The sequence below is a fragment of the Onychomys torridus genome, chromosome 8 (genome assembly GCF_903995425.1).
Source record: "Onychomys torridus chromosome 8, mOncTor1.1, whole genome shotgun sequence".
Lineage (NCBI taxonomy): Eukaryota > Metazoa > Chordata > Mammalia > Rodentia > Cricetidae > Onychomys > Onychomys torridus.
In genome coordinates, this window is record NC_050450.1 from 83,137,192 (window position 1) to 83,276,569 (window position 139,378).

The 139,378-nt window shown below is 52.0% G+C and overlaps 5 protein-coding genes and 1 long non-coding RNA gene across 13 annotated transcripts in view; 2 read left to right on the forward strand and 4 right to left on the reverse strand.

Annotated features, from left to right (window-relative positions):
* Positions 1–2,818, reverse strand: part of Sgca (sarcoglycan alpha) — a 10,968-nt gene extending 8,150 nt beyond the window's left edge. For both annotated transcript variants that reach the window (XM_036197343.1, XM_036197342.1), the window contains exons 1-6: positions 2,770–2,818; positions 1,843–1,962; positions 1,609–1,763; positions 1,360–1,432; positions 797–995; positions 202–364 (exon numbers count right to left, since the gene is read on the reverse strand). In XM_036197343.1, the coding sequence (XP_036053236.1) occupies positions 202–364; positions 797–995; positions 1,360–1,432; positions 1,609–1,763; positions 1,843–1,962; positions 2,770–2,806 (747 nt within the window). In that variant the 5' untranslated portion in view covers positions 2,807–2,818. The remainder of the gene's footprint in view (positions 1–201; positions 365–796; positions 996–1,359; positions 1,433–1,608; positions 1,764–1,842; positions 1,963–2,769) is intronic.
* A 4,222-nt stretch (positions 2,819–7,040) lies between these two features.
* Positions 7,041–18,676, reverse strand: LOC118589668. Of its 2 annotated transcripts, none has more exons than XR_004945684.1 (3): positions 18,530–18,676; positions 16,125–16,240; positions 7,041–7,538 (listed from the first exon to the last, which is right to left on the reverse strand). It is a non-coding gene; the product is annotated as an uncharacterized LOC118589668 (long non-coding RNA). The 2 variants fall into 2 exon arrangements; XR_004945685.1 differs by having other exon boundaries at positions 18,480–18,676.
* A 1,479-nt stretch (positions 18,677–20,155) lies between these two features.
* Ppp1r9b (protein phosphatase 1 regulatory subunit 9B) lies at positions 20,156–37,396 on the forward strand. Its single transcript, XM_036195723.1, has 10 exons — positions 20,156–22,046; positions 25,716–25,848; positions 27,261–27,381; positions 30,853–30,957; positions 31,868–32,003; positions 32,501–32,653; positions 32,735–32,788; positions 35,022–35,251; positions 35,506–35,602; positions 35,804–37,396. The coding sequence occupies exons 1-10, from the start codon at positions 20,679–20,681 to the stop codon at positions 35,855–35,857; spliced, it is 2,451 nt and encodes an 816-aa protein (XP_036051616.1). The 5' UTR covers positions 20,156–20,678; the 3' UTR covers positions 35,858–37,396.
* Positions 37,397–40,811: 3,415 nt separating this feature from the next.
* Samd14 (sterile alpha motif domain containing 14) lies at positions 40,812–56,602 on the forward strand. Of its 4 annotated transcripts, XM_036195726.1 has the most exons (12): positions 40,812–41,160; positions 41,906–41,969; positions 43,700–43,806; positions 44,581–44,635; positions 49,922–50,088; positions 50,516–50,804; positions 51,779–51,866; positions 52,447–52,521; positions 52,601–52,760; positions 54,024–54,143; positions 54,224–54,379; positions 55,057–56,602. In XM_036195726.1, exons 4-12 carry the CDS (start codon positions 44,593–44,595, stop codon positions 55,210–55,212), a joined length of 1,254 nt encoding a protein of 417 aa, XP_036051619.1. In that variant the 5' UTR covers positions 40,812–41,160; positions 41,906–41,969; positions 43,700–43,806; positions 44,581–44,592; the 3' UTR covers positions 55,213–56,602. The 4 variants fall into 4 exon arrangements, with proteins under 4 accessions (XP_036051619.1, XP_036051620.1, XP_036051617.1 ...); XM_036195727.1 differs by lacking the exon at positions 41,906–41,969; XM_036195724.1 differs by lacking the exons at positions 41,906–41,969; positions 43,700–43,806.
* A 205-nt stretch (positions 56,603–56,807) lies between these two features.
* On the reverse strand, positions 56,808–70,479 carry Pdk2 (pyruvate dehydrogenase kinase 2). 2 transcript variants are annotated; one of them, XM_036195730.1, is made up of 11 exons: positions 70,217–70,479; positions 68,399–68,540; positions 62,020–62,091; positions 61,397–61,581; positions 60,650–60,739; positions 60,377–60,454; positions 59,194–59,270; positions 59,010–59,108; positions 58,802–58,909; positions 58,387–58,500; positions 56,808–57,886 (listed from the first exon to the last, which is right to left on the reverse strand). In XM_036195730.1, exons 1-11 carry the CDS (start codon positions 70,332–70,334, stop codon positions 57,746–57,748), a joined length of 1,224 nt encoding a protein of 407 aa, XP_036051623.1. In that variant the 5' UTR covers positions 70,335–70,479; the 3' UTR covers positions 56,808–57,745. The 2 variants fall into 2 exon arrangements, with proteins under 2 accessions (XP_036051623.1, XP_036051622.1); XM_036195729.1 differs by lacking the exon at positions 70,217–70,479 and adding an exon at positions 68,925–68,942.
* Positions 70,480–73,717: 3,238 nt separating this feature from the next.
* Itga3 (integrin subunit alpha 3) lies at positions 73,718–103,007 on the reverse strand. Of its 2 annotated transcripts, XM_036195979.1 has the most exons (26): positions 102,318–103,007; positions 94,986–95,113; positions 94,489–94,568; positions 92,352–92,601; positions 90,324–90,410; positions 89,728–89,935; positions 89,083–89,279; positions 87,620–87,708; positions 87,384–87,520; positions 87,137–87,223; positions 86,255–86,322; positions 86,027–86,163; positions 85,349–85,498; positions 85,163–85,260; positions 84,733–84,880; positions 84,435–84,503; positions 83,826–83,905; positions 83,668–83,745; positions 82,462–82,564; positions 82,118–82,300; positions 81,818–81,940; positions 80,841–80,954; positions 79,884–79,982; positions 76,170–76,295; positions 75,696–75,838; positions 73,718–75,013 (listed from the first exon to the last, which is right to left on the reverse strand). In XM_036195979.1, exons 1-25 carry the CDS (start codon positions 102,521–102,523, stop codon positions 75,728–75,730), a joined length of 3,156 nt encoding a protein of 1,051 aa, XP_036051872.1. In that variant the 5' UTR covers positions 102,524–103,007; the 3' UTR covers positions 73,718–75,013; positions 75,696–75,727. The 2 variants fall into 2 exon arrangements, with proteins under 2 accessions (XP_036051872.1, XP_036051871.1); XM_036195978.1 differs by lacking the exon at positions 75,696–75,838 and having other exon boundaries at positions 102,318–103,006.
* Positions 103,008–139,378: the final 36,371 nt, after the last annotated feature.

The window sequence follows — 139,378 nt, forward strand, 5'->3', positions numbered from 1 at the left end:
TAGAACTTTGTGTGTGTGTGTGTGTGTGTGTGTGTGTGTGTGTGTGTGTGTGTGTGTGTGTGACAGAGACTACAGACTGATTCTGAGACCCAAACTGACCCTATCAAGAGAAAAAAGCTGGGCTAGAGAAATCACAGATGGAGAGGATTTGATGAGGACTGTACCCTAAACCCAAACTTCAGAACCAGGATCCCTTCTCACCAGAGATACATTGCACCAGTCAACACGGAAGTGGGGTGCCAAGTTGTCATAGCAGGACAGTAATGGAGGCTGTCCCTGGGCACAACGGGCAGAGCTGTCGGGTGATACCACCATCTTCAGGCAGGTGGAGAAGGGTGTGGCAGAGCCCACCTTGATGTATACCCTGAGGCAGAAAGAAGCCACCATCAGCACAGTGGAAGAGGATAGGGCACCACTCTGTCAGGGAGAGGTGAAGGGGTCCTGACAGTAGGCAAGGACCTGGGCGAGGGTAGGGGTGGCCCATGGGAGACACATGAGGGTCTAATGGGAGAGGTCACAGGCCCCCAAGACCTGAGACCAAGTCAGAGAACCCCACTCATCATGCACCCCAGAAATGACTTTTGACATGGATCTCAGATGTCCTCATGGGCTATCAGTAAGTACAGAGTTCAGTGTGATGAGGGTTTGAGCCCAGGAAGGAGATGGAAGGGAAGGGAAGCAAAGAGAGATGATCCTGATGAAGGCATGCCACAGTGGAAACCAGGAAATCAGGGAGGTGGCTATTTTTGGCCCATTCCCCAGCCAACCAGGAAGCCCTCCTGGATTGACCCCTTACCCTTCCTTCCGGCCCTCAATGGGAAGAGGGATTCGACCTCCACGGTCCAAGGCGGAAGTGATGTTGAGCAGCTGGAGCTCCCCTGGCTCCCAGAGTCCCCCCAAGGCAGTGAGGAAGCGGTTGGCAGGTATGGAGGGCAGAACTTCCTCCACATCGTGACTGCGCACCAGGAACTCAGCTTGAAATGGCAACCGGGGACCTGGGGAGGCCAAGTCAGCACTCAATGGCACCCCACCCTGTGCTCTCGGTTCCCCAGGTGCTTCCTAAACCTCCTCGGAGTTTTCCCATACTCCCCACAGCCCCAACAGCCTGTGTACAACACAGGCCTTAAGTTCCCTTTCCCAACACTGCTGCCGTGACTGCCTAATGCCCCGCAGCCTGTGGAAGCTCAGTTACTCAGGTGAGGACAGACCTCAGTCCAGAGCTCCTTCCCTAAAGCTGTTGTCTGCCCTGATGCCCCCTCTCTGGGGTGCCTTGCTTCCCACTGCTTCCCAACACTCTCTTTCCCCGTAAGGCTCTTCAAGATTGGCACCAGTAGAGGAATGGAATAGGAATGGAGGTACCTTCAGGGTTCTCAATCAGCAGCAGCAGCCGCTGTCTAGTGGTGTCAAAGCTGTCGCGATTGTAGGCTGTGACCTGGGGGAATGGAAAAAAGGTGGAGGAGTGGGGCTAAGGGGAAGCTGGTATACATGGGGTATATGCAAATTATATGTAAATAAACATGCATTAAACCCCCAGTCCCACTGGCAGGGCTAGTCCCAGGAGGACCCAGTAGCCACCCCCAGGGGGTCTGAATGTTTCTGCGCTGGCACCTCGATGACCTGGCGCCCACGATCTTCTGGAGTGGGAGTACCATAGAGGAAGCCGGGGTTATAAGGACTGCGCTGTGTGTAGCGCAGCCATCGGGGCAGGTCTGGATGTCCCTGGAGGTGGGCCTGGTAGGTGAGTCGGACAGTAGGTGGCACCGCTGAGGAGAAACAAGAGGAGATTGGAAATTGGAGACAGGACAGGCACACTCCAGCCCATCTATCTGGTCCCTCTCTTACCGATGTGTTCTGGAAGGCGCAGGAAGGTGGCATGTTCCAAAGGATGCACAAAAGCACGACCCACAAGTGGGTACAAGGTTGTCTGCTGGGCTTCGGTGTCCCTCAGCCCTGCCAGAAGACCTGTGGGGGACCCCATAAGCCCCAAACACACAGCTTCAGTCACAGGCAGGGAGCGAGCACCCTTCCTCACAGTGGTCCTGATGTTCTGAAAGCTGAGGGCTCCTGGCTGGCTCCAAGTGGTGGGGTGCAGACCCTGCTCTGATGCATAGTTTAGAGAGCGACAAGCCCCAGACTTCCGTTGGCTTTGGATTCATAGGAGGGGAGCCCAGCCATCACTTCACCCCTTGTTTTGGGCCCGTGTGGGAGGGGACTGACGTTTGGCTGAGAAAGGGGTATGCTGTCTGTGTTCAGGTTACTTGAAAAAGAACCCCATGCTGAATGTCTGGGAAGCTGGGGATAGAGAGGACCCTCAGGAAAGGGGTAACCATGGTAAGGCCCTCAACTCCCAGAGGAGAACACAGAACAGGGTCTGCAATGTAGGCCAATAGGAGCCCAGCAAAGTGGACTTGCCCAGGCTGCCTCCGCCTTCCCTCTTAATGCCAAATTTAGCCTGGTCTGCCAAAAGTAGCGTCCCAGCCAGCTCATTAAAGGGCCCACGACCACGACCTCTTCCCTTGACCTGCCGTGTCCACCCAGGGCTCTAGGACACCCCTGTCCTCAAAGTTCCCAGTACCCATCCCCTAGAGCCCAGTTCCCAGCCCCTGGATCCTTGAGTGACTTATCATTACCCCACCCCCAAAAGCCCTCTAGGTCCTATACTTCACCCGCCCCAAACCCCTCTTCTGAGGACGCCCTACTCTTCTACTTCATAACCTCTAAATTCCACCCCTCATTCTGTCCCGTCCTCTGAAGAAGATCCCGACTTGCCCACAAGGAGAGGAATCCAAGTTAGCATTGCTGCCATAGTTGCTCCGGCCCAGCCAGCTCTGTGAGTGACAGAGACAGGGGCTGGAGCAGAAGAGGGAGGGCCAGGGAGGGGGAGGAGGTGTGTCAGAGCAGCGGGGAGCAGCCTTGCCCTGCCCGGAGTGAGCACTGTCCTCACACACAGTGTCCCCCAGCTGTTTCCTGGTGACCACAGTGGGCTTTATTTTGTGTGTATGTTTCTTTTCTTTTTTTAATATTATATATTTGATGCATTATTCTGCGCTTTACTTGTTTCTTTTTATTTTGTTATTGTGTGTGTTTGTGTTTTTCCTGCATGTACGTCTGTGTACCACCTAGATACAGTGGTTCCCAGAGGGGGAACTGGACATCAGTACCCTAGAACTGGAGTTACACATGGTGGTGAGCAGCCATGTGGGTGCCAGAAATTGAACTCTGATCTTCTGGAGCTACCCCTGTTTTTGTTTTCTGAGACAGTCTCATGTAGCCCAGGCTGGCTTCAAACTTGTAGTGAAGATGGCCTTAAACTACTTATATTTCTCCTCCTGCCTCCATCTCCTGAGTGCTGAGATGGCAGGTAGATGCCCCATGCTTGGTGATGCTGGGGAGTGAACCCAGGACTCTGTATATATTAGTCAAGTACTCCACCAACTGGGCTACATTCACAGCCTTGCTGTTTTTGTTTGGGTTTGTTTTTTTGTTGTTTGTTTTGGTTCGTTTTTTGAGACAGGGTTTCTCCATGTAACAATTCTGGTTGTCCTGGAACTACATTTGTAGACGGGGCTGGCCTCAAACTCACAGAGATCCGCCTCCCTCTGGCTCCCAAGTGCTGGGATTAAAGGAGTGTGCCACACACCAACCCAAAATGTATTTGTTTATACATATGGATGTTTTGTCTGCATACAAGAGGAAGGCATTGGATTACACATGTCTACAGTTATAGTCTATTTACACTGCCATGTGGATGCTGGGAATTGAACTCAGGATTTCAGGAAAAGCAGTCAGTGCTTTTAATTACTGAGCCATCTCTTCAGCCCTTCAGCATGTTTTCTAAACCACCAACCTGGCTACTTGGGCCCTCTCTTACATTTTTAGGATTTATTCTTATTTTGTGTGTATGAGTAATTGCCTGCATGCGTGTTTGTGTATGACATGCATGCTTGGTGCCCATGGAGATCAGAAGAGGGAGCCAAATGCCCTGGAATTGGAGAAACAACAGTAGGTGGGTGCTGGCAACTGTCCTTTGCAAGAACAGCCAGTGTTTTTAACCAATGAGCCACTTCTTCAGACCCGCCCCTTTTAAAATCTCAATGACTCCCATTGCCTTTGAGTTCCCAGCTCATGTCCAGTTGATGACTTTCTGGCCCTTCCTCTATCTGGACATTTTGTCTAGAACTCCATCCACCCCCTTACATCTCCAGGCTCTGGCCCTTCCTCTGACCTTGCCTAGCTTAGTACGTCTTCTTAGTCTCCTGGCATCCGTCCAAGCTGTTCCCTCTGCCTGGTATTCCCTTCCTGCCTTGTCCCTTGGACAGACTTTGGTCAGCACTGCATGCACATGTCCCCTCCTCCTGAAGCCTTTCCTGTCCCTCCTTCCTAGGCTGGCTGCTTACGGAGTCCTCACACGCACACATCTCTATGTCAACTCAGCTCCACAGCCTCGTGGTGTGGAGCAGGTGTTCTGGTCTCCTCATCTTACCACCTTCTTAGCCCTGAACCTGGCGTGAGGTCTAGCAACCAGTAAGTGTAGGAGGCTGGCTGATAACTTCCTTAACTGTTTCCCCCAGTCTGTGCCCCAGACCAAGCATCTCCATATGAAGGCCTGGATGGAAAGAACCCAGATGGTACCAGCCAGATGGGGACAGGTAAGCCGAGGAGATAGAGGCTCTCTGGCTCATGTAACTGGAGCTCAGGCGTGGTGTCCCAGCTTGACAGTTCCCGTAGACACTGTCTTATCACTGGCCCTCTCTAGGCCTGTTCTCACGACTAAACACTGCATGATTAGTGCTGGCCTCTGGGCACCACTGTGCAGAACCCACAAAAGCACCAATGGCAGCATGTCTTCAGCCACCTGTATTATGCAGAGATGAGAGCATCCTGTCTGACTGGGGCTGGTGGGATGGCGGGAAGGACAAATGACCTGTTGTTAGCTTCTGTGTGAAAAGGCTCCCATGCATCTGTGTGCACTGACCCAATCCATACCCACAGCAATGGCACGAGGCAGACGTTACCATAGCCCCCATTTTACAGTTGGTAACACTGAGGCATGGCGGCTTCTAACGTCCTCCAAAGCCATGCTGCTGTTGATCGAATGCTCAGAGAGTGCATAACCCTGTGTCCAGCTCCTTCCTCAAAGTACTGGATGGTGGACACCACCGAGGAAGAAACAGTGCCCACCACTGCCAGCACTCCATAGTCTTTGCAGGCATGGCCCCAAGGCTCATGCATTGCTTACCTCACCCTACCCTGAATGTCCTGCTCAGGCTTGCATTCGGGTGACTAGTGGGCAAGTTTTGTCCTTGTCCCATCCTTCTTCCCACCTGACCACCCTGCTTGTCCCTGGAGAGTCACAACATTCCCAGAGTCAGCATCCACTCAGGCTCCCAGGCAGGTGTTTCTCCCCGGGTCACCTTGCCATCTCCTGCCTTCTCCGAGATGGAGGGGAGAGGAACGGGGTTTGGAGGCACTGCGAGTGGGTGGGGTACAGAGCTGGCAGATGGCCCTGCCCTGCCCCTGCCTCCCGTGTGACACCCTCCCCAGATGCCTTACTGCTATTTTGGGCGTCACTCGCTCACACCCTTAGCTGTGTTAAGGCAGAGTGTACCCCGGTGTTGTCAACTCACAAAGACACAAGGTTCACAGAGGCCGGCCTCCCTCAATGGAAAGTACAGTTATTTCTCTTCTGATTTTCCCCAAGAGCACCCCCATTCAGGAGAGCCAGGGAATGTCCCAGGAATCCACCAGAGGCCCCCAAAGCTCCCAGGTCAGGGATGCTGCAACAAAACACCTCAGTCGGTTGGGATTTAGGGACTGGAAAGGTGTCGCAGTATTTAAACTTTTTTTTTTTTTTGAGAAATTTTTATTTTATTTATTGTTTTCTTTTTTAGGAAACTGGACCTGAGTGTGCAGGCACACTCCTTTAGTTCCAGCATGAAGGAGGCAAGGGCAGGCAGATCTCTGTTCAAGACCAGCCAGGGCTACACAGTGAGACCCTGTCTGAAAGGAAAAAGGGAGGGCTGGAAAGATTGCTCAGGCTGGGAGTGCTTGCTGTCCTTCTGGAGGATCTGAATTCAGCTCCCAGCACCCACACAGGAAGTTCACAATCACCTGTAACTCCAGTTCCAGGGTATCCAGCTAAGTGTGGCATACACACACACACACACACACACACTAAATTATTAAATTTCCTTTCATTTTATGTACATTGGTGCTTTGTGCGCATGCCTGTCTGTGTCAGATCTTGGAGTTACAGACAGTTGTGAGCTGCCAGGTAGGTGTTGGGAACTGAACCATATCCCCTAAAGAACAGTCAGTGCTCTTAACCACTGAGCCATCTCTCCAGCCTGGAAAAAAATTTGTTTGAACATGCACAGAATAATAAAATGGGCCCTTATATATCTATTATCTAGCTTTAACAAGTATCAACTCCTAGCCAATCTCTTCCTGTCTCTCTCGCCCAGGTTCCCTCTCCCATTTAATTTCATCTGTCAATATCTCAGTATATATCTTTTAAAGATAATGACTCTCTCTAAACACAATCACAAAGTATTACCAGTTATGAAACTTCCAGTGTTTGAATTTCCATTCTCTTGTTGATTTCATCTTTATTTATTCTCTAAGACACTGACCTCAATCTCACAGGCTTAAGGGATTCCCCTGCCTCAGCTTCTCAAACGCCTGGGGCTGTGGCCTCATGCCTTGGTACTTCTCTTATTTCAGGCTTTGTTTCCCTTTTCATTGAGTCAGGGTCTCTCACTTTGTAGCTCTGGCTGGTTTGGAACTCATGACTCTCCTGCCTCAGTCTCCAAAGTGATGGGATTACAGTCGATGTATCACAACACCCCACACATATTTCAGGTTTTTAAAAAATATTTATTTTTTATTTAATATACATTAGGGTTTTTCCTGCAGGTATAGCTGTGTGAGACCCTCAGATTCCCAGGCACTGGAGTTACAGACAGTTGTGAATTGCCATGTGGGTGCTGGGAATTGACCCCTGGTCTACTAGAAAAGCAGCCAGTGCTCTTAACTGCTGAGCCATCCCTCCAACCCCCTTCAGTTGTTCTTTTTAAAAGCAAAGTATTTGTTTTTGTCAGGATCCAAATACGTGGATACACTTTAACAGGTTGGTAGACCTAAATACTTTTGCATTTTTAGAGGCTTTTCATCATCTCTTCCTCTTTTCCTCCCTTGCATCCCTCCATCCTCTCCTCCCTCCCTCCCTCTCTCCTAGGAAGAAGCCAGGTCAGTTCTGCAATTGCTCACCACTCTGGATTTGCTGAGAGCATCTCTCTGGGGTTCTGCCCTCCCACCCCTTCATCATCCATAAATGGAGTTCTCTGGACACTGTCATCTTCTGTAGTTTAGTTGGTTCTAGAGACTGGGTCACATCGAGGTTCTTTCTTCTACAAGCCCACTTTATAGATGTGCAGGCTCTTCATTTGGGGGCTTAGCATGTGCCCTCAGCATTACAGCTTCTGTTGCTCTGTCTTGCAAACTGGCGATACTCAAATTCCGCCGCTCTCTTTCATCGGCTGGAATATAGCAAGATAGAGAAATTGCCCTCATGATTTGCTTTCCAGGTGGTTCAGTTCATAATAGGACAGGGTGTAAATGCTCAGTTCTTTCCATATCTAAATTTACTGGCTTCAAAATAATGGGTTGATTCCCCAGCATCCTCCAAACTGTGGCCAATTAGCATCTTTGTTTTCACAGTCATATAATCATTACTTTACGGTTTAAACATATTTGATTACTTTAATCCATCACAAACAGCATCCCTCCTGGTGCTCAGGGTGTTCCATCTTTAATTTATTTATTTAATCCTCATCAGAGACAGCATGCGGTACAGGATGGGTCAGGTCTCAGCCTCTCTCAGCTTTATCCCGGGTAAGCTCAGCTGGAGCTTTCCCCCTGCTCCCCTCCCCCCTGCCACCGAGTCCTGCTCTTTGCCAGCAGGGTCTTTCCTCACCTCCACATCAGCGACCATTTCCCTAGCTTCATATGCCATCTGTCCAACCCAGAGAATGTTTGGCCAATGAATGAATGAATGAATGAATGAACGAACGAATGCGTGAATGAATGGAAGCATCATCTCCCGCAACAGTCTCATTCTATTCTCGTCTCCCCTTTGATCTCGAATGAGCATATTTCTTTATCTGCATCCGAAACGCATATTTATATGTCTTTGTGAGGGACAAAGGAAAAGCAGCCTCATCATTGTGATCTTATTCTCGCTTCTGCCTCCCAGACTCCACCCACATCTTTCTCCCTCCTCTTCCCCGCCCCCAGAGCAACAACAAAGAATGCAACCGGGTCAGTCCACCACGAGAGGGCGCGTTCACAGGCTTCAGCACTCCCTGCGCTTGCGCAACCTAAGGACTGATCTGTGAGTGGAGAGCTGGGAGCAGGAGGAGCGAGGCCTGCGCAGCGCCCACTTCCAGTACCACCAAGGGGCATGCGTGCTGGACCCGGCGGTCAGCCTAGTGACCCAGAAGGACACCCAAGACCACGAGCCTATCGCATGTGTCGTCCATTTCCCTGTCCAGAAAACGTACTTTCTTACAGGGAGAAGGAGGACTCATGTAGGGGTAGCTGGTTGGAAATAATGCTCACCTCCCCACCCTCCTTCACCCACCCATCGTCTGTCAACGCTCTGGTTTCCAAGGACATTTTCTATTCCACCATCAACCTCACAGGCATTTTGGGGACACCAGTCTGAAGAACTAGTACATCTTCCTGACCATCTTGTTTAATTTTTGTTCTGTCTTATTCTTGAAAAGGGGTTTCAGAGAGCCCAGGCTGGCTATGCAGCTAAGAATGACCTTGAATTCCTGATCCTCTCACCTATGGTGCTGCTGAGTGCTTAGGGCTTTGGGCAAGCTAGGCAAGCACTCTCTACCAGCTGAATTGAATCCCTTTTCCATAAGTGGACTTCAGGTCCCCAAGGGGTGACCATCCAAGAGCATTGAAACTGGGGTGCCAGGCTGTTCTTGGACAAATTTCTTATATTACAAGAGAGGCAGAGAAGGGGAGGGAGGCTGTTTCGGGTGCCTCAGCCATTGCCACTGAGATGCTTCCTCTAAAGTGGAGGTAAGAAAGAAAATAGAGGGCACAGTGCTTTGCAAATTGTAAAGCCCCGTAAAGAGTATGGGGTCGTTTACTTTTTATAACGGATAGTGCAGAGCAACAGCTGGCCAGAGCAGCCCATCAGCAGGGTTTGAGAACTGGAAGCGGTCAGCTTTATCTATTTAATTATTTGGGTTTTTTTTTGGGGGGGGGGAGTGCTAATTTTAAGACATGGTTTCTCTGTGTACCCCTGGCTGTCCTGGAACTCGCTCTAAAGACCAGGATGGCCTCAAACTCCACCTGCCTCTGCCTGAGATTAAAAGCAAGTGCCACCACCACCTGGCTGTATGCACATAATTTTAAAAAAATAAAATAGTTTTAAAAGGATAAGGAAGATAAGAGACAAAATTGCTGGCATCTTTATTAATGAATTGTTTACAGAGAAAATATAAAAGATCCTAGATTCTTCAGGCAGATGTGTGTGTGTGTGTGTGTGTGTGTGTGTGTGTGTGTGTGTGTGTTTGCCTTGGCTTGCTCCTGTGGAGGCCAGGTGTATTTCAGGTACCTTCCACTATCACCACTTTATATTTTGAGACATGATCACTCACTAAACATAAAGTTTGCTGTTATGATTAGATGGCTAGCTAGCAAGGCCCCTGGAATCTGCCTGTCTCTGCCCTGAGCATGCCACCACACCTGGCTTGCACAGGAGCACTGGGGATCCAGTCCCAGACAAGACCTCTTGCTTGCAAGTCCCTTACCCCTGAGCCGCCGTCTTCCCAGCCTCCATTTTACTGGAGTTATTATGGGGCCTTGGCTAGGCTGCTAGGCAAAGATCAGCATCCAAATGCAAATGAAACAGAAAAATTCAGTGTTTCTACACAATACAATCACTTGCTAGGAATTTTAAGCTTTTAGCTGGGTGGTGGTAACACATGACTTTAATCCTAGCTTGAGGCCAACCTGTTCTACAGAGCTAATTCCAGGACAGCTAAGGCTACACAGGGAAACCCTGTCTCAAAAAACAAACAAAACCAACCAAACAAACAACCACAACAAAAATAAAAATATGTAAATGTTACAAGATTTTTGTTGTTGTTCTGAGACAGAGTTTCTCTGTGTAACCCTGGCTGTTCTGGAACTCACTACATAGGCCAGGCCGGCCTCAAACTCACAGAGGTCCACCTACCTCTACCTCCTGAGTGCTGGAACGAAAGGTGTGGGCCACTACATCCAGCTTATATTTATGAATGAAGCACTATACTTTAGTCTCAAAGAAAGAAATGAGAGATATAGAAGGGATCGTTTTAAGCTTGAGAATTCTCAGTCATGCTCAAAGACCATCCTCTCCACATTTATCAGTTGATTCCATGCATGCACAATAAAGATCTCAAAAGAAGCTTCTAACTGATTCTAAACATCATACAGCACAGCAAAGGGCCAAGAAAGTGGTGGACCATTCTGAAGAAGAAAGAGGGCCTGCCCCCAAAGAGACACCAAGACTTTCTTTGAAAGTGATAGTAATTAAAACAATGTGGTATTGGTGCCGGGCCGGACAAAGAGATCAATAGAACAAAGTGCCTAGAAATGGAGCCAAGTGTATGTGGGGATTTGATTTATGATGGGGGTGGCACAGCAACTCGGTGAGAGAGAGCAGTCTATTCAATAAAAAGTGTCGGGACAATTGGCTTTTCATACGAAACCTCTTTACTCCATCCATAAATATTAATTCCAGATGGATTAAAGATCTCAAAGTGAAAAACAGAACTTTAAAACAATTAGGAAATGTAGGCAATCTGAGAGTAGGAAAGCAGTTCTTACATAAGAGACACAATTCAGAAAAGATTGACTTTTATTATATTACTGCTCCCCCAAAGCCTCTATTATAAAATTGCCATTATGAACGAAGTAGAAAGACAAGGAACAGCCTGGGTGGCAATGTTGGGGACACATAAAACAGATAAAGGGTTAGTATTCAGATTATAGAAAGACTTCCCAGAAATCAGCCTTCTTGATGCCGAAGTGGAAGAGTCGGGAATTCTAAGCTAGCCTTGGCTACACAGTGATGCCCAGTCTCAAAACACAGGGGTTAGGGATGAAGTTCAGTGGTAGAATGCTTGCCTGGCATATGCCAAGTGAATCCCCAGCACTAAAATTAATTTTTTTCTTTTTATTTTCTTTCTTTCTTTCTTTCTTTTTTTTTTTTTTTTTTTTTTTTTTTTTTTTTTTTTGCTTCAAGACAAGGTTTCTCTGTGTAGTCTTGGCTGTCCTGGAACTCACTCTATAGCCTGGGCTGGCCTTGAATTCACAGAGATTTACCTGGCTCTGCCTCCCAAGTACTGGAATTAAAGGGGTGCACCAACAACAACCACTACCACCACCACCCAGCTTAAAAATAATTTTTTAAACAACAGACCAGGGCTAGGCATGGTGGCATACACCTTTAGTCTCAGTGCTCCAGATCCTTTGACTTTGAGGCCAGCCTAGTCTACATGTGAGTTTGAGGCCAGCCAGAGATACACAGACAGCAAGACCCTATCTTTATTTAAAGAAAACAAAAAACAAAAAACCGACGTATCGAGTGCATTCTAAATGGGATCATTTCTCTTTTCCATCACAGAACACTGAACTGAGTCAGGCTGTCAGGCTTTGGGGACGGATGGTCCTTCGCTAGTCCCATCCATGAACTACGATTGGTCAAAATACAGCAACGATTTGTTTCTCTGGCCAATGATTGGTTTGAGTATGGACATGGGTAGACTTCTGGTCACCAAGCATGAAAGGAAGATTATTTAATGGGAGTGGCTCTGGGAGAGACTCTAAGATGAAAAGCATCTATTACTGTCTTCTTCCTCTGGATATCTCCACATTCTTGCTTGTATGAAATATCTGGAGTTGAGGCAGCCATCTTGGAACCACTCAGGGATGGGGCAGTTTAAGAGCCAAGCTAACATCTTAAGTGTTAGCAGATGAGTGACATCTACCCTCCTGAAAGATGAGTCTCTGAACTAACTAGGATTTAGGATTTCTTTCCTTCCTTTTCCTTTTTTTTTTTTTTTTTTTTTTTTTTTTTAGGCAGGGTCTCACTACGTAGCTCTAGCTGCCTGGAACTCACTATGTAGACCAGGCTGGCCTTGAACTCAGAGATCCTCCTGTCTCTGCCTCCCAAGAGCTGGGATTAAGTGCATGCTCCGCCACTTTTGGCTTCAACTCTAGAATTTCTTGAAGATAATCACTTTTGCTCATCCACCCCCCCACCCCCCCACCCCCCCCACCCCCCCCCCCCCCCCACCCCCCGCATGTATGAGTTTGTATGTGTATAGACCAGAGGTTGATCTTGGGTTTTCTTCCTCAGGAGTCATACCTCTTGCCCACCCCTACCTCTCTCTCTCTCTCTCTCTCTCTCTCTCTCTCTCTCTCTCTCTCTCAGATGTTTACTTTATTTCACATGGATAAATGTTTTGCCTCATGCCTCGTGCCCACAGAGTTCAGAAGAGAAGTCTTTGAAACTTGGAGTTACAGATGGTTGTGAGCCACTATGTGGGTGCTGAAAATTGAACCCATGTCCTCTGGAAGAGAAAGAAGTGCTGTTAACCATCTCTCCAGCCATCATTCATGCCATTTTTTGAGACAGAGTCTCTCTCACTGGCACCTGGCTAGCTGATGAGCCACTGGGGTCTGCCTCCTTCCACCTCTGCAGCAGTAGGGTTAAAACTGTGTGCCTCCTAGCCAGGCCGTGGTGGTGGCGGCACACGCCTGTAATCCCAGCACTCGGGATTACAAAAAAAAAAGTGTGCCACCACTCCAGCTTTTGACAAGGGTGCCCCTCCATGAGGCTCTTTATAGTGTTCAACAAAAGCAACTAAAGGATAGCTAAGGTCACAGACTGAAGTGATTTATCGAGAGGAAACCCAGATGAACAACGAGCTCAGTAAACGTGCTTTACCTGAGTCAGGTCACGCACATTAAGGTGAGCTATGTCCCATCCAGCAGAGTAGCAAAAGCAAGAAGCCCCAGGTGCAAATGTAACCCTCTGGTAAAGCACCTACCCAGCATGCATAAGACCCTTGTTTTCATGCCCTACACTGCCAACCCCCCCAAAAAAACCCCCCCAAAAAAAACAAACAAGAGAGGAAAAAAAAACAACAGGTAAAAAGCCCAAGAGAGGCTGGCTCAGCCAATAAAGTGCTTCCCTTGCGATTGTGAAGACCTGAGTTCAATCCCCAGAACTTCTAGTTTTCAAAAAGTGGGGGAGGGGCATGGTGGCACATGCTAGTAATCCAAACTGGGGAGGTGGAGACAGGAGGATCCTGGGGTTCACTGACCAGTTAGTCTAGCCTAACCGATGAGCTACAGGTCAATAAAAGACCCTATCTCAAAAGAAATGGATAGTCTTGGTGGGGATGACACCATATAAGTACACATATCCATCATATAAACCACAAATACACAAATAAAAGAAAGTGCAAGCTGGGCAGTGGTGGCTCACACCTTTAATCTCAGTACTTGGGAGGCAGAGGCAGGCAGATCTCTGTAAATTCAAGGCCAGTCTGGGTTACAGAGTGAGTTCCAGGGCAGGCTTCAAAGCTACAGAGAGAAACCCTTTCTCAAAAAACAAAACAAAACAAAAAAAATGTGTAGAAGCTGGGCATAGTAACACACCCCTTTAATCCCAGCCTAGGAGGCAAGTGTAGGCAGAGCACTTTCGAGTTTTTGCCCAATGTAGTATAGATAGTGAGTTCCTGGTGAGTCAGGGGCTACATAGTAAGACCTTGCCTCAAAAAGGGGAGGGGTCAGCAAATGTCGGCAAGATGTGGTCTTGTACAGTTGCTGGCGGTGGGAGGAAGAATGGGGATTCATCAGCTATAGAGAACATCTTGGCAGTGACAGCCAAGCTCGAAGTTCAACCACCCTAGCAAAAGACCTGACTTTCTGTGTCTAGGTAACATCCTGAATGGTTCCAGATAAAATCCCCGGATGTGTCATTGCAACCCTGCTTAGGACAGCAAAAAACAGATGCCACCCAAACTCTGTCAGTAGGTGAACTGGCAAGATCTACATTGTGACTTAGTCCCATGATAAAATGACAAACAGAAATTAAAATGTACAAACCACGGACATAAAGGGATCCACTGTCAAAAATCTCTGGGAGGCGGGGCAAGGTACAAATACAGCGTTTACTATTGTTACATTGGTTGTAAAGACTCAGAAAGCACTACTGTTCCATGAATATGGAAATGCATGGGAAAGAGGGGAGATTATGGGCTGGCACTTGCTACAATGTATGTAAACCAGGCAAAATAAACCAGGCACAAAAGGACAGATTCTGTATGATGCTTACATAACGTACCTAGAGGAGTCAAGTTCACACAGATACAAGTGGTTGCCAGGGACAGCAGGGGGAGGAAGTTAGGGAGTTACTGTGCTTGGAGACAGAGTTTCCATCCGAGAAGATGGAAAACACCTTTGCGGTTTGGTTTGGGCTTTGTTCTTTTATATTTTTCCTTCCTTTCTTTTTCTTTCTTTCTTTCTTTCTTTTTTTTTGACAGGGTCTCTCACTAGCCCCCAGTAGGCTAGGCTAGCTGGCTTCTTCTATGTTTTTTTTTTTTAATTTCTAAAATTTAATTAATTAGTTTATTATTTTTTTCCCCGAGACAAGGTTTCATTGTGTAGCTTTGGAGCATGTCCTGGAACTTGCTCTATAGCCTAGGCTGGCCTCGAACTCAGAGATCTGCCTGCCTCTGCCTCCTGAGTGCTGGGATTAAAGGCGTGCGCCATCACAGTCCAGCCAGGCCAGCTGGCTTCTAAACCCTGAGGGTTCTTCCCTCTCTACCTCCCCAGCTCTGGGATGACCAGCAGGGGCCACCACAGCTGGCATGGTTTTCACTTGGGCTCTGGGGATGGACTTCAAGCCCTGCACAAGTACTTTATTTGGGAGTCATCTCCCCAGCCTCCCAAATTAGTATCATTCATAGGGACAAACCCGAAGCAAAGTGACCCAATATAAGCATTTGTCAATTCTGCTTTGATGCCATTTTCTGAACTTCCCTTGTCTTCTAAGACAATTTTCAAACTAAAAGGAAGAAGAAGGAGAAGGAGAAGGAGACTACTAGAAAATAGAGTTCTGTGAAAGAGAATTATAACAAAGTAACAAGATTGCTTACATGTTTCCACTCTCTGCCCCCTCCTCCCCAGGCTACTTGAAGAGCAGGGGCTAAGGTGGAGGAGCAAAAGGTGGCATTCTGGAGACTGAACGTGTGCCAGGCCCCATGCGAGCCCAGCAGAGCCTGGTGGAGCCAGTCAGGCGGGAGTTGGGGGAGCAAAGGCCTATGGGAGAAGAGGACTCTGAAAGTTGTTTCTTCTTTGCACATGGTCCAGAAAGCAGACAGAAAAATAGTAGCCATCAAAACACAGAAATGTGAGTTCTTAGCAGTCGAAGCAAGCAATAGAAACTCCTTGGATTTGCTGGTGACAAAATATGTTGCCTAATCTTTCTTGTTGCTTCTTTTTTTCCCCCTTGACCTCTCTGCATGTCTCTAGAGCTCCATGGCTACAACTACGACGTTGCAAAATACATATTTACAGGCTCCTCTAAGCCCAGCTAAATATAGGCTTTCCTTTAAAGCAACTGAGGATTTGGAGAAATCTTTGCTGTGTCCCACCCCTTCCCCCAGCCCCCAACACACCACACACACACACACACACACACACACACACACACACACACTGATGCCTTCAAGAAGCATGTGAACTTTCCAAGGAGTGCCAGAGTACAGTGTGAGCCTGATGGGAAGAAAGCCAGCAGCAAAAAAAAAAAAAAAAAAAAAAAAAAAAGAAAGAAAGAAAAAACCACCAGGCAGCAGCAATCTCCCAGCTGTGGGAAGAAGGACCCCTCAGTTCCTCTCCCTACAGCGGCAATGAGAGACTGAGAGACTTGAGGCACACTAAGAGACAGGAATAAAAGACCCCTTGAGAAGTTTAGAAGGGAGGTCATCTTAAAAAAAAAAAAAAACCTTGGGGCAGGGGATGTAGCTAAGCGATAGAACACTTACCTGGCACGCTTGGGGTCCTGGGTTCACTCATCACCACAGCAAAAAGAAATGATTCAGAAAGATTTGGAGGAGCCATGGACAGAAATGCTTACATACCAGAATTTCACCTAACGGACCTTGAAAAGAAAGCAGAGGCCCAATGTCTCATGGAAACAGACTCCGAGCTGCAGACGCCAGTGGGTGCTCATTCTCAGCCACACACCTGCCCACACTCTTGCAGGCGCAGCCCCCATACATGCTCCAATACACGTGCAGCTGGAGACCCACACTCGGAGTGCCTCTGTGCTTTCCACATTCAGGACCTAGTCAGTGCCTTCAACAACTCCTTGAGGTGGGTATATTGTCTCCGGCTTACAGATGAAGACATTTGGCAAAGTCCTTGAGCTTGGAAGTGGCAGCTTGGGAGTCCTAACAAAAATGGCCCAACTTCAAAGCCCTGTTTTATTCTGTGCTACATAGGAAGGAGGAGACAACCAAGGTCCATGGTCAGAAGATTTCAGACATTCAAGTTGAGCTTATTAGCAACTGTGGAATCCAAAATGACTACCCCAAGGCCATCTAGCAAATGGGAGTTGCCAGGGCTCAACTGAGGCCTGCAGAGGCCTAGTTGGGTCTCTAAAACTGTGAACCACTGCTCAGTCCTCCTGCCCCCTGTGACTAGGTTATCCAAAGGTCTCTAACCCTCTCAGGCACAACCATGCTAGAGTTGAGCTCTCCTATTTGGAAGTGTGGGAACACAAGCATACCCTCCTTGGATTTCACAACTAGCTCAAAGCCCTGGCCAACCACATAGAGGAATTGGGGTAAGCGTTATGGACCAGGCAAAAGAGCAGCTTCTTTTCTGATGACAGTGGTTAGGAAAAAACAAAAACAAAACTACTTTCAGAAGTTGTCTCAAAGGCCCAGGGCTGGGAAGAGCAGCCAGCCTTGGCACCCAGCCCACACCTGAGCCCAGGGTGCTGAAGGTTGGGAACTTATCCTGAATCCTGGCTCACCTGTGGGAACCACTCCATCCCCCACCCCCAGACAGGGCAAAGGAATGGAGGGACCATCCATTCCAAGACCACCCACCAGGTACAGTGGTCATGACATCCAAGTTTCCTCCACATGGGCCCTGGGGAGAGCTGAAGTTTTAAATTATCCTGGGATGACCACCATGGCCTGAGGGATGAAAGTTCAGCTCAGACTGGGGGATGGGGGGAGGGGACAGGATGGAGGAGGTGACACCTCATGCTCCACCCATCTCATAGGCAGATTGTTTGGTGCCTGACTCCAAGGAAAGAGTGATGGTAACATAATTCTCACTCACTCCCTTAAAGCTCCTTCCGAAATTCCAGCTTGGGTATTGTTGCTCCGCCATATAGACTCAGGAAATAATAATCTCTACTTACTAGCCTCAGCCACCCAAAGATACTCCTTGCTCACTTTCTCACATCCCAAAGCCCTTGAAGGGGTCTATCTCTGAGAAATCACAGGACAAGGGAGACCTAAGGGTGCCTATAAAGTCCAATTCATCTTAATTTTCTGCCAAGGATGTTGGGGGGAGGGGTCAACAGCTGGTTCTCAATCCCTCCTCCCACCTGGCCCCAAGTGTGGGCACAGACCCCTTGGCTGGGACCAGTTAAAATGACTCACCACTAAGGGTGTGGGAGATTCTGGGCAGAACACCCAGGGACCTGCACCCTCCCCCAATCCACACAGGAGCTGTAAGGACACTCTGCTCAAACTCCCAGCTAGCAAATGGGTGAGCAGCAGGGCATTGCCCAACTATCACAGTGGGAGCTGGAGATGTAGCTCAGTTGGTAGATGCTTGCCTAGCATGCAGGAGAGCCTGGGTTAGAGCCTCAGGAGAGCAATCCCTCAAGCCTGTAATTCCAGCACTCAGGAGGTGGAGGCAGTTGGGATCAGAATCAGGGTCATCCTTGGCTACAATGGCTAGTTCAAATCCAGCACGGGATACTTCAGATTCCCACAAACAAAACCACCAACTAACTGCCATAGTAGGGGAAGGGTGGGGGAGAGGTTCAAATCCCAGACTTAAACTTGGGAACAAGTCCTAAAGCTTGTTCAGGAAAGGGGATTCCTAAGAAGGGTCAGGGGGTGAGGAGGCACCTGGATGGCTTCTTTACCCTGCACAGATCCCCCAAGTGCAGAACTGGGGAGGGGTAAGTCTCTTGCCTGCTGTGCAAAAATGAAGGGGCATCTGAAAGCCTGAGGTCCGGCTCCAGATAAGAGCCAAAATCTTCCTTCTCCTGGCACACTACTGGAGGGAGCCAGTCCAGTGCTTCTTGGCTCCTCCCCATCCCAATCTTCAGGGTTCCCAGGCGGTTTCCCCACGTCCCATCCCCCACGCACCGAGCTCTTTTGCACGTGCTATGGGTTAGTGTCCCACAAAACCCACACACCGAGAATGGAAGGGTAGGAGGGCTCCCTCCACCAGCTCGGCCAGGCCAACCGGAGAGAGTGGGAGAAGGGGAAGAAGGGGAAGAGGATGGAGGGGAAGAGGGCGGGGGAGGAGGCCGAGGCCGCAGGAAGGCCTGAGATGCAGGAAGCAGCTGGGGAGGAGGGTGGGGGGGAGGCTTTGTGCCTGAGTTGTTCTCTGGGTCCTAGTGTCCTCTCTGTTCTTCCCTTCCTGGGATCTACAGACTGGATCAACACAATTAGACCTGACTGTTGGAGGGATCCTCACTGCCAGGTTCCAGGCAATTGAGGAGGGATAAAGGGCAACACCAGGCCCCTTGCTGTGTGTGTGAGGAATGGAGGCACTCTAAAGCATCTGAGTTTTCAAGAAGGGATTTGTAGCACACACACACACACACACACACTCACACTCACACACCTTTTTGATTGTTTTGTTGTTGTTTTGAGACAGGATTTCTCTGTGTTACAGCTCTGGTTGTCCTGGATCTCGCTCTCTAGACCAGACTGGGCTCGAACTCACAGAGATGCTCCTGCCTTTGCCTACTGATTGCTAGGATTAATGCACCATCACTGCCTGGCTCCTGTTCTCTCTCTCTCTCTCTCTCTCTCTCTCTCTCTCTCTCTCACACACACACACACACACACACACACACACACACACACACACACTTGCACACAGTGACCAGAATCCTTTAAATCCGAGACCCAAGCTAGAACTGTCAATAGGGAAACTTTGGCCTTAGGCCTCTAGAATCATTTCTTCCAACTTCCCCCAACACCCTCCCAAGCCTTCCTGTTTTGAGAGATAGGAGTTCTCCGGCGGGTTATGAAGGCCAGGATTCACAACCCTCCCGAAGCCTGGAAAAAGAGTGGGCAGTAAGGTGATGAACATCATCTTAAAACTTCCAAAGGCAAAAGGCAGCTTTGGAATTCTCCTGCCACTTGGGTGATGTGCCCCCCACCCTCCATTCTTTTCTTCACTTCTCCTCAGCACCGCAAGTATTGCTGGGCCAAAGTTTTACATCCTGGAAGGATGAAAAAACTCCCTGGGGGAGGGGGGGTGCGGCGGTTGTTAAAATGCAGACTCCCGGGTCCTGCCTCTGAGATCCCCTGCCCCAAGTGTGGAAGGCGCTAGATACCTGTGCTTTGGCCGAGCACCCCACAGTTTTGGTGCTGATAGCCCTAAACACTCTAGGGACCTTTAAGGGAATGAATGATTCAGGGTCCCTCCTCACAGAACCCCTTCACAAAGTGGGGACGCCGGGAGACGGCTGCGCCCGGATGGTTCCCCGCCCCCAGGGTTAAATGAGGGGACGCCTATGCGGGTTGTGAAAAGCCGCCGGCTTTGGGGTGGGAGGGCTGAGGAAGACTAGCCGAGGTCCGAGGAGCTGCGGAAGGCTGTCCGCCAACTCTGAGTAGGAGAGGCGAGACGACCGAGTGGAGAAGGGAAGGGGAGGGCCCACAGGCTCCGGCCCCGGAAATCCGATCCCTTTAGGACCCAGTGGTGCCAGTCCCCCAGCGGCGGCGGCGAGAAGGGCAGCCGCTCGGTCTCCGGCAGCCGCGGTTCGGGCTGAGCCAGAGAAAGACCGAGGCTCGGGGCGCGGGGGGGAGGGGGGGAGGGAGGGAGGCGCGGCGGAGCGGCCCGGGTCAGCGGAGCAGCCACGGGCGCGGGGATGCCGGGCACCCCGAGAGCCAAGGCCACCGGCCGGAGTAGGGGGCGCCCGCGCCGCCAGCCCCGCTGACACCGCCTCGGAGGATGTGAGCCGGCGCCGCGGCCGCTGCTTCGCGGGCTGGGCGCGCGGTCCCAGCGGCTCCAGCCAGCCTCCGCTTCTCCAATTTGGGTGGGGGCGACCGCACCAGGCCGGCCGCTCGAGCTTTCGAAGGGGGCTGGCTGTCTCTGGCAGCTTGGTTGGGGGAGGCGACCCACACAGGGCGCTCGGAGATTTTTTTTTTTTTTTTCTCCTTTAGAGCAGGGTTAACTGTTTTTTGGCAGCTTGGTTTCTGGGGGACTCTATAGAAGGCCTTTCGGGATTTCTTTCTTTGGGGGGAGGGGGCGGTGGTCCCGACTTGGCCAGCCGCCTGCTGGAGGGGGGCAGCGGGGAGCGGGGGGATGCGAACCCGGCTCCCCCCACCATGATGAAGACGGAGCCTCGGGGGCCCGGGGGTCCCCTCCGGAGCGCCTCCCCGCACCGCAGCGCCTACGAAGCGGGCATCCAGGCACTGAAGCCTTCCGATGCGCCCGGGCCCGACGAGACACCCAAGGCGGCCCACCATAAGAAATATGGCTCCAACGTCCACCGCATCAAAAGTATGTTCCTGCAGATGGGCACCACCGCGGGGCCGCCGGGTGAGGCGGGAGGCGGCGCAGGCATGGCCGAGGCCCCGCGGGCGTCCGATCGCGGTGTGCGCCTGTCCCTGCCGCGGGCCAGCAGCCTGAATGAGAACGTGGACCACAGCGCCCTGCTCAAGCTGGGCACCAGCGTGTCTGAGCGCGTGAGCCGCTTCGACTCCAAGCCCGCGCCCTCGGCGCAGCCGGCTCCGCCGCCGCACCCGCCGTCCCGGCTGCAGGAGACGCGGAAGCTGTTCGAACGGAGCGTCCCCGCGGCCACGGGTGGCGACAAGGAGGCCGCGGCGCGGCGGCTGCTGAGACAGGAGCGCGCCGGCCTGCAGGACCGGAAGCTGGACGTCGTGGTGCGCTTCAACGGCAGCACCGAGGCGCTGGACAAGCTGGATGCTGACGCCGTGTCGCCGACGGTCAGCCAGCTCAGTGCGGTCTTCGAGAAAGCCGACTCGAGGACCGGCCTTCACCGTGCGCCCGGGCCCCCCCGGGCCGCGGGGGCGCCCCAGGTCAACTCGAAGCTGGTCAGTAAGCGGTCCCGGGTGTTCCAGCCGCCCCCGCCGCCTCCTGCCCCGTCGGGGGATGCCGCGACCGAGAAGGAGCGTGGCCCCGGAGGGCAGCAGCCCCCACAGCACCGAGTGGCCCCTGCCCGACCGCCGCCAAAGCCGCGGGAGGTGCGCAAGATCAAGCCGGTGGAGGTTGAGGAAAGTGGGGAGTCTGAGGCCGAGTCGGCTCCCGGGGAAGTGATCCAGGCCGAGGTGACCGTCCATGCAGCCTTGGAGAATGGCAGCGCCGCGGCCACCACAGCCAGCCCCGCACCCGAGGAGCCCAAGGCCGAAGCGGTCCCCGAGGAGGAGGCAGGGTCAGTGGCGACGCCAGAGAGGGGGGTGGACAATGGCCGGGCTCCGGACGTGGCATCTGAGGAGGTGGATGAGTCCAAGAAGGAGGACTTCTCAGAAGCGGACTTGGTGGACGTGAGCGCCTACAGTGGACTCGGGGAGGACTCTGGGGGCAGTGCCCTAGAGGAGGACGATGAAGAAGATGAGGAGGACGGGGAGCCCCCCTACGAGCCAGAGTCAGGGTGTGTGGAGATTCCCGGTCTCTCAGAGGAAGAGGACCCGGCCCCGAGCCGGAAGATCCATTTCAGCACCGCACCGATCCAAGTGAGTGATCCCCCCCCTCAGCCCCCCGCGCTGCCCCTGCCACGTGCAAGTGGTCGCCCCCGCCCAGACATCCGTGTTTGGCAGGCTGAATCAGCCCCTGCCACCCAGCCGGGTTCCCAGAAGTTCCCACAATGAGGGGGGCGTGGGGAACTTCCAGCTGTTTGTCAGTGGGAAGGTTTTCAGGTCTGTGATTGTGAAGGTGGCCTGCTGTGACCTGCCCTCAGGTTCCTAGCCTGCTGCCCCGCCCAGCATCCCGCCCTGGCCCACGCCTACTCTGGGACACCTGCTCTCTCTTCCTCCCCCAGACATTCTTTCTTCTGGAGGCTGCCAGAGGCTGCCAGAGGCTGGGACTTGGCTGGCCTGAAGGGGTGTGGGACGTGTCCTCAGGATACTGTTCCTGCATATACCCTGCTGTCAGGAGAGAGGGATGGGGACCTTAGGGACACTTCCTGCTTCTCCGATGTGTAAGGTTGGCTCTGCCTGGGGTGAGAGAGAGGGGAGCTAGGAACTTCCCAAAACAAAGATGACGGGGAGCCTGCAGTCCCTCCCTGTCAGTACCCCCACCCCAACTTTGCAGAACTGAAAGAAGGAAGCAGACTGTGAGGGTGGCCTTGTGACCGGGGCTGGGGGAAAGACCCTACATCTCAGGGTCTGTGCTGGGCCAGCTTTCCATGTCCAGGGTTGCACCGGAAAGGTTGCACCTCTTATGTGGTTCTGGAAGTAAGAGTAGGCCTTACGCAGGCTTCACAGGAAGAGGGCGGTAGGTCTGGGAGTTCCCCTAAGGTGCCTTGCAAACTTAAATGCCTATAGCCTTAGGAATCCCCCCCTTTCCATATTCTCTGGATGGGGCTCGCTTGGGGGGGTTCAGGCCCCCCATCTCTAACACCACTATTGGTGATTGGATTGTGAGCTGTGCCAGTCAGTGCTTTGAGGTCTTCTGGGTAGTGGTGGTAAAGGAAAGATGTCCCCTGGGGAGAATTAAGAACAGGAGACCACTCCCATTTCCCACTGCCCTGTGAGCTCAGCTGGCACATTCAGCGTTGATGGTCTTTCCTTCCCAAGCTGTGCTCTGCTCTGCCTAGCACCTGGCCTGCCCCATGGCTGTATACAGCACACCAAAGCCTGGCCTGGACCCTACCCCTCCTTCCCGCCCCAGCCAAACCCCATGTGTTTGCTTGCAGTTTCCATAACTACTCCTGGACACCAAAGCTGCCCAAGTTTCTCTTACCATCCGCCTCCTCCCCTCTTCCAGGCCAGCAGAGGTCTAAAAGGTTAAGAGTGGCCAGCCCCCTCCCCTCCCTGCCTGGGAATTTGGAATACTTCTCCATGCCCTGTTTCCTCTGAAGGCGGTGGGATCCGGGAAGGAGCAGAGGCTGTGGTGTTTTGGGGAAGGGTGTCAGAGGCCATTGCCCCATCCCCATGGGTTCTTTGAACAGCGCCATGCCCTCATAGAGAGGGAATGTGGTCTGGGCCTCTGTCTATATCTGACGCCTTACCCTGATTTTTTGGTAAAAAATAGCACATGATTTGGAGCAGTGCTCCGGACTCCCTGGTGACTCTGAAGCAAGCTGGCCACTAGCGTGAGAGCCAAGGCAGTGCAGAGGCTGAGCGTCTCTGCCTTTTGGCCTTTCTGGACTATTCCTTCTCCCCACCCTGGCCCAGGGCCCCTGGCTCTTCTCCATTGCCACTGCTATACTGATTCTGAAGCCAGGGTTCTCTGCCCCTCCCTGACCCAGTTGTCACCATTATGGAGGTAGGTGGGGGTATCTGCTCAGGGCAGAGAATACAATTCCAAACTGTCAGCTGAGGAGATAGCTGAGCCCAGGGCCTTCTGCTAACAGGAGTGACTGACTGGTGGTCTGAGGCCTCCGAGCCTGAGGCTGGCCTGCAAGGAGCAGGCTGCAAAAGGTGAACAGGTTGTAGACAGACGATGAGGCCCAGGTCAGTGTTTGGGAAGTCAAAGTGGGGTGTATATGATGGGAAGTGGGGAGGGGTTGGTTGACTTGGAGAGGGCTGGGGGATGCTGTCTCCTGTGCATAGGGTAAAAGTCAGAGGCCTCCGATGAAAAAGTGGGCCAGGGTCAATTTGCTGACCCAGGCTTATGCCATCTTTTGTCCTAAAGCTTGGAACAGCTTTGCAATGGGGACAAAGTCACTAGTGACCCACCTACTACAGCCCATCTTGAATTTGGTGCCATCCTGCCCTGCTACTGGCTAACTAACCCTTTGTGACCTTGGGTAATAAATTATATGTGGAATAGGAAGCCTGTTGCTTTAAGAGCCTGGGACTGCTGACCACTGGCCAGATGTTGGAGAACAGTCCATTGGCCACTGCACAGTGGCTGGATGATCATTAAGGGCCTGATCCTGAATATCTGATACTGCAGAGTTAAGGGCATTGAGCTAGGTGAACACATAAACCCCCGCTGTGCTTCTGGCTGCTCCTCTAAGCATCCTCTCTACCCCCCACCATGGCCGTGCACCTCTTTGGTGGGTCTGGAGGTTTGAGATGACATTCAGCAAACCCCAGGACACAGGAGTAACCCTGCCTACCAGGGTGCCCATGAGCGTGCTCCTGGAGCAGAGGAGGGCCTGGCATGGGTCTTACTGGAGACAGTATCTTCCCTTCCTTCCTTCCAGCCCATCTAGCTGATGGAGCTGCCTCTACCCATCCTGTCCCCTCTTGACTTCAAGGGATTCCAGCCTGTCACAGCTAGCAGTCAAGCCAAAGAAGCCATGGGCCCCCAAATGGTGCTCATTAAATGCCTTGCAGACCCCTCCTGGGTCCGGCATCAGGTGTCCAAAAAGCCCTGTCTCCTCTTCACTGGCCCTGGGAAGAGGTCAGTTAGAAGGAGAGAGGCAGCAGAGGGGCAGGGGATCCTGTGTAAGGACAGGGAGACTGCCTCTGCCCCATGACCCTTGGACCCTTTAGAGCACTAGTCTTGGAGCCTATGCCTGGTTCTTCTGGTGCCTGTGGACAAGGGTATCTATCGTTCTTCAGGGATGCAGTTCTGGTGCATGGAAGGGCCATAGGGGCTCAGCTTTCTTACCAACCCCCCACTCCTGCTACCTGAGGCCTACCTGGGAGTTAATGGCCTTCTCTTCTCCAAGGGGCTCCGAAGGACCCTCTCTGCTTCCTCTCCACCTCCCTATGGCCATCCACTTGAGCTGCTGGGCAGGGAAGGGTCCTGGTGCCTCTGCCTCTTTCCCCCTTCCCTCTTCCTCCCCTCCCCCTCCCCATCTGGCATCCTCCAGTGCCTTCTCCATCCTTCCTCCCCTCCTCCTCTTCCCATCTTCTGCTCAGCCTGTTCCTTCTCTGTGTGCGGCTGTCTTTGTGTCCATCCTCAGCTGTCTGACTCTAAGCTCTTGTCTTTTCTCCTTCTCCCTGCCCTGGTATCAGAGACTTCCAGACCTTGCTGTCTCCCCAGGACTGTCCATCTAGTCCTACACAGACTATAGAATATGGAGTGGGTCTTTTGCTCTCTTGCCCCTGGGTTCCAGAACCAGGAAGCCCTTTTGCTGAGAGTTGGATTCCTTAGGAGATTGGTGTAAGGGAAGGGCCTCTGGCGGGAGAGACCTGGGGCTTCAGGCAACTCAGCAGGCCCACGGCCCCATCCTGCCAGCTACGCTCTTGGCCTCCCATGCACCTCTGACAACTGCTGCTCCCCAGGTATTCAGCACCTACTCCAATGAGGATTATGACCGACGCAATGAGGACGTGGATCCCATGGCGGCCTCTGCGGAATATGAGCTAGAGAAGCGTGTGGAGAGGTTGGAGCTGTTTCCTGTGGAGCTGGAGAAGGGTGAGAGGCCAGGCCAAGCTAAGGAGCACACTGGGGGCTTCTGTGGTGTTAGCCTCTGTCCTGCCAATCTGTGGGGCCCCACATGCTGGACTTCTGACTCCAGCCCCTACTGGCCTTTCTTGGCATTCCTTGTCAGCATCCAAGCCACTGGCATCTCCAGTGTGTTGCCAAGGAATGATACTTGGTGAACATATCTCCTGAGCACCATGTATGTTCTCCTGGGCTCTGTTGGAGGCATGGGGACAGGAAGAAGCAGGCTCCAAGGGAGATGGCACCTCTAACTTCAGCCTTATGTGCCATCATAAGTGCTGGGAGGAATGAAGGAAGGGTCACTGTGCATTTGATGGAGCCCCACCATGCTAGCAGATTCTCAGGCCAGTACTGCCTGAGCTGAGCTCTAAAGAGGAGCCATTTGGAAAATGTGGGGTAGAGCGGAGAGCTACATTTAGCATAGGATGAATGTGTGACCGGGGTGGCGTGGACCATGGCGAGAGCATGGTCATTTCTGAGAGGGATTGGGAGCTATTGTAAGGACTGGAAAGGCTATTATTCTAGAAAGATCACAGTGGTCCAGGTGGTGGTGGCACATGCCTTTGAGAGGCAGAGGCAGACAGATCCATGAGTTCCAGGCCAGACTGGTCTACAGAGAGAGTCCCAGGACAGCCAGGGCTACACAGAGAAACCTTGTCGTATAAACAAACAAACAAACAAACAAACAAAAAACAATTAGAAAGAAAGAAGAAAGTAAGAAAAGATCCCAGTAGCGTGGGTACAGGGAGGGGTCATAATGGATGATGGACCTGGTAGTGGGGTCAGCAATAGCACAGTGAAAGTGAACATTTTGGGCAGGAACAGTCAACACTGCCTGTGGTTACTTGACTTAGTGGAGCCCGGAACTGGGAGAGAGGAATTTGGATGCTTCCCAGGCCTGGCATCTAATAGATAAGGGTGCCAGTCCTCAGGGAGTGTTTGTGGGGAAGGTCGTTATGTTTGGATGCTAGAGAACCATGGGACAGACAAGGCAGATGTGACTAGGCAGTGGGTCTCCATGTTTAGTCATTGCAGCTCTGGGCATAGAAGAGACTAGTTGAAGAGAGACCAAAAGGCTTAGGGCTCAATCCTGGCTCAGCCCCGATCCCAGCCACACACCCTTATCTGTACACACAATAGTGCACCACACCCCAGCCACCCTCACACACCCTGCTGCCTGTCAGCTCACTGGATAGGGCAAAGGGCAGGAAGTAGCCCCACTGAGTTGGCCTGGCCAAAAAGGAGGTGGGTAGAACCGTGGGTCTTTCCCCATCATGGGATGACTAAGTGTGAGGACTGTTTCTGAAAGGAAACTTGACCTTGGGGTGGGTAGAGGGCAGAGGATCCCTGCCAGCCATGGCTTCTCCCTTTCTGCCTCACAGACTCTGAGGGCCTGGGCATCAGCATCATTGGCATGGGAGCCGGAGCCGACATGGGCCTGGAGAAGCTGGGCATCTTCGTCAAGACCGTAACTGAGGGTGGCGCAGCCCATCGGGATGGCAGGTACCACCCTCATTCTGCACCCTTCCTCAAGTCTCTCTCTCTTTTTTTTTTTTTTTTTTGAGCTGAGGATCGAACCCAGGGCCTTGCGCTTGCTAGGCAAGCGCTCTACCACTGAGCTAAATCCCCAGCCCCTCAAGTCTCTTTTAGCAGTCATCACCTGGGGGGCAGCCTCAAGGAGGCCTGCGTGTGTGTGACGTGTGTCTTTGGAGATTCAAGGAGCACCGCTGTGCAGGTGCTGTGCTAGGCTTTGGGGTGACAGCCATGAACAGATGGAAGCCCTCCCCAGGGCCTGCACGTTCTATGGGGGAGGGGTGTGAAGCTAGGCTGTACCTAGTACCGTGTGTACTGGCCCAGGGTGCGTGTTGGCTCTAGTAGGAAGAACACGGGCTGTGCGTCTGGAATAAGGCTTCGTATTTCTTTCCCTTAACACATACTAAGAGCCTGACTCTCACTGGGTTGGTGCCAGGCTCTGGCAGTCAGTGTATAAGGCCTTGCCCTCAGAAAACAAGCAGTGTAATAAAGTAGACAGATACCAGACAGAACAAACAAACTGGCTGGATAGAGAAGAATATGTGAAGGTGCAAAGTTGGAGGGCCTGGCCACTCTGACGGGCCGGCTTCGTAGAGGAAGTGATTGATATTGAAAATGAGAGCCGAAGGCCAAGCAGGGACTAGCAAGACCCAGTGAGTATATGAAAGGTTCCTTGTAGCCAAGTATAGTGGCACACGCCTTTAAGCCCAGCACTTAGGAGGCAGAGGCAGGTGGATCTCTGAGTTCAAGGCCAGCCTGTTCTACATAATGAGTTTCAGGACAGCCGGGGACACACAGTGAGATCCTGTCTTACAGAAACAAAAACAAATAAAAAAGGTTCCTTGTGAACTCGGAGCCTCATGCATGCAAGGCCAGCACTCTACCAACTGAGCTACATCCCCAGCCTGAGTAGAAGGAATTCTAAGTCTGGAAACCAACAGCAGGAATATAGATAGCCAGGGATCCAGGTATGGATAGGATTAGGCTAGTTATGGCCCCATGTTCTGGGGCTGAAGTTGCTCGTTGTATGTGCACAGGTGCGTGCCTGTGTGGAACATCTGTGATCGGAGGACTGGCATTCTCTGAAGGATCATGAAGGGCACAAGAGCTCTGGCATCCATGCCCTCTCTGCCAGATTTTCTGTTGTGTGTGTTGCAGGGGGGAGGAAGCGGGAAATGTTACAAGGCTTTCCCTCAGGAAAGCTGTGAAGAGTTGACACCCACACCCCCTCCATGTGACAGATGAGGGCTGGGTTACTGTAAGGTCATGTTGTTAGAGTCATGGGTGCCCAACTCAGAGGGCTTTTGCCTGCCATGGCCTGGGTGGCACGGGGGCAACAGGAGCAGAAAGGATGGCATCCTTTCTGGCATTTACCTCCCCTCCCTTTCCAGAGCTTGGCCATGGTCGATCGCCTGTTTGTTAGTAAAGCGGGAGTGTAAGCATCATGAGCTAGTGCCCACATGAGAATGTAGGTTATACGGGAGAAAACTGTTTCCATCAGGCATTCTCTCCATTTCTACTTGAAGCCCTGAAAAGCCCGAGACCTCCCAGGAGGTGGAAGTGGAGGAAGGAGGTGCCCAAGTCTTCCCTCATCTTTGGCATCCCCTCACAGGCTAGGCCACTACCCCATCTTCCTCTGAGCATATCACAGCACACTGTTGAGTATGACTGGAGAGACAATAATGTGATTACAGGAAGTGTGCCTGCCACCTTTTCTGGTCCTGGATAACTGCAGCTGTGTTTTCTGACTGCTGTTGTGAGGGCCAGCATTCAGCAGCTCAGGAGTTGAGGAGGAGCCACAGAGTCAGCAGACTAATCACTCAGTTGACTTTTCTATTTGAGGGAGTAAAACTTAATTCTCTGGGGCTGGTAGAAAAGGGAAAGACACACACACACACACACACACACACACACACACACACACACAGCCCTTTAGGGTCTTTCTATCATCTCTCTCTCATCTTTTTATTTCTTTTTTTAACCTCTATCCAGATGTATCCCTTCTGTCTCTGTTGATGTCTTCCTTTTAACTAACTTATTTTTTCCCTTACAGCTTATATGCCCCATCATAATCTTTCAAGCAGTATAACATTACAAAATGGTTACATTCTATTTTTTAAGTGAATGATTACAATGAATACAAGTAAATTCTGTGGAATAACCCTTCTTAAAGCCATGAGCCATGTGGCAAAATGTAGTTTAATAGAAATGGGTTAATTTAAGTTGTAAGAGCTAGTTAATAATAAGCCTGAGCTATTGGCCTAGCATTTATATGTAATTTGGAAATGGCTGCTGGGGTGGGAAAACTCTGCCTACAAGTAAAAAAAAAAAAAAAAAAAAAAAAACACATTTCCCATTTCCTTTACATGATTAAACATTTCATGTATTACAGGTGAAAAACATTATTTTCAATAACCCACATGTCCAAGCAACTTGTTATAAATTAACAGAGTGTAAGCAAGCAAGGTATTTTTCTCAGCCAGTTCCTTTATTGGCAGGCTATATTTTGCAGTTTACAAGGAAAGGATCAATCATCTTATTATTTAATCTTAAAAGGTAATCTTATAAAAAAATCTTGGGGTTGGGGATTTAGCTCAGTGGTAGAGCGCTTGCCTAGCAAGCACAAGGCCCAGGGTTTAATCCTCAGCTCCAAAAAAAAAAAAAAAAAAAAAAATCTTGATTCACACAAATCTAAACTTTTACATATGAAAACAAAGAAAGTCAGCTCTATTTTTAGTCCTCAGGGTGCGTGCCTGTTGGTCAACAGTTTTTTGTATCAGGAAGCTGAGGGCAGAAATGGGTACAAGGAATTAATCATCACCTTTGATCACCAACCCATCCTAGCAAGAAAAGCACATCAGCTAATAATAACCAGGCTGTTTTGGGTCTTGTTTCTTGACCTCAACGTTTCCCTCACTCACCTAAGTGCCTTGCTGAACTTTAAATTGTTCCCCAAGGTTTTCTACCTCAACGCCATTAACAAAAACACCATAACCTAACTGTACTAACAAGTCTACATGTCTAAATTATTTCTAAGTGTGGGGGTTGAATCATTAATCTGCTCCAGCAGCAATTTTTGGAAAAAGTCAGTCACTATTATTTTTTATAAGTACCAGTAACACTGCCCAGTGAGGGGGCTAGAAGAGTCTCTGAGAGTTTTCATACAACTCAGAGATGATGAGGGATGTGGTGACCATGAAGGCAACACTCAGAGCTGTGTTCAATGACAGCATGAGGTCCTCAGGACAGGGGGTCCGCAGGGATTGCCTCTCCAAGGCTCACTCAGGCATGGCTTTGCCAACCTCCCAGCCGTGTTCCATGAGTTCCAATGCCGCCTGTTGCCAGAACTGTATGCCAGACTGAGTTTCTGATGGGAAGAGTCCACCCTTAACCCACCTCCTGTTCCTCTCATGACACCCTAACAAATGTCACTTCCTCTAGGATCCAAGTAAACGATCTACTGGTGGAGGTGGATGGGACAAGCCTGGTGGGAGTGACCCAGAGCTTCGCAGCCTCTGTCCTCAGGAACACCAAGGGCCGAGTGCGGTGAGAGCCAAGAGAGGGGATAGGCAGGAAGTTAGTCCCCTCGTGGCACCAGTTCCCTGCCAGAGGGACTTAGACTTGCAGCCCCCGCCCCAGGCCTGCCTTCCCATCCCTGGATCCCTGGCTCCTGCTCACTACTGGGACTCCGGCTTCCAGGCTCATGTCCCCCCATGCTCTTCTCTTGGCTTATTCTCCTTCCTTGCCAACCAAATGACTGCCAGCCAAACTCAGTTCCCCTACCTAGAGCTTCCTCTTCCCTGCAGGTCCACACCATGTCCTGTTGGTAAGGCTGCTCCATTGGGTTGAATAGAAGTTTGTGTGCACCTCTGGCAGGACACCTGGGGATCACTCTCTGCCCCCCTTTGAGAGGGGTGCTGCCCCCAGGAGAGGGTGCTGGAGAGTAACAGGATGTGGGTGGCTGGGGGAGGAGGAGCTGGTGCCTGGAAGTCCCACTGTTTCCTCCCCATGCTAATCTGCAATTGCCATCATCCTGCCCCTTCCTGACCAGGGGCTTGGAGCACGTCCAAGACACACCTATCTGGTCTCGTCCCCATCCCCTAGGATAGGTCATTTTGGCCACTCCCCTGCTTTGTTTTTTTTTTTTTTTTCTCTTGGGTGGGAAATGCTCCTATGCTGAGAGCTCCTGAGCTCACGTTCCCCTGTAGCCCAGCCCAAAGTTTGGCTGACATCCCCTTCCCAAAAGTGGCTGGGAAGGCTATCGGGTCTTCCTGCCTCTTTTGGTAGGCAGCCCTGGGGGAGCCCCAGCTCCCCCATTCATTATTAATTCCACCGCCTCTGGACTCTGTCGGCTCTCACTTCACCTCCCCTGGGAGGGAGGGAGGGCAGTGGCATGCCCGGCTGAAGACAGGCTGGGATGACACCAGTATGACAGATGACTCTGGTGTCCCTGCAGGTTCATGATTGGCCGGGAGCGGCCTGGGGAACAGAGCGAAGTGGCCCAGCTAATTCAGCAGACCTTGGAGCAGGAGAGATGGCAGCGGGAGATGATGGAGCAGAGATACGCCCAGTATGGAGAGGAGGATGAGGAGGTAGGGACTCTGCAGGGTTGCCCTCTGGTGGTCAGATGACGCAGTGCAGCCATTGGCCTCAACTACTTTTTCCAGGCCTGCTCAAGAAACTCAAACCCCCAGGGGAGCTGATGGTCTGAGAGAGAGAGAAGCAGACCCTCCCCTCAGAGGACCCCCTGGTCAAACAGAGGAGTCCCACTCTCTGTCTTCAGAGGGTCTCCTTGTAACTAGAAGGAAAATATAGGCCCCTCTGAGTCCTTATTCTGGGAGCAGGGTAGAGCCCCTAATTGAGGGAACCTGGTCGCGGGAGAGGGTTGGGTCGTCAAGGAAGCTATGTTATGGGTAAAACAGGAAGGAAGTTTCTTCAGAGTCTCGCAGTTTGCCTGTCCTATCCATGGAGACCCCCCTGGCTAGCCCCCAGTCTTACATGAGCATCCTGCTGCTGGTCTCAGGCCTGGCAGCAGGGTTGCCGAGGGAGGGGAAGTAAACAGGTCCATGTTGCCTGCATCCCTCCACAGACAGGAGAGTACGCCACGGATGAAGATGAAGAACTGAGCCCCACGTTCCCAGGGGGCGAGATGGCCATCGAGGTGTTCGAACTAGCAGAGAATGAGGATGCACTGTCCCCTGTGGAGATGGAGCCAGAGAAGCTGGTGCACAAGTTCAAGGAGGTTGGAAGAAGGGCCCTGGGCGGTGGGGGAAGGCAGGCGGGGAGCTGGCCCTAGGGGCTGAGTGCCACCCTGTGTCTGCAGCTCCAGATCAAGCATGCTGTCACTGAAGCGGAAATCCAGCAGCTGAAGCGTAAGGTGAGGGTGTGCATGTACATGTGCATGTGGGTGCATGTTGAAGAGCTGGGCTGAGGGCACACACACACACACACACACACACACACACACACACACACCATTCCACCGTGGGCTACTGTGAGGCCAGGGATATCAGGATTAAGATCCCAAGCTCTGGCCCCTATTCATTAATTGGGTCTCCATCCCATCATATGTAAGGTGAGGTATGAAAGCGCTGCCAACATCATAGAGAGAAACCAGGGAGCTGCTCCATGGACATCTGCAGCAGCAGATACAGGAAGTCTGTAGCCCGGCACAGGGTCGGTGCTCAGTCAGAAGTCAGAGTGTCATCAAGTCCGTGGAGACAAACCAACTCCTATTCTTGGTGTCCATGTTTACTGTTGAACACTCATCTACTCTGCACAGGCCTAGGGATAAGAGGGAGGTTTTCTGACTACCTAAAGTACACAGAGGTAAACACACTGACACATGCCAGCCTGAATCCCCAGACCCATTCATCCAGAGCCCTGCACACTCCTGTCTGCACAGACATTATTTTCATATACCTATGGCTGGTTGGCCTGAATAGGTAGATCCACACTACCCTGGAGGTCACAGAAACGCATGGACATGGCCACCATGCAGGCTGCCTGGCCTAGTGAGAGTGTCAGGGGACATGTACATCATCACCTGGGCCAGCAGCATGCATGCTGGTGCTGACAGTACCAGCTGGTGACACACATGGTTACTGTACATGCCTACCAGATGCTTACAAGCACATTGGGTACCCACACACTCCCAGGCGTTGTAGACACCCAGACTATATTAAAGGAGTCCCAACTCCCACAGGGTTTCCAGGGTAGTGGGAGAAAAACCGATCCCCAGGGGCCAAGAAGACGCAGCGCAACAGGGATGTGTGTGTTCTCTCCCACATGGATGGAGGAGGGCAGGGAATGGGTGCCTAGGAGGGAGATTTCAGCTGCCTTTGAGAGGAGGCCCTGCCAGGGTATGGTAGGTGTTCCTGTGGGGAGAGGGCAGAGGCAGCTGGGTGGTGGGAAAGCTAGAAATGACAGTGTATAGACCTCAGCCCTCCAAGAGCTGCAGCCTTGGTTCTATGGGCTTGGAGCTGTGGCCCCTAGAGTTTTTTTTTTTTTGTTTGTTTGTTTGTTTTTTGTTTTTGGAAGTTCACCACCTAGGAAATGGGGGTGGGGGACAGGGCTCAAGGATAAGAAGGACTTGGATATGGACAAACTGGTTAGAAGTCTGGGCAGAACCTGTCAGGGTGAGTCAGAGTACAGGCCAAGGGTGAAAGGGAAGGGCAAGTGAGGCTACATTTTTGAGGGTGTTTTCAGGGCAGGAAGCAGAGGGTGGGTCACGGGTGGTTTCAGGCTCAGGAAGCAAAGAGGCATTCAATTGACAGACACCTAGGGTAGCTTCTGGACAGTTCATGCCACTTCAGGCAGTTAGGAGCAAAAGCGGGGAGCTGATTCTTGTCCTTGTGCGTCTTAAGAGTCTGCACACCACTGACTGCTGTTACTACCTGATAGGCTCTGTGGAGCAGGGTTACCGAGGCCCTAGAGCAGGAAGAACCCCATTCAGTTGGAAGGCGGGTGCTGCCCTACTGAAGTCTCAGCAGGCTTTTTCTGGGAAAATGATACACAGCAAGAGTATTGAGGAAGGGTAGATGGGGCATTCCCAGCAGAGGGAACAGTACCTGCAAAAGCCCTGTGGCAAAGTCCCAGGGTCTGCAGGAAGGCCTGAGTTACTGAAAGCATGAGGTGTTTGCAGTGGGTAAGAAAAAAAGGACAACCAGGAATTGGAAACTGAGTACTGGGACTGCCTTGAGGTGGTGACACCTTCTCCCAGGCAAGCAAGCCAGGAAAGTTGGCTTTTGATAGGGGAGGGTCCCAGGTTACCCGAGAGCTGGAGAGGGGCAGGATCAGTTGAGACTCTCCAGGGATAGGGGCTGGTCAGCACACCAGGGCTGCAGAGGATGCAGAGCTGGTGGTGACTGTTTCATATCTAGTATCTCACTGTCCTTGAGGCATGTCACTCCCATCTTCTGGATAAGGCAGAAGTTGCTAATCAGTGACTCATGGGTGCATGCTACCCCCTGGGAGAACTCTGAGGTCTGCCTGAGAGTTAGTTAGTAGTTGGGGGCCAGTAGGTTCCACAGGTGCAGGGATTGCTGGGGACTGTTGGCTCCATGGCTCACTCTGGCCCCCTTTAACCCAGGGCTGCTCTTTGCTCACAGTTGCAGAGCCTGGAGCAGGAGAAAGGGCGCTGGCGGGTGGAGAAGGCCCAGCTGGAGCAGAGTGTGGAGGAGAACAAGGAGCGGATGGAGAAGTTGGAGGGTTACTGGGGTGAAGCCCAGAGCCTGTGCCAGGCCGTGGACGAGCACCTGCGGGAGACTCAGGCCCAGTATCAGGCCCTGGAGCGCAAGTACAGCAAGGCCAAACGGCTCATCAAGGACTACCAGCAAAAGTATGTGTGAGGAGCGTTCGCATCTGGGCCCCGGCAGGCTGGAAAGGCCCTTCAGTGGTAGTCCCCACCCCAGCCTTCCTCCAGCCAAGTAGGGAGACAAGTACAGAAGTTAGAGGGCACCATGGTGGGGTACCTGAGCTGGAATGGCTGAATACCAGACCCAGGCCCTAGTGACCTTGGGAAAACCTCCTTCTGCCTGGACCGAAGCCACACCATAAACCCTAACCCACCATCTGTGCCTCACCTGTCTCCAGGGAGATCGAGTTCCTGAAAAAAGAGACTGCCCAGCGTCGGGTACTGGAAGAGTCGGAGCTAGCTAGGAAGGAGGAAATGGACAAGCTTCTGGACAAGGTAGAGCCTGGGTGCCCTGAGCAGCCTCCAGAGGGAGCATCATAGGAGCCAGAATCAAAGAACAACACTGTTGATGTTTGGGAAGGACTGTTTTGCCGGCCACCGGCCACCGAGCGAGCGAGCTTAGGGTCAGAGCTGGAGGGTGGGGGCAGGGCCCATGCTCAGTGGCCAAGCCTGATGCCTCCTGCCTTTGTGTTCTAGATCTCAGAACTGGAAGGAAACCTGCAAACACTGAGGAATTCCAATTCGACTTAACCGGAGTCACTCCTTGACTGGACAATAATAATCCCCTCCCATTATCCTCACCCCCCTGTCCTCAATCCCCACCCCACCCCTACCAGCCTGGGGACAGGTGCCCCGACTCCCCCCCCCACTCCTCCACCCCACCTCCCCCAGCTTCAGGGACCAGAGGGCCCATACTACAGGCCCCTTTAGGGTGGCCCGGGCAGACAATGGTGGCTGGAAGAGTAGCCTCCTTGTTCTATGGGGCTGAGGTACAGAGGCCGAGTGAGAGAAGCTGACCTGGGTGGTGGATGGACGCAAGGACCTGCAGACCAAACTGCCAGCCTTTACAACCTCCAGCCTGTGTCTCTGGACCGGAGTGGAGCTGGGGCTGTCCCAGCATCTCACCACTTGGAGGCTGCTCCCTGCCCACCGGGTCCGTGTGGCCCCTGGGCCTCTTGACTTGAGAGTCTACTTTCTTGGCCCTTTCCTCTTCCCTACCATTGTGCTGTCTGTTCCGTTCTGGCCTCCTGCTTGGAGGGGTTGCCTCAACATCTCCCACCCCTGCTCCCCATCCCAGGAGGGATAGAGCCCACCCTTGAGCCAGAGGCTGGGCCTGGTCCTGCACTGATTTCTCATGTATCCTTGGTGGGGTGGGGGGAGAGCCGGAGTAGGGAAGAGGATGAGTCCAAAACACCTGGAATCCGGCCCCCCCTTTCCTAGGAAGGGCAGCGACCCTCCACTTCTTGTGCCTCCCCTCTCCCAGGTGCCAAATAGCCATAGCCTCCTCCTGGAACTGTCCTGAGGCCACTCTGGGGTTCAGGCTTCCTTGGTCTAGCCTAGGAATGCCAGGAGGGAGGGAGGTCAGCTTAGGTGGTGTGCCTGCAGAGCTCTCACTGGGGAGCTAGGCCCAGCCCAGGGCCACACCTGGAAGCCTTGTGTTACCATCCAAGAGGCTCAGCCTCCCCTCCGCCCCTCCCCCACCGTTTTCCAATGTTTTCACTGGAGGGCAAAATTTTACTAATCTTTTTGGAGACCAGGGCTGCTTGCTGTCAGCCTGCTTTCTAAGTGAAATTGACTCAGTTTCCCCACTTTAACCCCAAATTGGGGCTTGGACCAAGGGAGGTGAGACCCCCTCAGGTACCCTCCCCTTTCAAAATCCATCTCATTTTGCCACTTCCACAGCCCCTGCCCCAAGCCTAGGTTACTGTTCGGTTTTTTGTTTTTAAACGACCCTGTTCTGTCCTTTTTGGCTTCTCCTAGACCCCTGTAAATAGACCATTCCATCAATCAGTATTTCTTGCCCCTCTCCCGCCCCTAGACGTTCCCCGACTCCCCGGAAAGAGCTGGCTGTCACAGTGCCCGGCCCCTGCACTTCACCTAGGCAGATGGAGGGGGCGGAGCCGGGTGGGCGGGTCCTCGATGTACTTCCGGTCTTGGCCGGCAGCGCTCTTGCCCCGCCCTTGGAGGACCCCGTCTCTGTATATAATATATATATGTATGTATTGTTCCTGGTTTTGTACGGACCATGCCCTCTGTCAGGTCGTCCCCATAAAAGCAGCCCCCAGAGCCTCGCTGCCTGCTTTCTTGATGCGCTGAAAGGGGGAGAGGGAGGGATACCAGAAATTCCCCACCTTTTTCTAGTTCTGCCCAGGACCTAGAGATGATCTCAACGCCAGTTCAGTTTTCCAACCCCAGTCTCAGCAAACCCACTCGCCGCCGTTGCTCAGTTTTCGTGGGGTCTCTAGACAGTTTTTCAGGTCTCCCCGTTCACCAAGTCTCTTGAGCAAGCCAGAAAATGGACTGAAAAGCAACTCCTCTCCTGAGAACTGAGCAGTCTGCAAGACCCCAGAGGTCTCCTGTGAAGTACCAGGAGGACCAAAGTTTTCTTGGGGGTGACCTAGGAGATCGCTTTCAGAGCATTGCTGTCCCCAAGGTCACAGAGAATGTTCTTTGACCCTCCTGGGCTGGCTTGAGAGACCTCACATAGTCCTAGCTGCCCTAGTAGCTAGGTCCCAGTTCCAGGGACAGTTTTGGTGAGTCCCGGGATAGAACGTAATAAGCCCTGGAGTACAGAACACAGCCTTTCCTTGTCCAGGGGCTGGGGGCAATCTTGTGAGTTAGTAGCTTGGACCCCAGGCGAGTCTCATCTTCCCTTCCGATAAGAAACAAAAGTCCCGATCTCCAGATCACTTTGCTTAACCCCTGACAACACCAGGGATGAGTGGTCTCCACAAGAACTCCACTAACAGCCCGAGGTAGCCTCTCCCTAGCGGGTAATTCTATCACAGGACTTGTTCCTGTCAAGCAAAATAGTGGCTTCCTGTTAACTACCCTCAAGACTGGTTCTGCACTTCAGGGCCGTATAAGTCCTGCCCAGCTCTGACACCTACCTCCCAGTCATCAGGGAACTAGTGATGGTGGTGGCCTCTCAGAACATTCCTTCACATCAGGCCATCTTTGGAACCTTGGGAGCCCTGGGGATGCTACAGGTAGATCCGGGTGGGGTTGACTTCCATAAGAGATTCCCTAAATGAGGTCTCAAGTCATCATGCCTAGGTTAGATCATCATCCCTGAACCACAAACCTGCCAAGTCCCCGCTCAGGAAACCTTGCCAAGAAATGAAGCAGCTGGGCTTACTGGGTGTGGGGGACAAATGGGTTTGTGATAAGATCTGCTCTGACAGGCCCAGCATCTAAAGGAGAAGACCTGTGGCCTGTACCTCCCCTGTGTACTATGTGAGGAGGGGACCTCTCCTAGATGGGCAAAGGGGTAGTTAAATAGCACTTCATGTTTGAGTGTGTCGTATGGCTGGGGACCTTGTGTACAGCTTTTCTGGAAGTTTGTCAGGCCTGAGCTGTGACTTACACATGAAATAGTCCATTTGGGGGGCTGTCAAGTGGTGTGGGCAGACTGTGATGTTTGTACTCTTAACTCCCCCAACATTTGCTGCAGAGGAGGGATATCAAACGGATTTTTCCCAGATCCCAGCACCTTAGGCCTGAGTAGAAAAAGGGTTCCAGTCTAACACACACACACACACACACACACACACACACACACACACACCTCCTAGAAAGACCCTAGAGCAACAGTTCTCAACCTGTGGGTCATGACCCTTTTGGGGGTCAGACAACCCTTTCACAGGGGTCACCTAAGACCATCGGAAAACTGATATTTACCATTTATAACAGTAGCAAAATTACAGTTATGAAGTAGCAACAAAAATAATTTTATGGTTGGGGATCACCCCACCATGAGGGACTGTATTAAAGGACCTCAGCATTAGGGAGCTTGAGAACCACTGTCCTAGAGTCTGCCCGCACAGGTGCCACCAGAGACATTTCCTCCACATGAACCTACAGTCTAACCAGACTTTCAGCAGAATTCGAAGATACCCAGAGGTCCTCCAGCTCTGAGATGCTCTGAGCTCCATTGATACGTCCTCACTCAGTTCTAGGGAACTCTTGGCTCACAATGCTGCTGCCCACCCTTGGCTCCCATGAGCCATCAGGAGCTCTCTAACTCCGGACTGCACAACTCGCACCAAGAGCCTTCTCCAAGGTCATCACTTGCTCCTGAGCAAACCATTTTCTGTTTGAGTCTCTGTGTAGAGGACAAGAGAAGCCCCTACCTTACGTTTATTGGGAGGCGATGTTAAAGAATCTGAGAAATACTCCTGGTACTTGGTACCTAGTACCAAGTATGCCCTAAGTCTTGCTGCGTGGTAGCTAGCTGGTGATCACACCCACCGCCGCCACCACCACAGACCTGCCACAATCTCAGGCTCACCAGGTCTGAGTTCATCCACACCACCTCGTACCCACTAACTAGCTCCAGAACTGCCAGGCTCCCAGCCAAGACCCACAGCCATCGTAGACCCCGCCTTCTCTCAATTCTTTGTCCAGCCGGCTCCAAACCCTGTCTGTGTCTTCAGTTCTGCAGTCAGAATCGCTCTCAGCTTGTTCTTTAATCCTCATGTCTACCACTGTCATCTTCCAACAATCCCTTGAGGCCGGCGCCAGACTTCCGGCTGCCCCCTGCAGTCCATTCTCCACTGGGGTGCCCAACGAATTTTCCTAAAATGCATGTTGAAGCTCCTCCCTCCTAGGTTAACCTCTTTTGGGGTGGGGGGGGCGGGGTGAGTAGCAGAATGAATCAACCCTCCAGCTTCAGCTCATTTTCCCCGCTGGTCCATCCACCCAGCAATGTTCATGAGTAAGTCTCCCGTAGCCTGGCCTGCACACACCTATAGGAATCCTCCCTGTGCCCCACTCCAGCGCCTCGGCTGCACGCCCCCTCCAGAACTTGAAGTGCCGTTTTCATTCCGGCACCCACAGTTTTCAGTCTTGGGAAATCCCACTCGTCTGAACCCTGACAGCCCCGGACCAGGTCTGTTCTGTTCCACAGCGGTCCCCCTCCAGCTTCAACGCCCAGGCCGGCAGCTCATCGGATGCTTGTCGAATAAAAGAACGAGAGAATTAGGAGCCCTCACAGACCCTGCAGAGGAGGCGGAAAGCCCCGTGCGTCCCAAAGCGGACCGCCCCCCCCCCCCCCATGCCACCCCTGTCGCTTTGCTGCCACTCGCCGGCTCCTAGCGCGCAGACTCCCTAGCGCCGCGTCTCCGCCGGTCCAAGAAGTAGCGGCGCAATTGGGATCCCGGGCCCCGCCGCGGGCACCCGCCGCCTCCTCCCCTCGGTCCTTGCTGCCTCCGCCCCGCCCGCCCGCCTCCTCCTCCCTTCCCTCCCTCCCTCCCGCTCTTTGTCTCCCGGGCGACCGGCATCCCCACAAGCGCCCCCCGCATTGCCTTATCCCAGGCGACCCCCACGGACCTAGCCACCGCGACGCTGCACAAATCCGCCTGTGGCGCGAGGGTCCTAGATCCGCGGGGCTTGGCGGGGGCGGGGCGGGAGGTGGCTCTCTGGCTCTCTCTCTCTCTCTCTCTCTCTCTCTCTCTCTCTCTCACACACACACACACACACACACACACACACACACACACACACACACACACACACGTACACGCACGCACACACGGAACATCCTCCCGTCAGGTTTCCCGGTCCAGCCCCGCCCGCGCCTCCTGCTTCCCGCAGACCTTTCTCCCTGCATCCCTACACATCTCGCCTCTCCATTCTTTCCGGCTCTGGGACCCTCCCCTCCGATCCCCGCCCCCCAACCCAACACTCTGGGATGGAGCGACTCGAGCCCGCCCGGAGCCCCCCGCGGCCGGGGTGAAAGTCCTCCGCCCCTCTCCCACCCGGGACTCGCCTCGAGCACCATGGGCCTGAGGGGTTCCCGGGGCGCTGGACGCTGAAAATGACGGATGCTGGAGGTGAGGGGCCGGGACCCCTAGGGTGGAAGGGGAAGCGGGGCCAGAGACTGCCGGACTCAAGGTGAGACCCCCCCACTCCCCCAGTGTGGCTAGATGAATATAAGACACAAGGGCCTTTCTTCCTGTCTCGCTAGGGAGACCTCACTGGACCGGGGAGCTGGGCTGTCGGGAGGAAAACTGAAATAGGATGTGTGTCCCTAATCCCCTCCCTCCTGCCTGAGGAAATTAATTTGAAAAAAGCAAAGAAAGAGAAACTGGTGTGGGGGCAGGGGAAGAGGCCTTAACTCCTTGCTACCCGGGCAGTTGGGCCGGTGGGTTGGAGAAACTGCTCTACCGTCTGTGGTTCGGGAGAGGGGAGTCTATGATTGGAGTAGGTGCCCTGTCCCCCAACCCCATCTTCCGGGGCGCTTTGATGGGTTGTCAAACTCCTAGGGATTGCTCCAAGCCTGGGGCTGGCTGAAGACTGGTACCATGGTGCCATGGGAGGGGCATGGCCTCCTTAGCTCTTCAACCGCTTCCCCCATGCCAGCCTGCCCGTCACCCACTTCTGCGACTTGTCAGCTGCCCCTCTCCCTCCGGCTGGCTCCCTTCCCCTCTCCCCTCTCCTCCCCTTGGGCCCCCTTCTCCCCTCTGGCTTGTGGGGCAGGTGTTCTGTTCTTCTCTCACCCCATGGTGGGGCCTCGGGGCTGCCCAGCTGCTTTTCCTGAGCCTCCTGGGTCTGTTCTTTCTTGATCTTTCTTCTCAGCTCCCTGTGGACTGTCAGTCTCTACCTCTGGGTCCGCTAGTTGCTCCTTCTGTTCCATTCCCAGGTTGTATACCTTTTGTTTTGCTTTCTCCTTCCCCTGGGCTCCGGGTGGCTTGGAAGTCACCTGCCTTTCCTTTTCCCAGAGAAAGGTCAGAGGTCACTAAGGGTCCCCTAGGAACTGGTAGCTGATGGGAGTGGTCTGGTGATAGGGGAACCCAAAGGTTGTCCAAGGGAACAGGTTCATTTCCACCCTTGTGTAGTTGAACACCTGTGAGTGAGAGAGTGTGTGTAGGCGTGGGAAGCTGGGTGAAGCTGGGTATCTAATTTTCCAAGGCTGGGTTTTGGGTGGCTGGGGCAGGTGATCTCCAGGGTATTCTGCTTCCATGGAGTTTTCACATGGGATAGTTGGGAGAGGCTCCCCCCTACAGTTATAGGAGCTGGCTGTTAAAGACAGAGATAAAAGAAGCAGTTTGTGCTGAATCAGGATGGGCTGAGAGTCTGAGCTGGAGGCCCCAGTTCACCCAAGGGGTTAAAACAGTCCTCAGTGCACATCAGGAGCTCACCCCTGGACTGGAGCCTTCAGTAAAGAACATGGGCTGGCCTTCTCTGTGTTGTCTGCAGAGAGCAGCCCAGCCATTCTGGTGGGAGAAGCAGCTACTGTCCTGAGTCCCTCTAGTCTGAGAGGAGAGCACATGGGTCATCTGAGAAGGAGAGATAAGACCCAAGTAGGAAACCAGTAAAGTATAAAAAGGTCTCCTCCATTCCTCAGGGATTGGGGAAGTGGCTTTCAAACAGTGTAGACAATGGGGGTTGAGGGTTGGGTTGCGGGGAGCCCAATCTAAGACAACAGTCTGGAGAAGGGACAGCTAGACCCTAGTCAGAGCAGGCTTTGTGATCCAATGAAGAGACAGAGTTTGTGTTGAGGGCCAGCCTATCTCCTTCTCCTCTGGATTCTTGGGCCAGGAAGGAATAGTCTAGATCTTGGCTACTAGTTCTCAGAGTTCAAGACTGGCAAAGGGGTCCTTGCTGAGCCATTGCTGACCTCTCCCATATGGCATGTTTTGGCTCAGCTCCAAGCATCCCTGAAGCCTAGTGGAGGTGGTTTTAATGCTTGCCTTAATCCTAGCCAGTGCAGACCAGCTCCCCTCCCTCTACCCCAGCCCTCCCCCGAGAGTATCCTCATGAGCAACACCGGAACTGCAGATCATGCCTCTAGGATCGGGCTGGGAAGCAGGAGACTGGGTCAACGTCTGCTTCTGCGCTATTGTATATTAAGGTTCTCACCTATAAAGTGGGGGATACCAAGATGGCAAGCCAAGCCCAGTGGCTCATAGAGACGTGACATCTGTGAAGTGTGTGATGTGATAGGAGAGCTAGAGGGCATGTGGTCCAGTCCGGTGAGACCAAAGAATTCAAAATAACTGGAGATTATGTCTCAGCCATTCAGTGTCTCCCTGCCCTGAGCCATCAGTGGCCCATGAGCTCCCTCCCTCCCCTCTTTTAATATTTTTTATTTATTATATGAGTGCTCTGCCTGCATGTATGCCTTTATGCCAGAAGAGGGCACCAGACTCCACTATAGATGTTTGTGAGCCACCATGTGGTTGCTGGGAATTGAACTCAGGACCTCTGGAAGAGCAACCTGTGCTCTTAACCACTAAGCCGTCTCTCCAGCCCCTTCACTCTCTTATCCCCCCTATTAGGAAGGCCACCCAAGGTGTTTCTGATGCATTTCTCCTCTTTCCCTTCCCTTCCTTGCCTGCTCTTCTTGCTTCCCACAACAAAACAAAACAGACACCTAACCCAAACAACAGCCCGACTCTGCCCATCAGCCCTCCTTCCCAGAACATTGAATGCTTCAGAGATGTTCTGCTGTGAAAACTCAATGCCCTGTTGCAACTGTGAGTCTGTCACGCACTGTGAGAACTGGGGTTCTGTCTGAAATGGTGAACGGCCCTGCTGGTGATGCCAGCTTCCCACACAGTTCAGAAAAGGAGGTGGCGAGGGCCCCATTGATGGAGGAGGAAGAGCTAGATGGGATGATGGATGGGAGATGGAGAGCTGACAGATGCAAAGATGGGTAGATGCTTGGATATAATAGATGTTGGATGGAGGGGAGAAAGGAAGGGAGAGAAGGAGGGAGAGAAGGAGGGAGGGTGGGAGGGCAAGCAGATAGATAGAAAGCTAGGTAGGCAAACAGATGGAAGAACCTGGGTTTTGAATCTGTACCTTCCATTAATTGCTGCTAAATCTTGAGCCAGCCACTTCCTCTTCCATTTCTGTGTAAAGCGAGAGCTCTGGCTTTACTGATGATCTCCGTGACTTCTAGATTTGAATTTGAACAGTTGATGATGGGAGTTTTCGGGGAAGCTAGTGACCAAGCCGGAGGTAGTGCAGGGACCTGCGTGAAGTCAACAGCCAGTAGTTAGCCCGACTCAGAGAAGCTGGCTGGAGCCTGTGCCTGGACTGCTAATGTCTCCTGCCTCAGCCCTCACATGCTTCTCTTCCAAGGACCAAAGGGAGAATGCTAGAGAAAGGAAAGCAGTGAGTGGGCGGAATCGGGAAGCCATTGACTTTACTGCCACAACCAACTTGAACCTCTTATCCTCTCTCTCTCTCTCTCTCTCTCTCTCTCTCTCTCTCTCTGTCCTTTCTCTCCTTTTTATCCTCCCCAGCTCTCTTGAGTCATGGCTTCCTCAAAGCTCCGAGAACCTGTGGACGAAGTTTTTGGTAAGTTCTGCGTGACTTTATGTCTAGCGGTCAACCTAGCCATGGGGCCTTTCCTTCAAGTCTGCTGGGCATGGCGTGGGATAAGGGCAGACAGGGCACTTCAGGACATGATGTGCAACTGACCTCACATGCAGGGTGTCCTCTGATTCTGAAATAATGCTAGTTGTACAGACAAGGGGTATAGGATGCAGTGTGCTGGTGTGGCCTGCTTTAACAATCACATGGAGGCTAGTGTGATGGTTCCGCAGATAAAGGCACTAGCTGTACAACCTGCATTTGATTCCTGTAACCCACATAAAGGATGAAGGAGAGAATCGGCTCCACAAAAGTTATCCTCTGCCCTCCATGTGTACTATCACACACACACACACACACACACACACACACACACACACACTAATAATAATAATAATACTTTAAAAAATAGCATCAAAGCATGAAGACTTGAGTTCAGTCCCAAACACCCACATAAAAATGGAGCACAAGCTGGGCGTGGTGGCACACGCCTTTAATCTCTGTACTTGGAAAGCAGAGGCAGGTGGATCTCTGTGAGTTTGAGGCCAGCCTGGGCTACACGGAGAGTTCCAGGACAGCCAGGGCTACAGAGAGAGATCCTATCTCAACAACAACAACAATAACAATAATGAAACTGTCATAGCAGTGCACACGTGTAATCCTAGTGCTAAGGATAGGACGGCAGGATTCCTGGGCTTGCTGGCCAGCCAGTCTAACCAACCACCTGAGTTAGCTTCAGGTTCAGTGAGAGTCCCTGTCCCCAAAACTCAGATGGAGAGGGATTGAGACCATCAACCTCTGGCTTCTATGCATACGTGCATATGCACTCACACACATATGCACTCAGAGAATGAATGAAATAAATAAATAAATCGCATGGCAAGTAAGCAGCAGAACTGGGCTAAGAACCCCTGTCCTTAGTCACTGGGCTAAACCCTCTGTCTACTCCAGTTCAGACACCATACATATGTAAGTGCCTGAGATCTCTCTCTCTCTCTCTCTCTCTCTCTCTCTCTCTCTCTCTCTCACACACACACACACACACACACACACACACATGGCCTCCATGTCTCCGTCTGCCCATGCCTTCAGCATCCACTGGTGTCCATGTGTGTAACTCCACTGTGTGTAACTCCAAGGGGCTCATAACATGGGATGCCAGAGGGCTCCAGCTTCCATCTCTGCCTTTCTCTCTTCTCTTCCTCCTTGCCATCACCACCGACCCTGGTCATGCCAATCATGTTGTCTCAGTGCTTCTGGGAACACTGCTCCCTCCCAGCCCCCCTTCCCCCCCTCCAGCTACCCCCCCCATTCCCCCACAACATTTCCCTATCTCTGAGGCTGGAGGCTGGCTCCACACAAGTCCAGCCTAACCTTGGCAGGTCCACAGAGGTGAGCTTCCCTTAGTGGGGGGGGGGGGGGGGGGGCTTTTCTGTCTCCCCTCTCCCCACCTCCCACCCCATGCTCCTCACCAATCCTTTCTTGTTTTCCTCCAGTCTGCTGAGGTAGCTGGGCACCGCCTGGAGTGCTTCCTCACAAGAAAACAATTAAATATTCATCACTCCCACTGCCCAGAGCCCAGAGCGGGAGGCTGGGAGGGGAACAGATGGAAGGAGTGTTTGAGGGACCCTGGTGAGACTGGGCCCCACTTTGCTTTGTACCACCACCACCACCACCACCACCACCACCACCACCACCACCCCCCACACGAGCCCTCGGGAGACCCTTTGCTCTCCAGACTATGGGTAATACCCATGTTGCCATGTGGAGCAAGGACCCATCACCCTGACACAGATGCCGTGGAGAGGAGGTCAGAGCCCTGGCCCCAGGGCCAGGAGACCTGGACACTACCTTTACTCCCTCCACACAACTGACCAGACCTCTCTTGTCCGAGTTCAGTTTCTCCACCCTTAAAATGAGGGCTTAGACATGATGCTGCCTCCTTCTCTGTTCAGAAAGCCCACAGCTGATATGTCTGCTACTTCCTAACAAGCAGCCTGCTGGTCTTTGACCCCAGCTAGCTCTTGCCAGCTCTATGCTCTTGGGCAAATTAAGGCTGCCCTGGGGGATCCTGAGTCTCTTCCTCTGAGATTGTCGGAGGTTTCAGTGACCGGTAATTGTGAAGCACTTGGAGCAGTGTGAGCTATAACCGGGCTGCTTCCAGGGGCACCGGGATGTTCTTCATCAGGACCCAAGTGAGTCACATCTGGATCCAAAAGAGCGTCCCAGACAGTAGCTGTCCCCTCCCAGCCCCTCACCACACCCCTGGACAATGTCACGGCCTGAGTCTACTTCCATCTTCAGTTAGGCTGTTGCTGGCTGTTCCTTGACACCTCAAACTCAGGGCCACACCATTCCCTCTCCTTAGAAAATCTTCTCTGGCCAGGCAGTGGTGGGTGGTGGCACACACCTTTAATCTCAGCACTCACAAGGCAGAGGGAGGCGGCAAAATCTCTGAGTTTGAGGCCAAACTGGTCTACAGAGCAAGTTCTGTACAGAACTACACAGAAAAACCCTGTCTTGAAAAAAAAACAAAAAACAAAAAACAAACACCAAATCTCCTTAAGGCCATCCAGACCTCAGCCTGGCAACCAAATAGCCCTGGTCACTATTGTTTTCTTGTCCATTGGGGATACTTCCTTATGTGTCCCTTTTCTTTCTTTAAGAGAGTATTCATTAGGCACCTGCTATGGGCCAGGTGCTGTCCGGTGCCTGTGGTACAGTCATAGACCGGAAAACTCTGTCCTTATGAAGCTGAAAAGTCTCATAGGTGGAAAGAGGCAAGCTTAAATAAGAAAGGTATTCGGGATGCCAGAGAGTGATGTGTGGTACAGGAAAAGACAGGTATGGCACTTTGGAGTATATAGGGATGGGTGTTATACATGCAAAGATTCTGAGGTGTAGACTGGGTGGAAGGAGCGGATGGAGGCAGAAGCACAGGGAGGTGAGGAACACAGACTGAATCTCGAAGGCCAATGGGAGAACTTCGGCTCTGCCTCTGCCTGAGATGGTTCTGAGCAGGGGAGTGACAGAGCTGGCACCCCATAGCATTAGGATCATTGGCTGCTGTGCCGGAAAACACTAAGTGTGACAGGAGAGCAGGAGGCCACTCATAACAGCAGAGGTGTGAGGTGATAGGGACCTGGTGCTCCTCTCCCCTTCCCCCCCTCCCCCTCCTCTTTCTCACTCCTCTCTGTATGTGCACATGTATACATGTGTAAACTCACCGATAAACCTAAGAGTTTGGGCTGCAGAGTGGGCAGTTTAGAGTAGGTATGGCTCCTGTAGAGGACTCAAATTCAGTTCTCGGTACCCACGGTCAGGCAGCTCACAACAGCCTGTAACTCCAGTACCAGGGGATCCAACATCCTCTTCTGAACTCTGGGGGTATGTGCAGATACCCCCCCACACACACATACACACGAGCTAAATAATAGTTTTTAAAAATTAAAACCTCAGACATCCTCAGAAGTAGAAAAACAACACAATGCACCCTGCCGTGTGCTCAAGTTCCGGTCACTCCCTCTCCACCATGCTCACCCCCTGGCCAGGCTTGCGTCACCCTTCCCATTCTTCACCTCCATTACCCTGGATCATCTGGACTCACTGAAAACGGTCTCAGGCTTCACCTCTGTATTTCATTCAACAGGACTAGCTATTTTGAGGGCAGGGTTAACAGGAATATGTCTAAACTAATTTGTAAGAAAGGGGGTAAGGTGGGGGAGGAGAGTCAAAAAAGACCCAGGGTTTAGCTTGAGTAGCAGGAAGGATGAAGCCACTGTTTACCAGGATAGGGAGACCAACCAGGAGGAGAGCCATGGGGGAAAAGAAGGGCTGTGAACTAAAGACCCTGCTGAATAGCCAGCAGGGGAGACAAGGAGCAGCGTGCATGTGGGAGCAGGGCCTGGGAGGGCTGAGGAGAGAAGGGTAGCTCAGAGCTGTCCAACTTGGATGACTTGGGTAGACCATCAATTGGTCTAAAAGGCAACAAGTCTGATTAAGGCAATCCAATCCAATGTGTGTGTGTGTGTGTGTGTGTGTTAGACAGGGTCTCTCTGTGTACCCCTGGCTGTTCTGGAACTAGCTCTGTAGACCAGGTTGGACTTGCCTCTGCCTCATGAGTGCTGGGATTAAAGGCAAAAGGGCATGCTTTTATGGGTTATGTTTGGCTGAGGCACTGGTGGGGGGAGGCTGGTTTATGGGTTCCCTGGCAGGGGCTTCTGTGCTCAGGCTTGGTATTTAGTGGAGGAGTCAGGGCTGGGGACAAAGTGGCCATTAAGTAGGGGTACGTTTGACGTGTCTACAGATGAGAGAGGAGCAGGCAAGAAGAGTGGGTGTGAAGGCAGAGATACAAAGCAAGGGGTGAACAGGAATGTACTGACCCATCCTGAAGCCCAGGAAGACCGCAGTACCAAGGTCAGGGCCAGAACAAATGATGCTCCATTACCAGGCAGGCAGACAAAACGTGAAAGTGTGGCCATAGAGTGCTTTCTGCACTCCACCGCCCCCAGCAGGTGCCGAAAGCTTCTAGCAGGGTCTAGCCCTGGACTGTAGAGCCCAGGACCCAAGACACAAGCTGGAAGGGCCTGTGGAAGCTTTGCTCCTGAGACTGACATTGGCATGTGGGTGCCCCTCTTCCTCACGTCAGCAGAGGAGAGGGGCTTACTGCTATCCTTAAATACAGTCCTGAGTGTGGCACAGCAAGATCGTGTCCCCGGGAGGGTCCCTTTCTGGAGCCACACCCCCAAGCCCTAGACTGTTACTAGCCAGTGGATCCAGTCATCCTTGCCTTCTTTAGTTCTAGTTGGCTGTAAATGTATCCCAAATGCGGTAGCCTCCCTTCCCCCAGGGAGCTCTGAGGATAGTGATATGTGTGTGCATCACACTGGGTGCATGGCAGATTCATCTTCCTGGTCTCCAGGGCTTTTCTCCCAGTTCTTGTCCCCACGGAGCTACTTCCTGCCACCCAGAGGTGCTATCTCTAATCCCTACTTTCCACCCATTTCAATGTTTGCCAGCTCTCACTCAGACTTTAGGATCCAGGTGGGTGTGCCTCCTCTCACCCCTGCTTCTGTGAGTGTCTGCACATAGCCCAGCCACGCCCACAGGCCAGGCCTGTAGTGCCCCGTGCGCCCCCCCCCCCCCCATAGGCGATAGCAGGCGGGGTTGGGAGACCTACAGTCCTAGTGGACTGCACTCCCAAGCACCAGCTTAATGTCTGCGGTGTGAGTCAGGGTGGCCATCTGAGGTTGCTCTGGTCTCTGTTTGCAGACCTGGACTTGGCTGTACCAGAGACCACCAGACTGGACAGCAGTTTACACAAAGCCCGGGCCCAGCTGTTGGCCAAGGGCCGGAGACACCGGCCTTCCCGCTCCAGGCTACGTGACAGTGCCAGCTCTGCTGAGGACGGTGAAGGCTCTGATGGGCCTGGAGGCAAGGTTGGGGTAACACACACACACTCACATCTTGCCCCTGGATCACCACCACCCCCTTCCAGGGAAGTGCGCCCCCAGAGATCTGACAGTCATCCACCACCCAAAGGTCAGCTAGCTGTTCACTTCTGGCTCCTGTACTTGTGTAGAAAAAGTGTTAGCCCATTTCACAGATGAAGAGGCGGAGAGCAGCAGGGATCGGGGAAATCCCGCCGTTAACAAATGAAGCAAGATGTCCTCACTTCATGTGATCACCCATTGCTTCCCTGTCACTGCTTAGGCACTCCTCATCTCCGGGCCCAAGGAACCCACCCTCCAGGCCCCAGGAAGCAGAGCTCTTCTGGTGCTCCCGGCATAGCCAACAGGGGAAACCGGCCTCCATCCTCCAGGGAGTGAGGAGGGAGCTCTGGATGAGCGGCTGCCTTTCTTCTAGGTGACCGACGGCTGCGGTAGCCCCCTGCACCGGCTGCGCTCGCCTCTGCACTCGGGCCCTGGCTCCCCCGCCAGCGGCTCTTTCTGCCTGGAGCCTCCCGGCTTGCGGCGCAGCCTGGATGAGGACGAGCCGCCGCCCTCGCCCCTCGCCCGCTACCGGCCCCTGCACAATGCCGCCTCGCACGAGGGCCTTGCGGCCACCTCCGGCTCGCCTCCGCGCTCTGCACCTTCCTCGGACAGCTCCCCCAGCTTCGTGCGCCGCTATCCCCGAGCAGAGCCGCACAGCGAAGGTGAGCCCGACAGGCGCGACGCTCCCTGCGGGCTAGCTCGGGAACTGCAGCTTGGCCAGGCAGTATGGTGGCTACAGGGGAAGTAGAAGGATGGCCCAGAAGCTTACTATATGACAGACATCGCTGGGACCAAACAGAGCAGTGATACAGTCCTTGGCCTCTGGGGATGTGTAGGTTAGGAAAGAAACAACTAAACCACCCCATAATTAACGTATAGTAACAAATGTAATAAAAGCTATGGGGGGGGTGGGGTTGCTGAAGAGTTTCCTTGGCTTACCTGAGGAGATGATGACATTTGAGCCAAGATTGAAAGGCTAGTTAGAAGATGGCCAAGATAATGTCAGTAGTATACCTAGCATGCAGGAAGCCCTGGTCACAGCACACCACATATGGTGATGTGCCCTGGTAATTGCAGTACCCAGGAGGTGGTGAGGACAGGAAAATCAGGGGTCCAAGGCCACATAGGGAATTCCAGGCCAGCCTGGGTTTCATTGAGACCCTGTCTCAAAAACAAACTAACAAACATTCATAGCTCTATTTTCTCAGTTATAAAGTGCTTTTTTGTTGGTTTGGTTTTTGGAGACAGGGTTTCTCTGTGTAGTTTTGGTGCCTGTCATGGATCTCACGCTGTACAACAGACTGGCCTTGAACTCACAGAGATCTACCTGGCTCTGCCTCACAAGTACTGGGATTAAAGGTGTGTGCCACCACTGCCTGGCTTGCTTTTACAGTTTGTAAAAGGCAAAAGCCTAGGCTCTATTAGATACTGTAAAATGGGCATGTCTCTATGTTTGAAATGAAGGGGAACTCAAGAACAGAGTGTCTTCTCCTGGGTCACATAGCTAATGCAGAACCCCGGAGCCAGATGGTGTAATTCTAAGTCAAGAAATGTCTACCACCCCACATGGGCAGCAGCAGGAGGCAAGCAAACCACCACCGCTTTAGCTGTTTTCTTCCTCCTCTCCTTCTAAAAGATGACAGCCGGGATGCCAGCCCCCCTGAGCCTGCCAGCCCCACCATCGGCTTGGATAAGAAGACTCGAAGAAAATTCCTGGACCTGGGGTGAGTAGAGGGCAGGTCTTGCATGGGTCCTTGGAGCTGTTGGGGTCTGAACATCGCAATGTAGCAGGAATCTTAAATGGTCTTATTAATAAAACAAACCTGAAGCCAGGTATTGGGGTGAACGTTGAATGATCAGAGACACAGAACAAGCCACAGCCACCTCACCTCACCAGTTCCTCAGCTGATCCTGTTTCCTCAGACTAGAAGCTTCTGAGTCCTTATCCGAATGAATCTCAGCTGAACTGCTGCTCAAAAGCCTAAAAGCTTAACTGGCCAAAAGCTTCTAGTTCCTGGTCCTCACGCCTTATATATCTTTCTGCTTTCTGCCATCACTTCCTGGGATTAAAGGCGTGTGTCACCATGCCTGGCTGTTTCCAGTGTGGCTTTGAACTCAGAGATCCAGGTGGATCTCTGCCTCCCAAGTGATAGGATTAAAGGTGTGAATGCCATCATTTTTTGGCCTCTATGTCTGTCCAGTGGCTGTTCTGTTCTCTGACCCCCAGATAAGTTTATTAGGGTGCACAATATTTTGGGGAACATAATACCACCACAATGCTCCATTCCCCTTGCCTCTTTACAGGGTCACTCTCCGCCGAGCATCCACCAGCAAGAGCCGGAAGGAGAAGGGTAGCAACCGCCTGTCCATGGGCAGCAGGTGAGAGGTACCCATGGCACCCACCCACGGCTCCCATCCTCTCCTGGACACCCACACCATGCTGATGTTTTCTCCACAGGGAGTCCGTAGAAGGTTCTGGAAGGACAGGGAGCTCCCCGTTCCTGCCCTTTTCCTGGTTCACAGACAGCGGCAAAGGCTCTGCTTCCTCAGGGAGCACCACCTCCCCGGCCTGTTCCCCCAAACATGAGGGCTTCAGCCCCAAGAAGTCAGCTTCCCAGGTAAGCCCGGGTCTTCGTTCCTTCTTCTTCTCCTTCCCTCTTATCATCCAGATTTCCCTTCCATCTGTCTTTTTGTCCCCTGAGGCAGTTTTACTCTGTAGCCCAGGCTGGCCTAGGGCTACAAGAGCATGCCATGCTTGCCAGTGGAACCCCAGGACTTTCTTGTCCCACACTGGCTCCCAGGCTCATGGCAAGGACATACTTCATCTGGGCTTGGCCTGGGACCTAGGTTTTTCTGGGACCCATCATGTCCCTCCACAGAGCCACCTAGTGACTCATGACTTCCATCTTCTCTGGCTTCATCCGTTCATTGGCTCGTGCATTTATTTTGCTTCCTCCACTCAGCACTGGTGTGGGAACACTGAGTGCCTGCTGCTCACTCTGAAGCCCCCTTGTTTCGTACTGTCCTGCCTGAGTCAGGACCGGACTACACCATCAAGAGCTGGCCACCTGCATGGTGGGACATTTTTAGAGATAGAGAGATGAGCAGGTCCCCCACCTAGTGCTCTGAAAGCTTCAGACCCTAGGAAACGAGAACTTTCCACACAAGCAATGCTAATGTACGCTCACAGGCGGCTAGACTTCACAAAGCCCAGGACTCACATGTGCCTTTCACTGTGATGGAGGCAAGGCAGGCACTATTATCTGCACTGTACAGATGAGCAAATGAGGCCCACAGAAAAGGGACTTGCTCCCAGATGTGCATGGTGCCAGGACTTAGGAGAATCATAAACCTTGGGGTTCAGGGGAGACCCTTCTGATGTGCAACTTTGTCCTTTGACCACCCGGCATCCTTTCTCAGTCCCTCCCTTTTCTTTGTGCTGGTCCCAGGGGACACCCTGCTGAGTGAGACACAGCCCAAGCCCTCCCAGAGGTCTGAGGCCAGTGAGGGTACCCACCAGCTGGCAGGCAAAAGGCCTAAGAGGGGGGTTCCATGTAACAGGGACACGTGACCCAGGCTTGGCGAAATCCTGGTGGGCCACCTATAAGGCAGCAGCACCTACCCTCCTCCACTCCTGTCAATTCTTCAGCTCGACTCAATGCTAGCACCAGGTCTTCTGGGTAGCCAGCTCCCTCCTAGAGGGCTCAGGTTCTGGTGTGTCCCTTGATCACCACAGCCTGTGTCTGGGTTCATGGTCAGGAGCACGGAACCACTGCTGGTGTCTAGTCCAGTATTTCTGGTCCATCTGGTCAAGGTGATGGGCTGGGGTGTATGTGTGTGGAGGTGAACTTGCCCCTCAGCACACATCCCTTTCTGTCCAGGAATCCACCCTGAGTGACGACTCCACCACTCCCAGCAGCAGCCCCAAGATCCCCAGTGGTCCTCGACGAGAGTCCAAGTGCTCCTACCCCTACCACACACTGTCCCGGTCTTCGGATGAGGTGAGCCAGGCTAGCCTTCGGACCTGCTGGGGACCTGGCCACAGGCCGGGCTCCCTTTACTCTCTCCGTCTCTACCGCAGTTCCTGGACGAGTCTCTCCCTACCATACAACACTGGACCAGCCAGCAGGTGGGGCAGTGGCTGCGCAGCCTCAACCTGGAACAGTATACGGCCGAGTTTGCTGCCCGACAGGTGGACGGGCCGCAGCTCCTGCAGCTGGATGGAAGCAGACTGAAGGTTGGTCAGGGTGCAAGATACGCCAGATTGAGGTGGCCCTCCAAGATAAGGACCCCCTTTGTCCTGACTTGTCTCCTGAACTGACCTGGGATTTCCTCTCCCTGTCTAGCCGCCGGCCTGGCTTCTGCAAGGGTCTGACCTAATCTTGGCAGTGTAGTGTGACTCCCTAGTCTGAGTTGAAACTCAAGCCCACCACTTCCATCTGACCTAGCTCCAGCCCAGGGGTTCAGACTGACCTTGCCCTTTGGATGACCATCCAATGTTGGGAAGCCAGGCCTCTTTCCTGGCCAGCTCCATGCCACCACATTCAGTCTCAGAGCCTGATGCTGGGGGTGTGGTAAGGGGATAGTGTAGGGAGGTGGATTCCAGCACTTGTAGGTACCTGGGTCTGAAGCACAACCCCACAGGAAATCCTGAAATGGGGAGAGACCTTGCCGCCTAGCGGTGTGACCATGAACAAATCACTCTCCATCCTGAGGACCTCGGGAGGTTGGGCAGGGTCATAGCACCTAGGTTGAGGAGCTGGAGCCAAGGATGGGGTACAAATGGCTTAGTGCCAATGGCCATCTCGATGATCACTTGCAACCCAGTCCTCTTCCCTTGAGGCCCAGAGTCTATGGGGAGTAAGTGGGAGGGGTGTTCTGGGCCTCTTCCCTTCATTCTGGGTTTCTTCCCAGAGCCTGGGGCTTAGCAACTCGCATGACCGGGCACTGGTGAAGCGGAAGTTGAAGGAGCTGGCAGCGGCTGCTGAGAAGGAACGGAAGGCGCAGGAGAAGACCGCGCGGCAGCGGGAGAAGCTGAGGCGCCGGGAGCATGAGGCCAAGAAGAGCTAGGGACCGCTGGTGGGGCTGGCACCCCGGCGCACTCGCAGCCACCTGCATGGGCCTCACCAGGGAAGTAGGGTCTAGGCACCAGGTTCTTGGGGTACAGGACCCCTCTCACCCTGTTTGGACGAGTCCTCTGGAGGGAGATTCCCAAGGAGAGGGCCCAGGAATAAACCCAATTTCGAGACTTGTTTGGCACAGACTTCCAGGGGGAAGCGGGTGGCAGGTGAAGAGGGCAGAGGCCAGGGACGCAGCAAACCTGGAGCCCAGAGGAGCCCGGTTCAGGCTGAACCTCTTCCCTCTGGCTAGAGTGGTACCGAACAGGAAGTGAGCTCTGAGCTCGTGAGAGAGGCCCTACATGACCAGGATTCCTGGGCTCAGAGAGCAGCCTGGGCATCCCGACGGAAGACAGAGCTGTGTCTCCTCAGCTCTTGAAGGTGGCTATGTGGTGGGAGAGCAGTTCTCCCCAGAGCGGCCAGTGGGCACTGCAGTGGCGTCACTCAGGGTAGATTCCCAGACACCTCCTCCAAGTGGAGAAGAGCGAGCTGGCCTCTGTGAGGATTGCAGAAAGGGGGGAGGGGGCTCTTCCTCTTTCCCCCTCACTACCCTGCAGGTTCCAGTGGGCAGGATGGCACTGCTCCTCTCCACTGGGTCAGGAGTGGGTCTCTGACCCTTTCTCAGAGCTAGAATCCACTTCCTCAGAGAGTGCTTGGGCCTTCTCTGGGGGCACGATAAATGGGAGCTTCTGGGGACCCGGGACATTTCCCCCCACTAGTGCCTAGGTGGCACTGAACTGGTGACTTTCATCACCCCAGCCGGGCAAGAGGCACAATCTGAGGGCGGCCTGGAAGCTGCTAGATCAGAAAGGTCCATCAGCTCCCCGGGTGCCCCGGGTGTGTCAAGGCCTCAGCGGGCCCAGAGCTGACAAACATTGCTGGCTCAGGTTTGCTAGGCTACAGAGAGGACTGGGCCAGCCCTGGGTGGGTCTGGCACATGTCCTTTGTAGGCGATGTTCAGAGGTAGAGGGCCCAGTTGCCATGCTGACCCAGCTTCTCAGGGGCTGGTCAGTTGCTACTGGGCCCAGGAGGTTTCTGAGGAGAACCTCCCATCCCTCCCAGCTTCCTGGAGGGGTGGACAGGACCTGCATGCTAACTCCCTCTCTCCTGCCTGGGGAAGCAGTTGGAGGCCAGGGCACTGTGCTTGGGCTGAGCCATCTGTACTGGGAGAGGGGCCTCGGAGGGAAACTAAGGGATAGATAGGGGCACTGGCACGATCTAGACTGGGTGGGGAGGGTGGAGTCCCTACTGCCCTGCGGCTGTCAGGGGCCAAGTGTGCCCCACCTGCATGTGACGGGGAAGATGGCTCTCAACTGCTTTCAATAAATACTTACCATACACCACTGGTCTTTCTGTCTGGGAGGAGTGACCAATCTGTGCCTTGAGTACCACTGGGCTGCCAGGTATTCTGGGGGGATGGGCCTGCCTTGTGGTGTACTCAGGTTACCAGCTAGGCCCGGTCCTGGGTACAGTTGACTCCAGAGGACCAGTCTTCACAAGCGTGCAGGTGTGGACTCCCCCTTGCCCAGCAAGGCAGCCAGACGCCAGTCTCATTTCATCTATTTACTGTGGATGTCACTGTCACCATCCCAGTCACTGGGAGGACACACAGCTTTAACCCCTGTGTGCGGAGGGGGGGGGGGTGTTTGAGATTACAAAACTGGCTATGTACATGGGGTGTCCTGGGGATGAGTCACCTGTGCACACATGGTGGGCACGGGGTGGGGGGGGGTCTAAAGCTCAGGCAGGATAGGGTGGGTGTACACTGGGCAGGGGAGGTGTGCATGTGAGGACATGCTGGGCAAGGGTTTAGGAAGCATCACAACCATTGCCAAGATCACCCTGGAATCCTGGTGGGGCGGGTCACCTCTGGGCTTTCTCAGGTGCCCCCACTTTAGAAGTGGGCCTTGGAGGAGAGCCACTACCCACTCAAGTTCCCAGTTGCAGCCTTAATGTCCAGAGTAGCAGTAGAGAGGCCATAGGACTAGGATCAAGGGTGCAACCCCCGCCTCCATCCTCTCTCCAGACTTGAGGGCACTCCTCCCTTCTGAACACTGACAAAAGACACAGCCCAGTATACCTGTACAGGGTGTGGGGATAAGGCAAGCAGGACAGACTCTCGGAAGGCCAGGACTATGCAGGCAGTGAAGGGGACCCAGGGTCTCTGGTAGAAAATTGACAGCTCTGGTCTTGGGAGAACTGCTGTGGAGAAGTGTCTCTGGGGCACCCCATCAGGTAGAGCCATCCACAACCCTCAAGCATCACCATGGAGACCAGACTCCAGGGAAACCCCCTAAGTGTCTCCATAGAGACAGATTGGCACTTAGGGACCACCACAGATGGATCACTGAGATTTCTACAAAGACAGACCTGGCCATTAGGGAGACCCAGCTTCACCCTCTGTACCCCAGGGGATAGGGAAGGTCCCTGTGGTGGCTGGATTCAGAGGTGGCAGCATCTTCCCAGGTGCCAGGGAGAGAAGGCCTCTAGCTGACCCGATATGTCGATGTGTTCTTGGGCTCTGTGCTGGGCACACACCAGTCACCGGCCTCCTGGATGGTCTGATAGTGACGCCAGGCAGACTTGTTGTAGACCGGCAGACGCTCCACTGAGTCCGTGGACAGGGCCTAGGGAGAACTGCCGTCAGCCTCCCGCTTCCTTGCTCCTTGACACATTACCCTTTCCCACCTGGGCCCTGATGATCTCTACCCCTGGCATCCTAACCCATGTCTAAGTTAGCCCCATAACCAGACACTAGCTGAGACACTACCCCAGACCCAGAAAAGCCCCCAAAAGGGTCTGAACCTTCTGTATCTTGCTCTGGTTCCCTCAAAGGTCATGGAGGTAAAAAGGAGAGAGGAAGGAGGTTGGGCTGTGTGGTCTCTATCAATCACCAGGGCACATTGCCTCTCAACGGAAGGCCAAGATCTGAAAGGCCCCCTTTCTTCCAAGCCTGAGTCCTCAGAAGAGGGTCTCTACTCACAAACCCTGGAACCCCTGAAATTCCCTACCACATTAGCTTAAAGTTACAGCGCTTGAGGAGCCAAGGCCCAGCTCTGAGTCCGGAACCAGGATGAGGGCTAGGCAGAAACCTGCTAGCCGCAAACTTACCCCTGGTGGGCCTCACCTTGAGATAGATGACGGCATCTGTCCCAAAACCTTCCATAGAGAAGAGCTGCAAGTCCCCCTGGAAGTACTTGGCGTAGAGGCGGGAAATGGGGAGTCCATATCCAAAGCCAGCCTGCAGATAAGCCACAGGTCGTAAAGTGAGCTGGGGATGCCTGGCTAGGGACAGGCAGGGGTGCTGGAGCAGGGGTGGGGAAGGGTCACTTCTGGAGCAGATGGGAGTGGGTGGCAGGCAGGGGACTGCCGAGGAGGCAGAGAGTGAAGCTGGACAGAAGCTCTACCAGAGGCCTGGCAGGGGGCTTTCAGCAAGCAGTGGAGAGATGGGAGACCCTCCACCACCCAGCTATGGGGGAGGGTGGAGTATGCTTGGGAGTTAAGAAAGCAGGAGCCAGGGGGACTGGAGGAAGCCATCTCACCAGCGGGGTACCCCCAGTGCCAGGCTGGGGTGTGGGGGCTGTGGAGTACATGTAGCTGAAGAGCCTCTCAATCTTCCTCAAGGGGACACCCCCACCTCGGTCACTCATCTAGGAGACAGGGGACCAGTGAGAGACTAATCAGGGTTATGGTCTCTACTCCTCACCCTCATCCCTGTGACCTCCCAAGGTCAAGTCAAGGGTCACATACTTTAATGGACAGATCTTCTTCACCCAAGGCCACCATAATCTTGATAGGGGGGAGAGTGAGACTGGACTCGTGGCTTTCCACAGTGGCCCGCATGGCATTCTGGGGAAGGAATGGAGGACACAGTAAGGGATGTGTCGCCCAAGCTGAGGGCCAAGGGCTGACCAGGGGAGGGCAGCCTTCTTACCTTGAAGAGCTCGAAGAGCATGTGGTAGAGGTGGGAAGGGACGTAGACCATGTGAATGGGCTGGCTGGCATCGGCCGCTGTGGGGATCCAGACCAAGGACAGGCGCACACAGCAATGTAACCCTCCACAATCTTATCTACAGTGTGACCCTGCAGCCCTCCTTCCTGCAGAGCAGACCTCCCTCCCTCTCCCCACAGCTGTAACTAGTACGTGGCTGTGTGCCTTCCAAGCTGCCGTAGCTAGCAACCCTTGGAAGGTACAAGTTCAGTCCTTCTTTGCCCAGCTTCCTGGGAGGAGGTTCTGGCTCTAAACACGCCACCTGGGGCTGGCCACCCAGGCATCTCTTAATTAAGCCATTGTGTTCTGGAGAGATATCCTATCACACATCACTCTGCCTGGCCTTTGTCCTCTGACCCCACATCATGTCCTTGTTCACTTACAAGGACAATGACATCAGCCTGTCAGTTACAAGGCTTTGAAAATAGCTGCTGTATTTACATGTTCAGTGGTTAACTGTCACAGGTTCCAACCTCCCCAGCATGTAAGCTCTGTGAGGGCAAGAGCTTGCTGTCTTCTTTAAAAAAAAAAAAAAAAAAAAAAAGATTTGCCGGGTAGTGGTGGCGCATGCCTGTAATCCCAGCACTTGGGAGGCAGAGGCAGGTGGATCTCTGTGAGTTCGAGACCAGCCTGGTCTACAGAGCTAGTCCAGGATAGGCTCCAAAGCTATAGAGAAACCCTGTCTCGAAAAACCAAAATAAATAAACAAATAGATAGATAAATATAAATAAAAAATTTTTAAAAAAGATTTATTTATTTATTATGTATACAGTGTTCTGCCTACATATATGCTTGCAGGTCAGAAGGGGGCACTAGATCTCATTACAGATGGTTATGAGCCACCATGTAGTTGCTGGGAATTGAACTCGGGACCTCTGGAAGAGCAGCCAGTGCTCTTAACCACTGAGCCATCTCTCCAGCCCCCTTGCCTGTCTTCTTTACATGATGCATGCGCCAAAAAAATAAGCAGTTATCCAACAAATCAGTAACACAGAACAGCTCCCCTCTAGGGGAACCTGACCCTCCACCCAGCTCCCCTATTCTGGCCTGTCCCCAGTGCTCTGAAACACACACACACACACACACACACACACACACACACACACACACAGCTTCATTTGCTTACCATTAACTTCCTGGATCTCTAGGTCAGGTGAAGCCATATAATACTTGTCACAAAGGAGCTTGGCCATGTCGTAGGCATCTGAGAGGAGAGGGAACCTCTCAGGTTATGGGTGGCTAACCCAGCAGGCACTAACATTGGGCATCACCAACATGAAACCCATGGGGACATGCCCCTCCCCACACACACACTGGGAATGGGTCACCCTCTGGCCAGGATATCTGGGAGGGGTCCCTGGAGCACCTTTGTGGGCAGGACCTATGGTGGGGTGCTTACCTTTCACCACATCAGACACACTGCAGTTGGGGTCAATGCTGCCAATGTGTTTGGGATGAGCTGGGTTGGTACTCCCATCAAAGATGAGGGCTGTGGGCAGAGGGAGGCATTGCTGGCTAGTTCACAGGGCCTAGGCCTGTCTTCCTAAATATCCCACCCTTCACCTCATCTGTAAGCCCTCTGTATTCCCATGCTAACCACGCTCCCCAAGTCCAGTCTTCTCCCTAGGTCAGGTCTTCCAGAGCCTCTGCACCCTGCAGCAGTCCTTCCAAAGGCTTCTCCCACAGCACACCCTCTTAAATGTACTTTTTTTTTTTTTTTTTTTTTTTTTTTTGAGACAGGGTATCTCTGTATCCTTGGCTGTCTTGGAACTCGCTATGCAGACCAAGCTGGCCTCAAATTCAGAGATCTACCTGCCTCTGCCTCTCGGATTAAAGGTGTGCAGAACCACTGCCTGGCTTCTTTTTATTTAAGTTTTTTTTTTTTTTTTTTCTTGAGACAAAGTCTCATGATGTAGCTAAGCCTGGCCTCAAACATGTGATTGATCCTCCTGTCTCAACCTCCCAGGTGCTAGGATTAAAGGCATGTGCCACCACACCTGACTTAAACCAGTAACCCTTCAGTTCCTGAATGGTACTTGGGCCTCTGGGCATAGTGGCTGAAGTGGGGAGCCCCGTCAGGGGAGGTGCCCCTCCTCAGCATGCCCCTCCCGGACCCCTTGCCCTCTCCGAGGCCGCCTGAGCTCACTGTGCTGGTTGATGAGCATGCGGATGGAGATGCGGCTGAGGTAGAAGCGGTCCAAGAAGTACTGGATGTTCTGGTTGGAGACCGGGTCATCGCCGTAAGCATCCTTGTACTCCAGCACCCCCTGCGCCATGGTGGGCACCACGTCATTGTGCCGGTTCCGGATGGTGACCAGAGCATCAGTGAACCTTCGGAGAAGGCAGACATTTGCCCCTACCCGGTCTCAGGCTTGGGGGCAGCCCCCCCCCCGATTCTCAACTTCCTTTCACTTCATTTTCTCTATCCTCCCAGCCTCACGGAGGCACAGTGCTCACACACCTTAAGCTTATCCTCATTCTCCCCGCGGCCCATCCATCTTCCTGCTTACACCTAAAGCTCTCAGTTCCTCTGAAGGTCTGTTCCTGAGGGCAGGGTTCCCACATCCTCTTGGCACACTGATAACTGGAGTCTGCATCTCTCCCAGCCGACCTGGATTTCCCAGAAGTAGCCTGTCTTCCCCCTTTCTTGGGGTACCCCTGAAGGTGGGGGCCTTTCCCTGCATTGGCTGGCATTCTATCTTTGGGGCCCTGACTAAGATGTCCTTGCCTGCACCTGCCTTCTTGTCCCTGAAGAGGGTGCTTACTCACTGGTTTAGGGTCCGGTGATCCTCCGGGTCCTTGTCCAGGAATTCCATGATGTCCAGCAGACTCTGGACATACCTGTGTGAAGGGAGAAGGGGCTGTGAGCTCAGCTGAGGGTATACAATGCTCCCTCCGACCCCCTCAGACGCCACAGCAGGTGAACCCGCTGACAATCAACACCCTGTTTCATTGGCTCTAGGTCTCTCTGACAACCTAGTAAATTGTACAAGGAAACTTTGAATCCAATAGTTCCCTTACAGCACATTTCTTTGCTTTAGAACCCTGTACTGGTGTACAGGGTCCCTTAGGAGGGACCAGAAATAACCCCTTCCTAGAGGCTGCATAGAACAGGGACTGAGGCCCAACTGTACCAAAGTCCACAGAAACCGAGGGCTCAGATAACCACCTGCCTTGCTGAGCACTGTTATAGATTGAGATCCTAGCACCTCCGACAGGGGGCTAAGGCGTCTAATAGACTATAGGTGTATTTGGCAGCTAGCTGGCAAAGGGCCTCTCCCACAGTGATCTGAACCCGCCTAGGGAACCCCAGTTTAGAAACGTGAGTAGGTATGGGCTAGCTCTGTACTTAGGTGGGACCCAGGATGCTCACTCTGCCCTGCAACACCAGTGAGCAGGGTGGGTGTGGGTGGGCCCTGCTGTCTGTTCCACCTATAGTCTTGGCCAGAGGGCCAGGTCTCCTCTCCAACTAGGAAAGGTTAGTAAACAAAGCAGAGCCAGTGTTTTGAGCGTCTACATATGAGGTGGGTCTGCCTGCGACAGTAAAAGGTGCCAATCTGATACCACTGACCCCTTGCCCCACTGAGTTATGACCTTAGCTTCCCCTTCAGATTATACCCAGCCTGTAGCTTGTTCTGGAAAGGTGAAAAGTACCAGCCTCCCTCTGTTCCCTATGACAAAAACACTTCTGGCCTAAGGATGGGAGGGGCTACCTGGAGCCCCATCAGGGGGAGTTCTTGAAGCCCAGCAGTATCTCTCGAGGAGACACTAGGTCAGGACCTATTCCAAAGCACTCGGCCCTCTAAGAAGGGAGGTAAGAGCTGGGTGGTGGCGGCTCAGGCCTTTAATCCCAGCACTCGGGAGGCAGAGGCAGGCAGATCTCTGTGAGTTCGAGGCCAGCCTGGTCTACAGAGAGAGATCTAGGACAGGCACCAAAAAACTACACAGAGAAACCCTGTTTTGAACCCCCCCCCCCAAAAAAAAAAGGGAGGCAAGAATGAACTCTAGAGCAGTGTCCCAGCTGGGCAGGAGTCCAGCAAGGCCTCATGGGTCTCCAGAACTCCGGCCACCTACAGTGCTGCCACGGCTCAGGATCTCACCTCGGCCTCTACTCAAGCTCTCTTCTGTGCAGAACGCCCTTCTCTCTGCATCCCGCAACTGACATCAGAGGAGAGCTGGTTCTGCTGGGTTCTAGCGTGGCCCCGGGGGAAGCAACGGAACTTCTCTGGGCTTGTTTCTCCACCAGGAAGGTGGAAGCTCTTCTTACTTCCCAGCACACAGGGAGCATTCGGAATGCTGGTGGCTCAAAACCCTGTCACCAGCTGAGCACACTCACTCAGTTCCACTGCCTGTGCCGTAGGCAGGCTACAAGTCATGCCAAGCTTCAGGCTACCCTGCGCTGGGGGCAGGAACAGGCTCAGTCTGGAGCTCCTCCCTGTCCTTCCTAGCACGAGACCTGTGGGAGCTGCTCTTCTGGCTCACTAGCTGGGGATAGGATGAACAAAGAGACCAGCTTCCTGCCAGACTGCCTTCACCCCCACCCACAGCACACATCTCCATCAGGAGGACCTCAGGCTCCTTAGAGAGGTGTGGCAGCTGACATTCACTGAGCCACTGCTATGACCTGACCACTGCTGCCTACCTGGGCTCGGAGGCCCACACAGGGCCTCTGATCGCTACTCGATGAAAGGGCTCTGAGGAAGAGGGGGCCTGGGAGAGAAGCCACAAGTGTGAATGTGTGGGAGAGGGAAGGGGGCAGAGGAGGTGGGAACAGTTAGAAGGTGGGGCCACATGACCCCTGCTCAAGATCCAAGGTGGGTGGGGACAGAAGGGTCAGAGGCAGGAGGCTCTGGGCATGCCCAGAGGTAGAAATGGACAGGGTCCCAGTTTCTAAGCCCACACAGGGCCGCGCAGTGAACTTCCAAGGGAAGAGGTACAACTACTGACGAGGAACAAAGGGCCTCTGGACATATTGACAGAGGTAGCACTGTTGCCGTGGGGACACTGTCGAGACTCACATCCCTGTCTGCCCCTCAAAGAGCCATTTCCATAGGCAAACAATGCTGGGTGTAGCCCTATGACCCAGGGGAGAACACGGGAGGATGTGGCTCAGGGCCCTTGGTCTAGCCCTGAGGTACCATGGGCCTGACCTTCTATGTTACCTAGGATAGAGCTGGATTCTCCAGAGAGAGACACTGGGATGGGCTACTTGGGTGGCCCCTCTCCAGAGCCAGGGAAAGAAAGGCAGAGAGGCAGGCTAAAGGCAGAGTATGCGTCCAGGTCTGGAGGGGAAGGGCCTCCAGAGAGAGGGATGCACGCCTGAAGGGAGAGGCAAGCAGCAGAGGGAAGAGGGTGTGCAGCCACCTGCAAGTACTGTGTGGGAGTGGAGGGATGGCTGAGCCAAGGGAGTGAGTGTGTAAGCGTAAAGAGTGTGTGTGTGTGTGTGTGTGTGTGTGTGTATCTGTGGGTGTGGACCAGCATCAACAGCAGCTGGGGACAAGGGTGTGAACCAGGCCCCACGGCCACGTGAGAAGGATGGCTATTGGCATGAAGGGAGTGAGTGGGCATATCTCACACCTGGGGTCACTGAGAATGGGCAGCAGGCTCGGGACACTGACTGTTCCCGAAGACCACTGAAATGTACCAGCCCAACTGTAAACGGGGTTCACAGCAGGAGCTTTAAAAAGTGCCTTGGGGGATCACCACCTGTGGGGTTACGCATTGGTTACCTAGCTAGGGCCAGGAGGGACCTGGCTGGCTTACTGTAGGGTCCAGCCCACTGCTGGTGGGCCTTCTGCCTCTGTCTGCTCAGGACGAGGGCTAACTGGCTTCTGGGGGGGGGAGGGGGCTCTTCATAGGCAGGGCCTGGGGTCCACACATTTTGTGGACAAACCAGGGAGGTGGGTGAGAGGGTGATGTCCACACACACACACACACACACACACACACACACACACACCCTCTCCCACTGAATCACCCCTCTCCACGCACTCCTTCCAACTCCACAAAGCTCAGTGACAGGGGGAGGGGAGTGTGTCACTGGCTGTGTTTCCTAGAGGAGCCTCCCCACCTGTCCAAGCCTCGTCAGGTGGTCTTCCTCCTGAGAGGAACCAATGGACACCTCTCTGGACCCTGGTAGCACGTAGGTAGGACCAGATGTATCATTCCTGTAGGTGAGCCCTACATTCCCACAGTCTTGCACGGAATGTGGAAAACACCGCCCCAGGGCATAACCCCCTACAAAGCCTTTTTCCTGTCCCTTTCCAAATGCAGCCTCCAGAACCCATGACCTGGGTTCAAATCCACCACTACTCCCCTAACTGACCTTAGCCAAGGCTCCTCACTTCCTGAGCCTCCATCTCTCATCTGGAGACGGTGAGGAGACTCACTTGCTAGGGGAAGACATGAAGCTTACAGACCATCTACGTTGGCATCTAGAATGGCCCCTGATGCTCCAGAGCCCTCAGGTATGCTGTCTTCTTGGCACACCCCTTGTCCTTATCGCTTCATTGCCTCTGAAACTTCCGACATAATATCACCTTTGACCTACAGGGGTGGCTGCCCAGAAGCATGGGGCCGTGGCTGGTACTGTCCAAATTCTAGCTGTGTGTGCTAGTTGTATGTCAGCTTGACACAAATCAGGGTCACTGGAGAGGAGCATCAACTGAGAGAATGCCTCCATAACACTGGACTGTAGGGAAGTCTGTAGGGCATTCTTTAAATTAGTGGTTGATGCAGGAGGGTCCAGCCCATTGTGGGTGGGGCCATCCCTGGGCTGGTGGTCCTGGGTTCTATAAGAAAGCAGGCTGAGTAAGCCATGGGGTGCCAGCTAGTCCTGACTTCCTTCACTAATGGACTATGATGTGGAAGTGTATACCAAATAAACCCTTTCCTTCCCAGCTTGCTTGGGGTCATGGTGTTTCACCATGGCAATGGTAACCCCCTTGGCATTCCCCCCTTGGCATGCTCCTGTATGATGAACCATCCACTGGGGAAGTGTTTTCTCTGACTTTGCCCCTCCTGCTGTGTCCTGGCATTCCTTCCAAGCTTTGAGGGAAGAATAAGTCAGGCTAAGCCCCAAGATGTCTCAAAGGCTCAGGAAGAGGAGTCACAGGTGGTCCAGCGGCCCTGTGCCCTCCTCCTGCCTTCCACACCTTCCTGAATGCCTCAGAACGGTGTCTTGGGAGGGGGCTGAGAAGTCCTGTCATGAAGTCTGGGACAGGCTGGTGAGTCAGCCAAGCCAGTCAGCCGGACAGACTGGAGGAGGGCGGGAGAACAGACGGTACCTTCTGTCCCCTCCCCATGGCTTGGCCACCCCGTGATAAGACACGCAGATTGGCCCAGTGGTCCTGAACCTCCCAGGTGTAGGGCTCAGTGATGGATAACCTAGCCGGGCCACCTGAAAATCAAACCCTGCCCTCCACCCACCCTTTACCTTCTCAGTTACAGTCATAGTGCCTCTCCCCCACACTTCTTTATAGCTTTGGAGTATCTAAGTCCTTCTGTATATCCATCTCAATTTTCCCATTTGTTTTGCTTTGAAACATGTTTCACTATGTTGCCTAGGCTGGTCTTAAACTCCTGAACTTACTATCTTCCTGCTTCACCCTCCCAACCACTAGGAAAACAGGGTACTGCCTCCACTGTGTGTGTGTGTGTGTGTGTGTGTGTGTGTGTGTGATACTGAGACTTGAGCTCCGTTTTCCCCATGACTTCTGTCAGTAGGCAATGTGCACCTACAACATGCCTGGCCTTGTGTGTACAACCCTGTCCCTTACAGGAACCCATCTCTTTAGAATAAGCCGGGGAGATATACCTCAACGTGCATACACAATGCTGGAAGGCACCAAAGGACTGCAGAACACCCTAGCAGGTAGGAAAGAGGGTTATGGCGGACGTGTTCCATGTACACTTCTATGTTTTAGAAATGTCAAAATGGACATGTTACACTTCTGCAATGGGAGATGTCATATCAATGACATTTCATAAACCAACCAACCGACAGACAGAAAGGCCCTAGCCTTCCCTGCTCATGACTACTCCACATGTTTGCACCTTGTTTGCCCTGTCTTGGCAGAATTTCATTTCCCAGGAACACCATGGGCTCCGTGTGGGAAACTGCCGCTGTGTCTTTGCGTGTGCGTGTGTATGTGTGTGTGTGATACTGAGACTTGAGCACGGGGCCTCATCTAGAGCAGGCAACAGTTTTACCACTGACCCACAGTCTCAGCCCTTTGTTTGCTTTGAGACCGGGTCTCACTAAATTCCTCAGGCTGGCCTTAAAATCATGACTGTCCTACCTCAGCCCTCGAGCTGGGATGATAGGCTGGTACCACTAGTGCTGTCTAAACTACTCAGCTGCCGAGGAACAACCCAGGGCTTTGGCATGCTGGGAAAAGGCATTTTTTTTTTTTTTTTTTTATCACTGAGCTCCACAGTTGGCTGCTGCCATATGCTTAGACACGGGACAGTGTCGGGTCCATAGGTATGACCCAAGTTCCCAAGTCCTAGGGAAACCTTGGTCATTCCGAGTTGAAAATCCTGAAGACTAGATTTCTGTCCAGTTGCCACAAAAGTCTGTTGATGATCAGCCAGGGACATGCCCAGGGACAGACACACCTTTGTTTATATTTCATGTGAGGTTATTGGCTAGTGACCTCCAGTTACCCAGCTCCAGACAGAGTTCTGTGCCTACGGCTACCTGTAATAAACTGGATCCCTGCCCTTGAACTCTTTGGGGACTGTATTGTCTGTGTTTAACTGAATGCTTCCCCAATACTCAAGACAGTTAGATAACTGTCTTGCCACTTGGATAACCGCATCATCTCCTTATTTCTTGTTTTCTCCAAGTTACCTGGGCAAACAGAGTCTTGGGCTCCAGGAGCAGGCCAAGGGTTATTGCTGACATTAGCATGACTTTTGCTCTTAACTGAGAAAGCTGCACTTCTTTGGATGGACCCTAGTTCCTAGAAGTAGGATGGTGAGACACAGACTGAACTTGACCTTTGTCCCTGTTCAAGCTGAGGATTTCCACGTGATCCTGGGCAACTCCCCAGTCTCTTGGAGCCCCTGTGCCTTGCCTCTGTCTTAGCCTCTGACCTAAGAACATGGTGATAATGGAGGGGTGATGTCATGCGCAGGGCCTCACCAGCTCTGCACCAGTTGCACCGAGGGGGTACCCAGCACTCGGTCGGGCAACAGGTTAATCTCTTTCATGATGTTGGCCAGGCGCACGGGCAGCTCCTGACGGAGAAAGGTGAAGGAAGTTTTCTCGCAGGCATTGCTGGATCCTGAGGGTAAGAAAGGAGCCAGTCAATAGCTGCAAAGCACAGGAACCGGCACACACGTGGAGGCGGGGCAGGCTGAAATGACCAAGTGACCTATCCATGGCACACAGTAAGGCAGCCCTCCTAACACTGCAGTGTTTGAGCCTTCCCCCCAGAGAACCCACCACCTGGCTTGACACTTCAGGAGAGGTATCACCTACTGACCCCCAGCTAAACCCCTATCTGTCTTTAACTAAGGAAACAAGATGTTCCTGGGACTCACTCTGAACTGTCCTTGCCTAAGTCACCTCACTTTTCTGTCCATCCCTCTAGGTAGGCATTGATTTCAAGGAACTGGCCCGGGGGCAGAGGTACCTAAGCAATGCTTTCCTCCCTGGAGTGCTGTACCTAGATTCCCCAGGACTGCAGGAACTCAGTGACATCCCTGAGGCAGGCCCATCTCATCCAGGCTGAGGAAACAGATGGATGCCAATGGAGAATTGGCCATGTCTAATGACCATCTGTGAAGCAAATGGGGACCTTGGTCCAGGGTCAAGAGGGACAGGCAGTGGAGGAATGAGTAGTGTTAGCCTAGAGACAGGAGACCCAGGATCAAAACCAGGCTGCGCTTCGGTTACCCAGGGTATGCCACCATCCTTTGGAGGGGCTCAGTGTTCCCCATACAGGTGGGCTGGGTTCCTGAAGGCCCCTTCCAGCTGTGACACTTTGCTTGGGCTTTAGAGTGGGTCCTGAAGGATTACCCACATAAGCAAAGCTCAAGACTCCAACAGAACAGGGAGACACAAAGGCACCTCCTGGAAAAGAGGTGCCCAAATCTTGTCTGCCACCTCCCTGTCTTTCTGTCTGTGACGCAGCTGTAACCTAAGCCAACTCTCGAAAGACCTGGGCCCACCCCTGGTCACCAGCTGGCACCATGGGAATGCCATGTAGACAGAGGGGGATACACAATGTCTCCATCCACCACTTGGCACAGCTTTCTCCTGCCCCACAGCCACCTCCACCCCCAGAAGGGTAGTGGGTGATCTTCAGAAACTCAGGGATAGCCATGGGACGATGTAAGGCACCTGACTACCTTATGGCAACTTGGGCTCTGCCCAGCTAGAAACGGCTGCCAGGCCAGAACAGATTTGATCTTCAAGTGTCCTTGCCCAGTGGGCAGCTGCAGGGGTGGAGGCTCACCAGTCAGGGGAGCTCCTCCTGTCAGCACCTCCTACTCAGAGGGCCCCCTTCCCAGCTGCCCCGGGGTTTCTCCCTCACTCAGTTCAGAAGTACCCCACCCTTCGAGCACAGCACAGGTCTTCCAGATGACTGGATCTCCCTGGCAGTCCCAGCAGCATGTCGGCTATTTATTTACTCCTAGTCTCCCACTCTCAGTAGTCAGGATCCCCCATTAGCTCTATCACGTCTGGATGGGGCCCTGTACCCCCATTGCCTCTTACTCTCCATGACTCCTCCCAATGCTTTCCCGAGGCCCCATCCTCAGTAACAGTCTGAAGGGGCACCCTTTAACTCTTTCTGGGCAGCCAGACTTGCCTCGCCGTTTACCCGTTCCTGTCCACACTCGTCCAAGCCAACCCTCCTGCCACCCAGAATCTCTTCCTCGGTCGTTACCCTGTCATTGCCAGGGTCTCCTTCTCCGCGCCCACCGCCCCCTGAGCCCACCTACGCTGACTCCGTACCAAAGTCTAGAAACTGCTTCATGGACAGCGGGGACGGAGAGAACTTGCTGAAGTGTTCGATGTACTTGGGCGCCCCTGCCAGGGACGCATTCTTCAACAGCGCCCGGACCCAGCGCATGGCGACGGCGCCCGCGGCTCCGGCTCGGCTCCCGGAGCTGTCCTGGAACTGGAGGAGCTGGCACCGGCCCTCTGCTCGGCCCAGCTCGGCTAGGAGAAGCGCTTCGACCGCCTCCTCCCTATGCCTGCCCTGGCTGTACCTCCAACGCCTAGCCAATCGGCTTGTCCCTGCGCCTTGACGTCTCCAATGGCCGCGCACAAACAACTCCGCGAGAACCAATAGCCTTGCGCTTCGACACGTGGCTCTCCTCGGGGCCCACCCCCTTAACCGTGGAGGTGCGGGGGGTGGCCTGTTGTTTTCCGCCGCTGGCCTCAAGTCCCGCCTCCCGCTGCTAACTCCCCTAGACTTCTAAGGGGGCGAGCCCCGGGTTAACCCCTTCTTCCCCAGAGTCCCGCTAACCCTTCGATTAGCCTTCTACTCTTGCCTTTCCCTGGCTCCTCCCACTCCACTCCCCCCCCCCCCACCTCCCCACCCCGTCTCCTTCACTCTCCCTCTCCTTTAACCCTGTCATCCCTGCCTTGTCTTTTTCCTAAAGACACCTGTTTCACCTGTCTTGATGCTCACTTGTTATGCCGTAGGAGCTCTTGGTGGTTTTCCACTCCTGTGATGGACCCAGAAAGAACGCTTGTGAAATTGGGAACCAGGATGCAAGCCTATACTACTTACTCTATCCTATAAGCGTGGAACCCGCTAGCTTCCATAAATATCCAAGTGGCCCAGGAAGAGGCGGCGTTTTCTTTTCTCATGTGAAAAACGTCTAAAATCGGTGTGGAAGTGTAGTTCAGAGGGTATGACACTTGCTTAGCACGCATGAAACCCTATGTTGGTCTCTGCACTTGAAAAACAACAACAAAAACCTCTCAGGACTAGCAGAGGCGGAGGCAGGAGCTAATTTTAGGAAGTTCCAGTTTATTATTCCCTAGCTCGTTTGACTGAACATAAAACCTTGAACGTCTTGCACAACCACCTAAGAAGGCAACCTTCTGTGTACCTAGCCTGAGAAGACAGCCATCTGTGCCACTGGTTTCCTTATTACAAGTCCCTTACTATAATTATGAGCTCTGGAGCTCCACCTCATATTCCTAGTAGCCCAGGCCTCTTTCCTGCAAAACATCATGCGCCCTCTTTTGGTAAAACGTGGTCTGTTTCCCACTCTCTGGGCCAACATAGGTTCCTTAGTTCTTTGTTTATTGACCCACACTTCCCACACCCCTGCTAAGGGCTGAACTTTGTTCCAAAACACCAGCAGGGTCAAGGCTTGACCTTTAGTAGGGTTCAGTGTTACTCTCAGAGGCTTGAGGCAGTTCTGCTTGAGACAGAATTTCAGTTCAAGGCTCACCTGAGGTAGAGTGAGTTCAAGTACAGCCTGGGTAATTTAATGAAATCCCAAAAAGTAAGGAGAGGACCTGTGCTGAGCTGGTGGTAACCACTGGTTTGATTCCCAACCGCACCCCCCCACACACACACCCGCACACACACACTCACTGCAAAAAAACACTGTAGCCAAGACAAAACAAAGCTTCATTATGGAAAGTGTAATGCTGTGTGCCAGGCACCATTTGCCTGGATTATCTCACTTAGTTTTTTGTTTTGTTTTGTTTTTGGAGTTTTTCTGTGTAGCCTTAGCTGCCTTAGAACTTACTCTGTAGACTAGGCTGACCTCGAACTCACAAAGATCCACCTGCCTCTGCCACCACCACCTGGCTTCTCATTTAATTCTTAAAAAGCTCTATTATACTCTATTATTATCCCCATTCTACAACTAGGAAAGCAGAGTTGGCAAACATTCTCAACTACAAACCTGACCTCGTTGGTTCTCTGCTCAGTCTTTTCACTTAAAAAAAAAAAATCAGTGGGTCGTGGTGGCACACGTCTCATAGCACTCGGGGAGCAGAGGCAGGTGGATCTCTCTGAGTTCGAGGCCAGCCTGGTCTACAGAGTGAGTTCCAGGACAGACAGGACTACACAGAGAGACCCTGTCTTGAAAAAACAAATTTAAACAAACACACTATGATCTGTAGGTATGTGTGCCCAAGTGAGTTTATACCGCAAGCATGTGGGTGCCTGTGGAGGCCAGAGGGCACTGATTACCTGGAATTGGAGTTACAGGGGGTTATGGGCTGCCTGCTGTGGGTGCTGGGAACCCAGCCCAGGTCCTCAGCAAGAGCAAGGAGCACTCTTAACTGCTGAGCCATCTCTCCGGTTCCTTTCCTCCTCTTTCTGGAGCCTTTCCCGTTGTCCCGATACCTGCTTTGGCCCCATTTGTTAGGCTCATCTTTTCACATTCCCCTGCTCAACCGCCCACACTGTAATCTACCAGCTGCTTTGACCCAGCCTGGAATCTCCAATCCACTGACAATCCCATCTTCCTCTTAGTGGTATTTCTGGCTCATTCTTAGCTTCCTGTACCTATTCTTCAGGTCTGGGCTGCTTGGTCATCTCCTCTCCTTCAGGAAGCCTTTGCTGAGTTCCTGGGCTGGGTGCTGGGCTCCCTACGTACCTCCTTAGGTCTCAGATCTTAGGAAGCCGTGAAGAGCTGCTCACACTAAGGGTTAACTGCTGATTCCTGGCTCCTTCCCACTTGACTTTAGCCTTAGGGGGCACAGGTTGTGTCTGACCTAGCCATTGCCTTATCTCCAGCGCTGGGTACAGTGCTTGGCATGTAGTGGAGACAGAGTGAAAAGGGACGTGAAGTAGGCAGAGGCCCCAGGGCTGGGAGCCAGGATCCCAGGACATCTCCAGCCTAAAGGTTAGGAAGTAGGGGATGACGACACAGGTGAGTGCATTTCCAAGGGCCAGGCAGAGTGTATGGGATAACTCTAACTCTCTGTCTTCTCCCCAAAGCCATTCTATGTGCAAACCTGATATCCCAGCAAGTGTTAGAGAATGAGTTCAAGGTACCCCTCAACTACATAGTTTGAGATCAGCATGGGGCCATTCTCAACTCCCCTCCCTCCCCGTGACCAAATACAAGCCAGACCTAGCAATAGATGGAAGCGATTGATGTCAAAATGAACACAGCAGGAACAAGCCACAACTCTTTGTTGTTGTTGTTGTTTTTCCAGACAGGGTTTCTCTGTGTAGCTTTGGTGCCTGTCCTGGATCTCACTCTGTAGACCAGGCTGGCCTCGAACTCACAGAGATCCGTCTGGCTCTGCCTCCCACCGCCACCACCACCTGGCCCCACAACTCTTGACACATAAAGAAAGCACTCTCCCATAGTGCTCCCCCCAGAACTGGAATTCCATAAAGTGAACTCTGTGCTTGAAACAAAGTTCTCCATGAGGGCTTACTGTAGGGGGCTCGGTCCATCATCAAGGGATCAGCTAGGGGAGGCCCTCACCCCTCCAGAACTGAGGTTGGGGAAGGTGCAGATGCAGCAGTACAAACTGGGAACTGTTTATTTACTTTAGTGAGAAGCCCATATACAAAGAAGGCACAGAGCAGGGAAAGCTAGTGTAGTACCGTGGAGGGGCGGAGCTGCGGAGTGGGCCTGCCTGTGGGCGGGGACTGGGGGGAGGACCTGGGAACCAGCATCCACTGCCAGAATGGGGGTGCAGCTCCTAGGGGAGGGGGAGGGCTAGGTTTCTCAGAAAGCCACAGGCAGCTCAGAATACCATCTCTGTGGTCAAGGGAGCAGAGTTAAGTCTGGCCAGCTGGGCCAGGGGTTGGGCTCTCCCCTGCCCTACATTCAAGTATCACTCCCCACGTGGTCTTGTGGGGTCTCCAGGCCTTGCTCAGGCTGAGGTGGCCAGGATGGGTCAGGAGTATCTCCTCAGCATCCTGCCAATATCTGCGGCTGGGCCAGGACTGACACCCTGCTCTCTGAAGGATGCCACCATGCTCCAGGTCAGCCCCACACAGTATGTCCAGGCTGTCCATGGTTTCACTTTGTTCCTTTGGGCTGCGTTTCTTGCCAACTCCATCTGTAGCCAAGGTTTTGGAGATCCATTCATAAAGCCCATTCTAGGGACTTGCTTTTTAGTCCATTGTCTCGAGTCTGAGCATACAAGTCATAAGAACATCCCTTTTGGTGTGGCCCTACTCTCCAGTGCATGCCAGGAATGGCAGCTGGGCCCAACTGTCTCCTTGTCGTCAGTAGTTTTATTCTGGACAGTAAAGTCAGTCCAGGGACAATGGCTCAAGGGGGATCCGGTGTGGAAGAGACATGTCACCACATCAGGGACCTTTTCCTCCTGGCTCCCAGTAGAGGCGCTTTGGCTTGGTTTTGGCACACAGATAGAGGCTCGGACATGGCACCCTCCATGGTATATCTAGACAGGCCATTGGCAGTAGGCTCTGTGTATATGTGTGTCCAGTGTGCAGAGCTGCATATGCTCAGCGTTGCAAGGTCTTGAAGGAGATTCTAGGGCCCCAGAAAACATGCCTGCACTGAGGAGGGATATATGCCTGAGCCTGCTGGTGCCAGCCAAATGTGTGGCCCCTTTTGGACTGTCAGAGTCATAACTTATGATAAATAGGAAGGAAGGGAGCACTGGGGGTGGGAGATGACAGGGAAGGTATCAGTAGTATTGGTCCCGAATCTGCCAGCTGGTGACCCAGTGCTTCTTTGTGGGTAGGGTGCTCCCTGGAGGTGGGTAGCGCTCCTCTTCCCGGATACGCACTGCATGGTACTTGGGCATGATCCGGTAGTATCGGGTCGGTTTAAAGAAGTCACACTGGAGTTTAGGCAGAAGAGAAATTGTGTCAGTATCCAGCATTCAAATGGGAAAAGATGTCCCCTTCCTCCCCCACCCCCCGACACACATACACTTCTATGGTGCTTAGAGCAGGCTTTAACTCAAACATCCCAACCTCAATATGAGACGAGAGGATGAACATCCCCAACCCAGGCCCAGAGGAAGGAGGAGCTGAGGAAGACACAGAGGAGAACAGAGGCAGGCGGAGACCAAGCAGACGTCGAGATTGTGGGCAGGAAGATAGGGTGATCTCAATGGCCAGTGTTAGGGGTGGGTAAGATGGTTATCCTAGGGAGATGGTGGGACTCAAAACAAAACGTTCTTGGTCCGCTCCTTCGTTGTGGGAGGGGATAGGGCTTAGAGTCATTGTGGACATGCCTGGTGATCAGACGGAGGTGGGGTCCAGCCCTGACTGTTTCTCTTTTCCAGTCCCCCAGAAAGCAGCATGCTCACTGGAAGGATTTCATGGCATGCTCTTGGGATTTTAAGCTCCTGAGAGCCAGGTAAGGTGGGGGTCCAGGGGGTACTCAGGGTGGCCTTTGCTTTGAGATAGTAGACAAGTGAGATCCAAGCAGGCCCTAAGGCAAGAGGAGCAGACAGGACAGAATCAGAAGGCCCAGCCAGCTGGGGCTTTGGAGAGGAGGCCCATAGGCCATGTTACCCGGGTGGGCCGGGGCAGGGGGGGTGCCCCCCTCAGTAGTCGTCCGTCAGCCTTTCTGTCTCTGACGGCTGGCTCTTCATCTCAGCCTTCTGCCTCTTAGCTTCATACAGGGCACGAGTGCGGGCCCGCTTGAAGAAGCCGCACTGGGGGGAGGAGGCGGGGACGGCCATCAGGGGTGCTGGTAGACCTGGCCGTCAGCACTGGGGAGCTGGGGCTTAGAGGTGGGGAACCTGGAAGGCTGCGTCCTGGGCCCAGCTTGGTGGATGGCCAGACACCAGAGCAGCCTGCAGTTCCCCAGGTGTGGGTGGCACTGGGAGCTGGGGGAGGGGTGGGGAGGATCTGGAAAAGGGCAGCTGAGATGGAGATGAGGATGCAGAGCCGTGGGATGGAGGGAGGGTGGGTGAGCCGTGCTGGCGCTGACGGGTGGGGGGGGGGGTCTGAAGTGCGAGGCCCCAGTAGGCCGGGGGTCTCTACCTTCCACAGCAGGATGATGATGAGCCCCAGCAGCAGCAGCCCGGCACCGACGGCCACGAGTACCAACCACAGCTCAATCTCAGCAGGCAGCTCCTCCACCAGCTCTGAGTCAATGTCCACTGAGAACTGCAGAGGAGCGAGATGAGACTTAGCTGAGGCCAGCCTGCTGAGACTCCGCTCCCTTCAGTCACCTTTTCTGTCCCTGCTGGGCCCATAGCCCTGTTATTTGATCTCCAGCCAGTAGGGGGCGGTCAGTGACTAGAAAAAGGCCCAGCAATACTCATTGAAGGGAGCAGGCCTTGTGTCCAGTTTCTTAGGCACAGATTTGGCCAGAGGGACAGCCTCAGATCTGATAAGCAGCCTGGCATCTGAGTTTGTGATCCACACATCTGGACTAGCATATCAGCTGTTCCTGATAAACTGTGTGACCTTGGATCTCTCTTCATCTCTCTGCATCTTTCCTGTGCTCTGGGAAAGAGATCACTAATGGCTACTTTACAGTGTAGAAACTTGGTCAAAAGTATGCATTCGAGAGCCAGGCTACTTGGGCTAAAGTCCAACTTTGCTATCCACTGGCTGTGTAGCCTTGAACAAGGTACTCAACCTCTCTGTTATTCATCTGTACACTGGGAATTATAATCCCCTACCTCATAGGCTGTTGGACAGGATTAAACATAGCAGGAGAAGACTTCTCAGAGTGATACCTGTTACATGGCGAATGATGGCATGGGTGTGTCCACGTGTGCATGTGTATCTGTGGATTAAGTAGCCCACACCAGAGATGCCTGCAACTAGAAGTGTGTCAGATTTGGGATTTTGTTTTATTTATGGCTCAAAAAGTTTCAGATTTTGGAGTGTTTGCATTTCCAAATTTGGAGTAAAACTTCTTTAGACAACTGTGCTTGCATTTTACTTCTTTTATGATTATTTTGATTTTGACTTAAAACAAAACAAAACAAAAAAAAAAACAACAAAAAAAAAACCCCAGGTAACAGAGAAAGTTAAAGGCTTCCAGTAATTTGATGCTCTGGGAAAAAAAACCAAAAAACTGTCTCCACAGTGAATAGTAGTTAGTGGTGGTGATCCCAGCAGGAGGTAAGAGGGTCTTGTTACATTAGCCCAGGCTGGCCTCAAACTTTTAATCCTGTCTCAGCCTCCCAAGTGCTGAGATTATAGGCATGCATCCATTTGCTCTCCCCATTTATCTCCATATATTTAATCCATTTGCCCCACATTGATGGGAGCACACTACATACACACTTCGGCAAGCTTTGTCTTCCCCGTTTTTTATTTAATACCATCGTCTTTCCCTCTCAATTGATAAAGGCCAATCTGATCTCTTCTGAGGACCACACAGTCATTGTAGAAATGGACCACATTTTACTGAGCCAATCTCCTACTGACAGACATTTAGACCATTTCCAATTCCCTGCTCCTATTAAAGATGCTCTAAAATTCTCCCATATATTTATCTTTGCATGCTTGTCCGATGAGCTCCTTGAAATATATGAGCATGTACTAGCTCAGAGGGAATGGGTGCTTTAAATGTTAATGAATATTGACAAATGTATCTCCACAAAGGAGCCACCAATTTATACTCCAGTCAGTAACATTTCCCACCCCTGCCATCACCAGACAGCATTTCTCTTTTTAGTATTTCCGATCAGATAGGCAAAACGACTCTTGTTTGTATTTGTGGGTTTTTTTTTTTTTTTTTTTTTTAAGGTTTGTTTGTTTGTTTTTTGAGACAGGGTCTCACTAATGTAACCTTGGCTGGCCTGGAACTTGCCATGTAGACTAGACTGGCATTGAACTCAGAGATCCTTCTGCCTCAGCCTCTAGAGTGCTGGGACTAAAGGCGTACATAAGCATGCCTAGATAAAAGGTTTACCTTTTTATATTAAATTATGCATACGCATGTGTTTTACATTAAATGATGTGTGCATTGTGTGGGCATGTGCAGGTGAGTGCAGGCTCTGAACAGGCTGTCTGATCAGCTGAAGGGAGAGGTAGAGTGGTTGTGAGCTGGGAACTGAACTCAAGCTTTCTGCAAGAACAGGGTGCACTCTTAACAGCTCGCCAGCTCCTATTCTATTTAGGTGTAAGTTAAATACTTGTATTTCATCACACATACATTATCTTTTATATTGAAATATTAAAATATATCCACGCTTCGTCACATTCCTTTGGAACTTGTCCTTTTAGCTTATCATCTTTTGTTGTATATAGATTTACAATTTCATATAGACTAATTTTTCATCCCGTTGGTTTACTTCAGGAAATGCACCACAGAGTGTTTCATCAACCTCCCATTCACCCCGCTCTGTGTATCTCCTATGTGTTTCCACTTACAGCCTTTTCACAAGAAGTGATTAGCCATCTGCCAGCTGTAACTTAGAACACGCCCCCCCCCCCCCCTTTGGAATTTCCTGAATCTTACTTGAACTGGAATGACTTGAAAAGATCTAACAAAGAGAGAATATTGGCATTTTTTTCTATTCATAACTTAATTTTTTGTTGTATGTTTATTGTTACGTGTTATCCCACGGGGCTGTACACCTTTTCAGCAATTCATACAAATGCTGTTATTGTTGAGGATTGGTTTGATTTATTTTTATGAGACAGAATCTTGCTATGTAGACCAAGCTATCTTGAACTTACTAAGTTGCCCAGGCTAGCCTCATACTTGGGTCAATCCACTATTATCTAGCCTCAGTACTCTACTATGGTCAGCCTTTTAAAGAATTTTTTATCTATTTATTTGTTTTATAATTTTTTTAAGTATAAAGTTTTTTTTACATATAAATTTATTTATTATGTATACAGTGTTCTGCCTGAGAGGGTACCAGATTTCATTATAGATGGTTGTGAGCCACCACATGGTTGCTGGGAATTAAACTCAGGACCTCTGGAAGAACAGCCAGTGCTCTTAACCTCCGAGCCATCTCTCCAGCCCTATTTTATTATTCTTATGGGGGGTGTTGAAACAGGGTCTCTCTATGTAGTCCTGGCTGGCCTGGGACTCACTCTGTAGATCAGGCTGGCCTTGAACTCAAAGAGATCCACCTGCCTCAACCTCCTGAATACTGACTGGGATTAAAAATATGAGCCACTATGCCCAGACCTCCCCCCCTTAAAATTATGTGTGTGTGTGTGTGTGTGTGTGTGTGTGTGTGTGTACACGTACATGTGTGGGCCTCCTGTGGGCCTTTTTGGAGGCCAGAGATCAGTGCTGGATGATTTTCTACCTTTTTGTTTGTTTGTTTTTTGTTTTTGTTTTATTGAGTCAGGGTCTCTCACTGGACTAATAACTGCCTAATTTGGCTGGCCAGCAAGACCCCAGCATCCACCTGCCATCCCTGGCCTATAGCCTGAAGTTACAAGCATGTGTCATCACACCCAGCTTTTAACTAGGTGCTTGGGTGCTGAGGATCCAAATTCAGGTTTTCATGCTTGTAGAGCAGGGCCTTTGCCCAGTGAGCGTCTCCCCAGCCCCTCACTTTTACACTTTTAGTTTTGAGATATACCGTAGGTTGTCCAAGTTGGCCTTGAATTCACTCTTAGACCTGGGACTTAATACCCTTCTGTTCTGTCTCCCAAGAAACTAGGATGGCCAGCCTGTACCATCAAGGCCAGCCTCAGTGTCCTCTTAGAGATGTCCTGTGCTGTGTGGCCTGGCCTGAGACTGCTGGTCTTGCGAACACACCTACTCACCCATGTGGTCTTGTTTTCCATGTTGATGGTAGGGATGTTGGTTCGCAGGAACAAGGTAGCCCAGCCATCCACCCTGACTCTGTCAAAGTCTCTATAGTCCTACAAGAAAGATAGAGGGGTCCGAACTAGTGGTTGAAGTCTCTCTTGGCTTCCCTCCTAACTAAGCTCTACCCACTGCAGTACCCCATGAGGCAGCACCATCAAAGGAGCTGTCATCCAGCCTCTCCACACACAAATGCACACCATTCACTCATCTGTGCACTGGGTCCTGTGCTGATGCTGACAGGAGAGATGGGGAAGGTCATAGTCTAGGTCAGACTCATGGACTAAATTTACCTCAGCACCTGTTACTGGCACATAGCCACACCTCTTCATTTGCCTAAGGTAACCTTTGTGATCCAGTGTTGGAAACTGAGCACATACAACAGAAACCAATCACACAGGCCACAAAAACTGAGTCTAGGCCTAAAAAAAAAGGGAGACTATGTATCAAGAGAAGGTTGGTGTGAGAGTAACCATAACCTATGCAAGCAGGACAGATGACAGACATATGTAACTTCTGAGAAAGGTCTGTGCAGTTCAGGAGAGTGGACTCCAGGTGCTGAAATTAGATAGGATCTCAGTGATGAGAAGTGAAGGCTGATGGAGGCCTTGAAGGATGAACAGAGAATTCACACACAGAGACAGTAAAGAAGCTGGCATTCCAGTGGGGAGGGCCAGGGGCAAAGGCACAGGGGTAGAATGTAATGGACACAAGAGAGGTCATTTTGGAAGCATTATACACTCATGCACAGACACACAATCATGACACCAATGTGACCTACAGTGATAGACACACAACTGTGCAGAACATGGCACTATTTTACACAATACACACCACATGCTGGCTTCAATCCCTCCCTGTCACGCTCCTCCCCCAGGCGGATGACAGTGGAGACCTCCAAACACAGCACTAACCTCAATGAAGGTGCTGTTCCACACCCGTGCCTTCACGGTCACATTGGTGACGTTGGAGGTATCAGGAATGGGGCACTCCAGCCACACACAGTGGGCACGGCCGCTGGCACAGGTCTGAGGTAGATAGGAGATATACAGACATGAGACAGCCTGGGTCTCCAGACCTGGTGCTGGCTCTGCTCACCTTCTACCCTTCTAGACTTCATCCCACCCTGAGTGACAAAGGGGTTTGTTCGTTTTGCTCACATGCACATTCCTCTACTTCACAAACATACACGTTCAAGATGCATTCTTGGGGGCTGGAGAGATGGCTCAGAGGTTAAGAGCACTGGCTGTTCTTCCTGGGGACCTGAGTTCAATTCCCAGCAACCACATGGCAGCTCACAACCATCTATAATGCGATCTGGTTCCCTGTTCTGGCAAGTGTATACATAATTAAAAAAAATAAATATATTTAAAAATTTTTTTTAAAAAAAGATGCATTCTTGGGACAAACTCATCTGATTCAGGGAACACACAGTCCTTGCTCAGGCTGCCACGTTCCAGCCTCAGAAATTTCTCCCAAGCCAAGTACTCTGGGTATTGTCTGTTGGCTTGGGATACCCCTTCAACCTCTCTATCCAGATATGCCTTCCCTGGATCCCCATATTTGCTTCTCCACCTCTTCCTGCAGAGGGCACCCTGCTCTACACTTCATCCTGCCCCTCCCCAGCCCAAATGCCCAAGCAAAACAGCCCCCGACATGGTGTGAGGCCTCAGAATCCAGCCAACCGCTCCTCTTTATCTCCACTGCCATGGATACTCCTTAGGGTAGGAGGTGGATCTGTTTTCCCGTCACACCCAGGTCCACAGCACCTCGGTAGACCAGTGTCTCTGGGTGAGTGGTCTCTATCCCCCTCACTTGGTGCCCCCCCCCCCCCCCCCCCGGTGCCCATGTGCCTTGTGTCAGAATGTGTAGTTCTGCCCTGGCCACTCACCAACACAGTCTCGGATTTGGCTTTTTTGGCAGCAGCTAGTGTGACAGGTGGGGAACCTTGGTCTCCCCCTGGATCCAGTTGTCTCCGCCTGCGCTGTGGGGAATGGGGCTCGTCTCCAGGGTCCTGAAGAGGGCAGAGATTTGTTGGGAAGGCAGAAAGAGATAAGAATAGCTGATAGGAGACAGGGAAGGGACAGAGGGGACTCAGGCTCCCAAAGAGGACCCGTGGCAGGGGAAGATACTGGCTTTTCTGCCCTCCGGCATGCAGATGCTCATGGAACATCCCTGCTGATGAACTTACAGGGAAAGTAAGGTTGAGAGGGTTGACAAGGTTTCCAGGTGGCTGGCAGGGCCAGGACCCATTGCTATGGACGGTGATCTCCGTGGGGTACAGCAGCCACTTGCCATTGGCGACTTCATAGGGCCACTCCAGACCTAGGATCAGTGTGCCCAAGGCCGCCAGCCTATCTCCCACTGGGCTCACCTGTGGGCATACATGACCTGTGTGTCACGGTTACCGTCTTTTGGAAAACTCCCTATAACTCAACAACCCTCAGCCCTCCCAATTTCGAACCCCAGGCCCAGAACAATCTCCCCATTGCCTTCCTTAAGAGTCTCCAGCCAGGACCCCAGAGGTGCCCTTGCCTGGAACTCATATTTCAGCGGACTTCCCACATCCTCCACAGTTTTCATGCCGGCCTCGCCCATCACTGTCCCACCAAAGAAGCTCTGTAGCCGATGTGTCATCCTAGGGTCAGAAAGGCACGTGAGTCAAAGCGGACAGGAGGCCGGACCCCTGCCAGAGGGCACTGCAGTGCCAAGGCTGGTTGACTACAGTTCCCGTGATGTATAAGCCCCAGTTTTACCACAACAAACTACAGAGCCTCCCTGAGCCTGTTTCCTTGCCTGCAAGGTGGAGTCAGTAATAACTGGTACCGTGCAAAGCAGGGATGCAAAGTCACTAAGATGTCTCTGACATCTTTGAAAGGTGGGCTCTCAAAAAGGTGGGGGGAGGGCTGAAGAGACGACTCTGGGGTTAAGAGCACTTACTGCTCTTCCAAAGAACTGGGATTCAGTTCTCAGCACCCACACAGTAGCTAGCAACCATCTAAAAACTCCAGTTTCAGGAGAGCTGACACCCTCTTCTGACCTTCAGGGGTACCAGGCGTGCACATGATGCATACATACATGCAGAAGAAACACTCATACACATAAAATAAAATCAGTCTAAGGAAAAAGGGGTGTCTGGGGAGGTGGCTCAATGGGTAAAGCGCACTTGCTATGCTAGTGTGATGAGGTCCTGAGTTCAAATCCCCTTAGAACTCACTTAAGAGCCGAGTATGGTAGCACATATCTGTAATGCAAGTGCTCCTAATGTGAGATGGGTGGTGGAGACAGGAAGATCCCTGAGGAAATGCGTAGGCCAGCTAGCCTGGCAGATGCATTGTGGTGTATGCAATGGCCAACAGCAAAGAGACCCCCTGCCTCATATGGTCCTCTGACGTCTACATGTGTTCCACAGCATGCATATTCCTGCATTCTCACACCTGCACATGCAAACACACATTATACATATAGGCACATACACAAAGATATATATCAAGAAAATAAAGTGGAAAAGTTAAAACGAAGGGCAGAGACCACTACCTTAGCCCCGGGTGTTGATTCGGACCCTCCTACCTGTGTTACAGGAAATAATAATGCAACCATCATGGTGGCCATTGTTATTAGGAAAAGATGACCCAGGAGGACACCAGACCAAGAGAAGTGTCAGAGAAGCTTAGGAGGCACCTTGAGGGTAGGGAGGCCCTGGCTCAGGCACAGAGGACTAGGGGACAGAGCGGTACCCACAAGCTGAGCGAAGCCTGGAGTGTGTAGTCCACCTGCAAAGTCAGGGTCATGGGCTGCAAGTTGTCCTGATGACTTGACCTAGGGGGAAAATGCAGGTGGTGAGGACACCCAGGACATGAGCTCAGCCCTGACCAGACTAGCTTTACAGGGTCACTCACGTGGATAGCTGCAGCTGTGCCTGAAGGTCCCTTGTGTGCAGCGTCACCCCAATGACCTCAAAGGCGATGAGCAGCTCCATCTAGCACAAGGGTCAGGGTAACAGAAAGGAGCATTGGATCGCAGCAGGGGGCTACGGCATGGAGAGAGTTAGGAGAGCGACCCTCCCTCCATCCCTCTTCCTTATCCATCTCTGGTTCCCTGTCTCTTCTTTGGGTGACATCATTGCTACTTTGGGGATCTCTGCTACTTTTGCACAACCTTAAGCAGGTTACTGAAACTTTCTAAGCCTGTTTTTTCCCATCCTGTGAGGCAGCTTCTGTATTAGGGAAAATTGAGATACTACATCAGATAAAAGAGGTGGCATTAGCTGTAGTGGTGAACACAGCATCAGGGCTCGGCCAAAGGGGTCTCCTTGCTTGCACCTACCCTAGAACCATGCATAGCTCCCTAGTGGCTCCACTGCTTAGTCTCTTGGCCTCTTCTCACCCCCTGCTGGGCCTTCCCCTCCTCCACTTTGGTTCTTTGCTTCAAGAAATCCCATGAATGGGGCAGGTAAGGTAAGAGCGCCCGAGGACCCTCCGGAAGTGGGACATGTGGCCAGGTCTCACCCTCTGGTTCCTTTTGAAGGGGTTTCCTAGCTCACACAGGATGGTCTCGTTAGCGTGGCAGGTCCCGGACTGAGAAAAGAAAGCAAAGGAGGTCAGGTCAGGGTTATGCTTGTCTCCCGTCTGCTGTGGAGCACGGTTCGAAGCCCTAAAGACTTGTCTCCCGAGCAGCGGAGGGAGCCCAGTCCCAGAGGAGGTCAGCACACCACAGCAAAGGATAATTCAAGTAGATGTCATATACATTGGGGTGCAAATAGACAGGAAGCCAGATTTGGGCTGAGCCTGGGCGGCGGGCACTCACTGGGCGCACTGAGGACAGTAGCAGGGCGGGCGGCACCTCCAAGGTGAGCAGTGCCTCATGGGCATCTTCCCCGGCACGCTCGCGGCTGGGCGTATTGGTCACATTGATACTCAAGAACAGTTTCTTAGTGTCTCTGCTGTACTGGAACCTAAAGAGAGGAGCCCGGGACTAAGCCAAAAGCCCCACCTCCACTAGGCTCCGCCCCTCGGGCCTCCGCGTGTGTGGCGGGGGTGGGGGGGGGTAAGGGGAGGATGGGGATGTCGGAAAGCCACTGCTGGGCCAACCAGGTCTTACCATGCAGTCTTAACAGGGCTTTAAAGCCCCTCTGCCCACATCCACCCTACCCCTGGCCAGTGAGGCCTCGCCCCAATTCTGCCAGCCAATGAGGCCCCGCCTAGCCTGTGACCAATCAGCATCACCCAGAAACCACCTGCTTAGTGGCTGCAGCTGCTCGGACACGAAGGCCGCTCGCATCTGCAGGTTGCTGTCACACTTGTTGTCCGGCCCGCACTCCTTCTGGAAGTGGACCTGGGGACAGTGGGAGGCTTGAGGGAGCTGCACCCCAGATCACCCTCTGACCCCACAGCCCTCCTGGCCCGGGGTAGGCCCTGCTCACCTCAGTGTGGTTCTCCAGAGCCTGTGCCTGGTTGAGAACTGGGTAGGCATCCAGAGACCGCATCCCCAGTTTGAGGCGATCGGGCATGTGCACAGGTAAGGAGTAGTTCATGGCAATAACAATGGGACGGAGTTTATCACGGACATTGTCCTGGAGAAGACGGTAGGGTGAACCCAGCCCTCAGGTTGAATCCTCCTACCTCGCTAAACCCTGAACCCCCAAGTTAAGCTGAATCCTCGCTAATCCAGTCACCAAATGAGTCCTACTATCATGTACTGCCCCGCCTCCCCGGGAGATGGCGCTTTTTCTTCCCGGAGATGGGCGCTCCCTTTTACTTTACAGATCTCTGGGTTCACTTCCCCCTACACCACGATGACCCAAAAGAGGAACTGAGCTTGTCCTGAGTCGGGGACCCATTCTTTCCAGACTGGACCAGAGCCAATATCTCTTTCCCAGGGTGATAAACCCTTGGTCCCATCCCCACCCCTGGGCGTATCCCCTCCTACCACGTGAGACACGCTGTGTGTAGACACCGTCCTGCCAATCCCTACCCTCCAGACTTGCCCAAGTTCTGTCTTTGGGGATACCTCTGTCCCTCCACTTTGACTTAGAGGGACACTGGCCACCTCTTCCAGAGATTTCAGAGGCCCCCATCCCACCCCACTGCTCCTCCCTCACCATCAGCAGTAATTCCAGTGTCTGGCAACGGGTCTCTGGCATGGAGAAGAAACCATGAAAGACAGCTGACTGGCTGCGGGCAAATCGGAGCCTGGGTGGGCGGCGGTCCCGGTCAGCCTCCAGTGTGTAAGCCAGGGCTGCAGAGAGATCCCACAGTCAGCAGGTGGCCAGTTGAGCATCCCCCCCCCCCCATCCCTCTCACCTGAGCACCCTGTGCCCAGCACTCACTGATGTTCCGCCTGTAGTTAGGGTTCCCAGCACTCTGATTGTAGGCAAAGCACAGCTCCACCTGAACACTGTTGGGGGGATGCACAGCAAGGCCTGGTCACAGTAGGAGGGACAGGCGTGTCCTACTTCTCACTCAGGACCCTTGGGGGGGGGGGAGTCAGGAGCAAACCTGGGGAGTCTGCAAAGCTGTGGTGACGTCTCCCTCACTGTTTCTAGAGGTCACCAGTGAGGAAACTGAGGTGGGGGGAGATTTGTCTGAGGTTATCAGACAACTGATGGCCCTGCCCAGGTCTTGGAATCTCCAGAGCTTCCTTTTGTCACCCATCCCCTGCTTTGCTTAGTAGTCAGTCCCCTTTGCTATCAGACTGATAGCCACAAAAGCCCTCAGGGTCACTACAGCCTTTTCCACGTTCTTCCCAACAGCTTTTTGAACGCTTCCCGTAGAGAGTACTGTGCTTAGGGCTTTTTTGTATATTGTCTCATTTAATTAGCTCAAGAACTGTGTGAATTGGTTATTAGCTCTTGTATGTTATCTGAGACTAATCATTTGCCCAGGGTGAGTCTCCTTCCCCACACCCATCCACTTACGAGCATTCCTCTCCCTCCCTTCCAGCCCTTACTCCTCGGAGTTCACCCTGCTCCCCCCCCAAAAAAGGGTGGCTGGGCTTAGAGCCAGATGCTCCGGAGCTCCTGTTCCTAACCTTGTGCTCTCACATTAGCTCCTGCAAGGAACTTGAAATGACATTGGCTAGGGAAGGTATCGCTGCTGAGGGTGGGACATCAGGAGTGTGTGTTGGGGCGGGGGAAGGTCTAGGGCCTGAGGCCCTTCGGGCCTGCCTAGATGTAAGGAGTGGGCAGGAAGAACCGGGCTGACAGTCTCACCAGGAGGTATCAGTACAATGTGAGGGGTCCAACACCGCTGGCCTGGCCACCAAGGTCCTTTGGAGAATATTGATGACAGGCCGGGCCCTATAGTAACAAGAAAGCGGGCAGAGATTAGTATTTCCTGCCTACCGCAGGCTAGGGCTGGGGTTCAGGTTTCTGTGGATCAGTGCAGAAGGTGGTCAGGGCTGAGGCTTTACGAAGATGGGGATGGCGGAGGGACCATGCCGCTGCCCACAGAGCTCACCGCAGCAGCACTATGTGGTCCGACAGGCTCCCCACTAGCAGGTCTGGATAGAAGTTGTCATCCACATCCATCTTCCCACTCAGAGAGTAGCCAAAGGTGGACAAGCCAGGCAACCCCAGCGTCTCTCCATGGACTATCTGAAGCCAAGAGGAAGTGGTAGGGACAGGCTCTGAGACATGCTTGGAGGAGGCGGCCCTGGGGGATAGGGGTGGCGACACGTCCCCATGGATTCATACCTGCTGGGGCTGCCTGAGGAGTCCCCCGGCACTGCTGTGGTAGATGTAGACCTTGCCCAAGCCCTCAAATGGAGCTCCCACAGCAATGTCTGGGGAGGAAAGACAGGGCAGGGTCACCAGGCATTCCGGGCCCCACAGCTCTCGCGCTCTTTGCCGTAGGCCGCAGAGCCCAGCGTGGCAGTGACCTCAGGCTGGCAGGAGTGTTCAGAGCAGCAGAGAACTTCATAGCTTCCGAGCTCTGGAGGTTGGGGAAAGGGGAAGAAACTTCCTCCAAGTCAGACAGCAGGTCAGTAGCTCAGACAGAGCTGTGTCTCACATTCCCCCAGCGTCATCCGGTGTTTCCCCGCTTTCCCTATTCCCCCATCAACCACTTCTCCAGACACCTTGGTTCTCCTGACATTTACTATCAAAGCCAGAAAAGAAGCCATTGCCCACTGATCACTGCCAGCACTCACAGCATCCATTTCACTTAACCCTTACAAGAATGCCGTGGGGGTCTCTACTATCATTTGCCCACTTCGTAGATGAACGGACTCAGATCCCAGAAGCTGGATTATAACTACAATACTACAGTGCCCTTTGTCCAGTATAATGGACCTTCAAGTGTCAAGACTTTTAAAATGCTAAGCAATGTTTCCTGAGACTCAACACGTTTGATGATCTGTCTTTGCTGGACTCATCTGCTACATGTGATCTGAGAAGGCCTGGGTTACTGCAAAGGGAGTCAGGGAGAGTAAGTGGCCCCTAGGCTGAAAACTGTGACTCTTCTGTGGGAAGAGCTTGGTCCTGCTGGCTGACCTTTCTGGCATCCATTTCTGCCTTCCCCTTGGTTCTCAGCTGTGTTCTGGGAAACTGAGGTGGTCAGAGAGCTGACTTTTGGTGAGCTAAGTGCTCCCTCAGTAACCTGGCTCACACCCTAACGTGTCTTCCCTGTGACTTCCCGGGTCCCGCAGAGCACCTGCAAGGCAATGCCACTATACCTAAGGTCCCCTCCTTGTTCCCTCCCTTTCTCATCACCTGATATGGTACACCCCTGGTCCTATCTCCCCAGGTTTCCCACCTGCTTCCTTCCTACACCCCTCCGGAATCACCCTCCAAAGTACCAAGCCATCAACTAACATCCCCGCTCCAGCCGTTTCTCTGGATACCTCCCCACCCTGCTCTCGCTATGACCCAGATAGAAAAGCCCCATTTACTCTGCCTGGCTTTCAGAGCATTCTCCAGCCTGGCCCCAGTGTACATCAGTAGTGCATATTACATGGCAAGTTCCTATGCTCATGCTGCGTGCTAGCTATCTATTCCTCTCTCCTGTGCACCCTCAGCCCAGCCACTTATCACCCACTCCAGGTGAGCCTCTGCAGCATCCTCTGCACATCCTCTCTAGTACCCCTTTAAGTGGAGAGCCGGGTATGCAACTGGTGCTCAGTCAGTGAGGGCGCTGAGGGCGGGGTGCAGGCTCATACCCTGGAATCCATCCTTGTTGATGTCACCGATGCTGGCTATAGAGATGCCAAAGGCAGAGCGACTGGGGCCATGAAGCAGGAGGGAAGATTCATTCGGGAAGGACGTGCCCGCCTGGTTCATGAAGACGTAGACGGCACCCCCTACCTCCTCTTTCCGCTCAAAGTAGTAGGGAGCACCCACCAGGAGGTCCTGCCACCTGCACAGGAGGAGAAAAAAGGGAATGAGAGTGTGAGGCTGGCCCCTGATACACGACGTAACTGTCATTGAATGAGCATGATTTTGCCAGGGCCATGCAACCGAGCAAACGACACGCCTGACCACAGGCCATGAGAAGGCCAACAAGACCCACCAAATAGAAAAGTCACGTCATGGAGCTATCATGCAGGCAGAGATCACACCCGAAAAAGCTCCTTCCCCATTGGCACCTTGTGGATGACGGGCATGATTGACAGGTACAGACAAGCAAGCGCGGTGTCATGCAAATGTCCAGACTGCCATCAAGTGTGATTGATGGCAAGACCCTACAGTGACTGTGTGAATGCAAAGCTTCTTCCTTCCCTGACCGAGCGTGAGCAAGCCTGCCACCCCCGCCCCCCACCTTTCTCTCTGGGCCCAGAGGAGGTCCCACGTCCCTAGATTCTCACCCATCATTGTTCAGGTCTGCCACAGCGATGGCGCTGCCAAAATAAGCGCCCACCTGCGTGCCCTTCAGCACCTGCTTCCTCCGCAGCTCTCCGCCTGCCTCTTGTCTCAGCAAGAAGACAGCGCCCATGTGCTGGTGCCGTGGGGCACCCGTCACAACAGTGATGTCCGTGGGGTGGAGGACGGCACTGCCTACCTGCACCGAGTACCCTGGGATGAGGGGGAGGGGTTCAATCAAGGACCCAGAGAATTTGTCCCCTTCTGTACTGGACCTACCCCTCTAGTTACCCACCCTCTATTATCTTCTAGTCCTCTAGTCCAGTTGAGCCAAAAAAAAGTGGGCCACAGATCCAGTCGTAGCCTCCCTTGCACACTGGGTTTCGAGCTTCACGACATAACTAACTTTGCATCTGGAAGCTTCAGATCAGAGCCACACACGCAGGCGGGGTGCAGTGAGTGTGCGCTAACTCAACTAAATACCACTATCACACATGCCCCGTAGTCTCACCCCACAGCACACCAGAGGTCACAGGGTCAGTATGTTAGGGATTGAATTGGCTTCCTCCCTCCTCCAGTGGGCCACCAGCACTGGGCTTACCAATATAGAGGTTTCCTTGGTCCTCGGAGCCCTTATAGCTATATTCAGATAAATCCCAGTCCTTGCGCTGAATCATGTAACTGTTTCCTGCAGAAAGATTGGGGAAGGGAGCAGAAAGTGTTGGTCACTACTTTTTCCCCCTACCATGCCCGCCTCCCTTAACAATAACAATAACCCCTGTTATGTATGAGCACTTAGAAATCACTGCTTTTCTGTTTTGTTGTTTCGTTTTGCTTTTTTGTTTGTGGGTTTTTTTTTTGGGGGGGGTGAGGGTTCGAAACAGGGTTTCTCTGTATGGCCCTGGCCATCCTAGAATTCACTCTAAAGACCAGGTTGATCTCGAACTCAGAGATCCACCTGCCTCTGCCTCCCGAGTGCTGGGATTAAAGGCATGCACCACTACCGCCCAGCCAATAAACCACATCCTCTTTAAGAATTTTGTGATGGGAGGCTGGCTGGAGAGATGGCTCAGTGAACAGGAACATTGGCTGCTGTTCTAGGAGACCCAGGTTTGATTCCTAGTACTCACATGGTGGCGCACAATGGTCTGTAACTCCAGTTCCAGGAGATCAGACAGACCCTGAGCTCATGATCCTCAGGCCTCAGACTCCCAATTGTTGGCAAGCACATTACACCTGGTTGACCTGATTATAGGTATGGATGTTTTGCTTGCATGTATGTCTATACAACACCTGCATGCAGTGACTGCAGAGGCCAGAAGAGGGCGTTGGGTCTCCTGGAACTGGAATTGCAGCCACCTTGTGGGTGCTGAGCCATCTCTCCAGCCCTTTAAGCAAGAATCTCAAGACAATGAAATCTTCTAAGACCTCAAAAGGACAGTCCTGAATGTATTGACCTGAAACTCAGCTTTTAGCTTACGGTGAATGAAAAGACAAAGTGGAAGGCCAGAACATTTAATTGGATCCTGTTTGTTTTTAAGAAGATACCTATAAATACTAAAATCAGGAGCTGGAGAGATGGCTCAATGGTTAAGAGCACTGGATGCTCTTCCAGAGGGCCTGAGTTCAATTCCCAGCAACTATATGGTGGCTCATAACCATCTGTAATGGAGTTAGATTCCTTCTTCCCATGTTCATGAAGACAGAGCACTCATATATACAAAATACATGAATAAATAAATCTTTTTTAAAATCATTAAAAGCCAGGCAGCGGTGGCACAAGCCTTTAATCCCAGCACTTAGGAAGCAGAGCCAGGTGGATCTCTGTGAGTTCAAGGCCAGCCTGGTCTACAGAGTGAGATCCAGGATAGGCACCAAAGCTACACAGAGAAACCCTGTCTCAAAAACAAACAAACAAACAAACAAACAAAAAACATTAAAAAATACCAAAATAAGTGTGGAAGGAGTCCTAACAGACAATGAACACTGGGAAATGGGATGAGGAAGGTTGGGAGAGAGATGTTTTTGTTTGGTTGGTTTTTTTCTCCCTTCTTAATTTGTGGTACTGAAGGTTGAACTTAGACCCTCATACAAGCTAAGCTAGGTACTCTAGCTCTGAACTCTGTACCCTTCTCCCCTTTTTAGTTTATCTTGAAACAGGGTCTTGCTAAGTTACCCATGCTGGACCTGAACTCAATATCCCAGGCAGGATTATGGCATCCTCCTGCCTCGGCATCCGAGTAGCCAGGATCACAGGGTAGCACCACATTTTTGCTGGCTAGTTTTGCTCTTAATTCTAACAAGTCCTAAACTGAGATTTTACTCTCTTTGCACCAGAAGCATGATTGTAAAATTCCTCAGAGGTTGAGCTGATGGCAGGCAGGTCACAATCCAACCTGGCTTTCCTTATTTATTTATACTTTGCTTTTATTTATTTGTTTGTTTGTTTCCAAGACAGGGTCTCACTAAGTGGCTTTGGCTGTCATGGAACTCTCTGTAGACCAGGCTGGCCTGAAACTCACAGAGTTTTCACCCTGGAAGCCTTTGCCTCCTGATTGCTAGGAGTAAAGATCTGGGGCTTACTGGGGACTGGTGGTTTCTGTCATGCCTCCTTCTCCCGGGTCCTCACCTTTCCAGTTGTAGGCTCCAGGGGCACCGAAGTACACAGTGTTCTGGGTGAAGCCACCGCTGGTGCCCAGCTGGCACATGCCGGTCTGCAGGTAGTCAGTGTTGCTGTTGCACATCTCATTGTGGTAGGTCTGCCAGTCGTCACCAGGGTCCAGCTGTAAGTCGTTGCCACGCACATAGCACTTGCCCACCATACGCCGCTGGTCCTCTAGCCCAGACCATAGCACCTGGGTGTAGCGATGGGCACAGACCTAGGGACCCCCAAACACACAGACGCTTGGCCTTAGCCAGGATCAGGGAACCCATGGCAAGCTGTATGTCTCACCCTGGGCACTCACTGCTGGCTTTGTGAGTCAAGGGCCAAAGCGGAGCACTGTCTTCTTGTCCTTCCTGTGGGGATACTGAAACTTATATCCCCTTTCCATTATTTAGAAATCAAGGGCCAGGAGGAGTGAATTTGAGAGTAGCTGAGGGTTCTTAGTGAAAGGAATTGGAGAAGGATGAGGGAATGTGGGGCTTAGGCTCCTGGGGCTAAAAGGAGCCATTTACAGAGAGATTAGGGGACTCGCTTTTCTTGTCCCCGGATGACCCTATTGTTTAATGAAAGGATCACTTAAAATAATAATAATAGCATTTGTAACAGCAGTGAACACTTACTGAGTACTTACTATATGCCAAGCACAAACTCTTCTCATATAGTAACTTTTAAATTTATTTCCATCTTATTTTCTGTGTATGGGTGTTTTGTCTGCATGTATGTCTGTGCACCATGTATGTCTGGGCCTGCAGAGGTCAGAAGAGGGCATCAGATCCCCCTGGATCTGGAGTTACTATTGTGAGCTGCCTTGTGGGTTGCTGGGAATTGAACCCTGATCCTCTGGAAGAGCAGCCAGTGCTCTTACCTGCTGAGCCATCTCTCCAGTCCCGCATCATATACACTTATTGGGAAAATCAGTGGAACGGTAGTTACTTTAGGGCTGATCATGGCTTAGCGTTTTCAAGACCCTGGGTCTGATCCCTAACAAAGCCAAACTATAAATATAAAAAGGACTCTGAGCCAGTCATGGTGGCACCCACCCACCTTGAATCCCAGCACCAGGGAGGCAGAGGTAGGCGGGTCTCAGAGTTTGAAACCAGCCTGGTCCACAGGGTGAGTTCCAGGCAGCCAGGGCTAATAGTGAAAGCCAGCTTCCAGGGGGTAAAAAAACGTTCTGAATCAGCCTTTGGGCTATACAATATCCCTTTTTCTGTCTGTCAGAGCTGTGAACACCACTGGCATTTCACAGGAGCCTATCCTTAGATACTGCTGAATTTCTGGTGCTTGGAACACAGCAGGTGCTAACTAAATATTTGTTGGCTGAGTGAAGGTGGGGAAGTAGCTAATCCTAGAGTCTACAATCACTTAGACAAACTTCTAGGCTCACACCCACAAACAACAGGGGTACAAAAGGGTGGTCTGGCGAACTGGCTGCCGGCCTGTAGATCGCCATGGTGTTCAAAGGGCAGAAATCACAGCAGGGATGGCTATAGGAGTTGGTGACTGCTCACGGGTGGACCAGAGAACTTTCTGGGGTGATATAAATATGCTCTGTTTCATGGGCATTACTGACACAGGCTTATCATTGGTCAAAGCTTGTAAAAAGTTAATACCTGCCCTTTTCACTATATGGAAGGTTTATATATATATAAATAATGTCAGTCTGGGACACAGAAATTGAGATCCCCAAGGGCTGACATTGAAGAATGGTCTGCAGCAGAAGGTGACATTGGACAGTAGGGAGTAGTACTCAAATCAGTGCCAGGGTGAGCCAGGGTCACCAGGGCTGTGCTTCTTCCGGCAGCCAACCTCCCAGGAAGGAGTGCCTGCCAGCACCCAGCTGCCCGGGGCGCTCTCTGCCCTTTCCCACGAATGGTGAGCACCCATGCAGGTCACACAAGACCCACGCCATGTCCAGTCTTGGAAGAGCGCCAGACAACCCTCTCCCCAGAGTACAGGGATCAGGGCACACACGGACCTGCAAAGACGTGAGGCTACAGAAATCGACATTTGCAAAGGCCCCAGCCATGCACAGAGGGTCCCCTGCCACCCTCTGCTGTCCTCCCTGGCTCTGGAAAGATGATGCTAAAAGTTCACTTACCAGGACTCTACCTGCAGGGCCCTGGCTGGCCACAGTCACCCCAAGCCACATGTCCTCAATAATGTGATGATCAGGGTCGCCTGCAGGAATGGGAGGGCTCATGAACTAGGTCCCTCATTCCATATTCCAGTGCCCAAAGCCTCCCCAGGGCAGCCCTCCCTCCTCACTATGTCCTGCCTGTCATCACTCAGAGATCACACTATCTGACCTTCTGGTTTTTTTTCTGCTCTTCTTCCCAAGTAGACAAGAAGCATGCCAGCTTTGCTTTGTTTGTTTGTTTGTTTTTGAGTCAGGGTCTCCATATACATCTCAGGCTATTCTGAAACTCATTATGTAGCCCAGGCTAGCCTTGTTCTTGCTGTCCTTCTGCCTCAGCCTCAAGTGTTAGAATAACAGGTGTGAGCCACCCTGCCTTGCTAACAAGTTAGCCTTGTATCTTCTCTCTGGGCTCTCTCTGCCAAACTCCTGACTTAGCTCTGCTCCCAGCCTCTCCTCACTTTTCTCTGAGATGTCCATCCGTTCACAGTCGTTCTTGAGGGCAGTGAGGGGGCACAGGTACACAGCACCGGTCCGGTTGGTGTAGCCATCAGCCACAGCGAGGTCCCGGGGAGCACCAGCCAGAAGCCTGGGAAAGGGAGGCAGGTGGACCAGACTTTCCAAGCCTCCCTCCAGCCAACTTGCAAATCAACACTCACTATGCATGGGCTCCAGACCATGTTCTGGGGACGGAACATGAATAAAACCTTGGTCCTGTCTTCTGGGAGAGCCTGTCATGGGGGAAGGCAGGCCAGGAAACACACACTTGGTAAGCATCTCATGAGGAAAGCATGGACATCTGTCCACGAGGTGCCATGGCCTGAGTATGAGGACAATGGCCTAGGCTCACCCAAGGAAGAAGGGAGGAAGGGCTCCCGAGACAAGGGTACAGTATGTGCAAGGACCAGGAAGCATGAGCAAGCCAGTGATTCAGGTACCAGCCCTCTCTACAGCCAGATCCCAGGAAGAACATTGGAGGGAGGCATATAAGTCATGACAAAGGCCTTAGAGGACCAAAGAGGGACCCCAGGCACAGCAGGGACAAGACCAGACCTGGTTTTGTTCTGTATTTCATTCTCTTCTTGAGACAGGGTCTCATATAGTTGAGGCTAGGATACTCCCTATTCAAAGATGACCTCAAACTTCTGATCCTCCTGCTTCCAGCTTTCACGTGCTGGGATTTTCCGGCATGTACCACCATGCTCAGTTTGATGGAGTGCTAGGAATTTAACCCAAGGCTTCCAGAATGCTAGGTAAGCGAGTGCTCTTCCAGCTGAAGGACATTCCCAGCCCCAGATCAGGGGTTTTGAAGGAATCCTTTGGTCTCGGAGATAAAGGCAGACATGAAGGAATGACAGTTTTGGGTTCAAGTCCCGGGGCATCAGGGGAGGCAGAAAAGAGAATCTGTGTAAGGATGGGTGAGTTGTTGGAAGCCTGGATCTCTCCTCTTGAAACCTTAGAGCACATAGCTCTAAGAGGCACGGATTTCTAAGTGAGCTGAGTGATGTCTCCCTTTGCCCTACCCCCTCCTTGAGACAAGCACACAGGTATGGGGTGGGGCTGGATACTAGTGTGGCCCAAGAGCAGAGCTGATGTGGGTGAGAGTGGACAAGAGCTACCATCTTATCCCCAGAATCCATCGTTAGGGACATCAAGAAATTCCCACAAGGGGGCTAGACCCTGGAACCCCATCCCATACCAAAGCAGAGCAGACAGGGGATTGGCCCTGAAATCCTATCTCAGACTACCCTCAGGTATTTGCAAAAGATCTCCAACTACCATAGGCTAGGCTGTGCAAATAGTATCTGGGGCAGCCCAGCTTCAGAACCAAGTTATTCCTTGTATCTTCTCCCTGAAGCCTTTCAATATTCTGACTGAAACATGCCCTCTGCTACTTTCCTTCCAACTCAGCCTCCTGGGTGGCAGACCTTCCCAGGTGCCCCTCTGTTTAGCCCAGCAACCCTGTGGCCCTGAGGCTCCCAGGCTCCAGGCCTCTTGCCAGTCTGGAAGTGCTGAGCAACGGCTGGGCCTACAGCCCTGCTTAGGATCTGGTTGCGAGGGCGAGGGCGGCAGGGTGTAGGTAGGGCAGGGCCCGGGCATGCTAGGGCCTGGGGTGCCTCCACCTACTGGGAGTCAGGAATGCATTGCCTCCAGGTACTAGGAGAGGGGTGGACCTTTGCCTACACCTGAGAGCTGCAGCTCAGACATCACCCTCAGTGGCTGTTCCTCAGGGCAGAGGCAATGCTTCCCCAAACATAGTGTCCTGAGCACCCTAGGGAGGGGTAAGGAAACAGATGTAACAGCTAGGCCTTTAGCCAACTTCTGTTCAGGCTAGGGAGGGGACCTGCCTGACCACCCTGGTTCAACACAGGCACACACCCACCCCATGGCATGCTTGACAAATGAGAGGAGGAAGCTACGGCCTGTGGGAACATCTCAACCTGGGAGCTAGGAATCGGCTTCTAGGACTGGTACTGTGGTTTTCTTTCCCTGTGAGTCTTGAGTGTCTTATCTGTAAAATGGGATCCCAGCTGAACCCTCTCTCCTCCAGGGTTTGGGGGAAACAAATGGGCTCTCTGACTGAGAAGCCATGGTTAGTGCGAACACTGTTGCTCTGGTTTTTTGTTTTTGTTTTGTTTTTTCCAATGGTACCAGAACTGGCCCTGACTTGACTCGAGGCTCTCTGGGGACTCAGGAATTCCAATACTGCAGGTTAGGGAACCTGAAGCAGACAGAAAAGGACAGACTGCTTCATTGTTCAGAAGGAGTAAGGGGTGAGCAGAAGTAGGACTTCCCCATCCCAAGGACAGCACTGGGGAAGGGGAGGGAGATGCTGGCACCTGCCCAGCTAGAAAAGCAGCTCAGAGTCAGCTGGTGGCGGGCTCTGCTACAATGGAGGACCTGGGAGCATGCCATGTAATGGATGTACTACCTCGTGGCTGCCACTGTCCTGCCTATGTAGCAGGGGGTAAGTGAAGAGCAGGGTTCCATGCCTCCCAAGCCTGCCTCGCTAGGAGGGACTGAGGGACCCTTCCTCTTAGCTGCCTGGGGTACGGACCAGGCAGAGCCAAATATAAATTATGGCTGGATTAGAATAAGACTCCATGCAGTCTTCGCATTCCTATCCTTGTCTGGTGCCAGCCTTGTGCCCACTGATGGGGACTGGGAGGGGGCCAATTCCCTAATCCCTAGGCTCCACCTCCTGAGAGATTCCACTGGGAGCTCCCCCGCACCCCCTGGAGTATTTTTAGCTCCCACTTGGCCCGCTTAGAGACCCTTTAAGGCCCTCTGGCTCCCAGCCTAGGATGCAGTCAGTAGTCTACAGCCAGAGGCCTGCACATGGATGGAGGAAGGGGGTTCAGAGGGTGGGGTCCACCCTCCTTTACCACAGCCAGGTATATGTAAGATCAGGGTTAGGGAATCCCAAGACTGGGACAGACCTTACTGGTATGTAAACTGAAATGTGAAGTACCTTGTAAATAGCAGGTAGTACTTACTATTGGGTCCAGGTAAAAAAATAAAAATCTAAAAGCTGGGGCTGGAAAGATAGCTCAGTGGTTAAGGGCACTGACTGCTCTCCCAAAGAACCCGTGTTCAAATCCCAGCACCCACATGGCAGCTAACAACTGACTGTAACTCAAAGATCTGACCTGCACCAATGCACATAAAATAAAAGTAAATAAATTAAAAAAAAAAATCTAAAAGCTGACCTCTCCCAGAAAACCACTGAACCCAACCCCCATCCACAGACAGAAGGGGCAAAGGCACATGGGGATGCCTAGATAGAGCTCTCAGGGGATAGGACCTCCCTCTCCTGGAGTCAAATTGGGCAGGGAGGAGCTGAGAGTGCCCCCCCTCCCCCCGCAAGCAGATGTGGGTGAAATGGAAGATCAAGGGCTTGCAACACCTGCCTCCTCATCCTTTCATTTGGCTCCAACTAGAAAGCCCCACCTGGCCTCCGGGGAGCCCCTGAGTTCTAAGTGCAGGGAGTGGGACTCTTTGCCCTGACCAGCCCTCTACACCTCCATTCCTCCCAAGCAGTTCAAAGCTAATAGAATAACTGCACAGCAAATGGCAGGATCTGAGAAAGCTGGGGAATGGGACCCAAGAGAGAGAGACAGGGCACCAGGCTGGCTCACCCCAAAGAGGAAGAGCCCCTCGGGACTCCGGGAGTGAAATGATGTTCCAAGAAAATCTACACGATTCAACTTCAGTTCAGGGAGGTGTGTGGTGGCTCCAATGGGAAGATTCTGGGGAGATAAATCCCCAGAGCCTTTCTTGGGGTCTTGGTCACTGTGGCCCTCCTGTGGAAGGCGTGGAGGCAGAGGGAAGGCGGCCCCAGCCTGAGTAGGGGGAGGTCAGTTCCTGGATGCCAGCTCTCTGCCCTGCTGCCTGATTTAGCTACCTCCCCAGAGGCTCTCCTGTGGCTCTGAAACTGCAGCCCTCTCCATCCTCCTCTACCCCTCCTCACACTGCCTACCCAACTCCCTCCCCCCTGGTGACTCAGCCCTAGAACCAGAGCAATGAGAGAGAGTGAGAGATGGAAGAATGAGATCTTGGCAGGGCCCTCAGTGAAAGAGGATGAGACCGATTTCCTCGTTTCTCCTCTTTCCCGGCTTTCCAGCAGGTGTGCCATGTTGGAGCCCCTATGGGACTCCTCTAACCCCAGTCCACCTCACTGCGATGGATTTCTTCTTTTCCTGTTTTGAGACAGGGTCTCACTATGTGGCCTGGACATCCAGCAAACTGCCAATCCTCCTGCCTTCCTCTCTGAGTCCTAGCGTGACAGGTGTATGCCACCCCACGGGACACCAACCCCTCCCTGCAGGCTTCCTTTTCTGTAAGATCAGCCCTCCTCCACCTCCTGCCCATTTTAAAGCCCTTGGGCCTAGAATGACCACCAAGGAGAGCCAGCAGAGGAGGATAAACCACTTGCTGGCCTTGTTCCCCCAGCCACAGCTGCTGGGCCATTTCCACTGGCACCAGCCACCAAGGCTGCCCAGAACCCGCCCTGTCCAGGGAGCATTTCAAGAGAGCACAGCAGGTAAGCCAGGCCCCTGCCTACCTCAGGCATGACCTCATTTCCAGAAGCCACTCCTTCCCAGGTTTCCCAGACACCCTCATTTCCAACAGTGAAAGGGAGAGGGGGCCCAGAGGAATCAACCAGTGAGGGCAGGCCAGAATAAGAAGAAATAACAGAGCAGGTGCAGGGGGATCAGCAACCACCTCCCCAATGAGCGGCTCTTCTCCCGCCAAGGAGAGCTTATGTCACATCAAAAAGTTCAAAGTGAGCCTGATGAGGGGGCACAAGCCTTTAATCACAAATTGGGAGCCAGAGTAGGGTGGATCTCTGTGAGTTCAAAGCCAGCCTGGTTTTATAAGGCGAGTTCTAGGACATCCAGAGCCATATAAGAGAGACCATGTCTCAAATAAATAAATAAGCCCAAAGTGTGTGGTATGCCCTGGATTCTCACTATCAGATACTGAGTGCTGCAAGCATGGGTTATGGTGGGGTACTCAGCAGAGAGATAAAGGTCATAGCAGCAAAGAGAGTATCTCTTGGATTTTACACAGAAGCTATGCTCTCCCCTCCCTGATCCCCCAGGGACAATGTACAAACCTGTGATTGTGCACAGACTCTCAGGAGCCCCTGAACAGCTGGCAGACCCCAAAGGAAGGACCATGAGCTACACCGACCTTCCAAGGGGACTTGGATGCTGACAGAACCTGAGGCTGCAGTTTGACTTATTAGTTCCCTTAGAACACTTGGGCAGCTGCTCACATCTGGCTACACAGCTGGCTGCAGCGAACCCCAGCTGTTTCTCCCAAAGGACTGGAGCACTGAACTCCGTTAGATGAGGACAGAGCTAAGGTACAGAAGCAGCTCTGGGCAAGAGAGAGAAAACCCATCTGCCCTCAGAGTCCATTAGTTTCAGCATTCTCCTCTGCTTCCCTTTCCGGAAAGGGAAGCAGAGAAGTCTTTCACTTGGCCAACTTGGGTACGACCCATAGGCAGAAGAGGTTCACCGCCAGCCTGATCCCAGCCCCAGAGCCTTCTGGTGTCCACTGGAGAACTGGTCACCCCAGGACCATTCTAGACACACTATGTCATCAAAGCACCACTAACACTGAGGAAGCGAAGGCTCAGGTGTCAGAGACGGAGCCAAGACGACAGGCATGGGGACACTCAACTTCTCCTTTACAATCTCAAGGTGCCTCTCACAGGCCAGCAGAGAAAGGGAGGAGGAAGAAGCATACAGATCCAGGTACAACCTCATCCTGCAGGAAACTGACCCCGGGAAGGAAATATCATCCTCAAGGTCACAGAACGTACGTGTGCGTGTGCGTGTGTGTGAATTGCATGTTACTCTTTCCAGGTCTTTCCCACTGTCCTAACTCAGGCCATGCACATTCAGCATCAGAACACAGGAAAACTATGTTCTGGGCTAGGACAGGGAGGAAAAGCCACTGCTGCAGCAACTACCCATTGTCAGAGAGTCTCGGAAAGGTAGAAGGTTAAATCTGCCTGGCCAGGGCAGGAAGGGTGTGGTAGCCCTACCTTCTGCAGGGGCCAGGTAGGGTAGAGGCTAAGTCCAGGTGGGCAGTCCGGACAGGGGCTGGGCCAGCAGGGCAGAGACAAAGACTGAAGTGAGCTGGACTTTGAACATTCCAAACTTCCTCAAGTTTCTACAGGCCCCAGTCAGAGCAGAGAGTGGTTTCAACATTCCTACCTTGGCTTGTCTTTTAATTTAGTAACTGTCAGAGGCCAGGCAGGCTATCCAGCTCAACAAGGTAGAAGGGGTCTGTGTGATCATCACATCTTTCCCTGGGCAGCCTCACCTCCTCTGGCCACCCCCTTCCCTGAGCTAATCAACCTCAACACACAGGATCCGTGCAGAGAAACCTCAAGACACCTGAACAGGACCCGTTGGGCAAGGGTGTGCATGGGGAGGGGCAGGTGGCTGGAAGTAATCTCCTCCCCTCCACTCTGCTTAGCTCTTCCGGCTTCTTGCAGCTGTTGCAAAGGAGAGCAGAAGAAAGAGAAAACACCATTTCCCTCTTCAAACCAAAACAAACACACTCAGGGCTGCTGATTCAACATGAATCTGTGGAATGCAGGGAGATGTTTGGTGGGAGTACCCCCACTGCTTCCGGGTGGGCTCTGGCCTCCCAGGCTTAAGACAGCGCCTCCTCTGTCTTCCACTGTCGGTTCCTCTAGGGGTCAGAGGGAGCCTCTGGACAGCTCCAAGCACCCAGCGTCTTCATCACCTCACTCTGCAATGCCAAACCCTTGAGAAGCGGTCCAGCCTGGCTCTGCAGAGGGCGTGGTTGCTGCGGCCACAGACTTAATGAGAGATGTAATGGGGGCTTAAACGCATGTATCTCAGGTTCTCCCCAGGCGGAAAGGAAGAGGGGTGTGATATGTGTTTATTTTACAGACTTCTCCAAGCCTGGGAGAGAAGCTAATGTTAGGTACTGGATTCTCGGGGTGCTGGGCAACAGAGACCCTACTTCTGCTCTCCAAAGAAGTCTGAACGTGGAGCGGCCGCGTCTAGACAGGTTCTGGCCAGGTCAGCACTTGCTATGATTACTGCCCCCCATCCTCCACTTCCCGCCAAGCCCCACAATCGGAGGGCTGCTGGCGTACCCACCCCCTTAATCCTGGCTCCCAAGGAAAGGCCAGCAGCAGCAGGCCTGGAAGATAGTGGGCCCAGGGCTCCGTCCGACTCAGCTTAGGTCAGGCATCAACACACCATACCTCACCCCACCTCACTGCCGCCAGGCTGACTTACAGGTAGCGCTGCTGTCGCTCGGTTTGCCGATGGAGGGCGACCGAGTAGCCGAAAAGGCTACCCGGGTTCACCGCCTCCTTCACCACCAGGAATCGGGTGTCCAGGTTGAAGGCGAAGGCGACCCGGCCGCTAGCCGCCACCATCAAGGCCAGAGTGCCGAGCATCCAGCCGGGATCGCGGGGCGCGCAGCGGGGTCTGGGGCCCATGGCCGCGAGTGCGAGCCGGGCGGGCCGACAACACCAGAGGGCTCAGCACTGGGGGTGGTGAACGGTTCACCTGCTCCAGGCGCCGCCAGAGGACACCCGAGCCCGCAGCGCCGCTGCGACCCGAGTCCCAGACAATTTCTTGCCCTGGTCCGGACCAGCTTCACGTCTGCTCTGGGGTGGCGCTTCTTCAATCCTCTTTCCAGGTCTATGGATCTACTCTCTCGCTGGTCGGGTGGACAGGTCACCGTGCCCGACTCCAGGCACCCCGCACCCTAGATGGTCCTGGCCGCGCCCCCTTGGCGGTGTTAGCTCTTCGAATCTCAGCTAGGTGGAGGATCTGAAAAGGCAAACCCTCGACCGCCAGGAGGGCAGGAGGGAGGGATTCTCTCCTGCGCGTGCCCCGCCTCCCCACTGCCCAGCCCTGCACCTCCCCACCTTGCGCGCCCAGCCCGAGCTCCGCTTTCCTTCCGGGGAAAGAGAAAAGGTCCCCGCTCGGCCGCCGCCTCTTAAAGGGGCAGCGCCGCCCCTCCCTCTCCATCATTCCTAACCTGACTCCGCCCTCTCTCTCAGACACCTGTCGGGAGTCCTTAAAGCCTGGATTTCCCCTCCCAGAGGCTTGCTTCTCCCAAGAAGCGTCGCCTTCGGTGCAAGACGGATGGGACGGGCGGAGCCGGAGGTGGGACTTGTCTGGTGCGTCCCTGCGGCTGCAAACTGGAAAGGCCGTTCTAGGCAAGGCCACCACCATGGTCAGGACTGGACAGACCAGGCGTCGGCTCTTCGTTGAACTGTTGTCGGTGCCCGGCTGCCTAAAATGCGGACCTCTGCCGCACTGCAAGACCCTAAGAGGTGACTACGGGTCTCTGGACTTTCTTCTTCACACTCAGTGCCCTCGATGTGCGGAGGAGTATTTCTCCTGCTCAACCGCCTCCTCTCATCCCGATTCCAGCCGGAATCGGCTCCTCCGCAAAGCCAGACAGATGTTTATCGGTGGTGATCATCAGTAATTGTAATTAGCAAAGGGCAGCATTTGTCTCTAAGGGCAGCGAATGGCACCTCCACTCCTGCAGTTGTGTTCTAGGTGGTGTCAGGTGGAGACAGGTAGGGTGGGCTCAAAGATCTCATTATCCGGGAAAGAATCAAACCGAAAGAGAACTCCAAGAGGTCATTATGGACTGCGAGTCTAACTCACATTTCTCCTATTGCAGAACAAAGACTCATTTCCCCCCCCAGCATCATTTTCTATGTGTTCTTACAAAAAGAAGAAAACATCATATGCAGCAGGAACGATGCTAACTGCTTTACTTATGAACACTACTTTTTCGAGTCAATTTTTACCACCTGTCACATATACACAGCAAGGAAAAATGAAAGCAGGCAACAGACCCATCCAATGGGATTCTGTGAGAAGCCAGTGCATTCTGGGTCCACTTCCCTGCCTACGCAGTGTGACTTTAGAAGAGGCTCATTTCCACATAGATGATCTTATCCCTCGAACCTAAAGGAGCAGCCTTTAGAGACAGTGCTGCCTTTCTACTCATGACAACTACCGACAGTTGGTCATTGTCACCACTATGTCATGTATGTATTTCCAGGTCTGTACCTGCTGTTTACATGTGGGAGTGGGGCTGTCCCTATGTCAGGCACCGCAGCTGAGTTGGTGGGATGCTCCTTTGTAAACACAGCTCTGGAGGGAGCAGCTCTTCTTTCAGAAAGTCAGTTTGAATGCTTTGCAGAGCTGAGCGCCTGCCTTGGTTCAGGAGCAGCCCAGAGGAGTCTGGAGTTAAGAAGAAGCGAGAGTGGAGGTGAGCTGCTGGAAGACACGTTCTACAATTGTTACGTTCCTGCAGCAGCCATCACCGTGCTGTCTGCTTTAAGATGGGCACATCAAGGCCCAGGGAAGTCCAGCGATTTGGCTGAGGCCACACAGTTCAGATTCTAATAGCACAGGATCTAACCCCAGAACCCTTCTTAACAATTATGCCAATGATTAACACTTACGGACAAATCAGATTTGGGTGAGATTTGGAGTGATAGGGCCTCTCCTTTGGGAGTGTCCTCCGCCATTACTACTTCCCTAGTTTCTGCCTGGCACAGTGAATTCTAACCAGAAGCCCCGCCTAAGTGGTTAAAATGGTAACTGCTAAACAATCAATCTTCCTGTAGCTTTGCAGATACCAGAAGATCCGATGACCTTTGTAACATCGCTTCCTTGTCTTCTCCTACAAGCTAATGCATACTCACCACTGGGCTGTTTAGCTCCTGATAAGCAGCCCATCTGTTTTAGGAACATACAGGAACTAGTCCCAGGAGATAAAGTGAATTGTGGTGTCCTGGACAGAGAAGAAGAAGCAAAACACACACACACACACACACACACACACACACACACACACACACAAAAAAAAAAAAAAAAAAAAAAAAAAAAAAAAACAACAACAAAAAACAAAAAACAAAACCACAGAGACAAGCTCTTGGGATCACTGCTTCTTGGTCCTTCCACTTTTACATGAGTTCAGAGGTCAAACTCAGGTCATCAGGCTCACATGGCAAGTGCTTTTACATACTTAGGCATCTTGCCAGTCTGATATGACATCTACCATGTAGCTCAGGCTAGCCTCTGAAGATTGGTTTTTGAGCAGCAAGCATCCTCAACCAGGTATGGTTAGGAGCACCACTTTAGAATCAGAGCCTGGGAAGTAGCCTCAGCCTGACTTCACAGCCTACAAATCATTTCAAGGGCAGACTCACTTCATCTTCCCAGGCTCCCTGTGAAAGTCAGGACTGTTGTCTTTCATGAGGGAACAGAACCTCAGGAGTGTACCTGGATGCCCAAAGCCATACAAATGTTGGCACGAGAGTAAGGCACAGCTGGAACTGGAAGCCACGTGACCACAGCTGTGTCTTTAAGAGAAACTCCAGGCAGATGTTGTTCAGACAGTCAGACAAACCTAAACAAGAGCAGCTGTGATAACAGTTTTCTCTGTGGCGTTTAGGAGAGGACATTTGTCCCTGGCTGCCCTTAGAATGGTATTAATCCGAGCTGTGACTTCCAGAACTACTCAGCCTCTCTCATGCTTTGATTCATGCCCTAAAGCTACCAAAGGTTTAAGAGACATCTGGAGTCAAGGAGCAGGAAGCTAAGCTAGTAGCAAGTTGGGCCATTGAATTTGCCCTTCTGGATTTCTCCCTTGGTTCTTGGCTTTATTTCTGGAGGAATGTCTATGGCCAGGGCCAGGAGGGCTGGGTGGACACTTGGAATAGACAGGGGTCCTGCCCAAAATAGCTTTGAGTCATGTGATGATGATAGATGGGCTCCATGCCAGGCCTTATCTCATAAACTATCCCAAACAGGAAGGACCAGCGTGTCCGATCTGGGGACCAGGAGCAGGAAAGGGATGAGGGATGGCATTTCCAGTCTAAAGGAGTGTCCAGAGAGAACGTGGGAGCAGGAGCTGGGAGACTGGTAGAAGACAGACCCAACTAAGGAATGTGGGAAGTGTTGAACAGACCTATTGGGGGTGGACTGGAATGGAGGGAGCCTTGGACTGTCTGAGCCTGGGCTGGAGATCTGGTGAGAGAACTCCCAGTTCCGTGCCGCAGGGCTGAAACGCTTTGTTCTGAAAGACTTTTTATCTTGACAGCATCATCTCAAGCCTCCAGTTGACTTTACACTGTCTGCTCTTACCTCACGGGAATGGACCCGCCTAGAAACATAGGATGCATGTGAAATGATGGGCCTCAGCTCAGCTTTTGATGTATCTCTGGACAGTCTTTAGGCCTCTCCCAGTTCTCTTCCCTAATGGCTCACACCTGGACAAGCCTACCAGCACAGACAGGGCTTCCCTTCATTGTCTGAGGGAAGGAGAGTCCGGGAGGCCCTCCCTCACCCCCAACCACAGTGAAAATCCAAGTTATCCTCCTTCCTGGCTCTCAAGCCATTTGGGACATGTTGTCCTGAGAGACTCCCTTTATGTAAACAACAAAACCTTTCATGCTATCTTGGTTCATGAGTAGTGTTATCCATCTTGACATTTGAATAAAACCTTCAATAAGGTCCCTCGGCCTTTGCAGGTGACTACCACAACATGCAAGCTGTGTGTTCTATGTAGGAGTCAGGGAGGCTTCTGGGAGGAGGAAGAGGGGGTGTCAAAGGAAAAACGGGCCTAGAGTGGGAGACCTCAAGAAAAGAAATGCAGAAGATGGCCTAACTTGGGGTAAAGTTTTCCCTGCTGGAACAGTGACAATGTCAATAATCTCAGAAGGCGGCTTCCGTTCTTCTTGGAGCGTTTACTGTGTGTGCACCAGTATGACTTCACAGCGCCTGTCAGCTGCGGCAGGAATAACAAGGACACACAGTGGCCTGCTTCTGGGACTGAGCACTGGCTAACCTGACTCCTCACCCTGGCAAAGTTACCTTCCTACCCCCAAGCCATGGAGTCCCATCTAGTAAGCAAGAAAACTGGAGAAAACATCTTGGTATTACTCTCCGTTAGCATTCAGTGTGTCTCAAGGCTCCTCAGATCTGCAGAACGAAATGGACCAACTCTGCTACTGAACCTAACTAAACTCAGGTCACTCTCTGACTCCAATAGAAGATACAAATGACTTGGGGGCGGGGTGGGGCTGAGCATGAATATATATGTTTATCAGATTTCCTTTTCCACTGACCCAGATTCAGCTTTCTCTACCTCAAGCCTCAAGGCAAAATCCCTCCTCTGCCTCAGCTCAGACCTGAGTCCCCCACTAGGACTAACAAGGTAGAGATTTCTGTTAGGAGGCCAGGCCTTCATCCAGCCCCCTCCCCTGTCTTTTTGGTTTTGAGCCTAGCGTTTAACAGCTGAGCCATCTCCCCAGACTCCAGGAAGCATTCTGGAGACCCAATATTAAACAGGCTAAACTGACAGTGTCTTGTGCTATAGAGTTGGTGTGTGTGAGGCCAGAGGGGCCATTAGTGAGTTACTCCAAACAAGAGCAGCTTCCCTGACAGCTGACCGACCACCTCTCATTCATCCAGCCTCTTCCAGTAGGGTTTCCTCCTACTGCCTAAGGCATAGCCTTGAGTCCACACTGGCTTGACCCCAAGGTCCCCTCCTTTCTTGTCTGGCTCCTGACTCTAATGGGCTCTGCAATGCTCTTTATGTAAAGTCAGGATGGCTGCTTTGAGAAGGAGAGGCTGTGGACCCACAGGCTGAGTTCCTTCCGTGTGTGTTGGTGGTGGTGGGGGAAGTGTAGCAGTCTTTCTTTGTACTGCCAACTCCCAAATAATGACACGGAGAATTATTATTAATATGAAAACTTGGACATTAGCTTAGACTTGTTCCACTAGCTCTTAGAACTTAAATTAACCAGCTTTTATTAATCTACGTTCTGCCACATGACTTGGTTACCTCTCCTCTGTACCATATGTCTGACCTTTTCAGAATCTCCCTGGCATCTCCTTTCTTCTTCCCAGAGTCCTCTCTGCCCAGAAGTCCCGCCTATTCTCTCCTGCCTAGCTATTGGTCACTCAGCTCTTTATTACACCAATCACAAGGTACCTTAGGCAGAAACATATCTTTACAGCATATACAAATATTCTGCAACAGCGGGCTGACTTTCCTTGACTCTTACTAGCCAAATTCTATGCTCGGGTGGAAAATCTGGGCAGGTGGGGGCTTTATCCACCCACTCCCACTCTTTTTCACTAGAGTCCTAATAGAAATGTTTGGGGTTGGGGGATTTAGCTCAGTGGTAGAGTGCTTGCCTAGCAAGCATAAGGCCCTGGGTTCGATCCTCAGCTCCAAAAAAAGAAAAAGAAATGTTCATTAGGAGCTGGGCAGTGGTAGTGCACGCCTTTAATCCCAGTATTCAGTAGGCAAATGCAAGTGGATCTCTTTTGAGTTCAAGGCCACCCTGGTCTACAGAGTGAGTACCAAGACAGCTAAGGCTGTTACACAGAGAAACCCTGTCTCAAACACCGCCCCCCCCAAAAGAAATGTTCATTAGGACATGTATCTGCAAATAGTCTCTCTCTTTCTCTCTCTCTCTCTCTCTCTCTCTCTCTCTCTCTCTCTCTTTGGTTTTTTGAGACAGGGTTTCTCTGTGTAGCTTTGGAGCCTGTCCTGAAACTCACTCTGTAGCCCAGGCTGGCCTTGAACTCACAGAGATCCGAGATCTACCTGGCTCTGCCTCCTGAGTGCTGGGATTAAAGGTGTGCACCAACGCCGCCCAGCATGCAAATAGTCTCTTGTATGTTATTGTATAGTCATAACTGTTTGCCTGTGTGACTGCATTTCTGAGCTTTTCATGTACACATGGAAAGGGCACTGATATTTACTGAGCATGTATTATTGCCTGGCTCTTTATATGCAGTCCCTTCTAAAAGTCCTGTGACACAGAGGTGTCACCCAGTTTTTGGTTGAAAACACCAGGGTTGGGGATTTAACACAGTGGTAGAGCGCTTGCCTAGCAATCACAAGGCCCTGGGTTCGGTTCTCAGCTGGGGGGAGCGGGCACTACAAACAACAACAAAAAAAAAAAAAAAGAAAGAAAACAACAACAAACAAACAAACAAAAAAAAAAAAACCCACCTAGATGGCCAAGGCGAAGCAGCTGTGAGCACTCTCTGATGTGACAGGAGCCACCCTGAGGGCTATCCTGACTCCTAGACAGGTCCTTTTCTCCACAGTAAGTCCCTCAGGGACACGGTATGTGAAGTTGACATGCCTATGTATATCCTTCGTCAACGGCTGATTGGTACACTAGGTGGAGAGTTATGCCTAGAGAATGACCTGGTGAATAGAATGGTGACGTCCAGTTTGCATGAATACACACATACTCCTGCTCTGGGTAATCCACATAACTAATGTGCCTGGTCTTACCCTACCAGAGGCAGAGGTCCTTGTGGCTTACTGATGACTTGATTTGTTATCTTTGTGGAGATCTCTGTGTTTTATTGTCACAGCTTCAATAGGAAATGTCACCACCAGCTCTGCTTTAAGAGCTGGTAGTGCTGGTCCTCAGTGCGTGCTGACTTTCTGGAAGGTGATGTAAGCATTAGGAGGTAGACCTAGCCCAAGGAAGTAGGTCATTGAGTGCGTCATCTTCTCATCTTGGGGCTATATCCAGCCCTAGCCCCTTCCTGTCTCTCTGCTTCCTGTCTGTGATGAGGTAAGCTGCCTGTCTCTGTCACATGTGCCCACTGTGATGTCCCACCTCCCCACAGCCCAGCAGCAAAGGAGTCAAGTGGCCATGAGCCAAAACCCTTCAGTGTGTGAACAGATAAACCCTTCTTTAAACTGTTTCTCTCAGATATTTGTCACAGTAACAAAAAACTGATCACATGCATGCAATAAAGAAAAACGATTATGTGCTCAGGCAGAAATAAAGATACAAAACAACTGCACATGGTGAGGCTCACCTGTACTCTCAGCACTTGGGAGGTAGAGGAAGGAAAATGGTGTGTTTGAAGCCAGTCTGTGCTACACAGCAAGACCTTGTCTCAACAAAAACAACAACAACAAAGGCAGTGTGTGTGTGTGTGTGTGTGTCACGCTCTCTCTAGGTAGATTATAGAGTGATGCCTAGCATGCTCATGGCCCAGAATTCTGTCTCTAGAACGACAAAAACAAATGCCACAAAGGAAAACCTATCTCCATTGTGTCTCCTTTTGTGTTTTGCTTTGTTTTTGAGATGGGGGTCTTTCTACATAGCCATGGATGTCCCAGAACTCATTGTGTAGACCAAATTAGCACAGAACTCACAGGAATCTGCCTGCCTCTGTGTCTTGAGTGCTGGGATTAAAGGCATGCGCCACCACACCCAACTGTTGTGTCTCCTTGACAACTAGGTAAAAGTTGTCCCACTGGCTCATTTTCCATGTGTGTATAAATGTGTGTTGTGTGCATGTCTGCATACATATGCCACGTGAATCCTGGGGATCAAACCTTTACCTGTTGACCCCTCCACTGGCTCAGTTTTGAGGCAGAGTCTCCCTATGTTGCCCATGTTATCCTTGAACCCACAATCCTCTTTACCTCAGGCTCCCAAGTAATGCAATTATAGTCACGTGCCTCCACACCTGGATCTCATCGGCTCTTACTATCTGAGACCCCACGGCGGTAAGTCTTGAACCAGCACCCCACTCCAAGCCCCAGCCTGTAGCTGTAGTTGCTGAATCTAAGTCAGTGAAAAGCAGATCTCAAAGCCCTCCCTGCCCTCCCTCCCCGTCCTCCTTCCAGCTCCCCCTCCCAGCTCCCCACCTCCCACCCACATCTCCCAGCTCTCTTGCTCCCTAGGTCTCTCAGCTAGAAACCTGGCCTGTGTTCCTCCTGCTCTTTGGCCCATGGGGACAAGGGCTGCGCCCCCACTGGTCTCCATCTGCCTGCCCTCACCTTGTGTGTTTTTTACACTTTCACTTCCACGCTCCAGAGTCCCTCCCAGATCTCCAGGGAACCACCCTGCCTCTTGCCTCCAGCTTCCCACTGTCCAGATGTCCCTCCTGTGTCCTCAGTCCCCAGTCCTCTTGGATACCTTGTGGTTTTTTTCAAGCTTAGAAGTCACAGCCTCTGAGTCACCTGTCGGCCCTATTCTGGAGCTGGGACCTTCCCTGGGGTTATCATAGCCAACCTGGCTTTGGTCCCTCCATCTCTTGGAAGGCTGCTCTTGTCTTCCAGCTGCAACTGCCTCAGAGGGGCAGAGGCTGCTCCGGTCCTTGGCCCTGGCCTCTCTTCAGTGGTAGCCATAACCCAGTGATCTAGCCTCTGCATTTCATCCAAACCTCTCCTCTCCTGGGCCCTCACTGTCTCCTCCCATCCCTCTTCCAGCACAGGTCACCCTCGCCATGACCTCTGCAGGGCCACTGTTCTAGTGCTGACAACACCTGCAGAGGTCCTCCAGGCTCCACGTGTGCCTCCACAGCCTGCTTCTCCTGTCCCCTTACTGTCCCAGCCTGTCTTTGTACTCCACTCCCAAGGCGATTCCACAAACAAGACAGGCTGGTCCACGCCAGCACCCCTCACAGGTGGCCACTCTGCCTGGAATGCCCTTTGCCTACTGGACCACTTGGAAAGTGTCCACGTGTTTGGTCTTCAGAATCTTTTGTGAGTTTCCACTCTCTCCGTGACTCTGTCCCTCACACCCACATGTGCACAGACCAACACAACAGACACAGTCACTGGAAACTTCCAGGCCATGCACTGACTTTGAGCCTGAGGCGGCCGTGTGGTTATTGAATGGTGGGACTGTGACTTTAAATAAGTCTCTACACTTCCCTCAGCCTCAATTTCTTTATCTATAGATTGGGCATAAAGATACCAAACTCACAGGTTTGTTGAGGCAGCAAAAGTGACTCCCGGTCATTAACACCCTAGTGGCAGCTGACACATATTCCCTACAAGGACACCTCTATTTCCCAGCCCTGTGACCGCCCTCCACGCGTAGCAGGTCTTCAACTTTCTACATCTTTATCTGGCCTCAGTCAGCCACAAGCTGGCAGGGCTCTCCATCCACAAACAAGGAATTCAATGGAATGGAGCAAGAGGCTGTCTGTCTCTTTAACATCCATGGCTGCCAGCCCCTCCTCCACCCCAAGATCCTGTCGGGACAAACGTTTTGGCTCAGTGGGTTGAAAAGGAAAGTCAGAAGTTTGAGGCATGAATTGCTATGCCCATTGACTCACTTCCTCCTCCAGGCCTACTCTGCATAACCCAGGGCCTGAGTAATACAGGTGGACACCTCCCCACCCCCATCCCTTCCTGGGACCACCTGCAGGAAAGCAGTGGCCACAGCTACCACTGAGCTGAAGACTAGTGGCAAGCTGAGGAGACAGCCACCCCAGAGCAGGCCAAGTGAGAAACAAACTGTGTTCCCAGAAGCCTGAACCTGGTGGGCAAGGCCAAGCGGCTCCGTGCAGGTTCAGAGGGGGCAGCCACAGCTCACCTCTCTCGTTCGGGCTTTCTCTCCTTAGAATCACAGAAAAGCTCACCCTGGGATAGGGGAAGGACTGGCCTTCGGAGGGCTTTAAGATGCTAGGAGCCTCACCTGGCAAGGGTAGCCCTCCTCCTCCCGGGCAGGGAGCGGGCAGGATGTGACAGCATTGCCAGAGATGAAGGCCCAGGGCACAGATGAGTCAGACCACTGAGAAGGGGGTGAGAGGAAGGGCCAGAGCCTGGGAAAGGGCGGAGACAAGGAAAGATTTAGTGGGGCCACTGGGGGCAGGGCAGGGGCTCCATGGGTCAGAGACGAAGGTTTTACATTCTGGCCCTTTCCTTCTCGCCCACCCCAGACCACTCTCCTGAATGGAGGAGACAGATGAGGCTCGGAGGACATCATGGCTACTTCCTCAGTGGCAGAACTGCTCTAGGTTACACCCTGGGGGGGGGGGGGGCAGTGTAAGGGCAGAGCACAGTTCACAGCCGTTACAGCAAAAGGGACAAGGGAGTGAGAGGCAGATGCGGTGGACAGGATGAGGGGGGCGTAAGAACAGGGGTGACAGTGGAAATCACAAGCCCAGATCTTCCTTGGAATGCTCAGGAAGCCCGAGGTGCTCTACTCAAGAGTAGGGTTTCATCAGCCTGCACCCAAAGGGAACTTTAGCAGCCTACTCCAGACAACAAGTCGGCAACCTGGAGATTATTCAGGGCATCAAGGAGACCATGTATGGGTGGATGGAGGTTTGAAAAAAAGTGTGAGGGGTTGGAGAGATGCAGATGGACTTGAGAGATGTTTAGATGAGGATGTGTGAGCTAGAGCTGGTACCTAGTGGGAGGAAGAGGAGACAAAGGGTGAGTGAGGGCTGAAACACAGAAACACACACTGGGCAGTGAGTCTGGGGAACCACAGGGGTCTCCTAGACAGAAATACAGCTAGTAACCTGACCAAGGTCCAGGATGGGGATGGAGACAGGGAATCCAGAGCCCAGAGGGACCCTATGGCAGTCTAGACCAACACACCAGCAGAAAGCCCTTTCCCCGTGATGTTGATCAGGCTGCACTGGCCTGGCTTCCACAGGAAGCTCAGCCAACACAGTTCCTCTGGTGCCAATCCCTGCAGGCCTTTCAATGCCGCCCTCAATCCCTCTCAGGCCTGTGTAGCTCTCTAGGTGGCCTGGCTGCAGCCCCAGTGCCTCCACTTTATCCATTTATGATAATCTTGTTTTCCTGCCCGCAAATGGTATCCACCTGACCTACCAGTGTGTAAAGAGGGCCAAGGTCCTGGTCCATCCCCAGGGAGTGTGAGGGGGGTGCACAACAGACACACACACACAGATCGAGAGAGAAAGAGAGAGAGAGAGAGAGAGAGAGAGAGAGAGAGAGAGAGAGAGAGAACTCAGCCCCAGTACATATTAGACTTCAGGACTCCAGAAGATGAACTGAAGTTGGACTAGGGAAACCCCTGGCATCTGGCCCAAGGCCTACACTTCTCTTGAAGCCTTCTCACCTGGCAGAGTCCAGTCTCTTTTCCCCCAGCCTGGATGACACACAGAGCAAGCCCTTCCCAGACAGCATGAGTTCCTCCAGGGGCCACCCCACCCACCCTCACCACTGTGCTCCCCACACAGCCCAGCCAGTCACATGGTTCTTAATGCTCATGCCTGCTCCTTACTTTCTCAAGACCTCTAGCTTGGCTGCTCTCTGCCTGTGAGGCCCTAGCCCTCCTCCTCCTGGCGACTGAAGCCCTTCTTTCATGGGCAGTAAAAACCCACCATCCCCCAGGCTTCTTGGGCAACCCCATGGATTCTCCCTGGAGAAACATTTGCCATATTCGGTCACCTATTAGGTTTGGGCATAGTTAGTTTATGTTCTTTGTGCCTTGCTTTTCCTATCTGTAAAATGGATTTAATTTAAATAAATAATTGCACCCTAGCTGTAGATTCACTGTGGCAAGTTAGAAACGGTACCGGGCTTAGCACTAAGTAATCGCTGAGCAAATGGTATTTTTTGTTTTTTTTTTTTTTGTTTGTTGTTTTGTTTTTTGTTTTTTTTGAGACAAGGTTTCTCTGTGTAGCTTTGTGCCTTTCCTGGAACTCACTCAGTAGCACAGGCTGGCCTCGAACTCACAGAGATCCGCCTGACTCTGCCTCCCGAGTGCTGGGAAAGTGCTGGGATTAAAAGCATGTGCCACCGCCGCCTGGCACAAATGGTGTTTTTATTTGAGATGATAATGGCAACTATGAGAGGGAGGGGCTGTGGTGGACTTGCTTCTAAAAGGCAGGATCTCCAGGAAAGCAAGCTCAGACTCTCTCCCCATGCATCTTCCCTGGAGCTCTGACCACAGTGCTCTGCCTGGACTGGAGAGGACAGCATGACTGAATCTTCTCTGCTCCATTGAAAACTATATTCCCTGCCAGGGTGGTGGTGGTGCACACCTTTAATCCCAGCACTCGGGAGGCAGAGGCAGGTGGATCTCTGTGAGTTTGAGGCTAGCCTAGTCTACAGAGCGAGAGATCCAGGACAGGCTCCAAAGAGAGCTACAGAGAGAAACCCTGTCTCAAAAAGAAAAAGAAGGGAAATAAGAAAACGATATTCCCTGCAGACCACCACAGTCCCATCTCTGTGGGACACTGGGTCAAGAAGTAGGCACCCAAGATCTAGTTGGACACATAGGCTGATGTTAGCGGTGCCCTGGTCACAGAGGAGCCCAGAAAGCTTACCCCAGGATTCAGATTAAGACCCCAGTGTGGTGGCATGGAGTCTGGAAAGGGGGTATCCTGGAAGACTTGGTGAAGGAAGAAAGTGGAGAGCCGCTGACTGAGAAAGAGGGATGACAGTTCTTAGTGGCTGGCTCACTGGGTCAGCCCTCTCAGCGGCTGGGTATCCTTTATTCTCTACAAAAGGCCTGGGAGGTAAGCCACGTTGACTCCCTTTCCAGAAAGGTAGCAAAGGCCCTGACTGGGTCAGTGACATGCCAAGAGGGGGTCAGTGAGTCCAGGAGGGGCATTCTCATCGGGTCCAGGGGCTGTTGGGCTTTGAGGGAAGGATCTGAGGATGGAAGGATTCCAGTTCCAGGCCAGCTGCCCACTCAGACAGGGAGGCTGTGGGCGGGGCGGAAACAGCTACCAGAAGTCAGGGGCACGCGGCAAACAAGGGTGCCAGGAAATGACCCGGACCCGGGCCTTTCCTCTCGGCCCGCCCTGTGCCCCTGGCTGCCTGCCGCCTGCCTCACATTCCCAATGCTCCATCTAAGGGAGTAGAGAAGGCTGGGCTGAGGCCAAGGGATGACCCTACATGGAAGGGGCGCTCGGGAAAGGGAGGTTCTAGGAGCCCAAGATAGCTCTGCCAGGCTTAGCCCCCGCCCTAGGTCCCTAGAGGAGAGACACTGGGCAAGGTTCCAGGGATCTTGTCCCTTTGGCTTCAGAAGGGCCTGCACGAGGCCGGACACAGAAGCCCGACTCAATGAATAGGTATTGAGGGTGCAGCCTGCGGGGGTCAAAAGCATTGGGGAGGAGGGGATAATTAGACCACATGGCCCGGTGCCACCTGGTGACCCTGGGTGAGTCTTGGAGGCTTCCATCCTTCAAAGCAAGTTGCTGTCTTGGAACACACCCCACCGCTTGGGCCTCTTCCAGCGCTGACAAAATTGTTGCATTCTTTTACACACTCCCTAACTTTTTATTTCAGTGCAACACACGGCGTCGCTCAGTCAATATATTTTGGTACAAATGAGGTGAGTAGAGTCATGGTGATAAGCAAAGTGGACGGGAGAACAGCATTGTGTTCAGAACAGAAACCCTCTCAGGTCACGTGGCCTGAGATCTTGTAGGCTGGCATTTCCCAGCTGGTATTTCCTGGGGCATTAGAGTCCCTGAGTTTTGTAAACATACGAGGGGAGAGCTGAATGACCACATGGAAAAGAATGCAGCTGATCCCCCACCTCAAACTTTGCTCAAAAAAAAAAATAGGGATCAAAGACATAAATAGGAGGTCTAACCTGTAAAACTCGTAAGATATGGGAGTGAATCCTTGTGGTCTTGGATTTGGTAACAGTTCTTAGCTATAACACCAAAAGCATAAGCAACAACATAAACTCAACTGAGCATCATGAAATTTTAAGATGGAAGTGCAGTGCTGTGGTAGAGGAAAAACCGAGGCTCGGGGTGGGAGGTTCCGGGGCGGGAGACCCATGCATCAGTGAGACAACTTACTGTTCTCTTAGAGTTCCCTGCCTCCACATGGTGCTCACAGCTACCTGTAACTCTGGTTCCGAAGGATTTGTCACCTTCTTCTAGCCTCCACAGGTTCCTGCATGTCCACGGAAACTCATGAAGGCTTATACACAGCAGTTTTTAAAAACAGGTGTGGTGGCCCACACTTTCACTCTCAGCACTGGGGAGGCAGAGGCAGGCAGATTTCTGTGAGCTTCAGGCCAGCCTGGTCTACAGAGCCAATTCCAGGACAGCCAGGGCTACAATGAGAAATCCTGTCTCCAAAAAGAAAGGAAGGAAGGAAGGAAGGAAGGAAGGAAGGAAGGAAGGAAGGAAGGAAGAAAAGGGAGAGAGAGGAAGAATATTTATTTTATGACTCTCATAGGGATTTTTATTTAGAATATGTGAAAAAAAAAAGGCCACTTCAACAAAAACAAGAAGACTGGGAGCTGAGTAATAGTGTGGTGGTTAAGAACACTTGCTCGGGGCTAGAGAGATGGCTCAGAGGTTAAGAGCACTGATTGCTCTTCCAGAGGTCCTGAGTTCAATTCCCAGAAACCACATGGTGGCTCACAACCATCTGTAATGAGCTCTGGTGCCCTCTTCTGTATACATAATAAATAAATAAATCTTAAAAAAAAAATAGAACACTTGCTCTTGTAGAGGCCCCAGGTTCAGTTCCCAGCACCCACACAGTGGCTCATGACCATCCATAACTCCAGTTCCAGGGGATCCGATGCCCTCTTCTGACCTCCACAGGACCAGGCGTACACATGGTGCACACAACATACCAACAGGAAAAGCACTCATCTACAGTAAATAATAAGATAAATAAATCCTTTTAAAAATGAGAGCTGGTGAGATGCTCAGAGGCAGGTGCTTTTGTGCAAGTCTGATGACCTGAGTTTGGCCCAGAATCCCATGTACACATTATAGAGAATCAACTCCCACTTCACCAAATTGCTCTCTTACCTCCACTCATGTGCTGTGGTATTCATGTGCCCGTATACATATCATACACACACACACACACACACACACACACACACACACACACACCAACAACAACAATACCAACAACAATAATCAATTTGAAGAGTGGGCAACAAGTCTGACTAGACCTTTCTCCAAAGACAGAGAAAGGGCCAGTAAGCACACAAAATGATTTTGTGGGGAAATGCAACTCAAAAGTACAATTAAATACCACTCCCTACTCCTGAAGCGAGGTAGGACTGAAGAGGTAGCTAGACTTGATATACATGGAGAGAGCTGGAGTGTAGCTCAGTTGGTAGAGTCCTTGCCTAGCATGCATGCAGCCCTGATCCTCAGCACTGTATAAAATGGGTACGGCGGTGCATGCCGGTAATCCCAGCACTTGGAAAATAAGACAGGAGAATCAGAAACATATAGTCATCTTCAGCCAATATTGAGTTTGAGGCTAGCCTGGGATACATGGGACCATGTTAAAAAAAAAAATAAATAAATAAAGCCTGGCATTTCTTCAGAGGGTTAGGTAGATACCATTTGACTCAGTTTTTCTACCTGTAAGTCTATACCCAAGGAAAACAAAACAAGCCCATACAAAATCCTGGACATGAATATTCATAATAGCCAAAATATAGAAACAGCTCAAGCATCCATTGATAAACAAAATACGTTACACCCACCTGAAATTTTCTTTGGCAATAAGGCGTGAAGTTTGATGCAGGGAATGATAAGGGCAAACCTTGAAGACATACTGTCTTAGTCACTGTTCTAATGAGGTGAAGAGATACCATGACCAAGGCAACTCTTAGAAAGAAAGAATTTAACTGGGGACTTGCTTACAGGTTCATTGCCGTCATGGGGAGCAAGGTAGTAGGTATGGCAAGCATGGTACTGGAGAAGGAGTTGAGATCTATATCCTGATCTGCAGTTAGAGAGAGAGAGAGAGAGAGAGAGAGAGAGAGAGAGAGAGAGAGAGAGAGAGTCTGGGCCTGGCATGGGCTTTTGAAACCTCAAAGCTAGCCCCAAGTGACATGCTTCCTCCAAGGCCACATCTTTTAATCCTCCTAATCCTTTCAGTCAGTTCAGTTCCACTCCCTGGGGACTAAGCGGTCCAGTCCATGAGCCTATGGGAGTCATTCTCAGTGAAAGCACCGCACACACTGAATGAAGGAAGCCAGACACCAAAGGCTGCTTACACCAGGACCCTTTATAGGGACTACATGGACAGGTGACTAGGAAGCAGAAACTGGACTAGTAGCCCTCCAGGGTTGAGAGTGGGAAAGTGTCAGGGTCAGAGGGTGGTGGCTTTGACAGGTCCAGGGTTTTATTATTTTAGATGGGGATCTCACAGGTCTCAAATTCTTGGGCTCTGGTGATTCTCCTGCCTCTGCCTTCCGAGTGCCAGAGTTTCAGATGCACCTGGGGCTATGATCTCCATTGTACAGATCAGGAAACTGAGCCTTAGTTTACCATATCTCCATAATGAGCTAGGGTCTCACTATGTAGCCCCAGGCTAGCCTCAAACTTATTAACCTCTTGCTTCCGCTTCTGGATTATGGAATTACAGTCATCTTGCCACTGTGCTTGACTCAACTTTGCCCAATATTACATAACAAGAATGTCCCCTGCCATGGGGTTAGGGATGGCTTTGTACTTAAGGGATGGAACCTGGAGAAACACACACTGTTGTTATCTTTATCATCCAGGCTCCCCACTCAACCCAGTCAATGCTCTCATAGGTAGCTCCTTTAAATCCGCTAATGGGCCTGCCAGGGAACACACTGAGACTCTTCAGTGCGGCAGAGAGCTGGAGGGTCCCTTATACTCCCAGCTACCTGCTGTGCAAAGGGTCAGTGACTTCCTCTAAAGACATCCTTGCTGCCTTGATCTCTGGCCAGAAAAAAAGAGGTCAGAGTCGGATGAGAGCTGTGTCCCCATCAGGAGCAGGGGTGGGATGGGGGGATGGAGGGGTGGGGGTGTGGGGCGCAGTGGACACACAGTAAGTACTCCAAGAGGTGGGGAGAGGGAGTTCAGAAAGAACAAGCATTCCAAGGAAGTCTGTGCTTCTGTGAGATGGTCTGGGGTCTCCAGCCTGGAGTAGATGCAGATAACTATTTTAGTCTTAGTCACACACACACACACACACACACACACACACACACACACACATACACACATACACACACACATACACACACACACACATACACACACACACACACACACACACACACACACACACACAAATATGTATATATTTGATATATATCGATAGGGTTTCTCTGTGTAGCCCTAGCTATCCTGGAACTCACTCTGTAGACCAGGCTGGCCTCCAACTTAGAGATCCACCTGCCTCTGCTTCCCATGTGGTAGGATCAAAGGCGTGTGCCGCCACCACCACCTGGCTCAATATATTTTTTTTAATTTAATTTTTTTAAATGTGTATTGGTGTTTTGCCTGCGTTTATGTCTGTGTGAAGGTGTCAGATCTCCTGGAACTGGAGTCACAGACAGTTGTGAGCTGCCATGTGGCTGCTGGGAACTGAATCCAGGTCCTCTGGAAGAGCAGCCAGTGCTCTTAACTGCTGAGCCATCTCTCCAGCTCCTTAGTCACTTTTAAAGAGGCAGGGGAATAACTGACATGGAGCTGCCCTATGGCTGTTTCAACCCTGTCATACTGAAGGCCCCCCAGCACCCAGATCCTTGGTGCTCTCTCAGCAAAAAGGCAAAGCCCCCAAGACCTTCTCTCAAAGGAAGGGTTTCTGGTTGCAGGGAAGAGTTGACTGGTGGTGGTGGGGGAGGGGGGCATTATTCACTCCCCAAATATTTACTGACAGTGTTCCTAGTGCTGGGCCTGCAGCCAAGGACCTGGGGTCAGGCCCTGCATTTTGTCCATTACTCTTGTCTCTCTCAAGCAGCCCTAGGCACAGGGAGGGGACAAGGGGAGGCAGTAGCCCTGGGGTGGGCGTGGGGGGGATTTAAGAAAGAGCAGCTTCTGTGGCCCACCCACCTCGAAGGAATCTGGCTGTATCCCAAGACTCAAGCCTGCTCTCTGGAGAGGTGGGGGAGCTGGGGCAGGAAGGGGGCCTCCTGGACTAGGGGTGGGAGCAGCAAGCAGTCTTGTTAACGCCCTACCTCGCCTTACCTAGCTCCCAAGCAGGGACTCCCCCAGGGCCAGGTGGGGTCAGACAAGCCTCAGCCTGCCTCACATCCTGGGCAGGAGGCAGGCCCTGGAGGCAGAGCAACAGGAACAAATAAATAATCAAGAGTCTTGACAGGATCAGAGGGCCTGTCCTAACAACAGGGGGTTACCTCTCAGGGCACTCAGATGCACCTGATGTGACAGCCCTGTGATACCCCAGAACTACCTGCTAGTGAGAGGTTGGAGTGCCCCCCCCCCCCCAAAGTTAAGAAGTCACTGTTGGGTGTTTCAGAGGTGCCTTTCACGATGGTCCAAGCCAGTCAGGGTATCTGGCCCAATCCCCCAGGGCCCTGCCCAAGGCTCCCTTCTGGATCCTTCTCTCCCACCCCTTCTCTGCCCCTATGACCTGCTTCCATCCCCTTTACCTGTCTCTCCCAAACTCTCTTGTCTGCAGACAGGCTGGGACAGGAGTCCAAGCCACCCACCCAAAAGAGCCTTGTGGGAAGAAGGGAAGTGGGCCAGAAGTGGCCGTGGATTGATTTTATTAGAGTGTGGAGGGCCCGTTGCCTTAGCCACCACTGTCCCCTCAGTCCCCTGCAGGGTTCTCCGGGATGGGAGTGGGTGCTTTGGATAGAGACAGGGACACTTTTCCTCTTTGGCATGGTTCATGCAGCTAGACTTGGATTTCAAGTAAGCCTCGCTTGACAAGATGGGATCATTTCCCCCCAGAGAACCCAGAGATCCATGGGAAACCAGCCCCATCTGCCTCCTAGTGAGTCCTCTTCATTTTTCAAAGATGTTTTCTTTTCAACACCACACACACACACACACACACACACACACACACACACACACACACTGCACCCCACAGTATGCATGTGGGGGTCAGAGGAAACTTGCCAGAGGTGGTTCTTCCCTTCCACCACAATGGCAGCAGGGGTCTTTACCCACTGAGCCATCCCACCAGCCTGACAAGCCTTTAAAACGATGCTGTATTCTTCGAGGGAGCCTGTGCTGGCACCTTTTACTGAATCCTTCATGGCTTCCTAAGAGTGTCCTTCTTGGATCTTCTTAGTCCTTCTGGACTCAATCCTGAGAGCACAGGATCAATACCTCACTGTCCTTTTGGTCTCCCTCAGCACCCAGTGCCCAGTTTGCAGTAGAGACTCAGAGAAGAAGCCTGAGGTCCCTTCCAGCACAGTCCAGGGAAGGTCTGTCAGGGGAAGGGGCCCCTTGACTCCGGGGCTCCCGTATAGGATACGACCTGTGCTCCTTTGCTGCCTCTGATCCCCCAGACCAGCTGGGACTGGCTACAGGCAAGGGTAGGTCTGAATAAGTACTGAACTCAGCTGGCCTAGGGGCAGCTGGTTACATTTTCTACAACTTTTGGGGTCCTGAGACAGTGCAGCAAGGGCAGGCCCACCCTGAGACCAGAGTGGTAAATGGGGCAGTCATGGAGGTCTGAGCCCCCTGCTCAAGCCATACATGCTCCTTTCTGCTTCCCTGGCTTCTGGAACATTCTTGTTTTATGACTACCACTCTCTGCCAACCCCGCTCCTTCAGAGCCAACTCCCCTCTGGTTAACTTAGAAAGTCCTGGAAGGGTTGGAGGCATAGCTCAGAAGTAGCTCACTTGACCAGCATGCAGGAACCCTGGATTCCTCCTTCAGCGTTGCATAAACTGAGCATGGTGGCATGCTTCCTCAAAAGGTAGGCGGGAACACCAGAAGTTCAAGGTTATGCTCAGCTACATATCCAATTTAAGGCCAGCCTGGGATACCTAAGTCCCTGTCAGAGAAAGAAAGGAAGGAATGTAGGGGGTGGGGGAGAGGGGGAGTCCTGGAGGGGTTGGAGCTCCCCTCTGGGTGGGGAGGTTATGTGAGTGTCTGGAATGCAGAAGACCCCGGATACACTCCAGCATGTCTGGCACCAAGTCCTCACCAAAGCTTTGAAGAGGACCCTAAGCATTTTCCCCCATTAGTGAAGAGACATCCCAAAATGAGGCATGTCAGTGTGTCAGTGTTCTGAGTGACTAGGGCTATTAGATGAGGGTGAGTCGACCTCTCTGACAAGAACATTTCGAGAAAAGGATCATATAACCCCAGACCTGCTTTGCTCTAGAGGCCATGCCTGCCACATCGGTGAAACCTGACTGGGCTGGTGAGGGAACAAAGAGACATGGGCGCACATATGGAAAAGGTGGGATCAGGTGGGCTAGCTCTGAGGGAACACACCTACCCTGCCACTGCACAGGACCTGGGGTGCCAAGGTCCAGCCTCGGCTTAGGTTCAAGTCCTGAGGTAGGGAAGGGAGGCTGGCATAAGGAAAACTACTGACCTCCAAGTGGGTCGCACTCAGGTGGCCCCCATAGCTCAGGCCGTCTTTATTTATACTTAACAGAGTTTTTTCTTACCAGGGTTACATGAACAGCTCTATTATTCGCTTCTATCTTTTACTTTAAGAAATACAGCCAGGCGGTGGCGGTGCACGCCTTTAATCCCAGCACTGGGGAGGCAGAGGCAGGTGGATCTCTGTGAGTTTGAGGCCAGCCTGGGCTACCAAGTAAGTTCCAGGAAAGGTGCAAAGCTACACAGAGAAACCCTGTCTGGAAAAAACAAAAACAAAAACAAAAAAAAAAAAAAAGAAAGAAAGAAATACATCACGGTTTTATGCTTCCCCAAACACACCTTCCAGCTCCCCTGCCTAACCTTATTCTAGACACAGAGTTCAGCATTTTGCAGCCTAACTAAATATCGAGCCAGACACATCCTGCTCTCGCAGCATTATGTCAGCTGGCTGTCACTTGCGGTTACAAAGTTAAAACGTCATAGACATGGGCACAACGCCTTAAAGACAGCAATATTCAAACCCAGACAATTCTTTCATGCCTGCCAGCTATGTTTTTATACAGTTCCCTTTTCTACAAAAGGGTTCCCTGTCTCTCTGTAAAAGGCAGACCTTGATAAAGCACCTTTTCCTGTCTCACTGTACCATACTTTCCCCACCAATATTAGCTCTTCCGTATAATAAAGATGGATCTATCCATCCCACGTTTTACATTCTATTTGTTCCTCTTGGAGCATACCAGATCCTACCAATGATTCTATGCTTGCCGTCCAGAGAACAGTTGGCACTGTGTGTATTCCTGAGGCCTTCTTTCCAGTCTATGTGTGCGGGCCCTGCTCTCCTTTCCTGAACTGTGAGACATGGTCAATGTTCCAAGGGTTGTTTTCTCATATGTACCTAACTGTCTCCATTGAGTCAGAAAGGTTCCCAGGGTTGAGAGTTGTAGTTAGTAATTCCAGATAAGAGATTTAAGAAGCATTAACCCCCTGCTGAATCTTAGGGGGAATATTTGAAAAGGAACAGAATTTCCAGAGAAAATTACAGCTGTTGCATGTGTGACTGACAAAGTATAATGAGGGAGAAAAGAGCCTCCTGCGCTGTCCTGTGGACCACTGGTCCTTGCCAAGTGAGAGTCCATTTCCACAGGTGCCTTGCTCCTAGGAAACCCACTGGACAGGTAGTCACATGCTGATCCAAGACTAGGCTGCACTGCTCCCAACACTCGGGTGTTCCTTATACCCAGCACAGGGGAGGGGTTAGCTAGGTGTGAGCAGAGGAACAGTTTCAGGTTTTGGTGATCCAGGAGGCTGCAGTTGCTGGGTTTTGTACACACTGGGAGATTACTTGGACTCATGGTCAACATTCATACTCAGACAAGAAGAAAGTTTTGCCATCCCTCAGAGCCTCACCCCAGGGGTGAGGTGGGGAGGCTTTGCCGTTCCCTTGGGTCTGAGGCATTGGGTCCTTGGCATGGCTGTGCCCATATCAGCAAGGCACACTCACTCAGGGCTTCCTCTGCTCCGCACACATGCCCATCCCTCTAGTTCCTCTTTGACCACAGCAGATAGAGCCCATGTGCAGTGCCTGCCTCCAGCCCCACAGTGCGGCCTTCCGGCCATTCCAGAGCTGCTCCATGATGTACCATGCAACACAGACTGTAAAATGTGTTCCCTTATACTTTTTGTGCCGACGGCCTGGGCCAGGCTGGTGATCATTCCGTGAGAACTGAGGTCCTCGGGAAACAGCACAAAGGTGTGAGAACCCTGTCCTAGTCAGGGTGTCTACTGCTGCCATAAAACACCAAGACCACAAAGCAAGCTGGGGAGAAAAGGGTTAATTCGCCTTCTATGTCCACATTGCTGGTCACCACTGAGGGAAGTCAGGACTGGAACTCAGAACAGGGCAGGGTCCTGAAAGCAGGAACTGATGCAGAGGCCGTGGAGGGGGAGCTGCCTTGCTCAGACCTTTCTTTCTTTCTTTCTTTCTTTCTTTCTTTCTTTCTTTCTTTCTTTCTTTCTTTCTTTCTTTCTTTCTTTCTTTCTTTCTTTCTTTCTTTCTTATGTATTTATTTATTATGTATACAGCATGTGTGACTGAAGGCCAGAAGAGGGCACCAGATCTCATTACAGATGGTTGTGAGCCACCATGTGGTTGCTGGGAATTGAACTCAGGAGCTCTGGAAGAACAGCCAGTGTTCTTAACTCCTGAGCCACCTCTCCAGCCCCTGAGACCCCTTTCTTATAGAACCCAGGACCAGCAGCCCAGGAATGACACCACCCACCACGGGCTGCCCCCTTCCCCCTTCACTAAATGAGAATATGCCTTACAGCTGAATCGCCTGGAGGCATTTCCTCAGCTGAGGCTCCTTCTGATGATGACTCTAGCTTGTATCAAGCTGACACACAAAACCAGCCAGTGCACCCCCTCAAGAGGACAGACTTGCATGGTGAGTGTGGCGCCTCTAAGCTACCCTTGAGCTGCTGCAAGCCTAGAACCTTGTTCCTCAGGGCCAGCTCTCTCTCCTGGAGGCCTGGGTGGGATCCACATTGATCCCTTGCTTTGGGACAGTCGGGTACAGTTGGGGTTGGAGGTGGGGCTGTCCTTGAGCCTGTGGATACTGCTGCACCAGGCAGATAGGTCTCCAATGTGTGTGTGTGTGTGTGTGAGCATGCATATGTGAATGTGTGTGTGTGTGTGTGTGTGTGTGTGTGTGTGTGTTCATGTGTGTTCCTATCTAGCCAGAAGGGCTGACTCTCAGCCCTCAGCAGTGCAGGAAGGAACATGGGAAAATTCCCTGACCTGTGTGGGTACAGAACCACATCTAATTTACCTGTGTAACCCAAGGGTCCATCACCAGCACCCCTGATTCTTCAAACCTCTAGGCTCACCTGTCTTGCTCAGGTGGGAAAACATAAGTGACCCTCCTTTCTGGCTGGCCTGTTCTTCAGCATCCTCCACTACCTCCACCTCTCAGCAGCCCGAACAAGCCAGTGGCTTTGGACTCTTGTCAGGCCACGAGTGGAAAGCAACCAAATCCATGCCCTTTCACTTTCTCCAAATCCCTGGGGTATCTCACCCAAGGCACTGGGGCCTGCCACATTCCTGGGTGGGGTGGGGGTAGTGGGAAGGAGCCAGCCCTTTACCCAGTAAGATCCTGGCAGCCATGTTCCCCCAGCTTTTACCCAGGGTGGCCCCTGGCAGTCATGTGTGCTCTGGCTGCCCCTGAGGTTTCCATTCTTCTATCTCTGTCCTCAGCTCTTCTCAGGAACACCCTGGGAAGTGTTCTCCGGAAGCTCCACTTGTCCCGACTTCTAGGCTAGCTAGACCTGCCTCTCTTGCCCTCTTACATTCCGGAAGGGCCAACAGAGATGTCTTCCTCAGGGGAATCCTTTACTGTAGCCAATGCCTGTGTGGCTTCTTGTTGTTGTTCATGCTCTATAAAGATAAGGGAAAGTGGGATGCAGAAGGGGAAGTGACGTGTCCAGAGTCATCCAGAATGACGACAAACTAGAAATGAGAAGCTGGGGCTTTGGACTTCCCATCTCAGAGCTGTGGGACAACAGCAGATGAATAGATCTCTTTAGGCCAGCTTTATTTTAATGGAAATGTTTTCTAATTTATGGGTGGTGGGGAGTAGGTAGGGTGTTCCCATTCATACCTGAATGTGGGTTTGTGCTGGCCATGGGAGGTCATGGAGGTCAGAGGGCGACGTCAGGTGTCAGGCTTCACATTCCACTTGGAGGCGTAGTTCCTTTCCTATTGCTAGCTTCCCGTGCAGCAGGCTAGTTGGCCAAAGGCTTTCAGAAGTCATTCTCCTGTCGCTACCTTCTACCTCACTTTAGGAGCGTCAGGGTTGTAGACATATGCTACCGTGGCCAGCTTTCCAAATTCTGGAGGTTCTGTCTCAAGTCCTTATGCTTATGGTGCAAACACTGTACTGCCCACTCAAGCAGCTCCTCATCCCTCAGTGGAAATGCCTTCCTGAGGTGTAAAGCAAAACAGAAAATAGCATGAGTTTTCACAAAGAGATCACACGCGAGTACCAGAACCCGGGTCTTGAAATAGGATACTCCCAGTACTTCCGGAGGTGCCTACGCCACCTGCCAACCTCTGCCTTCTTGCATGGCGCTGTACTCCTCATTCTGCACCTTCGATTAGTTACGCCTGTTTTGAACTTGCTATCATCACACAACCATAGGATAAGTGCTCTTGCGTCTAGATTTTTATTTCATTTTGTCTTATGTGTATGGGTAGTTTGCCTCCCTGTATGTCTGTGTACCATAGACATGCCTAGTGCCCTCGGAGGCCAAAAGAGGGCCTTAAATCTCGAACTGGAAATTCAAATGGTTTTTGAGCCACCATGTGGGCATAAAGAATCAAACAGGGGTCCTGTGCAAGAGCAGCCAGTGTTCTTAATCACTGAGCTGTCTCTCCAGCTACTTTGTCATTGGTGGTGGTGGTAATAGGTTGTTTTATTTATTTATTTATTCATTTTCATCGTTAGGCTTGTGAGATTGGTCCAGGTTGTTCTTGAGGGTGTTGTCTCTTCTTTTGCACTGCTGAGTAGTATGCCATTATAGAAATATGACACCATTTATATATTCACCGTTGATGAGTTTTGTTTGTTGTTTTTTAGTTTGAATTGCTGACAAGGGTGCTGGGACAGACATTCTTGCATGTGTCTTTCAGGACACGGTGGGTGCTTCTCTGTTGGTGCTGGGTCACAGGGGACTGCAAATGTTCAGTTCTAGTTGATGCCACAGTGGTGTGTGGACTCCACCAGTTGCCAAAAGAATCTGGTTCACTTCCCTGTGGGGGCCTTTTCATTTTTGCTCACTGTAGAGCTCCACTTCCCTCACCTCCATCTGTTAGTGTCTGCAGCAGCAGCAGCCAGCCACCACCGCCGAGGCAGTTACGTCATCACCTGGTGCCGGGCGCCTTCCCACCTATGGGACATGTGCACCCCTTAAAAGTGCCGGCCAGGCACAGCTCGCTCTCTTGTCTCTTACTCCTCCTTGTCTCTTCTTTCCTCTCTTCATCTTGTCTGTCTGTCTGTCTGTCTGTCTGTCTGTCTGTCTTTCTCATGTCCCCAGTCCAACACAGCCTTTTGCTCCCCCCACCCCCAATAAATAACCTCTTGCTCTAACTCTGTAGCGAGTGATGTGTTTGCTTAGTGGTATACCTTGGTGGGAGCCGCTGAAAGACACCCACTTTGCATTTTTTTAGATTTATCATCACATCATCTTTTTCTTTTCAAATACTGAAGACAGATCCAGGGCCTCGAGCTAGGTGAACTCCGGCTTAGTTCTTGCTAGACATTTGCTGAATGGTGACGTTTTTTCTTCTCTTTGAGACACAGACTGCTGACGTAGTCTCAAACTTGTGATCCTCCTGCCTGTCTCTCTAATGATAGCTTAACCCCAATTTTAATGAATAATAATTTTTCAGATTTCTCCTTAATACTTAGATACTTCTGGTGTCCTAGTTAAGAAATTTGTATAATAGTATATATACACCTAAACCCTCAGCACTTAGGAGGCTGAGGCAGGAGGATTGCAATTTCAAGGTCAGTTTGGGCCACAAGGTGAGACCCTTTCTTAAAAACTAGTGGGCTAAGAGGCCAGTAAGGACAGGCTGTCACTGTTCCAGGTCACTCTTCGTGGTGCCAATGACAACCTTCAGGTTATGCCTACCCCGCAGTGACTCCATTTTATCAAGCAACAGCCCTGACCTGAGCTACTTCATTTTGATACAAATGCAAAGAAACAATGACTTTGTGTCCGTTTTTTTTTCTTTTGACATGGTCTTACCTTTGTTCGTCTGAAACTCTTTGTTTACCAGGCTGCCCTCAAACTTAGATATCCACCTGCCGCTGCTTCCCAAGTACTGAGACTAAAGGTGTATTACACCACCACGCCTTGCTATCTTTTTTCCCATTACATTTTTTATTTTAATTGTTTATTTATGTGTTTGTTTGTTTGTTTGTTTGTTTTTCTTCCAAGACAGGGTTTCTTTGTGTAGCCCTGGCTATCCTGGAACTCACTCTGTAGACCAGGCTGACCTTGAACTCACAGTGTGTGCCACTACCACCTGGCTGCATTTTTATTTTTTTAAATTTGATATGTGTATGCACATCGTGTGTGTGTGTGTGTGTGTGTGTGTGTGTGTGTGTGTGTGTGTGCCATACATGTAGAGGACAACTTTTGGGAGCTGGTTCTCTCCTTGCACTGTATGGGGCCCAGAGATGGCACGCACACGGTCAAGTTCATCAGCAAGTGCCTTACAGACTGCACCATCTCTGCCCCATGACTCTATATCTTGTTTATACAAATAATCAGACGTCAGCACACCAGGAAGCACAAATAACTCATTTATGCTAAGAAATAATGATCCTGATCATCACAAACATCAGAGCTCATCCATCACCTCCCCCATGAGACCTGGCACCCAAGACCAAAATATGGCAGGCACACTGACGAGCCACCTGGCCACGTGTCGTAAACACTGTCCAGGACTATTACACTTAAGACTCCTGCCTCCATCTCCAACTTCAGCTCGGCTTCTCCTGCTCATGAATGAATGACGTCCAGCACAATGACGTTTCAGACTGACCCTCGAACGGCCGTCACCTGAACTTGCATTTGACAGCTGTGTGGTTGAGTAGCTCTGGGCCTGTGGTTCATAAAATGTCTTATCTGGTTTCCTTCCTGTAGTGAGACTCCTTATCTGGTCCTCTACAGACTTCCTCAAACCTCAGGTCGGCTCTGCTTCCCACTACAGGACAACCTCTTCCAACTCCGCCACCGCATTCCGAACCCAACCCTGACCAGCGCGTCTGTGTGGGCTTTTGTTTGTTTGTTTGTTCTGAGACAGGATTTCTTGTGTGTAGCCCTGGCTGTCCTGGAACTCGTTCTGTAACCAGGCTGGCCTAGAACTCCCAGAGATCCACCTGCCTCTGCCTCCCAAGTGCTGGGATCAAACAAATGAGCCACGCCACCCCCCCACCCCAGTTCTCCCCATCCTGCTATTGTATGAAGTGTTAATGTGTGATCTGAGAGCCGATATTACTAGTGGAGTGAGCATAAAAAAAACTGTTGGCAACCACAGGAAAAATCACGACCGCTTGGCAAACTGCTGCCAATCAAACCAAGGTAGCTTGTGGATGTATTGGTTATTCAATAAATTCTGACATGGAGGAAAGACATAAACATCTGTTTCTGGCCAAACAGGCTGAGAAAAACTGGGGGTGTAGCTCATTGTTGAAGCACTTGACTAGCCTACCCAAGTTTAGGAGTAGGACAACTCTATTGGGTACTGACCTAATAAATACCTAGGTGCTGTGGGAAGATTGGCAGGCATCGCTCCTGCCGCTGGAGAGGAAGGGGCCTGGGTGCAGGTGGGAGGCTGGCCTCTACTAGCCCTATAAAATGGGAAGGAAGCCTTGGAAAGAACTCTCTCCAGGATATAGAGAGAGCCAGATGTGTGTGTGTGTGTGTGTGTGTGTGTGTGTGTGTGTGTGTGTGTGTGTGTGTGTGTTTCTTGGGGAGTGGAGATTGGGACTGGAAGCCCAGAACACAGTGTTCCCAAGAGTGGAAGGAACCCAGAGCCAGACAGGGCAAGCCCTAGACCCAAGACATACAAAAGGTGGTGCAGAGGAGGAAGAGCCTGAACAGAACCCTACTCACCTGTCTCCGCTGACCAGCATTCAGCGATGGCAGAGAGAAGAAGGCTGAGAAAATGGAGGGGAAGGAAATGGAGGGGAAGGAAGAACAGAGCAGGGGGCCCGGAAAGACAGCCACCAGAGGAGACTGCGGAGCTGTGCACCGGGTGGAGGGAGTCTTGTGAGAGGCACAGAGGAGAGCCAGCAGGACCAGCCCCACAGGAGCCCAGCTAAGGCCAAGCGGACCCAGATCCTGGACTTTAAGGTCCCCAGCATTCTTCCGCCCGGCTCACCTCCCCCACTCAGCCCCTCGGGAATGCCTGGAATGTGATGAGCTGATAAGAGAGGACTCCCACTCCACCTGGCACCAGAGCTGCCAGGGCGCCAGGCCTACCCCACCCCTTAGATGGGATGTACTTGGTGGGGGATGCGGTGAACTCAACGCTAATGAGGAGTGGAAGGTCTCAGTAGAGCGCCTCGAATGCGGGGTCAGCGGCCAGATGCCAGAGCTGTGGGCATAGCCAGATGCCTCCCAGCTGAGCTGGGCTGTGAGTCACCGGGCCTGGGACCCTGGGTGAGGGAGGAGGAAGCTGGAGCAGGAGTGGCAGATCTCTTTGGGAGGGAGGAACCTGTTCAAAGAATGGTTTCCAAGATGCTCCCCATCCATCTGGGCTCAGGGTCCTCAGAGTCAAGGGAGGCCCTGCGGTCCTTATTAGGGTGGGAAGCAGGTACCTCCTCTTTAAATCAGGGTAGCTCCGTAGACAGAGGGTGCCATGTCCTGGGTGAGTTCTTCAATGTCACCTCCCTCACACCACCCTGACTTGGCACAGGTAGGTCCACGTGGCCTCCTCCTTCACAGCTGTGTACAATTACCTTCACTGAGGAATGCAGACCACCTTCATCTGGACCATGCAGGCCTGGACAGTGTACAACCCCAAGTTTCTGGTCTCTAGAGGATGTACTTAGGAGGAAATCTGTCAACAGCCGAAGAGTGGATGCTTCCAACACACAGGAAGCTAGTGACTTAGACATGAATCCTGGAGGCAGGAGGGGAGGATGGGCGCGCAGTGGGGAGGTGCCGAAGAAAACAGATGGGTTCCCAGGCACCTGAAGCCCAAGCCCAAGCCTCTTTGTTATCTACCCTCAGCTCCCTGGACATATACTTCTAGAAGAAAAAGTTGCTGAGGAGAGCAGGAGGAAGCAGCAGGAGAGGGGGCTGGGATTGGTGGTTTGAGGTTGAGCCTGTTTAGAGGAAGAAGAGAGATGGAGAAAACCTCAGCCCTAGGGACCATTGTGTGGCTACACCTGAGACCCACTGCGGGTGACCTGATAGGGGGAAGCGATCCAAACGTTGCTCAGGGCCCTCTGCCCGCTGGCTCTGCTACAGAACGAAGGACTAGGGGCACCTTCCCAAGTGGCTGCAGCGGGAAGCAGCCCAGGCAGTAGGCCATGCGGCCTCAGATCTGGCCCGCAGACACCTGCCGCTATTGCAGACCTGGCGAGGGACAGCCTGCACCGGCTACTGATCCGAGAGAGAGCGTGAAGTGCCTAGAACATCCACCCTGTCCTGGCCACACCGAAAACAGTGCCTGGTGGCCCATGTGAGGAATCATATTGCATGGGGAATAAAAAAAACATGAATGAATGATAATCGAATAAACGAACGAAGGATGAATAAGCAAATCTATCACCCAACCTAGTTATCCTAATTCCCAGCCGTTAGTTCTTTGGAAGTGGGCGGGCCTGCCTCCTAGTGGTGACTAGTGTAATTGCAGCCACGATAAGCGCCTTCCCTACAGGGTAGGACTCTGGAATTTGGCTCTTCCACAGGCTAGCCTTGAACCCACAGTCCTCCCATCTTGTCCTCCTAAGCACTGAAACTGTAGGCTTACAGGTGTGTGTCACGAGTCTCTTATTTTTCTTCCTGGAAAAAGAGATTCCTGGTGCTTGGAAAAATCCACCTGCAATTTGATCTCCCCCCCTCCCATCCTCCCAGACAGAGAGAGGGTGGGCAGGTCTCCCTTCCCTCCCCATCCCACAACAGGAGGGTTGTAAGGAGCTCTGGATGTTGCCATTCATCTCTTTTCCAACTTCCGAATCTATGAAGTCCAATGATGCCTCTCAACTCAAGAAACTGCCTGGCTTCTCTCACCAGAGAGAGGGCAGGCTCTGCTGGCCCAGAGCCACACTCCAGTGTTTGCTGGGTCAGTGATGAGAACAACCAGGGTTAGATGCAAGCTCAGAGGCTCCACTTGGAGGAGATGCCTCTCCCCTGAAGACAGAAGGCATCTGTGTGACTTTGGGCAGGTCTGTCTCCCTCTCTGAGCTTCACTTTCTCTGTTACTGAAACCGGGGCTCTACCATGCTGTGGCTTCGTCTGCCTGTACTGGATAACGTTCTCTCCTCATCCTCCACCCTCTCCACTTTGCCCTGCTTCTCGGCCTCCAGAGCCAGCAGCAGGACACACGGACACTCTACTGAATATTTGTTCTCTGTCCTTGGGAGGATACGTCCAGGTGTGACGAAATCACTGATATTTACTCTGATCCCCTCATTAGGTATAGGACCCCAATTTCACTGGGGCAAACAGAGTCTCATAGGGCCTCAGAGGAGGGGCCTTGGAAGGATACAGCCTTTCTGACAGCAAATGGAAGAAGTATCTGAGCAACTCCTTCTCCCTGCCCAGTCCTGGCTGAGGTGCTCTGCCCACGAAACCCCCATTATGTCCCAAGGAAGCCAGTGCCCATCCTAGGTACTTTCTCTCAACACTTCAAACCTGCTTCTTGGTTCTGTAGAGCAGTGTTCAGCTCAAGCAGCGCCCGGGCCACCAGGCTGTCTCACACACGTCTAACCACTGGGAGTTCCTACCAAGCTCACAGGGCTAGCTAGGGCTAGGCAGTTATCATGGCTGTCATTTCCTTTGTATCCATTCCTGTCTTAAGATAAAACCCTGGAGGGTTTTCTCTACGTGCTCCGCCCAGGTGTTCTGGGAAGGTACCTGTATCCATCTTTAGGGAAACAGAATTTATGTGACCACCCCCCCCCCCCAGGAAATTTGCTACAAGGAATTGGCTTGCACAATTGTAGAGACTGACATGTCTCAGGATCTGTTCAGGGACTCCATGGCACAGACAAGCTGCACATAAAATTAGCAGTTCACAGAGCCTAACCCTTTCCGTAAGCCCATCTTCTTGGGAACAGAGGCTTCTGGTGCCTGTGCATCAGCCAGCAAGGGGGACGGGGCGGGGACGGGGCGGGGGCGGGGACCATTAGAGTTGAGCCTCGGGGAAAAGCCTAGGGGACTCAGCAAGTGGCTAGTGAGATGGGCTGACAGGAGAAGAGAAACACATGAATCTGTGTGGCTTCCAAACCAGAAGTGACTGGTTGTCACAGGGCTCATCACCATGTCCAGGTGATTGTGACTGGGCTAAAGGAATCCGGGAAGAGAAGGAAGAAAAAAGAAAAAAAAAATTTTTTTTTTTGAGACAAGGTTTCCCATAGGCCAGGGTGATCTGAATTTGGTACTACAGTGTGCCAGCCCAGAGCAAACCTGGCGGAGCAAACCCAGCTTGTGACTGTGGTATATGCCTGGCCGAGGGCAAGATGAAGAGGATAGGGTAGGAAGCAAATGTGATCCCTGCCCTTGAGAGCTTGCTGTCCAGTGAGAGAAACATCAATAGGTCATTTCACTGTAATACCGTAAGTGATAAAATGGATACATGTTTGTTTGCTCTAGGGATTTAGCCCAAAATGATTTAACAGAAAGCACTTTGGCTCCCTGCCAAGGGAGTAATGGCCAGCCTTGATGCCTCTGCCTGTACAGCATCCAGACCCTCTTCTGGGAAGGGCCCTCACTCCCCCTGGACGGGGAGGGCTAACACCAAGAGAGTGAGCCAGCGACCCAGACCAGCCCCTCCCTTAGGAGACATTCACTGGTTTGGGGATAGGTGTGTGACCCAGTGGTTTTGGTTTTTGCTTTTTTTTTTTTTTTTTTTTTAGGTACATGGTTTCTCTGTGTAACAGTCCTGGCTGTCCTGGACTCCCTCTGTAGACCAGGCTGGACTCAAACTCACAGAGATCCACCTGCCTCTGCCTCCCGAGTGTCGTCCTGTGATCCAGTGGTATCTAATGACACTCAATCCCAGGTCCATGTCAGGGGAACTGTTTCTCTTACCAGGACTGCTAGGAGATGGAAATGCAATCCAGTTAAGAGAAGGGACCTGTGGGACAGCAAACGGCACCTGTTGTTTGTGGTGATATTTTATTTGTATGTTAATAAATAAAGTTGCCTGGAGATCAGAGGTCAAATAGCCATTAAGCAGAAGTCCAGCGATGGTAGCACATGCCCTTAATCCGATCACATGGCAGGCAGAGTGTCTGTGTGGTCAAGGACACAGCCAAGCGTGGTGATAGGAGCCTTTAATCCCAGTACCATCCACAGAGACCTGGAGGTCTGTATAGACAGGCAGTGATCAAGAGTCATGTGGCTGGGCTTAAAGCCAATGAGAAGGCAGAACAGAAAGGCAATAAAAGCATAGGTTAGACAGGAAAAAAACCCTCTCTGGGGAAGCTACTGCTGGTGGGAAGCTAAAGCTAGTTGTGGCTATTGCTCTGATCTCTTTGTCTATTTCCTCTGTATTTGGCTCTATGTTTCTTATTTACTAAGACTGTTTAGAATTTTGTCTACAGTTTTTTTTTGTTTGTTTGTTTTTTAACTCTTTGGCTCTCTTATTCTTTTGGGGGCCCTGCCACCCAGCTCCCAGATAAATCACACATAGAGGCTTATTCTTATTTGTTTGTTTGTTTGTTTAAAGCTGAGGACTGAACTCAGGGCCTTGCGCTTGCTAGGCGAGCGCTCTACCACTGAGCTAAATCCCCAAACCCAGGCTTATTCTTTTTTCTTTTTTTTTTTTTTTTTTTTTCTTCAAGACAGGGTTTCTCTGTGTAGCTTTGCGCCTTTCCTGGAACTCTCTTGGTAGACCAGGCTGGCCTCGAACTCACAGAGATCTGCCTGCCTCTGCCTCCTGAGTGCTGGGATTAAAGGCGTGTGCCACAACTGCCTGGCTCTGAGGCTTATTCTTAATTATAAAGACTCAGCCTTAGCTTGGCTTGTTTCTTGCCAGCTTTTCCCAATTTTAAATTAACCCATCTACCTTTTGCCTCTGGGCCTTTTCATTTTCTTACTTCTTTTCACTATTATTCTGTGGCTAGCTGTGTAGCTGTGTGGCTGTGTGGCTGTGTGGCTGTGTGGCTGTGTGGCTGTGTAGCTGTGTAACTGTGTAGCTGTGTGGTTGTGTGGCTGTGTGGCTGTGTGGCTGTGTGGCTGTGTGGCTGGCCCCTTGTATCCTCCTCCTCTCACTCTTTCTTCTTTTCCTCCCAGATTTCTCCTTCTATTTATTCTCTCTGCCTGCCAGCCCTGCCCATCCTTTCTCCTGCCTTGCTATTGGCCATTCAGCTCTTTATTAGACCATCAGGTGTTTTAGACAGGCACAGTAACACAGCTTCATAGTTAAACAAATGCAACATAAAAGAATGCAACACATCTTTGCCTCATTAAATAAATGTTCCACAGCATAAACAAATGTAACACATCTTAAAATATTGTACAACAGCACCTTAGACCTGAAGATGCCAGACTCTTCAAGGTATCCACATGATCCTGACTTGCAGATAAATTTTGAGCAGGTGGTACAACGAGTTTTTCATCTCCCCCCTTTTAAATGCATTATTATTGTTATGTGTATGCACGATGTGAGGATGTGTGGCCATCAGTGTTATAAAGAATGTGTGTGTGCACAATGTGAGGATGTGAGGCCATCAGTGCTATGAAGAATGTGTGTGTGCACGATGTGGGGATGTGTGGCCATCAGTGCTATGCAGTATGTGTGGTGACCAGAGGACACTGTGTGGAGTCACTTCCCTCCTTCTGCCTTCCTGGTATTTGATCTGGGGCTCGAACTCACACCAGCAGACTCTCACAGTGAGCACCTTCAGCCTCTGAGCCACCTCCCCACCCCTGTGGTGCTCCCTGTTGCTGTCACCTGCATTAATGTGACACACTTACCATAATGTATTTCCCAATGCTGGTGTTTTATGTTGAACTAAAGCCCATGATTTACATAGTGTTCATTCACTCACTGTTTTGTACCATCTTTGAGTTTTGACAAGTGACTAATCCCACGAATTTGACACTGCAGTGTGTGCAGAATAGCTTCGCTGCCCTCAAATCCCCAGCTCCCACCTACTTACACCTCCCTGCCCCAGAATCTCTGGGACTACTGATTCTCCAACCCCTGCCCCCCTCCCCACATTTACAGGAAGAGAGGAAAGTAGCAAAAATACTTGATATCTATTCTCTTAGCAACTTTGAAATATACATTCTTACTCACTGTAACAAAAAGCTGGGCATGGTGACACACCCCTATAGTCCTAGTACTTTGGAGGCTGAGACAGGAGGATCTTGAGTTCCAGAAAGGTTAAGCTCCTCATCCCTGTATGACTTGGTGGCTCAGTTTGTTTGTTTGTTTGTTTGTTTTAAGATTTATTTATTTATTATGTAGAGTGTTCTACCTGCATGTATCTCTGCACACCAGAAGAGGGCGCCAGATCTCATTATTGATGGCTGTGAGCCACCATGTGTTACTGAAAGAACAGCCATCTCTCTAGCCCCCTCTTTTTTGAAATTTATTTATTTTTATTTTATGTGCATTGGTGTTTGGCCATGGGTGTCAGATCCTCTGCAACTGGAATTAAAGACAGTTGTGAGCTGCCATGTGGGTGCTGGGAATTGAACCCAGGTCTTCTGGAAGAGCAGCCAGTACTCTTAACTGCTGAGCCACCTCTCCAGCCCCCTCAGTTTCTTTTCTTTTTTTTTTTTTTCCCAGACAGGGTTTCTCTGTGTAGCTTTGCGCCTTTCCTGGGACTCATTTGGTAGCCCAGGCTGGCCTCGAACTCACAGAGATCCACCTGCCTCTGCCTCCCGAGTGCTGAGATTAAAGGTGTGCGCCACCACCACCACCCGGCCTCAGTTTCTTTTTTAATCTGCGTGCACCATAGTTTCTTTCTCCACTTACTCACTGGGACATTTGGTCACTTTGAGTTCCTGGACATTAGGAAAAAAAAAGCTGCTGTGTGAATGTAAGTTTCCATTTCAGCCGCCTGGTGGTGGTGACACACATGGTCCTGGAACCCGCTCTGTAGCCCAGGCTGGCCTCCAAATCAGAGATCCGCCTGCCTCTGCCTCTGGAGTGCTGGGATCAAAGGCATGTGCCACCACACCTGGCTTTGTTGTCATTGTTTTGTTTTAGCATGAATTCTGGAAATCAAAGGACTTTACGGGCTGGAGCAGTTTCCATAGCCCTGGCCTTGAACTCTATCTTCTTCTTCCTCAATCTTTCAAGCACTGGGATTATAGGCATGAGCCACCATGTCCGACTTTATGCCACGCTGGGGTTAGAACTCAGAGTTTCATGTGTGCTGGGCAAGCACTCCACCAACTGAGCTGCATCCTAACCCCTTATTTTCGCCTTTATAAGAATCTGAGCATCACACCTGGAATTCCCCTACTTACCCTCCATCAGGGAGTGAGAGTTCCTATCACCCCACGATCTCCTCCAGCGTTCTGTATGGCTGGTACTTGGTTTGATGGCTCTGCTGGGTGTGTAGTGACTTCTTCCAGCACCCTCTTCTGCCCTCCCCTGACCTCGGCCCTCCAGTCTAAAACTTTCCCCTTTTTATCAGCCGCTCACTCCATTCTTCCTTTTCCTCACCACTGAACCTGGACTCTTGAACAACCCCGGCTACTGACTGATCCTCTCCCTGCCTTCCTTCCTTCCTTCCTTCCTCCCTCCCTCCCTCCCTCCCTCCCTCCCTCCCTCCCTCCTTTCTTTCTTTCTTTCTTCCTCTGTGTAGCCCTGGAACTTGCCCTGTAGACCAGGCTGGCCTCGAACTCACAGAGATCTGCCTGCCTCTGCCTCCCGGGTGCTGGGATTAAAAGTGTGCATTACTGCCGGGGCGGTGGTGGCACACGCCTGTAATCCCAGCACTCGGGAGGCAGAGGCAGGTGGATCTCTGTGAGTTCGAGGCCAGCCTGGTCTACAAAGTGAGATCCAGGACCGGCACCAAAGCTACAGAGAAACCCTGTCTCGAAAAAAAAAAAAAAAAGTGTGCATTACCACACTGCTCGCCTTTCAAGCAAGCCTCTACCCTGCATGGTCAATCCCACTGCCCTCTGCAGCCCAGAGACTAGCTTCCTCACCATGTTCCCTGGAGTCCCTACAACCTTATGGTGTCCCCACCCGACAGAGTGCACTAACACACCCAGAAGTTTCCTGTGCACCCTGTCACCCCACCAGTCCTTTCCTGGTCCCCTTGGTAACCGATCCCTTGTAGACATTTAATATGACAATCCACAGAGGTCTATTATTAATTTGTTAAGGGGAGGCAATGGGGATACAGACTCACTAATACTGAACAAGGAAGATACCACTGCCAATCCTGCTGGTCCAGCTGCCTCTGTCCTGTCCTTCTGGGGGGCGGGGCTGGGGCGGGATGGGGACCAACTGCAAGCTGCTCCATCCCGCTTGACCCGGTCCTGGCCA

Coding starts and splice junctions, on each gene's coding strand:
- Ppp1r9b (XM_036195723.1), top strand. CDS start 20,679: ATGATGAAGACGGAGCCTCGGGGGCCCGGGGGTCCCCTCCGGAGCGCC. Junction 35,252..35,505: donor ATCAAGGACTACCAGCAAAA/GTATGTGTGAGG, acceptor ACCTGTCTCCAG/GGAGATCGAGTTCCTGAAAA. Junction 35,603..35,803: donor TGGACAAGCTTCTGGACAAG/GTAGAGCCTGGG, acceptor TTTGTGTTCTAG/ATCTCAGAACTGGAAGGAAA.
- Samd14 (XM_036195726.1), top strand. CDS start 44,593: ATGGCTTCCTCAAAGCTCCGAGAACCTGTGGACGAAGTTTTTG. Junction 51,867..52,446: donor AGAAAATTCCTGGACCTGGG/GTGAGTAGAGGG, acceptor GCCTCTTTACAG/GGTCACTCTCCGCCGAGCAT. Junction 52,522..52,600: donor CGCCTGTCCATGGGCAGCAG/GTGAGAGGTACC, acceptor TTTTCTCCACAG/GGAGTCCGTAGAAGGTTCTG.
- Pdk2 (XM_036195730.1), bottom strand. CDS start 70,334: ATGCGCTGGGTCCGGGCGCTGTTGAAGAATGCGTCCCTGGCAGGGGCG. Junction 61,582..62,019: donor GATCACCGGACCCTAAACCA/GTGAGTAAGCAC, acceptor CCTTCTCCGAAG/GTTCACTGATGCTCTGGTCA. Junction 57,887..58,386: donor ATGCCGTCATCTATCTCAAG/GTGAGGCCCACC, acceptor AGTTCTCCCTAG/GCCCTGTCCACGGACTCAGT.
- Itga3 (XM_036195978.1), bottom strand. CDS start 102,523: ATGGGCCCCAGACCCCGCTGCGCGCCCCGCGATCCCGGCTGGATGCTC. Junction 95,114..102,317: donor GAGCGACAGCAGCGCTACCT/GTAAGTCAGCCT, acceptor TCCCTTTCCCAG/GCTTCTGGCTGGTGCTCCCC. Junction 76,296..79,883: donor TGGAAAACAAGACCACATGG/GTGAGTAGGTGT, acceptor GCTCCTCTGCAG/TTCTCAGTGGACATTGACTC.